Source organism: Oncorhynchus masou, chromosome 12 (assembly GCF_036934945.1).
Source record: "Oncorhynchus masou masou isolate Uvic2021 chromosome 12, UVic_Omas_1.1, whole genome shotgun sequence".
NCBI lineage: Eukaryota > Metazoa > Chordata > Actinopteri > Salmoniformes > Salmonidae > Oncorhynchus > Oncorhynchus masou.
The window spans coordinates 42,341,265-42,485,443 of NC_088223.1; the positions used below are offsets into that span (position 1 = coordinate 42,341,265).

Sequence of the window (144,179 nt, forward strand, 5' to 3'; positions counted from 1 at the left end):
GACTTGGATATAAATCAATAAATTAAATTCACTGCTCTTTTTTTGCTTGTTTACAGCGGTTCATTTCATAGGGAACTGTCGGCGTCACTCTATTGTTACATCACCAACATTTCAAGAATAAAGTTGTATATTTATTTATTTCACCTTTATTTAACCAGGTAGGCTAGTTGAGAACAAGTTCTCATTTGCAACTGCGACCTGGCCAAGATAAAGCGTAGCAATTCGACACATACAACAACACAGAGTTACACATGGAATAAACAAAACATACAGTCAATAATACAGTAGAAAATAAAAAGTCTATATACAGTGAGTGCAAATGAGGTAAATTAAGGAAATAAATAGGCCATGGTGGCGAAGTAATTACAATATAGCAATTAAACACTGGAATGCTAGATCGGCAGAAGATGAATGTGCAGGTAGAGATACTGGGGTGCAAAGGAGCAAAATAAATAAATAAATACCAGTATAGGGATGAGGTAGGTAGATAGATGGGCTGTTTACAGATGGGCTATGTACAGGTGCAGTGATCTGTAAGCTGCTCTGACAGCTGGTGCTTAAAGCTAGTGAGGGAGATGTGAGTCTCCAGCTTCAGAGATTTTTGCAATTCATTCCAGTCATGGGCAGCAGAGAACTGGAAGGAAAGACGACCAAAGGAGGAGTTGGCTATGGGGGTGACCAGTGAGATATACCTGCTGGAGCACGTGCTACGAGTGGGTGCTGCTATGGTGACCAGTGAGCTGAGATAAGGCGGGGCTTTACCTAGCAGAGACTTGTAGATAACCTGTAACCAGTGGGTTTGGCGATGAGTATGAAGTGAGGGCCAACCAACGAGAGCGTACAGGTCGCAATGGTGGGTGGTGTATGGGGCTTTGGTGACAAAACGGATGGCACTGTGATAGACTGCATCCAGTTTGTTGAGTAGAGTGTTGGAGGCTATTTTATAGATGACATCACCGAAGTCGAGGATCGGTAGGATGGTCAGTTTTACAAGGGTATGTTTGGCAGCATGAGTGAAGGATGCTTTGTTGCGATATAGGAAGCCGATTCTAGAATTAATTTTGGATTGGAGATGCTTAATGTGAGTCTGGAAGGAGAGTTTACAGTCTAACCAGACACCCAGGTATTTGTAGTTGTCCACGTATTCTAAGTCAGAGCCGTCCAGAGTAGTGATGCTGGACAGGCGAGCAGGTGCAGGCAGTGATCGATTGAATAGCATGCATTTAGTTTTACTTGCGTTTAAGAGCAGTTGGAGGCCACGGAAGGAGAGTTGTATGGCATTGGAAGCTCACCTGGAGGTTAGTTAACAGTGTCCAAGGAGGGGCCAGAAGTATACAGAATGGTGTCGTCTGCGTAGAGGTGGATCAAAGAATCACCAGCAGCAAGAGCAACATCATTGATGTATACAGACAAGAGAGTCGGACCGAGAATTTAACCCTGTGGCACACCCATAGAGACTGTCAGAGGTCCGGACAACAGGCCCTCTGATTTGACACACTGAACTCTATCAGAGAAGTAGTTGGTAAACCAGGCGAGGCAATCATTTGAGAAACCAAGGCTGTCGAGTGTGCCAATAAGAATGTTGTGATTGACAGAGTCGAAAGCCTTGACCAGGTCGATGAATACGGCTGCACAGTAATGTCTCTTATCGATGGCGGTTATGATGTCGTTTAGAACCTTGAGCGTGGCTGAGGTGCACCGTGACCAGCTCTGAAACCAGATTGCATAGCGGAGAAGGTATGGTGGGATTCTAAATGGTCAGTAATCTGTTTGTTAACTTGGCTTTCGAAGACCTTAGAAAGACAGGGTAGGATAGATATAGGTCTGTAGCAGTTTGGGTCTAGAGTGTCACCCCCTTTAAAGAGGGGGATGACCGTGGCAGCTTTCCAATCTTTGGGAATCTCAGGCAATACAAAAGAGAGGTTGAACAGGCTAGTAATAGGGGTTGCAACAATTTGGGCAGATAATTTTAGAAAGAGAGGGTCCAGATTTTCTAGCCCGGCTGTTTTGTAGGGGTCCAGATTTTGCAGCTCTTTCAGAACATCAGCTATCTGGATTTGGGTGAAGGAAAAATGGTGGGGGCTTTGGCGGGTTTGCTGTGGAGGGTGCTGGGCAGTTGACCGGGGTAGGGGTAGCCATGTGGAAAGCATGGCCAGCCGTAGAGAAACACTGGTGACAGTGTTTCCTAGCCTCAGAGCAGTGGGCAGCTGGGAGGAGGTGCTCTTATTCTCCATGGACTTTACAGTGTTCTATAACTTTTTTGAATTAGTACTACAGTATATGGGCACTAGCCATCCTAAAACCTGGCCTAACTCTCTCTATACACTGTATATGGCTCTGCTCACATCATTATTGTGAATGTTATGTAGGCTAGCCTATGGATTGTGATGTGTTCTGTAATCCATGGGTCTGGGGATATGATATCTCTAGAGAAATCTGATAAAAGACAATACACCTGTTGGCTAAATATCTACCTTAATTGAATACGGGTGCAATCTGTCAATCAATCTATAGCTGTGTTCAAAATCCCATGCTAACATACTGTATACTACATACTTAATGAGTATATACTACATGATATTAGTCAATTTTAGTTTTCTAAACGAACGGTATAATTTCAGTTGAGCATACTAGCCTGTCTACCGGAAGTTGATGCTGTTGCGATGCAACCTCTTGCTAGCTTGTTAGCATAACAAATGAATAGCTAGGCAATTTACGACTTTGAGTGTATTATTAAATTCAATCTGGAGTGTCAGAGTGCACTCTGGACGTCCGTAAACCCATAGCTTTGTCAGATTGTCGGTTCATAAATTCAGATAGCACACTGGACGCTCTGGCCAATAAGTATGGTTGATCCGAGCGTTCAACGGCAGTCAAGCACCCAAGCTAACTGGCTAACGTTGGTTAGCTACTTCCAGACACACATGAGAGAACACCTCACTCTGACCATTTTTCCTGCCCTAGGCATAGCTGGTTAGGCTGTTTTCATGTTATCCAGAGCGTTGGTGACTTTAGCTGTGCTGCTGGCAACAATTAAGCTTTTTTTGCCAACGTTTACTGATATTCAACTGTTGTTATTCGGCGCTCTGGCACTCAGACCAGAGTGCCATTAAACGCAATTGAAAAGCAAAACAACTATACATACTACTTAGCTAAGCATGATGTGAATAATCAAGTCAATAAAAGTTGGGTAGTTAGTTAGACAGCAGATAGTTAATATACTGCCTGGTAAGTTCGATGTATTAGTAGCCGACTGACATTGGTGGCGGCAGGCAGCCTTGTGGTTAGCGCATTGGGACAGCAACTGAAAGTTTGCTGGATCAAATCCCCGCCCTGTCATGGTAAAAAATATGTTGTTTCAAGCCTGAACAAGGCAGTTAAACCACTGTTCTCCAGTACGCTGTCATTGTAACTAAGAATTTGTTCTTAACTGACTTGCCTAGTTAATAAATAAATGTATATTTTTTTATTATTAGGTAACTAGTACCAGTACATACTGCTGTGACGCTAGTTCGTAAGGATAGCGTCGCTAACACGTAACGTAACCTATTTGAACAGTTATTTTATTACATTGCTTAACATTTTCATAACATTTGTCATAACTAGTTTAAGAAATCAATTTGTATCCGCTCTCGTTGGACTTCAGCTGCATATTTTCTGCCATTTTCTTCAACTCTGAAAACGTTGTGAAGCCACGCCCACATCCGAAGAATTGTCTTATGGGCCTTAAAAGTACGGAAATAGTGTCTACCTCGTGTTTACTTCGTATTTTTGCGAATTACGTATGACATCCGGAAACTTTTGGCATACTAACTATATCCATACTATGATCGATAACTATACAAGATACTCAATTCACGTCCGAAATAGTACGGTTAGTATGAGTATTCGAACACAGTTTACGTGTTTTGACCTTACAAATATGTCCACCAACCTCCTCTAATTCACTCACTTCCTGTCGGTGCACAAAATGAGTGTCAATATGAACTCCCTGTTTCCGGCAATGCCTCCTTTCCGGCAGCGGCTATTTCCTCGCCAACATGCCAGTGAGTACTGGAGCCTGACATAATTGCCATTTTAACCGTTCATATGGGGCTTTTAGATGCCAATACTGGAGTCAGTAATGCATAATAATGCGAGTACTGACTGTTGTGTGTTTTAGCTCTGTCGGCCTATTCAGTGCCGAGGTGTTGCTATTACAATCATTCACATACTCGCGCATTGTGATACAAGATGGCGGCCTGCATATCGCAAACATGGAGAAAGAGTCACCTGAAAATGAAACATTGTCTAAATATATACGTTCAATAGCGGCCGCTGTTAAACATACAGTTGCCATGTGTACTAGTAGATTTATGTAGTGCCAGTTACTGCTCAAATCCCAAGTGAACATATTATTTTGCCTCGGAACAGGGGTCAGCGTTGACGTTACGTAAATCCAGTGAGCAAGAGTTGTGGTAGCTATGAGGTTTTGGATCGCAAATTCATTACAGTTCCTTGGCAGTATCACTGGCAGCAATTTTCCTATTTTGATGTCAATTTCAACAAAGCTTGAGTGGTTGATATGAGATTCGATTTCAATGTAATTCAACTGGCTGTGAGCCAACACCCATTGTGGGTTGTGTATCTGACATAACTAATGGCTGATACCGCGGTGTATCTGCTATTGACAAATGTTAAATGCACGGTCTGTCATTTGTAAACAGTAGTCCTAACTACTCAAACTAAATAATGTTTTAAGCAGTCTTTTGTCCACTCTTCTGCAGCTCGCAAAAGACTTGTTGCACCCATCCCCTGAGGAGGAGAAGAGGAGCCACAAGAAGAAGCGTCTTGTCCAGAGCCCTAACTCCTATTTCATGGATGTTAAGTGCCCAGGTAGATCCAGCTCTTTCCTTCATTGGACTCATGTTTGAAGGGGCCACCGTGTCTATCTGAATGCAGGCGCGAAATGATTCATTACTTACAACATTGTATTCATTAGGAAGCAAATGGGGAGGGGCCTATTAGTATTTGTCCAATAAGAAACACTCGTTTTTGTTTATTTGCTATTATGTACACACCCCCAGGCACTAATGACGTTGGTCTTCAGATTGTGTGTGTGTTTAATATTTTGTATTTTTCTGTTTCCCTCAGGATGCTACAAGATCACAACTGTGTTCAGCCACGCTCAGACGGTTGTGCTGTGTGTGGGTTGCTCCACAGTTCTGTGTCAGCCCACTGGCGGCAAAGCACGTCTCACAGAGGGTCAGTAGTCTCAGCATTCTGTCTCCCCCTGGATTTTCCAACTCATGTTGGAGTGGATAGTCTCTAATTTAATATCTGTGGAAAAACTCAGTAGTAGCAGTTAAGTACAGCATGTCAATATTTGATGTAGTTGGTCCTATGTTAATGAATAGTTTTTTGACTGGCTGATATTGACACAGATTAATTCAGACTTGTCACATTCACTGTAGATGTTAATGGCTCATATCTTTATCAAATGACCTAACTGCACTGTCAAGTGACTGGACTGCCACCCCAATGGTTGTACTGTCTCATTCCAGTGCCAGATGATATATCTCAGTTTGCAGAAGGGTAGGGCTAGACCACTGGCTCTCCCCTTTCGAAGGCTGAGAACAAGATGCAAGTTATGATATGGTGCTACTTATTATTTAGGTGTTGCTGTACACTGGATTCCAACATTGCTTTAGCAGATCTTAAATTATTGTTTTGGCAGTGAATGCTTTCGTGCCATGTAGACTGTTTAGCACTAGATGCTGTAAATATGCAACCAAATGAACACTGTCCCGCTACTCTCTAATCATTCAGATTGTAGTGGTAATGCCCCCATTGTCTGTGGCCTGATTGTCCTTTTCTCTTTCCATCAGGGTGCTCATTCAGGAGGAAGCAGCATTAGTTGTACTCTCGATGCCCTGGTAGAGATGTAAGGGAGAGGGGTTGGACAGGTTGATTTCAGTGACTCCAGCATTGACACAGCAGTCCCTGCATCCAAGAAACAGCGGATTGATCTAGAAGTGCTCATGACGTCTGGATGCCAGATGGGAGTACTCTGTGATAGTCCACTTTGTTGCTGTAACTCAATCCTCCAACCAGTCTCTTAATAAAATATTGTTTTGGCTAAAGAATTGGGGTGGTTTGAACTTTTGTTCCCTTTTCCATATTTGCCTATGATGGCATGGAAACACTGTTCCATAGCACAGTTGCCCGACTTCATTGCAGACGTATGCCAGAAATTACAACGCCGGGATCCGTATTTAAGATATCTGCTGAACACATGATTAAGCAATCTGATTCCCAACTACGATGTGGCACGCAACACCTGCGCATGTAGTTGGGCAGGAACTCGACCACTGGCATGTGTTCATAGCCTGTTACAGTAAAGAGTGCTTGTTTTTTCAAGAAAATACATACGGAACAATATGTAATTAACTGACTCGTGACAAGAAAGCTGTAACTTTATTAACGTTTACTGTATTACTATCATTACTATTACTATCATGACAATACATTAGTTACGACGTGCAGAACATTCAGTGCACATGCTGGCTAACAACACATTTGTTTAATTCTGAGAATGTTAAAATCAAGTTTTTTTTTGGCCAGTATGGGTCACTTATCAGTACTGCATATAGTCTGGATGTTGGCTCATCGTAATTCTAATAAAAATAAAATCCATCCCTTATTGCTTTGACACATTCTTTACGTACACTTTGAACAGTTATTCCTATAAAGTATCTCTTGAAGATCCTCATCCCAACTTTTGCCCATCAATTTCTTTCTACCTTTCCCTGTAACAATACACATTGCATACCTCTTGCCATCTTACCTATCCTGCCCTGCCATGCTCCATGTCACTGCCTGCTCCTCCCTCTCCCTGAGCAGGTGGCGGATAGAAGCATTTTGTGTGGCGAGGGTGCTAGAGAGGAGGGGCATTAGGGTCCTAAAGCCTTCTCTCAGCTCCTCCACATTCTGCTGCAGACTGTTCGTGTGTTTTTCCAGGTCCCCTCGGCATCCACTCACCTCTGACAGCACGTCATACATCAGATTCTGCATCTACATGGGGGAAAAGGTGCAGAGGTGTCTGAGAATGTGATAATGTTTCGAAGATTGTCGATTGCTCCCTTCTCTAGAATATTGGTCATATTTGGTTGTTGCAACTGTAGTGGCCTAGCCTGCACTCAGATCTGTTTGTGCTACCATGTCAACTCCTCGCCACTCATTTGGCATGACAAGGAGTTGACATGATAGCAGAAACAGATCTGGGTCTAGGCTAGTAGTGGCCTCTAGAATATTGGTCATATTTGGTTGTTGCAACAGTAGTGGGTGAACCGAATGGGTAACCGTGCCTGTCTCTCACCTTGTAGAGATCCACCAGCGTGTTGGCCTGGTCAGCCAATTTCCTCCTTTCCATCTTCACATCACGCAGCCTGGGGTGAACACAGAGGAAGAATATTTCTAACATTCAGACATAATCACAGGACAAGTAAAACAAATTGAAAATATAATTCACGATAAACAGAATGACCATTTCTGTATTACAGTCGAGGCTTTCACAAGTTCTAGAGTTCTAACACCTCTGTGCATGTGGTGTAAAGTGTAATCTCATTGGCTTTTCAGAGGGGAATATCTAAGCTGATTGGTGGGTTACTTGGGGAAGTGTGTTTTGAATGGTGCTTTACCGGTGGATTGCGAGCAGCAGCTTCCTCTGGTGCATGCGCACTCTGCAGTGGTCTCTCTCCCTGGCCAGCTTGGTGTGTTTGTAGATCATCCAGGTCTCTCTCAGTACATTTGCTGCAGCAATTTTTATCTGGAAGAGAACAATTGCTTCCTCATCCAACACTCAGTTTTCAATGTGTGCATCCCAAATGGCACCCTATTACCGGTGCACTATATAGGGAATAGGTTGCCATTTGCGAGACAGTCCATGATTCATACAACTTTACAGGTCAACGTTGAATGTCTCACATATGTTAAGTCAAGGTTCCAAAGACCACTATTGAATATTCACATGTTAATTAAGTCAGGTGAGTTTTACCCCTTTTGTAAAGTGGGAATCCATCATGAAGTTGTGGACGTGTTTCTCTGCCCTGGTCAGCTCCAGTTTCCTGGCAACCACGGCAACCACCAGCACTGTGCAACCAGCGCCCTTGTGTGTGTGTGTGTATGACAGAGAGAGAAATAAACAAAACAAAAAAGGTTAAAGGCCCAGCGCAATCAACATCTAGATGTCCCTGTTTTATTTCCACTAGGAGTTGGAATAGAACTATGAAATTGTGAAAATTATGATAATGCCCTTTTAGTGTAGGAGCTATTTGAAAAGACCACCTGAAATTTTTGCCTGTTTTGGTGGGTTGGAGTTTTGGCCTACCCGGTGACACCACCAGGCGGTAAATGAGTTAATAGACCAATAAGAAAGAGATTTCCAAACCAATAACAGCTAGTTTTCAGTTTCCCCTCCCCACTCAGACCACTGCCAGACAGTCCTAGCTAAATTCTTGCTTGGGATATTGGTCTTGCTAAGAAGTCATTTTTAATTTTTCACTATTTTAATTGAGAACAGTCACAGTAGGGTACTTAATGGTTAACCAGAAATTATTTGATATTGAGATAAAAATGGCTGCATTGGGTCTTTAAGGAAAAGAAGACAATATGCTAATGGCCACAATTACAATGATTCCCACCACCTTCTCTTTTAAATATTTCATAAAATTATTCCCAGGCACCGGCAACAAGACAACTCAGCTGTGTGATTGCCTTTCCTATTTCGCCCAAGCTGCTTACCATGATCCCAGTGAGTAGACAGATGCTGCGGCCACAGTAGGTGTGGGGAACAACATCCCCATAACCAATGGACAAGAAGGTGACCGAGACCATCCACAGGGCCTCCATGTAGTTACTGCTCAGGTCCTTATAGTTGTGGTGTCTAGAGGACAAGGGAGGGATGATGGTTCAGCTTTTCCTCTGTCTTGTCCACTCTTACCATATTAACATTTAACAAAAAACTAGTTTCTGTCTAGGAGTGTGATATTTGACTGTATTTTTGATATGACTGACTGAACTTATGATGGGCCCATCTGATATTAGTCACAGTACAGGTTGGTCCAAGTCATATACAGTGGGGCAAAAAAGTATTTAGTCAGCCACCAATTGTACAATTTCTCCCACTTAAAAAAGACGAGAGAGGCCTGTAATTTTCATCATAGGTACACTTCAACTATGACAGGCAAAATGAGAAAAAAAATCCAGAAAATCACATTGTAGGATTTTTAATGAATTTATTTGCAAATTATGTTGGAAAATAAGTATTTGGTCAATAACAAAAGTTTATCTCAATACTTTGTTATATACCCTTTGTTGGCAATGACAGAGGTCAAACATTTTCTGTAAGTCTTCACACACTGTTGCTGGTATTTTGGCCCATTCCTCTATGCAGATCTCCTCTAGAGCAGTGATGTTTTGGGGCTGTTGCTGGGCAACACGGACTTTCAACTCCCTCGAAAGATTTTCTATGGGGTTGAGATCTGGAGACTGGCAAGGCCACTCCAGGACCTTGAAATGCTTCTTACGAAGCCACTCCGTTGCCCGGGCGGTGTGTTTGGGATCATTGTCATGCTGAAAGACCCAGCCACGTTTCATCTTCAATGCCCTTGCTGATGGAAGGAGGTTTTCACTCAAAATCTCACGATACATGGCCCCATTCATTCTTTCCTTTACACGGATCAGTCGTCCTGGTCCCTTTGCAGAAAAACAGACCCAAAGCATGGTGTTTCCACCCCCATACTTCACAGTAGGTATGGTGTTCTTTGGATGCAACTCAGTATTCTTTGTCCTCCAAACACGACGAGTTGAGTTTTTACCATAAAGTTCTGGATCATCCAAATGCTCTCTAGCAAACTTCAGACGGGCCTGGACATGTACTGGCTTAAGCAGGGGGACACGTCTGGCACTGCAGGATTTGAGTCCCTGGCGGCATAGTGTGTTACTGATGGTAGGCTTTGTTACTTTGGTCCCAGCTCTCTGCAGGTCATTCACTAGGTCCCCCCGTGTGGTTCTGGGATTTTTGCTCACCGTTCTTGTGATCATTTTGACCCCACGGGGTGAGATCTTGCGTGGAGCCCCAGATCGAGTGAGATTATCAGTGGTCTTGTATGTCTTCCATTTCCTAATAATTGCTCCCACAGTTGATTTCTTCAAACCAACCTGCTTACCCTTTGCAGATTCAGTCTTCCCAGCCCGGTGCAGGTCTACAATTTTGTTTCTGGTGTCCTTTGACAGCTCTTTGGTCTTGGCCATAGTGGAGTTTGGAGTGTGACTGTTTGAGGTTGTGGACAGGTGTCTTTTATACTGATAACAAGTTCAAACAGGTGCCATTAATACAGGTAACGAGTGAAGAAGGTCTGTGAGAGCCAGAAATCTTGCTTGTTTGTAGGTGACCAAATACTTATTTTCCACCATAATTTGCAAATAAATTCATTAAAAATCCTACAATGTGATTTTCTGGATTTTTTTCAAATTTTGTCGGTCATAGTTGAAGTGTACCTATGATGAAAATCACAGGCCTCTCTCATCTTTTTAAGTGGGAGAACTTGCACAATTGGTGGCTGATTAAATACTTTTTTGCCCCACTGTAGTCACTAAGGCTGGGATTAAATCGAAGGCACGTCCCAGCACGGCGCACTGCACTACAGACAATGAGTCTTTTGCAACGTTTGCAATGGTAAATGCTACGGATGTCGGCTGAAGTATTATCTGTAGTGTAGTGGGCAACACGCCTTGGAATCAGTGTTAATTTGGGCCTAGTTTTAGACAAGGATATATTTGTCAAAATTACTTAAGTCACATTTTTGTCATTTAAATAATGATTTAGCCTAGTTAATCAAAATGAAAAAAACATTTTAGTCAATTAAATGCCCTTTAATTTTAGTCACATTTTAATACACACATAGGGTATTCGGAAAGTATTCAGACCCCTTGACTTTTTCCATATTTTGTTAAAATGGATTAAAAATATATTTTTAATCAATCTGCACACAATACCCCATAATGACAAAGCAAAAAACAGGTTTCTAGACTTTTTGTTACATTTATAAAATAAAAAAAAGCTGACATTTTACATTTACATACAGTTTAAACTCAGTTTTTCACAATTCCTGACATTTAATCCTAGTAAAAATACCCTGTCTTAGGTCAGTTAGGACCACCACTTTATTTTAAGAATGTGAAATGTCAGAATAATAGTAGACTTTTATTTCTTTCATCACATTCCCAGTGGGTCAGAAGTTTACATACACTCAATTAGTATTTGGTAGCATTGCCTTGAAATTTTTTAACTTGGGTCAAACATTTTGGGTAGCCTTCAAAAAGCTTCCCACAATAAGTTGGATGAATATTGGCCCATTCCTCCTGACAGAGCTGTTGTAACTGAGTCAGGTTTGTAGGCCTCCTTGCTCGCACACACTTTTTCAGTTCTGGGCACACATTTTCTATAGGATTGAGGTCAGGGCTTTGTTATGGCCACCCCAATACCTTGACTTTGTTGTCCTTAAGCCATTTTGCCAAAACTTTGGAAGTATGCTTGCGGTCAATGTCCATCTGGAAGACCCATTTGCGACCAAGCTGTAACTTCCTGACTGTTGTCTTGAGATGTTGCTTCAATATATCCACATAATTGTCCTTCCTCATGTAGCCATCTATTTTGTGAAGTGCACCAGTCCCTCCTGCAGCAAAGCACCCCCACAACATGATGCTGCCACCCCCGTTCTTCACGGTTGGGATGGTGTTCTTCGGCTTGCAAGCGTCCCCCTTTTTCCTCCAAACATAACGATGGTCATTATGGCCAAACAGTTCTATTTTTGTTTCATCAGACCAGAGGACATTTCTCCAAAAAGTAAGATCTTTGTCCCCATGTGCAGTTGCAAACTGTGGTCTGGCTTTTTTTATGGAGGTTTTGGAGCAGTGACTTCTTCCTTGCCGAGCGGACTTTCTGGTTATGTCGATATAGAACTCGTTTTACTGTGGATATAGATACTTTTGTACCTGTTTCCTCCAGCCTCTTCACAAGGTCCTTTGCTGTCGTTCTGGAATTGAATTGCACTTTTTGCACCAAAGTACATTAATCTCTGAACCAAACTTCTGGAGGTGTACAATTCTTTTCTGAGGTCTTGGCTGATTTCTTTTGACTTCCCCATGATGTCAAGCAAAGAGGCACTGAGTTTGAAGGTACGCCTTGAAATACATCCACAGGTACACCTCCAATTGACTCAAATTATGTCAATTAAACTATCAGAAGCTTCTAAAGCCATGACATCATTTTCTGGAACTTTCCAAGCCGTTTAAAGGCACAGTCAACTTAGGTTATGTAAACTTCTGACCCACTGGAATTGTGATACCGTGAATTATAAGTGAAATAATCTGTCTGCAAACAATTGTTAGAAAAATTACTTGTGTCACGTACGAAGTAGATGTCCTAACCGTCTTGCCAAAACTATAGTTTGCTAACAAGATATTTGTGGCGTGGTTGAAAAACGAGTTTTAATGACTCCAACCTAAGTGTATATAAACTTCGGACTTCAACTGTATGTATTCAGACCCTTTACTCAGTACTTTGTTGAATTACCTTTGGCAGAAATGACAGCCTCGAGCCCTCTTGGATATGACGCTACAAGCTTGGCGCACCTGTATTTGAGGAGCTTCTATTGTTCTCTGCAGATCCTCTCAAGCTCTGTCCGGTTGGAAGGTGCACAGCTGCACAGCTATTTTCAGGTCTCTCCAGAGATGTTAGATTGGTTCAAGTCTGGGCTCTGGCTGGGCCACTCAAGGACATTGTCTTGGCTGTGTGCTTAGTGTCGTTGTCCTGTTGGAAGGGGAACCTTCGCCCCCAGTCTGAGGTCCTGAGCACTCTGGAGCAGGATTTCATCAAGGATCATTGCTCCGTTCATCTTTCCCTTCGATCCTGACTAGTCTCCCAATCCCTGCCACTGAAAAACATCCCCACAGCATGATGCTGCCACCACCATGCTTCACTGCAGGGATGGTATTGGGCAGGTGATGAGCGGTGAGTGGTTGCCTCCAAATGTGACTCTTATTCCATTTTCTCTACATCTAAAGGCACAACCTAGAATCGAGCCAATGTCTTAAGTAGTTGAACATGTTATTACTCCAACCTCGTGAAAGTGACAAACTAACATGTTTTAATTTTTGTCAAAAACAACTTTATATATACTTTTATAACCTTTGATTTGATGGCCTTTGTGAAATATATTTTCCATAAACACAAATATTGTATTTTCAGCCATTTGAAGCTGGTGTACAAAACCAAAAGAAATAGTGCACATAGAACAGATCTACCGCTTCTTAGACTTGCTTACAAATGAGCATGACAGATCTATAACTTACATTTCTATATGAATTTGTTTGGGTTGCCCAAAAAGTTACATATTGCAGCTTTAACTCAAAATAAAGTTCTTTACCCAGTCAGATATAGTGTAGTGCAAGAGGAATTTAGTCAATAAATAGTTTGCTATCCCTTTTGTTTTCTTTCTGTGCCAGCAAATGTATTTATTTATTAGAAATTTATCAGGATGAAATCTCTTGAGATGCACCATCTCGTTTTCAAGAATGTCAAAATCAAAACAATACAAACAATAGTTAGTAAGGATGGATCGAAATTTAAGGAATAGTAGCTGGAGGGTGATGCTTTTTCAATTTCGGTCAAGGGGAGTTCAATTCTGGGCTCTGGCTGGGCCACTCAGGGACATTCAGAGACTTGTTCCGAAGCCACAACTGCGTTGTCTTGGCTGTGTGCTTAGTGTCATTGTCCTGTTGGAATGTGAACCTTCACCCAGGTCTGAGTTCCTGAGCAGGTTTTCATCAAGAAGCTCTCTGCTTCGTTCATCATTCTCTCAATCCTGACTAGTCTCCCAGTCTCTGAAAAACACCCCCACACCATGATGCTGCCTCCACCATGTTTCACCGTAGGGATGGTGCCAGGTTTCCTCCAGACGTGACGCTTGGCATTCAGGCCAGACTTCAATCTTGGTTTCATCAGACCAGAGAATCTTGTTTCTCATGGTTTGAGAGTCCTTTAGGTGCCTTTTGGCAAACTCCAAGAGGGCTGTCATGTGCCTTTTACTGAGGAGTGGCTTCTGTCTGGCCACTCTACCATAAAGGCTTGATTGCCGGAGTGCTGCAAATATGGTAGTCCTTCTGGAAGGTTCTCCCATCTTCACAGAGGAACTCTGGATCTCTGTCAGAATGACCATTCGGTTCTTGGTCACCTCCCTGACCAAGGCCCTTCTCCCCCCGATTGCTCAGTTTGGCCCAGGCGGCCAGCTCTAGGAAGAGTGTTAGTGGTTCCAAACTTCATACATTTAAGAATGATGGAGGCCACTGTGTTCTTGGGGACCTTCAATGCTGTAGAAATGTATTGATACCCTTCCCCATATCTGTGCTTCTGTGTCAGAGCTCTATGGACAATTTCTTCAACGTCATTGCTTGGTTGTTGCTCTGACATGCACTGTCAAACTGTGGAACCTTAAATAGACAGGTGTGTGCCTTTTCAAATGATTTCCAATCAATTGAATTTACCACAGGTGAACTCCAATCAAGTTGTAGAAACATCTCAAGGATGGGGCGGCAGGGTAGCCTAGTGGTTAGAGCGTTGGACTAGTAACCGGAAGGTTGCAAATTCAAAACTCCCGAGCTGACAAGGTACAAATCTGTCGTTCTGCCCCTGAACAGGCAGTTAACCCACTGTTCCTAGGCCGTCATTGAAAATAAGAATTTGTTCTTAAATGACTTGCCTAGTTAAATAAAGGTACAAAAAAAGATCAATGGAAACAGGATGCACCTGACCTCAATTTTCTCATAGCAAAGGGTTCGAAATTGTGTTTTTTTGTGATACATTTGCAAACATTTCTAAAAACCTGTCTTCACTTTGTAATTATGGGATAATATTTGTAGATTGATAAGGACCATTTTTTTATTTAATCCATTTTTAGAATAAAGCTTTAACGTAACCATATTTGGCACTATCAAGTACACCTACAGGTTATTTGTGTGGTCTCAATCAAATGATCAACGAAGTGCATGCTCGGAGAAGCACAGAGCAGTTATATTTCTTAGATAGCTGCTGGGATTGTGTAATTACAACTAGGCTGGCTGCATTACACACTGCAATGGATATTCAAACCCTGCTCTTGCTGATCAAAAACTGTTTTGTGTGCTGCGTAACCAATGGCTGTGCTGTGTAGGTATAAGGTGGCAGGTCAGGAGGAGTCAAAGGCTTCTTCATAAAATAATTTATCGCACGCGTATATGCCTGTGTTCTGTTCAGTTACAGAAAGAGAGTGCGAAGATGTAATGAAAGGATAACGCAAACTTCTAGCAACCCTGAGGGTTGCAAGTTTGAATCTCATCACGAACAACTATAGCATTTTAGCTAATTAGTTACTTTTCAGATACTTTCAAATACTTAACATTTAAGCTAATCCTTCACCTAACCCTTTTAGTTAGCCCTTCCCCTAAAACTTTAACCTAACTCCTAAATGTAACCCTAACCCCTGAACCCAGCTAACATTAGCCAACTAATGTTAGCCACCTAGCTAGAATTTGTAACATATCATAGTTTTGGAAATGTGTCACATATCGTGCATAAACAAATTCATAACATATTGTACATTTTTCAAACTGGTAACATATAATATGTATTGTAATTTATAACATATCATACGAAATGGATAATGTACATCCACAAATTAATACATAGCATACGAAACGTTACATCTCATACTAAATGGAGTGTCTCGGACTTACGTACAGAATAATACGAAATGCTCTGAGACCAGGTTGGTTAGTGAAGCAAACGCTCTGCAGAGCCGGAGCAGAGCCTGTTTGCCCACGATCACCAATTGATTTAGGCTGTGTTTGCAGGTCGCGTCCTTCCCACTGCTGAACAGAACTGTGCTGCTAATATTAATTGTGCTTATCACTGAAAAGCTGTCACTCCCCAAAAAATATTGTCTAGTCCATGTAGTCACAGGGATAATTTTGTCAACTGAAAATATATATTTATTTGTTTAGTTATATTTTTTTCTGGGTCTATTTAGTCAGTTATAGTCTCATTAATTGCCACTGAAAAATTGGCTTTTGAGTAATATTTTAGTCACTGTTTTTGTTGACGAAATTAACACCACTGAATGAATCCCGGGAAAAGTCTATTGCATATTTCACTCCTCCTCAATCTCCTCCTTTCCCTTCTTACAGGCTGACTACACTGCTAGCGTTGCAAAATAAATGTAGAAATCTATGTTATTCAATTATTGCACCCACACTGCCTGCGTGCGTGCCAACGAGTGTCTGCATTGCCAAGGGCTAAAATATAAGTAAGTTCTATTTCTGACGCAGGTTGAGCTGCAAGTCCTGCCTCTCCCATCCCCTTGGTTTATAGAAGCAGGTACCCACGTGCCATCTCCTCATTGGTTATACCCACGTGGGTGACTGAAAGATGAACGAGGTCAGTGGCGAAAAAGCCTGGAAGGAGGAGAGAGAACTAGAAATGATTCGGTTGACCGTTTTATGTGTGAATTAATTGTCGGAGTAGAGGATCTTATGCATTTCAGGTAAAATAACAACTCAATGTTTATATCCCAGGACAAATTAGCTAGCAACAGCAACTAGCTAAATAGGACAAATTAGCTAGCAAGTGCAAGCTAACTAGCTAAATTGCCATACATGTTTAATGCTTTTTCGACCGGTCCCCAAATTAATATAATCGGTTCAGAGTTTGTTTTGATATTTTAACCTGCGTGTCGTGATCGTGTTTGGTGTGGGGGGACAAAATACATTTATGCACGATGGCGCACAGCCGGTCACTCACCTCTCACAGACATGAAGGCCCCATGCAGCGATGAGCCACAGAGAGACGCTGAAGATCATCAACACAGTGCCAGGGTAGATGGTCATCAGCGCTTTGACCACAAAACGGCTGTTGAAGTGGATCTGGATACAAGTAATAATAATATTCATATCCACAGTAAGAATGGAGAGGTTTGCAAAGCCAAGCGGGAAGTTCAAGGTCATCAGTTTGATCAGTGTTAAAAAAGCAATAACAAGGGAAGGAATTACAGTGGGAGGATTTGGTAGAGACTCAGGAGAGTGGGAGAGGGAGGCGGGTTGCGGGACAGATCAGAATGTAGTGTCACTGTCATAGTAGTGTCCCCAACAAACTCAAGTTGTACAAAAAAAGTAAAATAATTACAAAAGCATTGTGGAGATACTGCACAATGGTTGTGTAAATATTTTTGTGCCTACAAAATCTCGACATCAGTAGTAAGTATCTTCTCATTCAAGTGGAATTTGGAATATGGCTTGAAAACGTACAGTATCTCAATCCAAGGATGGAAGGTGTAGCTCTACTTCTAATTATCACATATCGAGAAGATTTAAATACTTCTGATTGTTATTAAATTGACTTTTTTGTTAGCATGCTCAGCTAGCCAATGCTAAAGCAGACCATTGGATTACATGAAAATGCAACACCTAGCAATGGGGTGAGTAGCTGCTGGAAGTGTTGTGGAATCCAATGGGCAGCTTTAGCATCGTATCGTGGCACTTACCACTGAACTTCAAGTCAAATCCATTTTGGCTAATGTACAAACTTAGTGTGTACAAGTCCATTAAAGCAAGGAACTAAGATTTGAGGGAGAGGTTGCACCACTTGCATGGTGACCAATGTTGACCTCTGACCTTGTTGAGGGCGCCAATGCTGCGCGAGGCCGTGTCTGTGTAGAGTCGGCTGTGCAGCATCAAGGCACGACCCAGGAGGTAGAGTCGCAGGAACATGGGCAGAGCCAGCACAATCTCGAGCTCCGTCTCTGACAGCGTGGGGGACATGGCTTGCCATGACAATGGGAGACCCACCGGGAACGGATGCACCACCGCTACAAACAGCTCCAGGGCGATCAGAGTCACTCGTTCCATTGTCATGGCGATTCGCCAGTCTTCTGCTCCGTTATCGTGGATGTAGAGCTTTCAGTGATGAGAGTATGGGTACAAAACCATATCCGAGTTAGAGCATAGACGTAGTACAGTGTCACTGAGAGTGTAGTCAAAGTGTAATAAATGATATAACGAGAGGTACCAGACAAGGTTGCCCTCTGTCACCATCTTCTTTCCAGATTAGCAATAGAACCTCTACTATACTATAGTCTGGTATATAACAAAAAAATTGTAGAGTAGAATGACTTAAAATAATCAAAGCCAAGGGATCATAGCTTGTTTAAAATAGGGAGATATGGGCAGTATATTAAGTAGTCAGAAAGGTGAAATTACCTGCACCTCACAGATGTGGTAGACAATGATCAGGCCCAGCAGGATAAGGGAGGACAGGCTGATAATAGACTTCATAGCCACGGAGTATATGGAGCTCTGTAGGGGAACACATCACTGACTCACTCATCTTAACATACAGTACCCTTCAATTGGGCAAATATGCCTTCTTTTAACATACAGCTGGGATTCAATCATTGTGCATTGTAGCACGCTTGACATTTAAAAGGTCATTTCAGATTGATACAATCTTTGCGAACATGGGAACATTAAAAGGCATGTTGTCCACAGCGCCCTACAGTACAACGCGCCTCAGACTGCATCTTGGCCACAGTAACATTCATTCAAATATGCCATCTTCAGCAACAAACACTGAAGACCTTCAAATACATTTCTCTGAGTTAGAACTCATTATTTCTCATTAATTACCCAGGTGTCCCCCGTATTTCAAAAATGTGATCTGCGCCTGGTTGAACTTGCCTGGCTTAGTTAACCTACAGAAAAGACCCAAAACTGCAAAAAACTCCGATCTGGCACTCCAGGCACTCAAGCAAATGCTCAAAGTATACAGAAAAATAAATACAAGTAAAAGTACCCCAAGTCTGACCTTACTGTAGACGCTCCAGGAGAGCTCTGTCTCGGTGACCATGACCACCACTCCAAACATTCCCACAGCGAGCGCACAGTCATTCAGCCTCTGCCTCCTCTCAAACAGCGCCCTTCGCCGGACCAGCCTATGACCGATGCTCTGGGTCTTCTTGTGAGGGCAGTCATGGGGACCATCCTTGGGCTCTGCACCACTGCTCTCCTCACCTCCACCATAGGTGCCCTTGGCCTCAGATTTGGTGTGATTCTTGTCAGAGCTGGATGTTTGATTGGAATCCTTTGGCTGGTAGTCGTCTTTGGTTGTAATGATAATCTCGGGTAGACTCTGGCGGACTTGCATCTCCATTGATGTGGGCTCTAGCCTTTGACCTCCTTCACTGGGTGGCCCACTTTCTGTCTCCCTTAAGTCCATACGAGACATGCGGACTCTGTTGTAGGGTGACTGAGTGGATTTCATGTCCTGCTGGCACCTCTGTGGGCTTGCCTTTTTGGCTTTACTACCCCAAATCCGTTCCCTATGTCCAGCATTCTGTTCATTTCCTGCTGGCTTCTCGCCTCTCTTTTCCTTGCGCACCTCCTTCCCCCTAACCTTTTCCTTATCGTCTCCCCTTCGGGGTGAGGAGTGGGGTGAGGGTGAGACATATTGGCAGCCATTGTAATATTGGAGGGTGGGTGGTGACTGGGTTCCATCGAGCCACACTGAGTGATCTTCCCCTCTTTGACATGAGTGGTTCCTTCTGCACTGGTTGCCAAAAACAGGAGGGAGAGGGACAACTTTTGATTGAAGGAGGGGATGTTGATCCTCCTCATTCTGCATTGTCAAGTTCATAGAGGGAGAGCGCTCCATCTAGGGATTGATACATATTGAAATATTTTATTGGGTTTGGAAAGAGACAAAAGTGAGTTAATGCAGCCAGTCGGAGTGAAAACAGTAAAAATGTATAAGAGGGAAGCATATAAAAACACAAACTCTATTGTAAAAGAAATTGATATGAGTTGATATGCCTGCGGAATGCTAAGAGATTCACAGAAGACATTCATACCATTCACATGTAAACATGAACACAAATCTTCCTCGGTGATAATGGTTGACAATATATTGACATTTTTCTATGCGGTTTCCATTGAAGATAATATGATAAGACAATGGAAACCTGTTGGAAAAACTTATCTAGAAACACTAGAATTATTGAAGTTATTGCAGGACCTAGTAATCTTACCATGTCAATCATCAATATTCTTGCCAAATTACTATTAAAACCTAGTTGTGTCCACTCAGTCTTACCTTTCCACGTATTTCAGTTACTTCCAAATAAGTTTTCAATTCCACCGTTGTTGGATAAGAATGCCCCTGTTCTTTTTAAATTCCTTAAATTGTCCTTTAGTCAATATCCTCAAAGTCAACACAAAGGAATTGAAGCATCAGTTAAATATATCCTGGATATTACCTAAGGATAATTAGGTGACAAAACTACAAAAATATATTCCGTTTCTCTAGTCTTTCAGAAATAACTTTCTATCAATCCAGCTCCCCTCCCACAGACACAAGTAAAGGTTATGAACTATAATCCATATAGCAGCATATGAACCATATGTCCATGGATATCAATTGTATTATGACTCCTTTATTTAATTATTTTCCACTTAAGTTATGTCCATCATGACATATTAATTTAAACTAGGCTTATGACTGACTAAGATCCACAGTTTCAGTTGTCCCCCGGTTGCATGGCAAAGTATTTGTCATCTGACAGAATAATTCATAAAGTTTGACAGTTCTTTCTCCTGTTTCTCCTTTTGTGTGTGTGTGTGTGTGTGTGTGTGTGTATGTGTTGAATAAGGGAAGAATAGTTGACATTTAGTTTTATTGAGTGATAAGAATTACTATTTTATTGGGTTTTATTTTTATTATGGTCATGGGAGCTCGCCAAGCTGGCAATTTGGATCATTTCCCATTTAATCTAAGAGAGTGCGTGATGGTCCTGTGTATGAATGCAGGGGAGGAGATTATAGAAATATGACAGATTAATCAAATTGGTTTGAGAGTCAGAGATCTGATACTTACGGGCTAATGAATTATGTCACCCTTTAGCCTGACAATGTGGAGAGGGAAATGGTTTTGGAATTAAAGTCATAACAATGACATTCACCAACATTTAATTCCATCTATTAATACTTGACAGATGGGGCTCCGGATAACAGATGAAGTCAAGGAGGGTTGGAGAGAGGAGGATAAAGACAGGTATTGTAAAATCAAAATACAACACATACTCAAATCGAGATAGTAGCCTACTAGAAGTATGCAATGAGACAGGTGAAAGGCATTCGTCAAAAATAATCTATCAGGAAAAGGCTACTTTGAAAATGCCGCAGATACAGTTGAAGTCAGAAGTTTACATACACCTTAGCCAAATACATTTAAACTCAGTTTTTCACAATTCCTGACATTTAATGCTAGTAAAAATTCCCTGCCAGTTAGGATCACCACTTTATTTTAAGAATGTGAAATGTCAGAATAATAGTAGAGAGAATGATTCACTTCAGCTTTTATTTCTTTCATCACATTCCCAGTGGGTCAGAAGTTTACATACACTCAATTAGTATTTGGTAGCATTGCCTTTAAATTGTTTCACTTGGGTCAAACATTTTGGGTAGCCTTCCACGGAGCTGGTGTAGCTGAGTCAGGTTTGTAGGCCTTCCTGCTCGCACACGCTTTTTCAGTTCTGCCCACACATTTTCTATACGATTGAGGTCAGGGCTTTGTGATGGCCACTCCAATACCTTGACTTTGTTGTCCTTAAGCCATTTTGCCACAACTTTGGAAGTATGCTTGGGGTCATTGTCCATTTGGAAGACCCATTTGTGACCAAGCTTTAACTTCCTGACTGATGTGTTGAGATGTTGCTTAAATATATCCACATAATTGTCCTCCCTCATCTATTTTGTGAAGCGCACCAGTCGCTCCGGCAGCAAAGCACCCCCACTGCATGATGCTGCCACCCCTGTGCTTCACGGTTGGGATGGTGTTCTTCGGCTTGCAAGCCTCCCCCTTTTTTCTCCAAACATAACGATGGTCATTATGGCCAAACAGTTCTATTTTTGTTTCATCAGACCAGAGGATATTTCTCCAAAAAGTACGATGTTTGTCCCTATGTGCTGTTGCAAACTGGAGTCTGGCTTTTTTATTGGTGGTTTTGGAGCGGTGGCTTCTTCCTTGCTGAGCGACCTTTCAGGTTATGTCGATATAGGACTCGATTTACTGTGGATATAGATACTTTTGTACCTGTTTCCTCCAGGATCTTCACAAGGTCCTTTGCTGTCGTTTTGGGACTGATTTTGCACTTTTCGCACCAAAGTAGGTTCATCTCTAGGAGACAGAACACGTCTCCTTCCTTAGACGTATGACGGCTGCGTGGTCCCATGGTGTTTATACTTGCGTACTATTGTTTGTACAGATGAACGTGGTACCTTCAGGCGTTTGGAAATTGCTCCCAAGGATGAACCAGACTTGTGGAGGTTTACAGTTTATTTCTGAGGTCTTGGCTGATTTATTTTTATTTTCCATGATCTCAAGCAAAGAGGCACTGAGTTTGAAGGTAGGCCTTGAAATACATCCACAGGTTCACCTCCAATTGACTCAAATGATGTCAATTAGCCTATCAGAAGCTTCTAAAGCCATTACATCATTTTCTGGAATTTTCCAAGCTGTTTAAAGGCACAGTCAGCTTAGTGTATGCAAACTTCTGATCCACTGGAATTGTGATACAGTGAATTAATCTATCTGTAAACAATTGTTGGAAAAATGACTTGTGTCATGCACAAAGTAGATGTCCTAACAGACTTGTCAAAACTATAGTTCCAACTTCCAACTACAACTGTATGATTATATACTTGTTATTGATAATACCCTATTAAGTGGGAGTCGTCAGCGTAGTATAATGCCCTAATCCAATCAAGAGAGTAATTAAAAACACACAGCACAATGACTAATTGTGTGCGTCCCCAAACGGCACCCTATTCCCTGTATTGTGCACTATTTTGACCAGATCCCTATGGGCCCTGGTGAAACGTAGTGCACTACATTGGGGAATTGGGGTGCAATTTGAGATGTAGTCATGGTTCCATTGTGAGAGGCCGGGTAGCACTCAGTAATCAATGGGATTAACTATTCTTCCCTAGTGAAATCATCGCCAGCAGCATCCACGTAATCTTCATAATGAAAATAATTTTATTTATTCAGCTTCCATATCAATTGTTTTTTTTCATGAGCAATTGTTTTACAAAAGCCACTACTCATTGTTTTCATATTCTTTATCATTCTCTTGATCTTCTCCTCCTGCTCTCCTCACCTCATTACAGGTTGGTCAGAAATATTTATCTATACCCTGAATGTAGTTCTTGTACAAACCACCAGATGTCACCAACACCCTAGTGGCTGACACGGATATTTTTATGAGGCATCATGGTTTTGATTTTGGCACAATACAATAGTGCGTAATAGGACAGGCACCATATTTGACATCATATTTGAATCAGACTTTAGTTAATTCTGTACACATTCTAATGATGGAGGTATGTAGATTCAACATGAATCTTCTTACATAGCCTATTACAGTTGTGCACCATACAGGTAACTGCTAAAATAAAGGAAATATTTGCCAACATCAGGGATACAAGGTATATTGAAAGCAGGTGCTTCCACACAGGTGTGGTTCCTAAGTTAATTAAGCAATTTAAATGTAAACATCCCAAAAATGCCCTGTTGCCCATTATTTTTGGATGCCATGGCTAGAAGAAGAGATCTCAGAAACTTTGAAAGAGGGGTCTCAAAAGAGCATAGGAGGCTTAAAGGGTGTGTGTGTGTGTATATCTCAGTCATCAGATCTCAACCCAATTGAAACACTTACGGAAGATTCTGGAGGGGTGCCTGAGACAGCGTTTTCCACCACCAAAACACCAAATTACGCCCTATTATGTTGGTGTTTCCTTTATTTTGGCAGTTACCTGTATATCCTTGTTGTTTCATGCTTGGTGCAGTTTTCTTTACTTAACTGATACCGATGCTTTCCTCCCCCCATTCTACGGGCCATTCATCATTGTGTGCACCCATGCGTGAATATGTGCCTCTAGGGCACAGGAGAGGCCTGACAACTCCCCATAAGCCATGGATAGCGAAAGGCAGCAGAAGTAATAGGATATTCTATTCTACAGTCCCTATCTTTCTTTCCCCCTCGGTTTCTCTCCTCTTCCCTGCATCAGCACTACATGAGGACGTGTGAGGAGTGGAGTCCAACTATGCACATTACTGGGGCCCCCATGCAGAGCCCAGCACTTTCTCAATTATACAAGTCCATCCCTCCTGCTGATTCAACTCCCCCTGTCCCCCTCATTGACAGAGCTACTTCCCCACCATACCACACACAACCCAGCCAAATCACTCACCTATCTATCACCTCGCTCGCTCACTCACAGGCTAGTTCTCCTCTCCATCAGTTCTCTGCTCCAGTAGACTGTGTATATCACTGTGCAGCACAGACAAATCTGGAGATTGGACCCAAGAGGAATGTTTGTACACACACACGGAACTAATGGAATAGATACAAATATTCTGTAATGTTGTCAATTAAGATGTTGACACAAATCAATCAGGTCTGACTATTTTTCTCAAAAAGGGGCTCCCCCTCTCTTTTTCCACTCTTCCACATCCCTTATTTCCTCTCACGGTTTCCTTCTAGACTCCACCTCCCAGGGAAGCAGAAGGACACAGTAAGGGAGGGAGGATAAGGAGAGAGAGCAACAGAGAAAGAGAGAGAGGGGGGGCTGGCTTGTGTAGAATCAGTTGTTTTTAACCTCCACTCATTCACTGCATTTTTCCAGACGGCGTGTGCAAACTTACCTCACTGCCTGCCACCCATATCTCTGTCTTTCTCTCTCTGATTCAATTATTCATTCCTTCTGATGCTTTGTGGATGCAAATCAGGGATATTCCAGCCTCTGAATCCAACCCTCCTGTCCGTGCCTCTTCTCCTCTTATCCCTGTCTCAGCTGCACTCTTCTCCGATTCCTATCCATTAGAAATGTGGTGCTCTGTGGTTCTGGTTGTCTGTGGAATCTCTGCTTTGGTCCAGGGTAGGTCTGCCTCTCTATCTACTCTCTCTGACTACATTGAAAGATTAGAGTTACAAAGCCAGAGGGAAAGACTAGGAAAATATCACTGTAAAGGAGGAGAGGACGAATGAGAAGTGTCGGTGTATTTGTGTGTGAGTTTGTTGTGTTCGGTCAGTGTTTGTGCTCTTGTTTTATGTTTGTCTGCGTGTACATGACTACCTGTGTGCATAGTTAATACAGTAGTCTACATCTGTTATTCAGAGCCTGATGTGACGTGGTGCTCAATGTAAAATACATGTTTATCGCGGGGACAGACATAAAAAGAAAGAGTCGGTTTATAAATTGAGAGAGATGGGGATAAATGCTTTACTAGGGAAGGATTTTATGCTGCAATCGTAAATGTAAAAACCTTGATCCCTCACTCTCTCCCCTCTATTTTCTCCAAATCCCTGTTGACAGAAAGTGCAGTATTTATAGGATTGAACCAGCAGGGAACAGACAAGTGTCAGTGGTGTTCACGTCAATTTAATGGTATCATTTCAATTGAACACCATTATAGATCTGGTTCGATCTTGCTCCCTTGTTATGCTGTTATGGACATGTTTCTGTAGCAGAGAGAGTAGATGCGCTGTAAGCAGAGGAAGAGATAGGTTACTAAGGGAAATTAAAGGTATTACTACAGTATATCAGAGGCTGCTTACCCTGGAATTAGATAAAGAGACAGTGAACTTTCCTCTCAGTGCAAAATCGTAAATCATTTCCAGACCGCAACCTTTTGTAGAGATTCTTGATACTTTCCCGGTGATACCCGATTCTCCTTTGGCTATTGACACACAGTGGTAAAGGATAATAGCGACAGCTAGAAGTACACAGACCACTGAAAGCGCTCTTAACATCCGTTTGTACACCAAATGGATCTGAAATGACACACAACAGCAACACACATATCGGGAAAACATAACAGCTACGGTTATGGGCCTATGAGGTTAAAAGCTAATAGCAAATACAGCTGCCAAAACCATACACAACAGCTACAAGCTGACAAAAGATGCTAAGTCGACCTCAAAAAATATTTAATACCCACAGACTTGAGTTAGAAGCATACACAGCAGTAATACATCATAACGCACGTTCTAATGCAGTGCAAGATGGTGGTCCTACAGTAGTTGAATGCACAGGAGGCTGCTGAGGGGAGGACGGATCATAATAATGGCTGGAATGGAGTCAATGGAATCAAACTGATGGAAACCATGTTTGATGTGTTCGATACCATTCCATGAATTCCATTCCCACCATTACGTCCAGCTTGTCCTCCTAATTTGAGTAATAAAACAGAAACGCATCGAAGATATAATCGTCAGTAAAATTCTACATTTCTAAATGAGTCAAATCCTTAGCCTGCCTTATTTAATGATTCACACGACATAAATATTTAGTGCTTCAGGGGTTTTACACAAAACTGCTTTATTATTCATTAATTAGGTGTGCTTGCTGAAAGCAAAGCACAACTTAGAAACTGTTCATCCTTATTATTATTCTAATTCCTCTCCCATAAAAGCTACCAATACCAAAACAACTTTACAACGTGCAGGCTGACTGTCCACAGTGTGCTTGAAAGAAACTTGTTGATACTACCGATACTTTTCACACCACAACAACATTTGCATGAATCCCAATGCATTTCAATGGCCACAACGTAAAAGTTCACACTTTAAAATGTGCTGACCAGTCTGGAATGGTGTGCTTGTCAACAGCTTTTTGATACCATTTACACTTTTTGAACTATAACTGTTTCAAATGTGCATAAAAGCTCAATAAGCTTGAATGGGATGAATTTGGATACGCAACCGTTAAAGCTACCAACACCAAAACTACTTTATAGCATGCAGACTGGTCCTTGTACTGTTGCTCAAAAAAAAAAAATTCGATACTAATGAGACTTTTCCCACTACAACCATATTTGCATAAATCTAAATGCATTTCAGGAGCCATAGACTTGAATGGGAAAAATTCCGGTTCGCTACTACAGTAGTCTTCAACCGTTTAAGCTAGAAATGCCATTCAAACTTTAAAACGTGCAGACCAGTCTGGAATAGGTTACTTGTATACAGCTTTTTGATACCTTCTATTTCTGTCACCTCTCTTCTGAAATCCCCTGCTCTCCTTTTCCTTCCATCTCCCTCTCCTCCCTTCTTCTCTCAGTGTCGGTGCAGGGCCCTCACCAGAGGACCCTGTTGAAGAACCTACTGAAGGACTACAATCGTATGGAGAGGCCAGTGGGCAACGATTCACATTCCCTCACCGTCTTCTTCTCTATCAGTCTGATGCAGATCATGGATGTGGTATGGATCAATGTTCAGATTACATTTACGCTATTTTATCGGGTCTGCACCTTCGTCAATACCTGTGCCCACCTGCCTGTCTGTAAAAGTAAATCATCCACTGCACCTATTTATTTTTATTTTTTTATACACAATTCTTTAAGTTAAGTCTCTCAATATACACTGGGTCCTCAGAATAAGAATTTACTTTAAAAAAGGTTCACATCTTACAGGATGAGAAGAATCAGGTCGTCACCACCAACATCTGGCTTCGGATGGTAAGCACGGCACAGCTTCAAGTAAGAGTATACAGCTGTCGAAGTGAGAGTAAATGTATCTCAGGGGACCTTCTGTTATACACTGAGTGAACAAAACATTAAGGATACCTGCTCTTGACATGACACAGACTGACCAGGTGAATCCAGGTGAAATAAGGTGATCCCTTATTCATGTCACTTGTTAAATCAACTTCAATCAGTGTAGATGAAGGTGAGGAGAGGATTTTTAAGATTTGAGACATGGATTGTGTATGTGTCCATTCAGACGGTGATTGGGCAAGACACAAGTTTTAAGTGCCTTTGAACGTGGTATGGTAGTTAGTGCCAGGCATACCGGTTTGTATCAAGAACTGCAACGCTGCTGGGTTTTTCATGATCAACATTTTCCCATGAATATCAAGTGGTCCACCACCCAAAGGACGTCCAGCCAACTTGACACAATTGTGGGAAGCATTGGATTTAACATGGGGCAGCAGCCCTGTGGAATGCTTTCGACACCTTGTAGAGGCCATGCCCCAATGAATTGAGGTTGTTCTGAGGGCAAAAGTAGGGGGTGCAACTCAATATTAGGAAGGTGTCCTTAATGTTTTGTACACTCAGATTTCACGTTGAAATCAATTGCCTTGTCCAATATATCCAGTTTGAGTCTGTCTTCCAGAGCTGGTTTGATCATTATCTTCAGTGGAACCAATCTGAATACCCTGGAGTGAAAAACCTTCGGTTCACAACTGACCAGGTGTGGACGCCAGACATCCTCCTCTATAACAGGTAATACACCTATAGCCATATCACGTCGTCATGCATCACATTTACATGCATGCGTTTTCTGCTTTAAACACTACAGTTTAGAGTTCGATCCACCCTTTCCTTTCTCCTTTCTCAGTGCAGACGATGACTTTGACTCTACCTTTAAGACCAATGTGCTGGTTAACTCCAGTGGCTTCGCAGAGTATCTCCCTCCAGGTGAGTCTCTTTTTCTCTTTCCCACTCTGTTTTTATATATATAAGTCGGAAGTTTACATACACTTAGGTTGGAGTCATTAAAACTCGTTTTTCAACCACTCCACAAATTTCTTGTTAACAAACTTGTTAGACAACAACACAAGTAATTTGACCAACAATTGTTTACAGACAGATTCTTTCACTTCTAATTCACTGTATCACAATTTCAGTGGGTCAGAAGTTTACATACACTAAGTTGACTGTGCCTTTAAAAAGCTTGGAAAATTCCAGAAAATTATGGCATGGCTTTAAAAGCTTCTGATTCGCTAATTGACATAATTTGAGTCAATTGGAGGTGTACCTGCGGATGTATTTCAAGGCCTACCTTCAAACTCAGTGCCTCTTTCCTTGACATCATGGGGAAATCAAAAGAAATCACCCAAGACCTCAGAAAGAAAATTGTAGACCTCCACAAGTCTGGTTCATCCTTGGGAGCAATTTCCAAATGCCTAAAGGTACCACGTTCATCTGTACAAACAATAGTATGCAAGTATAAACACCATGGGATCATGCAGCCGTCATACCGCTCAGGAAGGACACGCATTCTGTCTCCTAGAGATGAACGTACTTTGGTGCGAAAAGGGCAAATCAGTCCCAGAACAACAGCAAAGGATCTTGTGAAGATGCTGGAGGAAACAGGTACAAAAGTATCCATATCCACAGTAAAACGAGTCCTATATCGGCATAACCTGAAATGCCGCTCGGCAAGGAAGAAGTCACTGCTCCAAAACCGCCATAAAAAAAGACACTGCACATGGGGACAAAGATGGTACTTTTTGGAGAAATGTCCTCTGGTCCGATGAAACAAAAATATAACTGTTTGGCCATAATGACCATCGTTGTGTTTAGAGAAAAAAGGGGGAGGCTTGCAAGCCGAAGAACACCATCCCAACCGTGAAGCACGGGGGTGGCAGCATCATGTTTTGGGGAAGCTTTGCTGCAAGAGGGACTGGTGCACTTCACAAAATAGATGGCATCATGAGGGGGGACAATTATGTGGACATATTGAAGCAACATCTCAAGACATCTGTCAGGAAGTTAAAGCTTGGTCGCAAATGGGTCTTCCAAATGGACAATGACCCCAAGCATACTTCCAAAGTTGTGGCAAAATGGCTTAATGACAACAAAGTCAAGGTAGGCCATCACAAAGCCCTGACCTCTATCCCATAGAACATTTGTGGGCAGAACTGAAAAAGCGTGTGCAAGCAAGGAGGCCTACAAACCTGACTCAATTACACCAGCTCTGTCAGGAGGAATGAGCCAAAATTCACCCAACTTATTGTGGGAAGCCTGTGGAAGGCTACCCAAAACGTTTCACCCAAGTTAAACATTTTAAAGGCAATGCTACCAAATACTAATTAATTGTATGTAAACTTCTGAACAACTGGGAATGTGATGAAAGAAATAGAAGCTGAAATAAATCATTCTCTCAATTATTATTCTGACATTTCACATTCTTCAAATAAAGTGGTGATCCTAACTGACCTAATACAGGGTATTTTTACTTGGATTAAACGTCAGGAATTGTGAAAAACTGAGTTTAAATGTATTTGGCTAAGGTGTTTGTGAAGTTCTGACTTCAACTCTGTATATATATATATATATATTTATAAATATATAAAATATATAAAAAAAATATATATATATATATAAAAAAATATATATATATATATATATATAAAAAATATATATATATATATATATATATATAAAAAAAATATATATATATATATATAAATATATAAAAAATATATATATATATATAGCTCAAAAAAATAAAGGAGACACTTAAACAACACAATGTAACTCCAAGTCAATCACACTTCTGTGAAATCAAACTGTCCACTTAGGAAGCAACACTGATTGACAATAAATTTCACATGCTGTTGTGCAAATGGAATAGACAACAGGTGGAAATTATAGGCAATTAGCAAGACACCCCCAATAAAGGAATGGTTCTGCAGGTGATAACCACAGACCACTTCTCAGTTCCTATGCTTCCTGGCTGATGTTTTGATCACTTTTGAATGCTGGCGGTGCTTTCACTCTAGTGGTAGCATGAGACAACCCACACAAGTGGCTCAGGTAGTGCAGCTCATCCAGGATGGAATATCAATGCGAGCTTTGGCAAGAAGGTTTGCTGTGTCTGTCAGCGTAGTGTCCAGAGCATGGAGGCGCTAGCAGGAGACAGGCCAGTACATCAGGAGACGTGGAGGAGGCCGCAGGAGGGCAACAACCCAGCAGCAGGACCGCTACCTCCGCCTTTGTGCAAGGAGGAGCAGGGGGAGCACTGCCAGAGCCCTGCAAAATAACCTCCAGCAGGCCACAAATGTGCATTTGTCTGCTCAAACGGTCAGAAACAGACTCCATGAGGGTGGTATGAGGGCCCGACGTCCACAGGTGGGGGTTGTCCTTACAGCCCAACCCCGTGCAGGACGTTTGGCATTTGCCAGAGAACACCAACATTGGCAAATTCGCCACTGGCGCCCCGTGGTCTATAAAAACGTGGTCAGATGAAGCAAATGCCAAACTACAGGAATGTTTTGCTATCACAGTCTGGAACATGTCCCCGGATTCTTCCGATGGCATTGAGGAGTACACCACATCAGTCACTGGCTTTATCAATAAGTGCATTGAGGACGTCGTCCCCACAGTGACTGTACGTACATACCACAACCAGAAGCCATGGATTACAGGCAACATTCGCAATGAGCTAAAGTGTAGAGCTGCCGCTTTCTAGGTGCGAGATTCTAACCCGGAAGCTTACAAGAAATCCTGCTATGCCCTGCGACGAACCATCAAACAGGGCTAAAATTGAATCATACTACACCGGCTCCGACGCTCAATTTATGTGGCAGGGCTTGCAAACTATTACAGACTACAAAGGGAAGCACAGCAACGAGCTGCCCAGTGACACGAGCCTACCAGACGAGCTAAACCATTTCTATGCTCGTTTCGAAGAAAGCAACACTGAGGCATGCATGAGAGCATCAGCTGTTCCGGATGACTGTGCGATCACACTCTCAGTTGCCAACATGAGTAAGACCTTTAAACAGGTCAACATACACAAGGCTGCGAGCCACACGGATTAGCAGGACGTGTGCTCCGGGCATGTGCTGACCATCTGGCAGTTGTCTTCACTGACATTTTCAACATGTCCTTGATTGAGTCTGTAATACCAACATGTTTCAAGCAGACCACCATAGTCCCTGTGCCAAAGAACACAAAGGCAGCCTGCCTAAATGACTACAGACCCCTAGCACTCACGTCCGTAGCCATGAAGTGCTTTGAAAGGTTGGTAATGGCTCACATCAACACCATCATCCCAGAAACCATTCCAATTTGCATACTACAAACAGATCCACAGATGATGCAATCTCTATTGCACTCCACACTGCCCTTTCCCACCTGGACAAAAGTAACACTTATGTGAGATGCTATTCATTGACAACAGCTTAGCGTTCAACACCATAGTACCTTCAAAGCTCATCACTAAGCTAAGGATCCTGGGACTAAACACCTCCCTCTGCAACTGGATCCTGGACTTACTGACGGGCCGCCCCCAGGTGGTGAGGGCAGGTAGCAACACATCTGCCACGCTGATCCTCAACACTGGAGCTCCCCAAGGATGTGTGCTCAGTCCCCTCCTGTACTCCCTGTTCACCCACGACTGCATGACCAGGCACGACTCCAACACCATCATTAAATTTGCAGATGACACAACAGTGGTAGGCCTGATCACCGACAATGACGAGACAGCCTATAGGGAGGCAGGTCAGAAACCTGGCCAGGTGGTGCCAGAATAACAACCCCCCTCAACGTAACCAAGACTAAGGAGATGAGTGTGGACTATAGGAAAAGGAGGACCGAGCACACCCCCATTCTCATCGACGGGGCTGTAGTGGAGCAGGTTGAGATCTTCAAGTTCCTCAAGGTCCACATCAACAACAAAGTAGAATGGTCCAAACATACCAAGACAGTTGTGAAGAGCCTATTTGTGAAGAGCCTATCCCCCCCCGTTTATCATATATGCATAGTCACTTTAACTATACATTCATGTACATACTACCTCAATTGGGCCGCGGCCAACCAGTGCTCCCGCACATTGGCTAACCGGACTATCTGCATTGTGTCCCGCCACCCGCCAACCCCTCTTTTACACTACTGCTACTCTCTGTTCATCATATATGCATAGTCACTTTAACCATATCTACATGTACATACCACCTTAATCAGCTGACTAACCGGTGTCTATGTAGCCTGGCTACTTTTATTGCCTCGCTTCTGTATATAGCCTGTCTTTTTACTGTTGTTTTATTTCTTTACTTACCTATTGTTCACCTAATACCTTTTTTTGCACTATTGGTTAGAGCCTGTAAGTAAGCATTTCACTGTAAGGTCTACTACAACTGTTGTATTTGGCGCACGTGACAAATAAACTTTGATTTGATGGCGGCCAGTCAGAAAGTCCAGGACCCAATTGCACAGGGCGGGGTTGAGACCTAGGGTGACCAGCTTGATTATGAGCTTGGAGGGTACTATGGTGTTGAATGTTGAGCTGTAGTCAATGAACAGCATTCTTACATAGGTATTCCTCTTGTCCAGATGGAATAGGGCAGTGTGCAGTGTGATGCCGATTGCATCGTCTGTGGACCTGTTGGGGCGGTATGCAAACTGAAGTGGGTCTAGGGTGGCCGGTCAGGTGGAGGTGATATGATCCTTGACTAGCCTCTCAAAGCACTTCATGATGACCGAAGTGAGTGCTATGGGGAGGTTGTCGTTTAGTTCAGTTATCTTTGCCTTCTTGGGTACAGGAACAATGGTGGCCATCTTGAAGCATGTGGGGACAGCAGACTGGGATAGGGAGCGATTGAATATGTCTGTAAACACACCAGCCAGCTGGTCTGCGCATGGTCTGAGGACACGGTTAGGGATGCTGTTTGGGCCAGCAGCCCTGCGAGGGTTAACACATTTAAATGTTTTACTCACGTTGGCCATGGAGGAGAGGGAGGGGGTGGGGTGCAGTACTTGTAAGCAGGCCGCGACGGTGGCACTGTATTATCCTCAAAGCGGGAAAAGCATGTGTTCAGTTTGTCTGGAAGCGTGACGTTAGTGTCCGTGACGTGGCTGGTTTTCTTTTTGTAGTCCGTGATTTCCTGTAGACCCCACCATATACGTCTTGTGTCTGAGCCGTTGAATTGCAACTCCACTTTGTCCCTGTACCGGCATTTTGCTTGTTTGATTGCCTTGCGGAGGGAATAACTACACTGTTTATATTCAGCCATATTCCCAGACCTCTTTCCATGGTGAAATGTGGTGGTTCGCACTTTCAGTTTTGCGCGAATGCCACCATCGATCCACGGTTTCTGGTTAGGGTAGGTTTTAATAGTCACAGTGGGTCCACATCTCCAATACACTTCTTTATAAACTCACTTACTGAGTCAGCATATAGATTGACGTTGTTCTCTGAGGCTGACTGGACTATATCCCAGTCCGCGTGATCAAAACAATCTTGAATCGTGGATTCCGATTGGTCAGACCAGCACTGAATGGTTCAAGTCACTGGTACATCCTGTTTGAGTTTCTGCCTATAAGACAGTAGAAGCAAGATGACGTAGTGGTGGGATTTGCGCAAGGCAGGGCATGTATCACGGAAGTTAGAGTAGCAGTGATCGAGTGCATTACCGCCGCGAGTAGAGCAATCAATATGCTGATAGAATTTAGGTAGCCAGGTTATCAAATTTGCTTTGTTAATATCCCCTACTACAATAAATACAATCTCAGGATATACGGTCTCCAGTTTACATAGAGTCCAGTGAAGTTCCTTGAGGGCCGTCTTGGTGTCTGCTTGAGGGGGAATGTACAAAGCTGTGACGATAACTGACGAGAATTCTCTTGGGAGGTAATATGGCCGGCATTTGATTGTAAGGAATTCTAGTTCGGATGAAAAGGACTTGAATTCCTGTATGTTGTTACGATTACACCATGAGACGTTAATTATGACGCATACACCCCCACCTTTCCTCTTCCCAGAGAGGTGTTAATTTTTGTTGGTGCGATGCATGGAGAAGCCCGGTGGCTGAACCGATTTCGACAACATATCTCGAGAGCCGGTGGGGGAAGTGTACATCTACGGAATCTGACCAGGGGCCGCTCTGTCTGCCCCTTTTGCGGTGCTGTTGTTTTGGGTCGGTTTCTGGGATTAGATCCATTGTCCTGGGTGGTGGTCAAACAGAGAGTCCGCTTCGGAAAAGTCGTATTCCTGATTGTAATGTTGATAAGTTGACATCGCTCTTATATCCAATAGTTCTTCCCAGCTCTATGTAATAAGACTTAAAATTTCCTGGAGTAACAATGTAAGAAATAATACATAAAAAAACAAAATACTGCATAGTTTCCTAAGGACTCGAAGAGAGGCGACCATCTCTGTTGGCGCCATCTTGCGGAGATGGCGCCGACATCACTGTATTTCACTGTAAGGTCTACCTACACCTGCTGTATTTGGCATGTGACAATTACAATTAGATTTGATTTGATTTAGTTGGAACAAAAACTTGCAGTACTCTAGTAACAGGGTTGCCTACCCCTGCACTATAAAGGAAATAGGCTGCCGTTTTGGACAAACACTAAGGGAAAGGAAGGAAATAGGTTTTTGAAGGCTGGGGTGATCCATCTTGTTTCCTGTGTAGAGATTGTTTTTCAAGGGATTCTCCAGAGTTTTAAGATATATTTTTCGACAAGTTGCAGTTTGAGGATATTTTGTGTCAAGGAATGTTGCTTGTCGAATCAGCTTTTAGAGTAACCTAATTGTTAGCTTAGTTGTGTTTTGGACTGTTCATTGTTGACAATTTCCTTGCCAATTGATTAACTGTTCAGCTGTGTTATGGCTTGGGGGTAGAAGCTATTAAGGAGCCTTTTGGACCTAGATGTGGTGCTACAGTACCACTTTCCGTGCGGTAGCATAGAGAACAGTCCATGACTTGGGTGGCTAGAGTCTTTGACAATTTTTAGGGCCTTCCTCTGACACCGCTTTGTATAGAGGTCCTGAATGGCAGGAAGCTTGGCCATACGCACTACCTTCTGTAGCGCCTTGCGGTCGGATGCCGAGCAGTTGCCACACCATTGCGGTGATGCGGTCGGATGCTGAACAGTTGCCATACCAAGCAGAGTATGCAATTGAGATTCTCCCAATGAGTACTGTATACTTCAGGAGAAAGGGGATATATTGGGAGGCACCCAGAGAGAGCCATATATATTGGTAGGCACCCAGAGAGTGCCATCTAACCACTAGGTTACCTGGGGCGACAGGTAGCCTAGTGGTTAGAGCATTGGGCCAGTAACCCAAAGGTTGCTGGATATAAAAATGTGTCATTCTGCCCCTGAACAAGACAGTTAACCCACTGTCCCCGGTAAGCCGTCATTGTCATTAAGAATTTGTTCTTAACTGACTTGCCTAGTTAAATTACATTTATTAAAAACATAGAAAGAGAAAATACTGATCTCTACCCTGGAGATGACATTATGTGTGATCCCCCCCCCCAAAAATAAATCTTGTATTAGACATTTTATGTTTATGTGATTACGTTTTATAATCAATACTGGATTTAATTTAGTATTGGTTTGATCGTCAACTTCTGGTTGCATTTTCGGAAAATCAGCTAACCCATTCAAATTGCTTTTCTAACCACCTGGTTGTCCCTTATTTGCATGTCTTGTGTCTCATAATTAATGTTTTTGAGTGCTGTTTGGCTACTATGGCATTGCGGTTTTGTGCTCTACTGGAAAACTCAATAGGGTTGATTTGTCATTTCAGTAATTGCTTTGCTTAAGTTTGCCAGCAATCTAAACCGTGTAGTACTTGGTGTGTCATCTCTGTGTTTCCCCCTGTGTGCATCAATAATGTAGTACTTTGTGTGTGTTTCTGTATAATGAAAATGTGGACTGCAGAGTAAAGATCAGTATCACTCTCTATATCGCACTATATCTCCGTTCTCCTGAAGTGTACTCATTGGGAGAATATCGCATCCTCTCTCCTCACCTAATTTTCAAATCCCATTGGATGAGAAAGCCAGAGGTCCCGCCCATCTGACCTTCTCCTCCAATTGGTTTTGAGAAGGAGGCGAGGAGAGAGGACCCGAGGAGTGTGCAATTCAGATTTTCCCCCTCACTACTTCCCAAAAATCTTAAAGTATTAGATTGGTGGAGAAAGTCTAGCGCCAGGACCGTCTCCTAAAGTTGATTCGGCTGCGGGATCGGGGCACCACCAGTACAGAGCTTGCTCAGGAATGGCAGCAGGGAGGTGTGAGTGCATCTGCATGCACAGTGAGGCAAAGTCTTTTGGAGGATGGCCTGGTGTCAAGAAGGGCAGCAAAGAAGTCACTTCTCTCCAGGAAAAACATCAGGGACAGACTGATATTCTGCAAAAAGGTACAGGGATTGGACTGCTGAGGACTGGGGTAAAGTCATTTTCTCTGATGAATCCCCTTTCCGATTGTTTGGGGCATCCGGAAAAAAGCTTGTTCGGAGAAGACAAGGTGAGCGCTACCATCAGAACTGTGTCATGCCAACAGTAAAGCATCCTGAGACCATTCATGTGTGGGGTTTCTTCTCAGCCAAGGGATTGGGCTCACTCACAATTGTGCCTAAGAACACAGCCATGAATAAAGAATGGTACCACCACATCCTCTGAGAGCAACTTCTCCCAACCATTCAGGAACTGTTTGGGGACTTTCCAGCATAATGGGGCACCTTGCCATAAGGCAAAAGTGATAACTAAGTGGCCGGGGAACAAAACATGGATATTTTGGGTCCATGGTCAGGAAACTCCCCAGACCTGAATCCCATTGAGAACTTGTGGTCAATCCTCAAGAGGCGGGTGGACAAACAAAAAACCCAAAATTCTGACAAACACCAAGCATTGATTATGCAAGAATGGGCTGCCATCAGTCAGGATGTGGGCCAGAAGTTAATTGACAGCATGCCAGGGTGGATTGCAGAGGTCTTGAAGAAGAAGGGTCAACACTGCAAATATTGACTATTTGCTTCATTTAATTGTCAATAAAAGCCTTTGGCACTTATGAAATGCTTGTAATTATACTTCAGTATTCCATAGTAACATCTGACAACAATATCTAAAGACACTGAAGAAGCAAACTTTGTGGAAATTAATATTTGTGTCATTCTCAAAACTTTTGGCCACGACTGTATATGCAAAGTACATATTTTCTTAAAGAGTACATGTGGACAAAAAGTCAAATGTCTCTCAATCTCTCTTCAAATCGCACTGTGCACAGGAAAGTGTCTATATTTCTTATACTTCACTCTTTGCCACCCTTTTAATCAATCTGTTTCCACGTCTGTTAGGGATTTTCATGAGCACATGTAACGTAGACGTACGTTGGTTCCCCTTCGACATCCAAAAGTGTGAGATGAAGTTTGGCTCGTGGACGTACGATGGCTGGCTGATGGACCTACAAATGAATGAGGCCGACATCTCCGGGTACATGTCCAACGGGGAGTGGGACCTAGTGGGTCAGTGGGGTTGGAATTGCCCTCCTAAATTTCTGTTATCAATTTCTCAACTTCATTGTCAACTCAACTTTTATATAAAAAAAAAATGTATTCTCTCCTTTACTCTTTTTTCTCTCTCTCAAGGAGTGCCAGGTACTCGTAGCGAGGTGTTCTATGACTGTTGTAAGGAGCCATACCCTGACGTGACGTTCGTTGTGACCATCCGCCGGCGCACTCTCTACTACGCTCTAAACTTGCTCATCCCCTGTGTGCTGCTATCCTCCATGACCCTGCTCATCTTCCTACTGCCTGCCGACTCTGGAGAGAAGATCTCTCTGGGTGAGCAGAGAGGAGAACATGATCCAAGAGTGATAGAATAGACAAAGCTTATTTTTCTAGAAGGAACACAGAGAGGAGAGGATGGTGGACAGCAGCAGGGAGAGGAGGAAATGCATTAGAGAGTATAGGGCGGAATAAGAAAAGGACGTGGGGGAAGTAGGGAGAGTAGATTGATTCTAGAAAAAAAACTAAAAAAGTGGAGGGAAACAAAGAAGACCTAGAAGAACTTGGGGATGTGAAACGTTTTAACCTAATTTGAGGATGCATTACGCTGCATTGTATTACACACCACAGCCAATTAACATATTGATGTAATTAAGCCCAGGAATTGATTAGGAAGTGAGAGCATACACACAGCCTTTTAGGAATTCAGCTTGACACCATGCTCGATGAACAGGTTTTAAGGAATTAAATGCCAAGATACAACATAGCCTGGTATCAGCCAGGCTGTACAACACAAGCTATGTACCGAATACCTATCGTAGTGTGGAGAGGCTGTTTTCTTAACTCTAAATCAAGTCTCATGATAAGGGTAGAAATGCTCCCAGTTTTGTGCTTTGGCACCGATTGGTTATTACCCCCCAAAAAATGACCCGAGGGGCATTGAAAACTCTTGCTATTTGGATTTGAAAACGAGCAGTTGTATAGCAAGGGGTCAGCGCTCACAACCTATTTGTGTGTGGGGGTGTTACAGCGAGAGAGTAGGAGTGGAACAAACCAGTGTAAAAGCACAGCAACCTTCATTATTGAGGCTCTATCTGCATCCCAAATGGCATCTCATTCCCTTTATAGTCTACTACTTTTGACCAGGGCTCTGGCCAAAAGAAGTGCACTGTATGGGGAATAGGGTGGCATTTGAAACGCATTGATTGTGCCAACAACATCAAAGGAGCCTCCCCAGCCGCTCAGGTAAGGAGGACTTGGGAGTTCGGTATCAACCAGGCTAGCCAAGATAAGCATATTGCTTAAATGAAAGCCACTGTCCATTTCTTACTGTGACATTCCTAAAAGTGATTTTCTGATTTCCTCTCAACCCTTGAAGGGACATTCGTTTTTTATCTATAGAGGGAACAGGACTGACTCACTTGACAGATGTTTGTTTTATCGGCTTGCTTCTGGACGGTACCAGTTATGCCAAGAAAGCACTTGTAAAATGTGGGTTTAAAAAAAAAGTGGGACAGAGGTAATGGGAGGAGATGAAGATTAAATCTGATGAATGAAGATGGAGAAGGGAGGGAGTTGGGGGGGGACAGAGACAGCTGGGGTAGATGGATTGCTAATATAGGGTAAGCATATGTGTGGGTTAGAAGTAAGGCTTTACTAAGGGCAATTGAAGAAGAGGAATGTAGTAAAGTAATTTCACTTTGGGTACATTACTCTGTCACACTTTGCAATTTGCATCAGATCGAACCAAATCGAATCATAGTCAATTGAAATGAATAACCATTGGCTTGATTGGTAGAGACCATAAAGTATTTGTCAAACGAGATGCCTATAAGAAAGTTTATCTTTACAAATGTGGATTTCTGTAGGCTTGTCCAGGATCAAAACTGATTGAGGCACTGATGTTAATAAATGTGTGAGAAGCGTGGGGAAGTAGTGTGTGTTATAGTTGTACTGAGTATTTCAAAACCCAAGAGCCTAGTCAGTTATGGAGATGGTGCTCAGCATCCACTCACTGTTTTATACATTTTTAATATCTTCCTCTCTCTTTTCAGGTATCACTGTGCTGCTCTCTCTCACTGTCTTCATGTTGCTGGTGGCAGAGATCATGCCAGCCACTTCAGATTCCATCCCTCTCATAGGTGTGTGTGTTCTTATATAATATAATAATAATAATAATATATCCCATTTAGCAGACGCTTTTGTCCAAAGCGACTTACAAGTCGGCTGGGGCCACTACTTTTACATATGGGTGGTCCCAGTGGGATATGCGTGTTAGAGTCTAGAATGTGTGTGTATGTGCACTTGAAATAATTGCCCCAAATGTTTGTCAGGCCCTGGTGATCTAACCATCTGGTTGTCCTTAAATGTAATTGGCTAAATAAATCTGAAAGATTCGCTGCTGGAAATTATGTACGGTGAGCTCCCTGTAGCCAGACAGATGGCTACTAAAACACAAATGCAGTCCACTGAAACCCAAGAAAAATGCCAAGTCATGATCAGCAAGAACCACTGTTAGCATTGTTATTACAAATGGCTTCCTCTCTCTACTCTAATTGTTTTGTCTCTTTCCTCCTTTTTTGCCCACCTTTCAGGACAGTACTTTGCCAGTACTATGATCATTGTTGGGATGTCAGTCATAGCTACAACGGTGGTGCTGCAGTATCATCACCATGACCCAAACGGAGGACAGATGCCCAAATGGGTAAGGCCAGAGCTCATGCAGTCTACTCCAGCCAAAGACAGTTACATTTTAGTCATTTAGCTGACGCTCTTATCCAGAAAAACTTACAGGAGCAATTAGGGTTAAGTGCCTTGCTCAAGGGCAAAGACAGATTTTTTTTTACCGAGCCGGCTCGGGGATTCGAACCAGAGACCTTTTGGTTACTGGCCCAACGCTCTTAACCGCTAGCCTACCACCAGTCATTACTAACTATTTAGCATTTCCCATTGGAAAACACGTCACGCTTCGCTCTATGCGCTCACCCACCAATCCCTCCATGGCTGGTCTCCTGGTATATCACAATGCTACAGTTTTTCCCATTACGGCTAATGCTAACAAGCCAATTATTTTTGTTTGCCATCCTCCTTTGGTATAGCCATTTCCTCTTTGCTGCAACTAGCAAAACACTTACGGTTCGTTCTTGAATTGCAGTAGCATTTTGGGCATGGCATTTTGGAATCTTTTTTCTAGATTTGTATTTTATTTCAAATGTATTTGGGTACATCTTCCCATTGTAAATCAACTAATGTGGTAGCTTAATGACTTTAAATAATTTGTACCACTATAATAACACTACCACCAGTAGGAGTAGTAACAACGATGATGTAACACCATTGACAAATTTGAGGTAATTGAGGATTTTCTTAAGTGGAGGCCATAGATGCTCAAATCCAAGGTCATTAACCCTTAAATGTTGTTACCAAAGTAATATGATTAATAATTTTGCTCACAATTTTTCTTCATTTAAATTGAGTAACACCAATGACGCTTTGTATTTAGACACACCAAATGATCAATGGAGTTCTCAAATGTAAGACATTAAAGGGAGGGAATGCTTAAGGTCCATTTATATCTTTGTAATGTTTTACAAGCAGGTAACATTGACATAACATTTTTAAACTTTACGTTTATTTACTTTCTAGCATTCTAAATAAATCGATAGATATCTCTAAATCTCAAAAACATGTCACTACAACTATACTCATCACGAGTGGGACAAGCCTATTTGCTTTAAACAATTTATAAACATACATTTTTATGCAGTATAAAGAACTTGCATTGTGGTTTATCATTGATAAACAGTTCAATTAAAAAACAGAATGATGTGATGTGCAACTTTTTGTCATTTTAAAGTTGTTTTTTTTTATGGTCGCAAAGGCGAAAGGCGCAAATGCCACCGCAAATCAAAAATTCCTGATGCAATACCTGCCGCCATGCTACCTTCTACCCCTTAATTGCTACCCTCTTTATCTGCCCTTCACGCCAACTGTAGTAGACTATTCTTTCAATGCCTCTTTCTATAGTTTTCTCCATCTTTTCATCCTCCAATCTCTAATTTTCACATCCCTCTGTATTTGTCCTTCTAAACTACTTATACTAACACATCACTATACATCTCCTCACTCCTTTGCAGTCTGTCAGATCAACAGCACCATACGTTTCGGTTGGACCCAATAATACATTGGGTCTGTAGGCTTGTGTCTGACGTAGTTTCTAGCCTTATCTCAGTCTCTCACTTTGTGCAATACCTTGAAGCTTTTCCAAATGCATCTCTCAGCTTCCCCTGTTTGGCAGATACGGCATTTACAGATTTATTGATGTCATCAACTCAGAGAATGGGTTTTAGTGAAGGAGAATGGATGGGTTGAAGATGCTTTATAGATTGGTGCAATCTGCAAGGTCTTCCCACTGATAAATGGCCCACTTTGGGTAGTCAGCTGGCCAATTAGCAACATAAATGATGGGGGTTCAGAGAAGGGCATCGAACGGCAATGTTAATAATGGCACAACAACAACAACAGACACTATAGAGGCCCACAGTGGAGGTGTCATAATACCCATAAAACCTAGCGGGCAAATGGGGAATTGGTTCCAATCATTTTTCCACCATTCATTTTTCCAATTGGGGATTATAGAAACACTTACCCTGGCGTTTTGATAATCATGTAAATCTCTCTCGGAGTTGACTTTTATCAATATATTCACGGCTCTATTTACTCACAGTTTCGAAAATGCTATTTAGCGTCAAAGTACAGTGCATTCGGAAAGTATTCAGACCACTTCACTTTTTCCACATTTTGTTACATTACAGACTTATTCTAAAATGGTCTAAAGTAAAAATGTTTCCTCATCAATCTACACACAATACCCCACAATGACAAAGTGAAAACCGTACTCTCAGACCATGAGAAACAAGATTCTCTGGTCTGATGAAACCAAAATGGAAGTCTTTTGCCTGAATGCTAATTTTTACATCTGGAGGAAACCTGGCACCATCCCTATGATGAAGCATGGTGGTGGCAGACTCATTCTGTGCAAATGTTTTTCCGCAGCAGGGACTGGGAGACTAGTCAGGTTTGAGGGAAAGATGAATCGCAATGTAGAGAGATCCTTGATGAAAACCTGCTCCAGAGCGCTCAGGACCTCAGATTGGGGTAAAGGTTCACAATCCAATATGACAACTACCCTAAGCACACAGCTAAGACAATGCAAGTGGCTTCAGGACAAGTCTCTGAATGTCCTTGAGTGGCCCAGCCACAGTCCGGACTTGAACCTGATCGAACATCTCTGGAGAGACCTGAAAAAAGCTGTGCAGCGACGCTCCCCATCCAACCTGACCGAGCTTGAGAGGATCTGCAGAGAAGAATAGGAGAAATTCCGACATACAGGTGTGCCAAGCTTGTAGCGTCATACCAAGGAAGACTTGGGCTGTTATCGCTGCCAAAGGTGCTTCAACAAAGTACTAAGTAAAGGGTCTGAATACATATATTTACCATTTTTTATGTCTACAATCCTGTTTTTACCTTGTCATTATGGGGTATTGTGTGTATACTGATTAAATTGTGTTTTTTCTCATAAATTTTAGAATAACGCTGTAACGTAACAAACTATGGAAAAAGTGAAGGGGTCTGAATACTTTCCAAATGCACTGTAGACATCATGCAATACTACAAATTCTAACAAGCTCCTGCACATCATCTCAATCTGACACCTGTGCTAACAGGTTTAAATTTAAAACTTGCACAAGACAATTCACAGAATTGTCCACTTAAAAAATGTAGCCAATTTAATCATTATTACATTTAGATAGTTAAACCAAGATAGCAGCGCAGACCAGAAGCAGTGGACTTGTGTGTGTTTGTGTCCTCAAAAGTTGCAGTGGGCAGATGATCTGCTGTAACTCATTCAGAACGAAGATCGGCATTTCATATTTTTTTCCTAGCCTCTCTCCACTTGTGGAAGTATTATATGCACATTGATAGCTTGCTAGAAAACGTCTTCACCAACTGATTTAACATGCGAGGAGAAATTGCTAGTGAAATGATCAAGCGATGAAGAGCAAGTGAATGGAGAGAATGACATGCCAAAGTATTACTTTGAAGTTTTGTGATTGGTTCACCCAAGTGAGCGTCGTCCCAAAGCTGGGACTTGTTTTTGTCTAGATATAAAAGGGATAAAAGACACCTAAGGGGGAGACAAATGCCGGTGTCTAACTTTAATTCCATGGTTAGAATTTAAATGAAGCTTTATATAAAGGTTTCCTGCCTTAGGTGATTTTCTCATTCTTGTGTTCATGAAAGTAGCGTTGAATACAAAAGGTCAAGTTGAACATACCAGCATCTGCACACACCACCCACTGTGTCAAGCTTTTACCAGCTGAAAGGTTTTCCCCTAGTGTATTGTCAAGTGCACTACCCTTTTTAGGTGTAGGTGTATTCCTCACTAGATGTGTTTACCTCCCTTGCTATGCATCTACACTGAGTGTACAAAACATTAAGAACACCTTCCTAATATAGAGTTGAAGTGGATTTAACAAGTGACATCAATACCGGATCATAGCTTTCACCTGGTTTGTCTGTCATGGAAAGAGCAGGTGTTCTCAATATTTTGTACACTCAGTGTATATTATAACATCCTACTCTGATTGATTCTCCTTTCTCTTCTTTTCAGGTTAATGTGGTCCTACTGCAGTGGGTAGCATGGTTCCTACGTATGAAGCGCCCAGGGGAGAGTGATGACCCAGAGCGACCACCCTGCGCCCCCCACCTACGGCGCTGCTCCTCAAGCTCCCAGAGCGGTAGCATCCCTAACCCTCCAGACCCCACACTCCACCAACTCCACCCCCAGAACCTGGTCCCTCTCCAGGCTGGCCCCCAGCACTTGGGTCATCCCCATCTTCACACCCAGTCCAGCGCCAACAATGGAAACCTGCTCTACATTGGCTTCCAGAATCTGGACGACCCCCCACTGCTCCCAGATCACATGCAGAATTACAGCATCTCGGCCGGGCCTCCTCGAGTAGCAGGCAGTCCCCCTCCCCATCTGCCCCCTCCATTCTGCAGCCCTCCGCCACCCCCCACCTCCAACGCGGACACTGTGGGCTGCCCTAGCACCATTTCCAGTGGCGGAGTCTTCGGAATGGGGGGTGGAGGACAGTACTCAGCAGGGCGTATAGGCGACCCCCAGCTTCAGGCTATTCTGGAGGAAGTGCGTTACATGGCGGACCGCTTCCGTGAGCAGGATGAGACAGAGAGCGTGGCCGACCAGTGGAAGTTTGCGGCAGCAGTCATCGACCGGCTCTGCCTGGTGGCCTTCAGTGTGTTCAACATCATCTGCACCATCGCCATCCTCATGTCCGCTCCCAACTTTGTGGAGGCCGCCTCCAAGGACTTCTTCTGAGGAAGAAGAGGATGGGGCAGAGGAGGAGGAGATATTAAGAGTGAGAGGAGAAGTAGGGGAGAAAGAGCAGGATGTGGAATGATTTGGTGCTCAGTGTAGGAGGGCTATTGTCGGGGACAACAGGCCCTCGTGTCAAGATGAGGGGGGTTCTTTGGAGATGTCTACAGTACATCTCAAGATGGTCTATTGAAGTCTATCAAGGACCTCTGATGAAATGGAACAGGATGGGGAGGGATGAGTTTATGGGGGAAGAATCAAAAAATGCATGGTTCAAGGACTGTAGAGGGTGAAGTCAATTGTATTGAACTATAAGGCTTTCTCAAAGACCTATAAGAAGTGAAGGTGAGCAGGATGGGCAATAAGAAAAGTGGAATATGGGATAATTCAACCTGAGATTGAACCTACAGAGAGTGACAGAGAGGAACATACAGATATATAGGGCTGTTTGATTTACTGGCAGAGAGAAGATAACCCTTCACTCTCAAGTCCCAGAAAAGGCAAAGAAAGATGGCATCATTTACTGAAAGGGGGGACCGGGAAGGAGGGGGAGAGACTGACTTTTATAAGGAGAGACAACAAGGAATGAGTGTGTGAACAGACAGAGGTATTCTATGGTGACAGCGAAGGAGGGAAGGTCCAACAAACTAAACTGGGCAGTGTTAATGTGAACACTTAGATCTCCAGGATAAAACAGAAGAACACATCAGATGAGAATAAAATTAATCTCATCTTTCATTGTCTCATTTGTTTCATGGGCATCAAATTGCAAGGTCTTAAATAACATGGGGTATTTTTTGATCGATTGAAGCACTAAATGAAGTCCCACTTCCTTCTCCAGGCCTGATCTGTCAGTGGGTTGCCAGTGTCTACCAATCTCCTTCAGTGTGCAGCACTGCTTGTGATTGGGCAACTGCATTAGTGCGTAATCGTCAGTGTAATTGTCAGTAATTGTGTTACAGTGGAGGGTTGATCCAATAATGACCCATCAAAAAGTCACTTAATAGAATTTGGCAGGTCCTAATAGAGAAGGCTCATCTCATTGGCTCCAAAGTGAAAGCTTAAAAGGAAAATACCACTCAAAAACTTTAAAGTGGTCTTTTGGTATTATCTTTAATTAGTCTACTGTTGACATATGCAAAACATTTGAGACTGTCAGCAGTCAAGTTTTGAAGATATAGGATTTTCAAGAAGGATTTTCATCATGATGTGGCAAGTGATACTTTGCTTCTTGAAAGTCCAATATGTTGAAAAGTCGACTGCTGACATGCAAAAACATTTGTTGCTGTATTAACAGTAGACTAATGAAAACAATACCATAATATAGTTTGAGTATTTTTCCTATAATATACTGTATATGAGGAACGTGAAGGAAAGTGAGCCTCAAACCTCAAGATGAACACATAAATGACTTGATTTAAATTACACAATTGTCATTTTTATATTACACAATATGGTTGATCATTTATAGGAGTTAAACATTTTCAATATTAATTATTTCCAAATTCAACGTATAGCTACTAAAATATATTTCCTACAGTTATTTTTAAGACCACAGAGAGCTCCTGGAAGATCTCACATCTCTCGCTCCATCTCTTTCTCTCTATAAACTGACAGATCTCCTCCCTTCAGGGAAAACTTCAAGTTGGGAGTAGGCGGACTGACTTTCTCTGGCACAAACACAAGTATAGAAATATTTCTCATCCCCAAATAAAATAACTTTTTTGTAAAAAATGTTTTACTATCCTTGCCTTCCTTTCCTCAATGGACACCGGTGCTGTAATACATAAGAGAAAAATTACAGAGGGGCAGAGAAAGTGCTGACACGCAGCGGACAGGGTTTTAATTGATCACGTCCAGGAAGAGAGGGAAGGGAAGGAGAGTTAACGGAGGAGAGAGGCCATGCTCGGTAATTCTGAATTTATGAGAGAGGACCAGGGGGATAGCCGCTCGACAAAGCATAACACAGTCACACAATACACTAGTGTTTTCCAACCCTGGTCCCCCCCCCTCCAACAGTACAAATGTTTATTGTAACCCAGGGCAAACACACCTGATTCAACTTGTCAACTAATCATCAAGCCCTCAATGAGTTGAATGAGGTGTGTTTGTCAAGGGCAACAATGAAACTGTGTAGTGTTGGGGGGACTCGAGGACCAGGGTTGGGAAACACTGCAATACACCACAATGCAAAATGTGTGGTATATTACAGTGCGGGTCACCAAAGCGTTATTTTGGGGTCGCCTAATGCCAAACAGTGTAAACTTAAAACGACTAAAACCAGATAAAGTATGTAAAGAACATAAGGGACGTATATATTTTTTATAATATAAACTTTGAGAATTAATAAATCACCCAAATAAAAGCTAGACAGTCAGGAAGATTTGAAAATTTCAAAACCAATTAATTTAGCAGTATTCATTTTGTTATTGTTTGAGCAAAAGAACAGCATTATCCATGTCAAAAATACATTTCGTTGCAGGACATTATACTGAACAAAAATGTAAACATCATGCAACAAAATGTCAATGATTTTACTGAATTACAGTTCTTTTAAGGACATCAGTCAATTTAAATAAATACATTAGGTCCCCAATCTATGGATTTCACATGACTGGGCAACGGCACAGCCATGGGTGGGATGGCATAGGCCCACCCAATCAGAATGAGTTTTTCCCCACAAAAGGGCTTTAATACAGACAGAAATACTCCTCAGTTTCATCAGCTGTCCAGCTGGCTGGTCTCAGATGATCCCACAGGTGAAGAAGCTGGATGTGGAGGTCCTGGGCGGGCATGGTTACACGTGGTCTGCGGTTGTGAGGCCGTTCTGCCAAATTCTCAAAAACAATGTTGGAGGTGGCTTATGTTAGAGAAAATCTAATTAAATTCTCTGGCAACAGCTCTGGTGAATATATCCTGCTGTCAGCATGCCAATTGCACGCTCCCTCAAAACTTGAAGAATCTGTGGCATGGTGAGTGGCCTTTTATTTCCCCAGCACAAGGTGCACCTGTTCAATCAGCTTCTTGATATTCCACACCTGTCAGGTGGATGGATTATCTTTGGGAAAAGAGAAATGCTCACAAAAAGGGATGTAAAAACAGTTGACTATGGAACATTTCCGGGGTCTTTTATTTCAGCTCATGAAACATGGGACCAACACGTTACATGTTACATTTTTATTTTTGTTCAGTATATACAGTTGAGGCCGAAAGTTTTGAGAATGACACAAATATTAATTTCCACAAAGTTTGCTGCTTCAGTGTCTAGATATTTTTGTCAGATGTTACTATGGAATACTGAAGTACAGTGGGGCAAAAAAGTATTTAGTCAGCCACCAATTGTGCAAGTTCTCCTACTTAAAGATGAGAGGCCTGTAATTTTCATCATAGGTACACTTCAAATATGACAGACAAAATTAGAAAACAAATCCACATAATCATATTGTAGGATTTTTAATGAATTTATTTGCAAATTATGGTGGAAAATAAGTATTTGGTCATCTACAAACAAGCAAGATTTCTGGCTCTCACAGACCTGTAACTTCTTCAAGAGGCTCCTCTGTCCTCCACTCGTTACCTGTATTAATGGCACCTGTTTGAACTTGTTATCAGTATAAAAGACACCTGTCCACAACCTCAAACAGTCACACTCCAAACTCCACTATGGCCAAGACCAAAGAGCTGTCAAAGGACACCAGAAACAAAATTGTAGACCTGCACCGGGCTGGGAAGACTGAATCTGCAATAGGTAAGCAGCTTGGTTTGAAGAAATCAACTGTGGGAGCAATTATTAGGAAATGGAAGACATACAAGACCACTGATAATCTCCCTCGATCTGGGGCTCAAAGCAAGATCTCACCCCGTGGGGTCAAAATGATCACAAGAACGATGAGCAAAAATCCCAGAACCACACAGGGGGACCTAGTGAATGAACTGCAGAGAGCTGGGACCAAAGTAACAAAGCCTACCATCAGTAACACACTACACTGCCAGGGACTCAAATCCTGCAGTACCAGACGTGTCCCCCTGCTTAAGCCAGTACATGTCCAGACCCGTCTGAAGTTTGCTAGAGAGCATTTGGATGATCCAGAAGAAGATTGGGAGAATGTCATATGGTCAGATCAGATGAAACCAAAATAGAACTTTTTGGTCGTCGTGTTTGGAGGACAAAGAATGCTGAGTTGCATCCAAAGAACACCATACCGACTGTAAAGCATGGGGGTGGAAACATCATGCTTTGGGGCTGTTTTTCTGCAAAGAGACCAGGACGACTGATCCGTGTAAAGGAAAGAATGAATGGGGCCATGTATCGTGAGATTGAGTGAAAACCTCCATCAGCAAGAGCATTGAAGATGAAACGTGGCTGGGTCTTTCAGCATGACAATGATCCCAAACACACCGCCCGGGCAACGAAGGAGTGGCTTCGTAAGAAGCATTTCAAGGTCCTGGAGTGGCCTAGCCAGTCTCCAGATCTCAACCCCATATAAAATCTTTGGAGGGAGTTGAAAGTCCGTGTTGCCCAGCAACAGCCCCAAAACATCACTGCTCTAGAGGATATCTACATGGAGGAATGGGCCAAAAAAACAGCAACAGTGTGTGAAAACCTTGAAGACTTACAGAAAACATTTGACCTCTGTCATTGCCAACAAAGGGTATATAACAAAGTATTGAGATAAACTTTTGTTATTGACCAAATACTTATTTTCCACCATAATTTGCAAATAAATTCATAAAAAATCCTACAATGTGATTTTCTGGATTTTCTTTTCTCATTTTGTCTGTCATGGTTGAAGTTTACCTATGATGAAAATTACAGGCCTCTCTCATCTTTTTAAGTGGGAGAACCTGCACAATTGGTGGCTGACCAAATACTTTTTTGCCCCATTGTATAATTATAAGCATTTCATAAGTGTCAAAGGCTTTTATTAACAATTACATGAAGTTGATGCAAAGAGTCAATATTTGCAGTGTTTTACCCTTATTCAAGACCTCGGCATCTCCGCCCTGGCATGCTGTCAATTAACTTATGGGCCACCTCCTAACTGATGGCAGCCCATTATTGCATAATCAATGCTTAGAGTTTGTCAGAATTTGTGGGTTTTTGTTTGTCCACCCGCCTCTTGAGGATTGACCACAAGTTCTCAATGGAATTCAGGTCCGGGGAGTTTCCTGGCCATGGAGCCAAAATATTGATGTTTTGTTTAGTTATCACTTTTGCCTTATGGCAAGAGGTGATCCAAGCTGGAAAAGGCATTGTTCGTCACCAAACTGTTCCTGGATGGTTGGGAGAAGTTGCTCTCGAGGATGTGTTGGTACCATTCATTATTCATGGCTGTGTTCTTAGGCAAAATTGTGAGTGAGCCCACTCCCCTGGCTGAGAAGCAACCCCACACATGAATGGTCTCAGGATGCTTTACTGTTGACATGACACAGGACTGATGGTAGCGCTCACCTTGTCTTCTCCGGACAAGCTTTTTTCCGGGATGCCCCAAACAATCGGAAAGGGGATTAATCAGAGACTTGACACCAGGCCATCCTCCAAAAGTCTTTGCCTCACTATGCGTGCAGATGCACTCATACCTGCCTGCTGCCATTCCTGAGCAAGCTCTGTACTGGTGGTGCCCCGATCCCGCAGCTGAAACAACTTTAGGAGACGGTCCTGGCGCTAGCTGGATTTTCTTGGGCGACCCTGAAGCCTTCTTCACAACAATTGAACCACTCTCCTTAATGTTCTTGATGATCCGATAAATGGTTGATTTAGGTGCAATCTCACTGGCAGCAATATCCTTGCCGGTGAAGCCCTTTTTTGCAGTTCACTATTATTCTACAATGTAGAAAATTAGTTAAGACATCAAAACTATGACATAGCACATATAGAATCATGTAGTAACCAACAAAGCGTTAAATCAAAATATATTTTATATTAGAGATTCTTCAAATAGACAACTGTTGCCTTGACAGCTTTGTGGAATTTCTTACCTTAATGAGTTTGAGGCAATCAGTTGTGTAGTGACAAGGGGGGTATACAGAAGATGGTCTTATAGCAAATAGGGCTAAGTCCATATTATGGCAAGAACAGCTCAAATAAGCAAAAGAAACGACAGTCCGTTAATTTAAGACATGAAGGTCAGGCAATACGGAACATTTCAAGAACTTTGAAAGTTTCTTCAAGTGCAGTCGCAAAAACCATCAAGTGCTATGTTGAAACTGGCTCTCATGAGGACTGCCACAGGAAAGGAAGACCCGGAGTTACCTCTGCTGCAGAGAATAAGTTTATTAGAGTTACCAGCCTCAGAAATTGCAGCCCAAATAAATGCTTCTTAGAGTTCAAGTAACAGACACATCAGCATAAACTGATCAGAGGAGACTGTGAATCAGGCCTTCATGGTCGATTGCTGCAAAGAAACCACTACTGAAGGACACCAATAATAAGAAGAGACTTGCTTGGGCCAGGAAACAGGAGTAATGGACATTAGACCGGACTAAATCTGTCCTCTGGTGGGGACTCCAAATTTGAGATTTTTTGTTACTACCGCCTTGGCTTTGTGAGACGCAGTGTGGGTGAACGGATGATCTCCATGTGTGGTTCCCACCGTAATGCATGGAGGTGGTGGTGTTCTGGTGTTGGGGTGCTTTGCTGGTGACATGTCTGTGATTTATTTAGAATTCAAGGCACACTTAACCAGCATGGCTACCACAACATTCTGCAGCGATACGCCATCCTATCTGATTTGGGCTTAATGGGACTATCATTTGTTCTTCAACAGGACAATGACCCAACACACCTCCCGGCTGTGTAAGGGCTATATTACCAAGAAGGAAAATGAGGGAGTGCTGCGTCAGATGACCTGGCCTCCACAATCCCCCGACCTCAACCAAATTGAGATGGTTTGGGATGAGTCAGACTGCAGAGTGAAGGAAAAGCAGCCAACAAGTGCTCAGCATATGTGGGAACACCTTCAAGATTGTTGGAAATGCATTCCACCTGGTTGAGAGAATACCAAGAGTGTGCAAAGCAAAGGGTGGCTATTTGAAGAATTTCAAATCTAAAATATATTTTTTATTTGTTTAACACTTTTTTGGTTACTACATGATTCCATGTGTTATTTCATAGTTTTTTTGACCGGTAGTGTTTGTGTACATCTCCCTCTCTCTCAGGGTGTGTCTTCAGTGTGTCAGACAGATGGAGGGGCTATACTTATAGCAGCTGTTCTTGTACTGTAGGCCTGTCTGACTGGGTAATTCTCTCTTTTCGATCCTCTCACTTTCCCTCTTTCAGAGGCTCTTGGGTTGGCAATGTGCAGTGTTGGCACTCTCAGCTCTCAAATTTACTGGGTTCACTCCGATGGAAAAAGAAGAGAGTAGATGAGGGGAGTGTGTGTCCCCTGTGCTGTTGTTTGTGTGTGTAGAGGAATGCATGTGTGCATGCTTTGAATCAATCCGTTTTCTCGCTCATTCTCTCTCTCTCAGTTAATGAGCAAGTGCGTAGCCAATGCACTCTCCACACCGAGAGACATATCTCCAGGCGGCCAATTGAAGAGTACCCAGCTGGAAACATTACCCCTCAGACTGTTTGAGTATGTGTGAATGGGCGCTGCAATTTTTCATTAAAATATACATTACTGCAGAGCAAAGGCAGAATGAGAACCTACAGCTGGATTTGAGACCAACACATGCCTGCGGCAGACATACACCTGTTAATACTGAACACACTACAAACATACCATTTACATAACACAAAAACATCCATTACACACATCGAATAAATACACAAGGCTTGTAGGTCCACATCCTTATTTAAAAAAAATACAGCCTCTCAAAAACCCCCCACCCCTACAGTTTGCTCTGTTGTTTCCCTCGGACCATTTTCCCGATGATCAATACCTTTTAATTACCGTTCGGCCGGGAGCGCTGGTCGATAGAGCTGATGTGAAGCAGAGTGAGAGAGACAGGAAGAAAAGAGAGAGTGAGAGGCAGAGACCTGCTCTGGACCGTGATTGATGCCCGTACCCGCCTAGTCCCACCTGGGGACTGCCTTGATTAAAGATACATCCCAAATGGTACCCTAAATCCTATTTGGGTCCATATGGCTCTGGTCAAAAGCAGTGCACCAGAGAACAGAGTGCCATTCAGGACGTAGACTAAGCTTGCCAAGCCACATTCACTCACCATGCTGACTGTCATTCAGCTGTCCCAAACCTCTGCGGTCACAAGATTAAGTGGTCAGCTGGTTGTGGGCGTTTAGTGGGCCAATGAGGGTATTCTAGTCTGGCCGTAAATCAAGGTTGGACAGTTTGAGGTGGACCGAAACATGGGTCAGTTGACTTTTATACTGGGTCTTTATTGATTAAGTCCGGAACATCATTCTTTAAGTAGAAATGGACTTGGAGATATAGAGTCACCTGGAACAGCTAGGTTGGTCAGGGTTCAAAGTGCACGTGGGTTGAATTGAAATGTAGCTCAGACTTCCACGATCAATGGGGAAAAAAAGAGAATTAATTAACATTAATTCATGAACAATGTTGAACTCCGACTAAAGACAAAAGTATCTTTATCACTAGTGCGATTAACTGACATTTTCATTATTAAATAAGTCATTGATGTCTGTTCAATTATTTCAAATCAAATTATATAGCTTTTATTAATTGTTTTATTCTGTGTTACAGCATTCAACCCACATGATGCAAAATGTTTTTGTTGTTTTTTTTTACAATTGTTTATACCAACCTCAAAAAAGCACTAATCGCTCAGCACTATTAATCACTGCTAACCTAAAAATGTACTATCAGGTAAATGGTAGCTATGTAATTCCCTATATAGTGAGCTACTTTAACGAGGGCCCATTTAGGCTCTGGTCAAAAGTAGTGCAAAATGGCTGTTTAGACACGCAACCCAATTCTGATCTTTTGCCTAATTATTGTCAAAAGATCAGAATTGGCCAGTCTGTGTAAACACAGCCCTTGTAGGGAATAGTTTGCCATTTGGGACTCAGCCGGGGACTTTATTGGGGCCCATTACCACTGGGGTGCAAGGTTTGACATACAGCTGCAGCCTCTCGAAGATTAGAGCAGTGAGCAGTGCAGCTCTAATCAATTGGCCCCTGAGCCCTATATAAATTTACCCGGACAAACCAAATTCCTCGACCATAATGAGACATCTAAATAAGCCATTTGTTAAGGCTAAGGGGGAGCGAGCGATTAAGGATCACATGAGCAATTCTGGATAATTTGTGTAACTGTTTTTTTTTTAGTAACTAACTCCATTTCATCTGTGCTTGTGCTAGGCCTAACAAGCTGCCTTAAGTCATAGTGCCATCACAGATGGTAATGTAATACTGACTGACAGCACAATGACGGTATAATAAAGACCTTTGCAGGGAGTACCCATCGAAACTTTAACGTTTTGTTAGTGTTCCCTACTACAGGTTTTTTAGGGCACTATTCTGACAGGTTTTATAAATCTGACTTTTTGAAAGAGCGATCAACAGTCAGAAAAGTTTCTCATCACCCCAGCAGCAGGGACAGACTGGGACCAGAAATCGTCCTGGGCATTTCTAACACACCAGCCCATTTTTTCTCTTTTGAGGCCCCCACACTGACCCCCAAAACTAGCCAAATAATAAAAATGTTGCCCAAAACAAATAAAATAAATATATAAGGCCTATTGGGCTAAAGATGGACCAGCCCATCTGGCATTTTCCAGAATTGCCCTTTGGCCAGTCCATCCCTGCCCAGGAGGGTAATGAAGACTTCACAGAAGCAGAACCAAGACATCAGTGATATCCCTGTGGAGAATAACGGTCCATGCATTGATAAGAACCACCTGAGTACTTTATCAAAATGACAGGAGGAGGTAATGAGTTGTTCCAACAACAAATTGAGCTAATTACCAACTTCACATTCAGCATGCAAGGGTGTGTGACCAAAAACAATTATAGTCTTTGCCCTAGGGGTGAAAAGAAAAGTACAGTAGAAACATAGAACACAATTTTTCTTCAATATATAATTTTATTTAAAATAACGTTACAATGTTTCTCTACATGACATTTCCAAACCTGTAATATTTTTTCCATTTTTATATTGGTTATTAAACCTTCATATATTTTATATTTTAAAAAAACTTTCCATTTTGTGTTTCAGTAGCAGTTGTTTATTCGTGTTTTTAGTTTTGATAAGTAAATCCAACACTGCTTAACTTCCAAAACTTGACTCAATGTATATTTTAGTTAGGTCTTGCTTCCCCAAATACCCTACAGTAGTACTAGGACACCACACTATGGTTTCCCACAGCTTTAATAATTTGCTGAAATAAATTAAAGTTTTCAATTTTGAGAGAAGAGAGAGAGAATTTTTATCCTAAGGACATTTTTAGGAATCATTTACAAGTTATGCTGAAGACAAAATTGCCATGTCTAGGTTTTTAATGTTACCTACTGTACTTGCCATGGAACAAAAGCCCTGCTCATCTGAAACGTAAAAGAACAGAAACCCATGTTTTACCTACACAAAGAAGGCTAACAGTCAGAAAACAGCACTTACATCTCCATGTTAGTTAGTCGTTTAGAATGCCTAGCTCAAGTGTTAAGAAGCGGGTGCCATCCTTTAATGCCGGGGTGCGTTCAACAGGGCAAAACATTTTGGAACGTTCAAATATGAAAACACAGTATGTAGAACAAACACCCCTTTCGACAAGTAGAATAAGGAGTTTGGCTACAGAACGTGGCCCCGTTTTTTTCACTCTTGTGGTAATGTAATGGTGGCTGAATCTACAACAGTGTCAAGCTGCTATCAGAGGACACTGACCTTTTAAATAATACTGCAAACAAAAAGGTAGGGGTGAAAGACCTTTTGAAATACATTCGATCGGGGAGACATGATCACTCTCTTACAACTGACATTATAGAGATGCAGCAAAGTAAGCACAGGTGACTAACATTATTATAGCTCGGAACAAATGAGTCACAAAGACAACATCTTAGCATCCCCGGCATCTCACTGGCTCCTACTCCCTGTAGCCATGACAATGGACCACTGACAACCCACTCCACATACAAGTGTGTGCACCTGTGTATCCGAATTGGTATGCATGCGCCCCTGTATTTCCAGGGTATGAGAGCCAACAGACAGCACCTGCTACAGCCTAGGGACGTAGACCGAAGTCTGTCAAAGGCTTTTTTTTCTCTCACAAGAACAGATACCATCGCGACGACATCAAACATTAAAGAACATTAACATGAATACGTTATAAGGGTGAGTCAGTTTTGTTATGCTGTCTGGGGCGAGACTGGGCATGCTCACACATCGTAGTGCTGCTAAGGCAACCACATCTAGTCTGATGGCAGACCAACCTGGAGTGGAAGAACGGCACACTGGCATGCAGAACGGATGCGCGCACACACACACCACACACACACACCTGCTCATCGTCCCTCTCCCCCCTCTCAAAATCACATACACGTTCTGGTAGAGCATCTGCTATCTTTGTCATCTATCTATAAATTGGCTATTACCCTGGCTGTCAAAACAAATAGGCAGCACCTCAATTGCACATCTTTAGCATTTCTTTCAGGATGCAGCTGTGGTGTTTATAACAGAAATGCTAGTGTATCGGTTGTCATTGGTTATTTTCCTTTTGGAAGGCAAGCAATGCAGAACCATTCAATTAAGAATGGTCAAATGTTACACCTGTCAAACTTCAGTAATATCCTTTATTTCAACATAGTTTCTGCTACAGAGAGGGAGGAGCGAGAGGGGTTGAGGCATGGAAGAGGTGTGAGCTAACCTTACACAGCTTGAAAAGGCTGCAAGGCAGCGCTCACTAGGGGAGGGAAATGCATCTATCTGCACAGCGGTCACCCTGCACAACCCGCTCTGTGGTGCGTCCCAAGTGGCACTGTATTGCCTATGTAGTGCACTACTACTTTTGACCGGGGCCATCAAAAGAGGTGCACTACATCAGGAATATGGTGCCATTTGGGACACCGCCCTGGTCTTTATCTGCTGCCTCAAAACCTAAACCCCCACATATCACATCCTAATCAAGCCTACCGCCTTAACAATACTGAGAGTAACACTGGGGTGTCTTCGTTACAGAGACCATTTCCAAACCAAAACAGAGATATATATCTATATACTATCTCTCTCTCTATCCACCAAATTCAGGTAGGTCCCTCTCAGTTTCATTCCGTGTAAGACAGGTTTTGCAACAGAATTGGCATAACGAATATGCCCCATGCTCACACCCCCTTAATACTATGACCGTTTGGATAGACAAGGTGCAATGAGGGGCAGAGAGACAACATGCATCATAACTGTGGCCATGGTCCCACTTATACGCAGACACACACGTACACTGGTGCACACACACACACGGGTAATGGTCAAACTGTAGAGCAGTACTTAGTGGTTGATTTACAGAGCCCAACGGAGCAATCTCTGTCATGTCTGCTCAATACTGTCTCAGTAGTACATAGTACTTTAGTAGTACTCTACCGCTCTCTGCTGGCTGCAATATACACTGCACCCAACACACTACTTCCATCCCGGTCTGTTTGTTGATCAATACTCAGAGTGGGGGAAATATTAGCTGGTTTCTAGTTTCTCTGAACGTTTAATTCACAAGGTCAAACCCCGACTTCCTTCAATAGATGGCAACACCACTTTGATGAAAAACACAATTTTACCTCCGAACTTGGAATTTCTGCTGAATCACCACAAACATTTTAAGGTGATAAAATGTTCAATCTTTTGGTGAACTGCCAACAGACATCATTCTAGACGAGTGTGTTAGCTAGGTTAGAAAATGTGAAAAATAGAGCAAGAATGAGAAGCCAAGAAGGAAGCTTTCCACACGGTTAGAATAAGGAATTAGTTGAGCTCTTATATTAATATATCACTTTAGCAGATTTTTCTAAAACATAGCTGTATTGTTTTAATGAACAAAACACAATAACCCCTTGCATCTCCAGTCAGTTACTTTTGTTTCCTATGCTTATGAAAAGCATAAGCTGGTGCCCAAAAAGTTAGAAGATGTGCTGACTAACGGCGAGTAAACTATAGGCTATAAAAATAGAGTTGCATACACATAGATAAGCTGCCAGTAATTTGTTAGGTTAACCACACAACTAATTACCGGGAGCTTATATTGTGCAACAATTGTTTTTATAGCCTACAGCTTTTGACAGATAACCTTTTGTTTCTTACCCCCCTTATCCAGAAAACCTAATCCATCTAATAATGTCCAGCATCAGGGAAAACCATTGCCAGTGACAATGGTGTCCCGCCCACCCTCCATTTCGTTTCCCAGCATGTCAGCTTGTAGTTCAGTAGACCAGAGGCACATTGAAAGCATTGGCCCAGACCAAACGTGTGGCAGAGCTGGCCGTCACAATCACGTCGCAGATGTCGGCTGGCTTCCTCGCTGGCGTTTCATCGGTTGATCGCATCAAGGAGTTCCCTTTGTCCAATGGTGCCGCAGACTGGTGTGAACCTTGACCAATCGAACTGTACAGTTCTGTTTCTTCAACCAGTGGGATGGCAGAACTCAGCTAGTGTCCCGCCCCATGTCGGAGGGGTGATGCATGGAGGAAAAAGTATATGCTATTCTATGAACATCTAGTAATGACATTAATGTTTTTTTTTCCTTCATTGCTCGTCGTCTATCTGAGAATTCCTGGGTTTGTGTGATTTTAAAATCAGTTTCCAGTTGTCATTTGGGGAGTGGATCACCTAAGTTCTTAGTTTTTTTGTTTCTTTTGCAGATGTCAACCTCAGTTGTGGCTGTGATGGCGTGAGTGGACCGATTCTGGTTCTGGGAGTATTTAGGATGTGGCGATCTCGCCCCCTAGATGGCGCCATCCCTTCTGTGTCTCCAGAGCAGGGAGATATTCTAGAATAGAGAGAAGGTTCAAGACACCAAACTCAACCACCCTCCCTTCCTGACAGTGAAGCTGCAGATGTAACAAACAGAGCAGACATAGTGTCCAGTGTCCACGCTACAATTCTGCTTTTGCTGGTGACTTGCTGCCCTTTACCTTTCCTGTTCATTTGCTATTCACATTCATTTGCTGTTCACTTGTCTTTACTGGTCACTTTGCCATTCATATTACTTTGCTGTTCATTTGCCTTTGCTGCATGACAGTCTCCCACAGGGTAAATAGCTGTCAGTTTGGGTTTATTCATCTTTGTGCCTGGGAAGGAAGTGACCTTGATATGGACCACATGGCGGCTGTTCTTTTATGCTTATAAGCATACACCTGTATATGTGCTCCTGTACACCTCGCCTCAGGAGAGGATCAACTTTGCTCTGTTCTCACTCATTCTTACCTACTGGGAATATTGGACAGGGGGGGGGTGCTTTAAGCTTTCATGTCACTGAGTATAGTGGACTGTTAAAACTCGTGAAATAAGTAGCCTCTTATCAGCAGCATTGTGACCGGTTCATGTGGTTTATGTTGGACAAAAAAAGGCTTTCCAGAGCACACTTACCGTTGTTACTGCAGTTCTGGTTGTCTTTGTCAGAGGCCTCCTCTTCAACCTAACATGTGGAGAGGGAAAGGAGAAATATTTATTTATTTATTTAAATAACCATTGGCGTAGAGAGAGGGAAATGGACATTTAGAGTACCTAATGTTGTAAAATCCATAGTCTAAAACTCTTACAATGGTGAGGGCGGTAGGTCGCCTAGCAGTTAGAGCGTTGGGCCAGTAACTATGGTTGCTGGTTTGAATACCTGAGTCCGCCTTGAATACCACACCACCTTATGCAAGGCACTTAACACCAATTTGCTCCAGGGGCGCCATACTACTATGGCATTTCAATTCACCTATCTGGTGTGACAATAAAACATGTATTTTTTTATTTAAACAACATTGTAAGACAATGGAATTGTACTCATTGTAATCTTTGGGTGGGTCGCTTAAGTCGAAACAGTAAAAAAATAAAAAATAAAAAATATATATAAAGTATGTAGAAAAGATAATGGACCAATATTTTTTTTTCATACTACAATATTTAAGAGCTAATAATCACCAACAAAAAAGCTAGACAGTCAGGCAGAAAAATAATAATATTTTTTTATAAAAAAATGAATTGAGCAGTATCAACTTTGTTGTTATGTTATACGGTCATGCTCATCAGTCGATAGGTACATTTGCATAATTTAGTGGAATTAAATTGCTTATCGCCAGCGTGAGAGCACCTCAAAAGGTTGGTAGTGAAACATGCTTTTATAATTTATATTTTTTATTTAACTAGGCAAGTCAGTTAAGAACAAATTCTTATTTACAATGACAGCCTAGGAACAGTGGGTTACTGCCTTGTTCAGGGGCAGAACGACAGATTTTTACCTTGTCAGCTCGGGGATTCAATCCAGCAACCTTTCGTTTTCTAGCCCAACGCTCTAACCACTAGGCTACCTGCTGCCCGATCCGATAAAGTTTCAGTTGGTCACATAATTTTACTGTTTGGATAAAATGTAACCATTTGTTGACCGGTTAATAGGGGCCCTTGTCAAATGTTGTGCACTATAAAGATAATAAGGTGCCATTTGGGATACAGACAATTAGTTGTGTATTGGAGGAGAAGGAAGGGTGTGACTCCTACCCGTTTCCTCCATTTGAGCTCACAGAAGACCCTCTCGAAGCACTCGTGCATGTAGTTGAACTAGGGAGAGACGACAAACACACTTTGTTAGAATGAACTCTTCTACATGCACTTAACAAAAATATAAAAACGCAAGTTACACCATGCCCAAACCGTGCGTCCACGTGCGCCAATTGATTTTGTTCCCCCACACCAAACGCGATCTCGACACACAGGTTGAAATATCAAAACAAACTCTGAAACATTTATAATAATTTGTGGACAGGTCGAAAAGCATTAAAAATTGCACAAGGTCATCTACTCCGACAATTAATCCACACATAAAATGGTCAACTGAATCGTTTCTAGTCATCTCTCCTCCCAAGCTTTTTCTTCTTTGGACTTTATATGACGATTGGCAACTAACTTTCATAATAAAGGTCTACTACCACGACCAACCAACCTCAGTTCATCTTTCAATCACCTACGTGGGTATAACCAATGATGAGATGGCAAGTGGGTAATATGCTTGTATAAACCAATGAGGAGATGGGAGAGGCAGGACTTGCACTGTGTTCAGCGTCACAAATAGAACTGACCTCAGGGCTATTTTAGTGCTTGGCAATGCAGACGCTCATTGGTGCGCACGAGCAGTGTAGGTGCAATGATTGAATAACATGTAGGGGTACATTTATTTTTAATAATCGTGCACCTTGACGCAAGCGGTGTGGTCAGCATGTTACAGTTCATAAAAGGAATTTAAATTTAAATAAATAAATTAGGCCCTCATCTATGGATTTCACATTACTGGGAATACAGATATGTATCTGTTGGTCACAGTTTGTGCAGAAATACTTTGTTTGTTTGTTCAAACCCACAGTTTCATCAGCTGTCTGGATCGTCTAGCTGGATCGTCTAGCTGTCTGGGTGGCTGGTCTCAGACGATCCAGCAGGTAAAGAAGCCGGATGTGGAAATCCTGGGCTGGCGTGGTTACACGTGGTCTGCGGTTGTGACGTACTGACAAATTCTCTAAAACATTGAAGGTGGCTTATGGTAGAGAAGTGAACATTTAATTATCTCGCAACAGCTCTGGTGAACATTCCTTCAGTAAGCATGCCAACTGCATTCTCGCTCAAACCTTGAGACAAATGTGGCATTGTCCCCAGTCAGCTGTTCCCACATGCTTCAAGAGGGCCACCATTGTTCCTGTTCCCAAGAAAGCTAAGATAACTGAGCTAAACGACTACTGCCCCGTAGCACTCACTTCCGTCATCATGAAGTGCTTTGAGAGACTCGTCAAGGATTATATCACCTCCACCCTACCTGACATCCTAGACCCACTCCAATTTGCTTACCGCCCAAATAGGTCCACAGACGATGCAATCTCAACCACACTGCACACTGCCCTAACCCATCTGGACAAGAGGAATACCTACGTGAGAATGCTGTTCATCGACTACAGCTTGGCATTTAACACCATAGTACCCTCCAAGCTCGTCATCAAGCTCGAGTCCCTGGGTCTCGACCGCGCCCTGTGCAACTGGGTACTGGACTTCCTGACGGGCCGCCCCCAGGTGGTGAGGGTAGGCAACAACATCTCTACCCCGCTGATCCTCAACACTGGGGCCCCACAAGGGTGCGTTCTGAGCCCTCTCCTGTACTCCCTGTTCACCCACGACTGCGTGGCCACACACGCCTCCAACTCAATCATCAAGTTTGCAGACGACAATAGTGGTAGGCTTGATTACCAACAACGACGAGACTGCCTACAGGGAGGAGGTGAGGGCCCTCGGAGTGTGGTGTCGGGAAAATAACCTCACACTCAACGTCAACAAAACTAAGGAGATGATTGTGGACTTCAGGAAACAGCAGAGGGAACACCCCCCTATCCACATCGATGGAACAGTAGTGGTGAGGGTAGTAAGTTTTAAGTTCCTCGGCATACACATCACAGACAAACTGAATTGGTCCACCCACACAGACAGCATCGTGAAGAAGGCGCAGCAGCGCCTCTTCAACCTCAGGAGGCTGAAGAAATTCGGCTTGTCACCAAAAGCACTCACAAACGTCTACAGATGCACAATCGAGAGCATCCTGGCGGGCTGTATCACCGCCTGGTACGGCAACTGCTCCGCCCACAACCGTAAGGCTCTCCAGAGGGTAGTGAGGTCTGCACAACGCATCACTGGGGGCAAACTACCTGCCCTCCAGGACACCTACACCACCCGATGTTACAGGAAGGCCATAAAGATCATCAAGGACAACAACCACCCGAGCCACTGCCTGTTCACCCTGCTATCATCCAGAAGGCGAGTCAGTACAGGTGCATCAAAGCTGGGGCCGAGAGACTGAAAAACAGCTTCTATCTCAAGGCCATCAGACTGTTAAACAGCAACCACTAACATTGAGTGGCTGCTGCCAACACACTGACTCAACTCCAGCCACTTTAATAATGGGAATTGATGTAAAATATATATCACTAGCCACTTTAAACAATGCTACCTAATATAATGTTTACATACCCTACATTATTCATCTCATATGTATACGTATATACTGTACTCTATATCATCTACCGCATCTTTATGTAATACATATATCACTAGCCACTTTAACTATGCCACTGTTTACATACTCATCTCATATGTATATACTGTACGAGACCATCTACCGTATCTTGCCTATGCTGCTCTGTACCATCACTCATTCATATATCTTTATGTACATATTCTTTATCCCCTTACACTTGTGTGTATAAGACAGTAGTTTTGGAATTGTTAGTTAGATTACTTGTTGGTTATTACTGCATTGTCGGAACTAGAAGCACAAGCATTTCGCTACACTCGCATTAACATCTGATAACCATGTGTATGTGACAAATAAAATTTGATTTGAGCACAAGGTGCACCTGTGTAATGAGCATGCTGTTTAAATCAGCTTCTTGATATGCCACTCCTGTCAGGTGGATGGATTATCTTGGCAAAGGAGAAATGCTCATTGATGGCTGAATATATTAAAGCAGTGATTTATGGGAGATGTCCTAGTGTATTTTGTCTGTGTATTGTAAACTCACGTATGGTGTGAAGATCTTGACCCAGCGAGGTTTCTTCTCTCCCCTGGCGTACTCAAAGCAGAACGCCATGCCCTCCTCGTCAGTGTCCCAGCGCTGCATCTCCACCCACTCAAACGCTATCACCTGGTTCTGATGGGGCGGGAGAGAGAATGGTAAGTACATACACAGAGTATGAGCCAGAGTATACACAGACATACACTCAAATGTTTTTCCTTTTGTTCTGTGTGGTGAGAGAAGCACGGCACACACAATAAAAGTCAGTGTATACACACACGCACTCCAATCTCACTCACTCACCTCAAGCGTGCCATCCTCTGTGCAGGCGTGCAGTTTGAAGTGGTGCATGCTGATGGCCGTGATGACGTGGCCCTTCCTCCGGGAGTCACAGGCGCAGTGGGGGAACATGACCTCGTTGTAGCCCTCACAGGAGCGCAGCAGACTCAGGTACTGACAGACAAGATAGACTGCCATCAACCACACAGGTAGGCACCAAACAGGCACGTACACATTCAATATACACATTTATTTATTTATGTATCCCTTATTTTACCAGGTAAATTGACTGAGAATAGCCCTCTGTGCCAGACATCTACTACTAAGGAGATGTGAAGTCAATGATCAGTGAGCCTGAGCCCTTCAGCTTAAGAGCATCTCAGCTGTCCGACACAGACGAGGCTGGTTTCATGTCACACTAGCGCAACATCAAAACACACTGTTTTAAGAATGCAAGTTTGATTATTGTCAACTTCAATGAGTTTGTGTTACAACTTCTGCTACAAAGTGAGAATTTCTTTGTCTTTAATTGTTCAAACAATTCATGAGGTTCAAACATTTAATCTTGTAATTCTAAATTTAAATCACATCTGTTGATGTTTTAATATTAAAAATGTATCTACGCAATGTGGAGATTACGGTCTTTAAAAGATACTGCACAGAAACATCTTACTTTTTCTTAAACGTATAATGTGTCGAATAATACAGTTATGCATGTTTTGTTTTTTTAAACGAAGAATTACTCGGCCTCCGACCGCAAGGCTCTACAGAGGGTAGTGAATACGGCCCAGTACATCACTGGAGCCAAGCTTCCTGCCATCCAGGACCTCTATACCAGGCGGTGTCAGAGGAAGGCCCTAAAAATTGTCAAAGACTCCAGCCACTCTCGTCAGACTCTTCTCTCTGCTACCGCACGGCAAGCGGTACCGGAGCTCCAAGTCTAGGTCCAAAAGGCTTCTTAACAGCTTCCACCCCCAAGCCATAAGACTCCTGAACATCTAATCAAATGACTACCCAGGCTACTTACACCCCCCCCCCCCAAACCTCTCTTTTACACTGCTGCTACTCTGTTTATTATCTATGCATAGTCACTTCAACTCTACCTACATGTACATATTACCTCAATTAACCTGTGCCTCCGCACATAGACTCTGTACCGGTATCCCCTGTATAAAGCCTCGCTACTGTTATTCTACTGCTGCTCTTAAATTATTTGTTATTTTTAACTCATCTATTATTTACTTAACATTTGTTTTTCTTAAAACGGCATTTTTGGTTAAGGTAAGTAAGAATTTCACTGCATGTGACAAATACATCTGCCTAAAAAAAGAAAATGACACCATCAAAAAAATAATAATGCGGTGCGACCAGTGTTTTTAGTCTTAAAAAACAATTCAATTATGTTATGTTATTGTTTAAACAATGCAGAGTCTGGTGAGTCTATAAGAGAAAAAAAATGCATTTCTGTAAAATGTTAAATGGTTTTCATTTTTTTAACAGAAGTTGTAGAACAGGGCTGCCCAACCCTCTTCCTGGAGATCTACCGTTCTGTGGGTTTTCAGTCCAACCTTAATTTTACACATCGGATTCTAATAATTAGCTGCTCAACAAGACCTTAACTAGCTGAATCAGATATGCTATAATAGCGTTGGACTGAACCTACAGGACAGTAGATCTCCAGAAATAGGGTTGGGCAGCCCTGTTGTAGACAGTCATTCAAAATGAGGGGTCATCCAGCGGCAAGGTAGCCTAGTGGTTAGAGCGTTGGACTAGTAACTGAAAGGTTCCCCGAGAACGGTGAGAACCACACAGAACCATCACAAGAACGGTGAGAACCACACGGGGGGACATAGTGAATGACCTGCAGAGAGCTGGGACCAAAGTAACAAAGCCCACCATCAGTAACACACTATGCCGCCAGGGACTCAAATCCTGCAGTGCCAGACGTGTCCCCCTGCTTAAGCCAGTACATGTCCAGGCCCGTCTGAAGTTTGCTAGAGAGCATTTGGATGATCCAGAAGAAGATTGGGAGAATGGCATATGGTCAGATGAAACCTAAATATAACTTTTTGGTAAAAACTCAACTCGTCGTGTTTGGAGGACAAAGAATGCTGAGTTGCATCCAAAGAACACCATACCTACTGTGAAGCATGGGGGTGGAAACATCATGCTTTGGGGCTGTTTTTCTGCAAAGGGACCAGGACGACTGATCCGTGTAAAGGAAAGAATGAATGGGGCCATGTATCGTGAGATTTTGAGTGAAAACCTCCTTCCATCAGCAAGGGCATTGAAGATGAAACGTGGCTGGGTCTTTCAGCATGACAATGATCCCAAACACACCGCCCGGGCAACGAAGGAGTGGCTTCGTAAGAAACATTTCAAGGTCCTGGTGTGGCCTAGCCAGTCTCCAGATCTCAACCTCATAGAAAATCTTTGGAGGGAGTTGAAAGTCCGTATTGCCCAGCAACAGCCCCAAAACATCACTGCTCTAGAGGAGATTTGCATGGAGGAATGGGCCAAAATACCAGCAACAGTGTGTGAAAACCTTGTGAAGACTTACAGAAAACGTTTGACCTCTGTCATTGCCAACAAAGGGTATATAACAAAGTATTGAGATAAACTTTTGTTATTGACCAAATACTTATTTTCCACCATAATTTGCAAATAAATTCATTAAAAATCCTACGTGATTTTCTGGATTTTTTTTTCTAATTTTGTCTGTCATAGTTGAAGTGTACCTATGATGAAAATTACAGGCCTCTCATCTTTTTAAGTTAAAGAACTTGCACAATTGGTGGCTGACTAAATACTTTCTTGCCCCACTGTATATTGGGAGTAGTGCCTTTCCCCAGCCAGTGTGTTATATGTGCAAAAGCACTCTCACAACTCAATGAAACCACCCTTGCACAGACATTTAGAAACAAAACATGGCAATTTGAAAAATAAGCCACAGGAGTTTTTTGAGCGAGAATTAAAACTTTCAAGTAGTAAGACATGTATAAAAGCAACATATACCATTAACAAGAAGGGGCTAGAAGTGCCTTATATGGTGAGCTACCGAGTGGCTAGGACAGGCAAGCCCCATACTATTGCTGATGGCTTACTTCTTCCTGGTGCCACAGATATGGATGGGACAATGCTGGGGGAAAAGGACAAAAACAACTATACAGACAATGCCTGAAACAACACTGTTGCACGACGCATCAGTGATATGGCAGGAGATGTTTTGAAAGAAATTACTGCTTCACGGATAAGCCAGTGAATTCTATTCGTTACAGCTGGATGAGTCAATAGACGGGCCGGGCCTGGCACAGCTCCTGGTATATGTCTGTTACGTTTATGGGGGGTCAATTAAGGAACACATCCTTTTCTGCAAACCAGAAGAGGATATTTTTTAAATACTGGACAGCTTTGTGACATCAAATGGACTTTGGAGGTCAAGATGTGTTGGTATTGGTACTGATAGCGTAAAAGCCATGACAGGGAGACATAGTGGAGTGGCAACGTGCATGCAAGCAGTTGCTCCCGATGCCACTTGGGTACACTGCAGCATCCACCGAGAGGCTCTTGCTGCCAAGGGAATGCCTGACAGCTTGAAAGATGTTTTGGACACTATAGTGAAAATGGTTAACTTTGTTAAAGCAAAGCCCCTGAACTCTCGTGTATTTTCTGCATTATGCAATGATATGGGCAGCGACCATGTAACGCTTTTACAACATACAGAAGTGAGCTGGTTATCAAGGGGCAAAGTATTGACACGTTTTTTTGAATTGAGAGATTAGCTTAAAGTTCTCTTTACTGACCATCATTTTCACATGTCTGACCACTTGCATGAGGACGAGTTTCTCACACGACTGGCCTATCTGGGTGATGTTTTTTATTGCCTGAATGATCTGAATCTAGGATTACAGGGACTCTCCGCAACTATATTCAATGTGTGGGACAAAATTGAGGCTATGATTAAGAAGTTGGAGCTCTTCTCTGTCTGAATTAACAAGGACAACACACAGATCTTTCCATCATTGTATGATTTTGGTGTGCTAATGAACTCAAGCTTAAGGACAATGTCAAATGTGATATAGCGAAGCACCGGAGTGAGTTGGCTGCGCAATTACGCAAATACTTTCCTGAAACGGATGACACAAACAACTGGATTCGTTATCCCTATTATGTCCTGCTTCCAGTCCACTTACCAATATCTAAACAAGAGAGCCCCATCGAATTTGCAACAAGAGGTTCTGTGAAAATTGAATTCAAATCAGAAGCCACTGCCAAATTTCTGGATTATGCTGCGCTCAGAATATCCTGCCTTGGTAAATCGTGCTGTTTAGACACTAATGCCCTTTGCAACCACGTACCTATGTGAGAGTGGATTCTCAGCCCTCACTAGCATGAAAACTAAATACAGGCACAGACTGTGTGTGGAAAATGATTTAAGACAGACTCTCTCCAATACAACATTGCAGAGTTATGTGCATCCTTTCAAGCACACCCTTCTCATTAACATGTGGTGAGTAATTCACAATTTTTGATGAACAAATACGTTTTTATATGTAAGATGTCTAAATAAAGAGCAAAATTATTGATTATTAATTATTATTTGTGCCCTGGTCCTATCAGAGGTCTTTGTCACTTCCCATGAGTTGGGTTGGGACAAAAACTCACATTTAATAAACATAAGAATGAGTGTATCATATAGTGTGTGGCAGGCTTACAATGATGGCAAAAAAACATTTGAGAGTGCGCTGACCCTGGTGCTAGAGGGGGTATGCAGCTGGAGGTTGAATGTTTGAAGGGGTACGGGGCTGTTATACATCATTGACCCACAAATGATCATGCTGTACGTTAAGGCAGATATATTATTATGTCATTTTTAGCAGACGCTTTAATCGAAAGTGACTTCGTCATGCATGCATACATTTCACGTACGTGTGGTACCAGGAATCAAATCCACTATCCTGGCGTTGCAAGTGCCATGCTCTACCGACTGAGCTACAGAGGACCACTTGCAATGGGAAGAGAATAGAAACGAGAGACTAGAAAAAAAAGGACTAACCATGGCCATCTTGCGCTGCTCTGCCAGTTTCGTCAGCTGGTAAGAATTGTCTTCTGTTTTGATGAATCCCTTCTTCACGTCATCCAATGCCTTAGCAGAGAGAGAGAGAGAGCGAGAGAAAGGGGCTTTGTTAGAGACCACATTTCATCTAATCTAGCACTGACCTCAGAGCAGTGGCACTGGGAAGCAGTAGTGGCGGTAATATCATTGACACTGACCACGGATCAGTATTATACAGTAGCCTAACACTGACTCAGGACAAGTAATACAGCAAATGAGGATAGATTCAGGTATGACTGCTTTTCACCAGCCACGTGGAGGGTGGTAAACTTGAAGGGCTCTAACAGTGCGAGTATTACATTCACATAACAAATAAGTCAAAAGTCAAGTATGAGCACTTGTGCGAGTTGAGATTTTCTAGCAAGAAAATGCTGCAGTAGATGTTTAAAAAGTAATTCTGCTGTTTTGTTTCATTCTGTAGCTGCTAATCGCACAAATAAATACAAATCCTATATTCCACCTCCAGCAGCAAAACTACCTGGCTGGGTAACTGTGCACAGTGAAGTGCTGATAGATTCCTTTTTGGAGGCGCTGCACACAGGAATACAAGTTGGTCTAACTTACTGGAAAGTCTACAAAGCGAGATTATCTTGGCTATTTACAAGCTTGGTTGTATTTGAATGTTAGTTTGAGTCTGTTGCTTCAGCTCCATCAGATCCCAAATCTCAAGACACACACTCGACAACTTCGTTGGCCCCGTTATCATGGTAACCTTAAAGGGGCAGCTGAATATTTTCTCAACTGACAGTTTGGTTAAAAGTATTTTGGCTGGTAAAAAAAATCTGAGTTGGCTGGTAGATTTTTTTTCCTCCATCTACCTGCAACAGTTTGAAAAAAACATACATTTTAGGCCCTGAATACAGTAACCCAGATAATAATAATAATAATAATAATATACAGTACCAGTCGAAAGTTTGGACACATCTATTCATTCAAGGGTTTATTTTGACTATTTTCTACATGGTATAATAGTGAAGACATCAAAACTATAGAATAACATATGGAATCATGTAGTAACCAAAAAAAAAGTGTTATACAAATCAAAATATATTTCAGATTTTAAATTATTCAAAGTAGCCACCCTTTGCCTTGATGACAGCTTTGCACACTCTTGGCATTCTCTTAACCAGCTTCACCTGGAATGCTTTTCCATCTTGAAGGCATTCCCACATATGCTGAGCACTTGTTGGCTGCTTTTTCTTCACTCTGCGGTCCAACTGATCCCAAACCATCTCAAATTGTGGAGGCCAGGTCATCCGATGCAGCACTCCATAACTCTCCTTCTCTGTGAAATAGCCCATACACAGGCTGGAGGTGTGTTGAGTCATTGTCCTGTTGAAAAACAAATGATAGTCCTACTAAGCCCAAACCAGATGGGATGGCGTATTGCTGCAGAATGCTGTGGTAGACATGCTCTTCAAGTGTGCCTTGACATGCGGAGATCATTCGTACACGTACTCTGCGTCTCACAAAGACACGGCGGTTGGACCCAAAAATTCCACCGGTCTAATGTCCATTGCTCGTGTTTCTTGACCCAAGCAAGTCTCTTCTTCTAATTGGTGTCCTTTAACAGTGTTTTCTTTCTTCAGCAATTCAACCATGAAGGCCTGATTCACACAGCCTCCCCTGATCAGTTTATGTTTAGATGTCTGTTACTTGAACTCTATGAAGCATTTATTTGGTAACTCTAATGAACTTATCCTCTGTAGCAGAGGTAACTCTGGGTCTTCGTTTCCTGTGGCGGTCCTCATGAGAGCCAGTTTCATCATAGCGATTGATGGTTTTTGCGGCTGGACTTGAAGAAACTTTCAGAGTTCTTGAAATTTTCCACATTGACTAACCTTCATGTCTTAAAGTAATGGACTGTCATTTCCCTTTGCTTATTTGAGCTGTTCTTGCCAAAATATGGACTTTGTCTTTTACCAAATAGGGCCATCTTCTGTATACCAACCCTACCATGTCACAACACAACTAATTGGCTCAAACGTAGAGGAAAGAAACTCCACTAATGAACTTTTAACAAGACACACCTGTTAATTGAAATGTATTCCAGGTGACTACCTCGTGAAGCTGGTTGAGAGAATGACAGCTTTGCAAACATTTGGCAAAGGTAAAGGGTGGCTACTCTGAAGAAAATGATTTGTTCAAAAACACTTTGAGTACAACATGATTCCATGTGTTATTTCATAATTTTCTACAATGTAAAAATATAGTACAAAATAAAGAATAACCCTTGAATGAGTAGGTGTCCAAACTTTTGACTGGGAGACACACACACACACACACACACACACACACACACACACACACACACACACACACACACACACACACACACACACACATAAATAATCAAGAGGGAGCCCTTACCTGGTGGAAGCAGTAGTGGACGGCCAGCGGATTGTCCCTGAGAAGTTCCTCCTCCTGAGAAGTGAAAAGCCACTTGCGGAGGGCCAGACAGGTGCCTGGCACAGCTGACGTGTAGTTCTGCACGTAGAGCTTGTGGGGAAACTCGTTGGGGGCCAGTTTTCGCACTAGGGAAAGATGGAGAGGTGGAAAGGAGCAGCCTATTTATTTCCATATCCTTAACACAATATAGTAGTCTACAAACTGACTGGAGGGTGCATCTCAATAGACTAGAGAGGTTCGGCTTCCTCGTCTCCCGTCGTTTCAGATTGGTGCAGTTAAATGGAAGGAGACAGGGAGAGAGAGGAAGCCACTTTAGACTACTGAGATGCAACTGTACTGATCAGAAGAGTAAAGGTGAAAGGTAAAGGGGTCGGTACATGGAGTAGCTGTGGACTCCAAAAAAATGAATGAATAAACAGATGAATGGTCTTACCAAAGGAGTGATTGATGACTTCAAAGAGGGCAAAGTAGCTGGCCATGATGCTGTCCATGCCAACCTTCATCACTAAAGCCTGGGGAATGGAGAGAGGGAAAGTACAGTGGCGGCCTATCAATTATTGATATTTAAGCGCCATTCAGTCGCATAAGAGCCATGTATTGATATTGATCTAGTGTTACACACTCTGGTCCTGGGAGTGCAAGCCTTTGTCCCAGCCCAGCATTAACCCACCTGATGATTCAACTAACCAGGGTCTTGATGATTTGATGAATATCTCCATGATTAATCAATCTTGTTTTGTGTACTTTTACATACTTTTTACGTGATTTTGTTTTTTATCCTGCTGATTTCATGGTGTAAGTAAAGTGACTTTGGGCATCTTGAAAAGCTCTTAAAGTGTATTATTATTATTGATTGGTTAAATCAGGGGTGTATTCAGTGGTGTACTGAATGTTTCAGATATAAATATAATTAATAGAGCGGACATTTCCCGTATTCTCATATCTGACACAGAAATTGTACAAATGACATGATTGCTATCTGAAAGTTCTGTAATGTTACATCCCCCTGAACAGGGCCCATATTTACATAGTGTCTCAGTAGAAGTGCTGATCAAGGATCAGTTTTACATCATCATTAATAATATGAGGGGAATGATCCTAGATCAGCACACCTACTTTAAGATGCAAGTATTGCAGGGCTGGGCTGTAACAAAAGCCAGCACACACGGTTGCCCTCGAGGCAGTGCTCTTAAACAAAAACAATCATTGGAATCACTGGTGATAGGAGCACAAGAAAAAATGTATTTGTCAATCAATTAAAAATATACTGCTCAAAAAAATAAAGGGAACACTAAAATAACACATCCTAGATCTGAATGAATGATTCTTATTAAATACTTTTTTCTTTACATAGTTGAATGTGCTGACAACAAAATCACACAAAAATGATCAATGGAAATCAAATGTATCAAACCATGGAGGTCTGGATTTGGACTCACACTCAAAATTAAATTGGAAAACCACACGACAGGCTGATCCAACTTTGATGTAATGTCCTCAAAACAAGTCAAAATGAAGCTCAGTATTGTGTGTGGCCTCCACGTGCCTGTAGGACCTCCCTACAACGCCTGGGCATGCTCCAGGTGAGGTGGCGGATGGTCTCCTGAGGGTTTTCCTCCCAGACCTGGACTAAAGCATCCGCCAACTCCTGGACAGTATGTGGTGTAACGTGGCGTTGGTGGATGGAGCGAGACATGATGTCCCAGATGTGCTCAATTGGATTCAGGTCTGGGGAACGGGCGGGCCAGTCCATAGCATCAATTCCTTCCTCTTGCAGGAACTGCTGACACACTCCAGCCACATGAGGTCTAGCATTGTCTTGCATTAGGAGGAACCCAGGGCCAACTGCACCAGCATATGGTCTCACAAGGATCTCATCTCGGTACCTAATGGCAGTCAGGCTACCTCTGGCGAGCACATAAAGGGCTGTGCGGCCCCCCAAAGAAATGCCACCCCACGCCATGACTGACCCACCGCCAAACCGGTCATGCTGGAGGATGTTGCAGGCAGCAGAACGTTCTCCACGGTGTCTCCAGACTGTCACGTCTGTCACATGTGCTCACTGTGAAGAGCACAGGGCGCCAGTGGCGAATTTGCCAATCTTGGTGTTCTCTGGCAAATGCCAAATGTCCTGCACAGTGTTGGGCTGTAAGCACAACCCCCACCTGTGGACGTCGGGCCCTCATACCACGCTCATGGAGTCTGTTTCTGACCGTTTGACCAGACACATGCACATTTGTGGCCTGCTGGAGGTCATTTTGCAGGGCTCTGGCAGTGCTCCTCCTGTTCCTCCTTGCACAAAGGCAGAGGTAGCGGTCCTGCTGCTGGGTTGTTGCCCTCCTACGGCCTCCTCCACGTCTCCTGAAGTACTGGCCTGTCTCCTGGTATCGCCTTCATGCTCTGGACACTACGCTGACAGTCACAGCAAACCTTCTTTCCACAGCTCGCATTGATGTGCCATCCTGGATGAGCTGCACTACCCGAGCCACTTGTGTGGGTTGTTGACTCCGTCTCATGCTACCACTAGAGTGAAAGCACTGCCAGCATTCAAAAGTGACCAAAACATCAGCCAGGAAGCATAGGAACTGAGAAGTGGTCTGTGGTAATCACCTGCAGAACCACTCCTTTATTGGGGGTGTCTTGCTAATTGCCTATAATTTCCACCTGTTGTCTATTCCATTTGCACAACAGCATGTGAAATTTATTGTCAATCAGTGTTGCTTCCTAAGTGGACAGTTTGATTTCACAGAAGTGTGATTGACTTGGAGTTACATTGTGTTGTTTAAGTGTTCCCTTTATTCTTTTGAGCAGTGTATATTGGAACTATATAAATTCTAGCTACTTTTGAAACACATGCACCCCAGAAACTAATATGTAACCCAGTAAAGATTTGTTTATTACAAAGCTAAAATCTTGATACAAAAAACTAAATTGGTGGAATTAGGTCTCTACATTGTGTAAAATCTCTACCTACTGAGATGCATTACATTGAAAATTGTCTCTTTAAAAAGGGTGTATATGAACGGTTTGTAAAGTACTGAAGCATATTAAAAGGTCTTTCTATAAAGAAAATGGGGCCAATGTGTGACATTGTGATCAAAATGGTTTGAAATTTAAAAAAATAAAGGATTTTCATGCAGTTCGACATTTGTACATGCAATTCCAATGTGCAAATTTGCCCACCTATTCAACATACAGTGCATTCGGAAAGTATTCAGACCCCTCGACTTTGTCCAAATTTTGTTACATTACAGCCTTATTCTAAAATTGAGCCCCCCCCTCAATCTACACACAGTACCCCACCTCTTCTGTCGTGGGTCACCGTCGTCGTTGTGCACTGTCAAAGTCTTGTCCAGCTGTGTAACATTTCACGTAAACCCTGTTTGTTGTCTGCAACAAAGTAGCGGTCCTTGTACCTAGCATCGAGCATGGTGGCAACACAGTAAAGAAGCTCAGAGAGAATGCCACCAAACTGCTTGTTCACAGCCTCTAGTAGAGTACTTTTACAAGTTTTAACCTCTGTCTGCAGTTCTGTTGAGCAGGCGTTTCAATGCCATGACAGAGGGTATCACGTCTGCTGCAGACGCTGTTGATGAGCTTATTTCTCCAGTCACTTGTTCGAATGGAGCTAGGAGTGTGTTCATGTTTCCAAGTTTCAAACATGTTCTCAAATGCCATTGAAATGAGAACCAGCACATTATTGACCAATGCAATAAGGCTTTCCTCTGGATGTGTGTTTCAACAATACTGTAACTCCGGTAGGGCAACATCTGAAAAATAGTGCTCGACCAGTCGGCAAAAGCCAATATCATCCACGACAGAGAACGGTTGATTGTCAAGGGCAATGAATCCCATTCTCTTCTTGTTGAAATTGTCTTACTCTTTCAAATGACTGCTCGACTTGAACTTGTTGGAAGTGTACACTTAATTTTTTTCTGCTTTTGTTCTAAGTAGTCGCTGAAAGTCTGGGGGTGATGCACTTTCAAATGAGTCATTTCAATTATGGTATTGAAAGATACCACTTTCTCCCCTCGGGAAATAATAGCAGCACAAATTTTACATATGACTGTTATCTTCCTTTGAAACTTCAAAATAGATCCACACAGCAGACATTGTGGGCTAGGTTAGGAATGCTGTGTTGCACATGTAGCGCAGTATTTGTGTGGCATCATTACTTCAACTACCTATGTTATGTAGGTAAGCACATCAGCTTTGACATCGGTTTTGCATATCAGGCCGATGCCGACATTGGCATTTTTAGCTAATATGCTTACCGATACATTGTGCATCCCTAGTAGTTCCACTACACCTAGTAGTTATACTATACAATTATTTATTTTTTTAAGTGACAGCTACAGTTCAGAACCCGTGACTCAACTTTTTTCTTTTTTTTTTTACGTTATTGCCTTATTCTCATCAGCAATACCTCATAACGACAAACTGAAAACATTTTTTTTTATACAGAAATGCCTTACCTACATAAGTATTCAGACCCTTTGTTATGGGACTTGAAATTGAGGTAAGGTGCATCCTATTTCAATTGATCATCCTTGAGATGTTTCTACAACTTGGTGTCCACCTGTGGTAAATTCAATTGATTGGACATGTTTTGGAAAGGCTCACACATCTTTCTATGTAAGGTCCCACATTTGACAGTGCAAGTCAGAACAAAAACCAAGCCATGAGGTCGAAGCAATTGTCTGTTGAGTACCGAGACAGGATTGTTTGAGGCACAAATCTGGGGAAGGGTACCAAAAAAATGGCTGCAGCATTGAATGTCCCCAAGAACACAGTGTTCTCCATCAATCTTAAATGGAAGAAGTTTGTAAACACTAAGACTCTTCCTAGAGCTGGCTGCCTGGCCAAACGGGGGAGAAGAGCATTGGCCAGGGAGGTGACCAAGAACCCGATGGTCACTCAGAGAGCTCTAGAGTTCCCCTTTGAAGATGGGAGAACCTTCCAAAAGGACAACCATCTCTGCAGCACTCCACCAATCAGGCGTTTATGGAAGCCACTCCTCAGTAAAAAGACACGACAGCCCGCTTGGAGTTTGCCAAAAGGCACCTATAGACTCTCAGACCATGAGAAACAATATTCTCTGATTTGATGATACTAAGATTGAACTCTTTGGCCTGAATGCCAAGCATCATCATGCTGTGGGGATGTTTTCCAGTGGCAAAAAGGACTGGGAGACTAGTCAGCATAGAGGGAAAGATGAAAGGAACAAAGTAGAGAGATCCTTGATGAAAACCTGCTCCAGAGCACACAGGACCTCAAACTGGGGTGAATGTTCACCTTCCAACAGTACAACGACCCTAAGCACACAGCCAAGACAATGCAAGAGTGGCTTCGGGACAAGTCTCTGAATGTCCTTGAGTGGCCCAGCCAGAGCCCGAACTTGAACCCAACCAAACATCTCTGGAGAGACCGGAAAATAGCTGTGCAGCAACGCTCCCCATTCAACCTGAAAGAGCTTGAGAGGATCTGCAGAGAAGAATGGGAGAAACTCCCTAAATACAGGTGCCAAGCTTGTAGCGTCATTCCAAAGTACACTCGAGGCTGTAATCGCTGACAAAGGTGCTTCAACAAAGTACTGAGTAAATGGTCTGAATACTTATGTAAATGTGATATTTCAGTAACATTTTTAATACATTTGCAAAAATAAAAAAAAATTACGTTTTGCTTTGTCATTATGGGGTATTGTGTGAAGATTGATTGATAAAATTCTCTCACCAATCAAATGTGATCAATTTTAGAATAAGGCTGTAACGTAACAAAATGTGGGAAAAAAGGGTCTGAATACTTCCTGAATGCACTGTAGATGCAATATTCTTACAGGGTTCAACTTCAATGTCTAATTTACTGATTAACACCTTCCTAGTATTGAGTTTGACCCCCTTCTGCCCTCAGAACAGCCTCAATTCGTCAGGGCATGGACTCTACAAGGTGTCAAAATTGTTCCACAGGAATGCTGACCCATGTTGACTCCAATGCTTCCCACAAGTGTCAAGTTGGCATGTGGACAATTCTTGATACACACAGAAAATGTTGAGCGTGAAAAAAACAGCAGCGTTGCAGTTCTTGACACACTCAAACTGGTGTGCCTGGTACCTACTACCATAACCTGTTCAAAGGCACTTCAATCACAGAATGGCACACACACACAATCAATGTCTCAATTTTATCAAGGCTTAAAAATCCTTCCCCTTCATCTACACAGATTGAAGTGGACATCAACAAGGGATCCTAGTTTCACATGGATTTACCTGGTCAGTCTGTCATGGAAAGAGCAATGTTTTGTCAAAACTAGGCCACTCAGGAACATTCAATGTCGTCTTGGTAAGCATCTCCAGTGTATATTGAGCCTTGTGTTTTAGGTTATTGTCCTGTTAAAAGTGAATTCATCTCCCAGGGTCTGGTGGAAAGCATACTGTTCCAGGTTTTCCTCTAGGATTTTTCCTGTGATTAGCTCCATTCCTTAATATTTTTCACCCTGAAATTCTCCCTAGTTCTTAACAATTGCAAGCACACTCATAACATGATGCAGCCACCACTATTCTTGAAAATATAGAGTGCGCTACTCAGTAATGTGTTGTAGTGGATTTGCCCCAAACATAACACTTTATATTCAGGCCAAAAGTGAATTGCTTTGTCACATTTTTCACAGTAAGTATTACTTTAGTGCCTGGTTGCAAACTGTATGCATGTTTTGGAATATTCTGTACAGGCTTCCTTCTTTTCACTCTGTCAATTAGGTTAGTATTGCGGAGTAACTACAATGTTCTTGATCCTTCCTCAATTTTCTCCTATCACAGCCATTAAACTCTAACTGTTTTAAAGTCACCATTGGCCTCATGGTGAAATCCCTGAGCAGTTTCCTTCCTCTCTGGCAACCTAGTTAGGAAGGACGTCTGTATCTTTGTAGTGAAGGTGTATTGATACGCCATCCAAAGATAAAATAACTTCACCATGCACAAAGGAATATTCAATGTCTGCTTTTTTTACCCATCTAAGAATAAGTGCTCATCTTTGCAAGGCATTGGAAAACATCCCTGGTCTTTGTGGTTGAATCTGTGTTTGAAATTCAATGATCAACTGAGGGACCTTACAGTATGTGTGGGGTACAGAGACGAGGTAGTCATTAAGAAATAATAAACACTTATTGCACACAGAGTGAGTCCATGCAACTTGTGACTTGTGAATCAAAAGTTTACGCCTGAACTTATTTAGGCTTGCCATAACAAAAGGGGTTGAATACTTATGGACAAAAATTTTGGAAAAACATAATTCCACTTATGGGGTATTGTGTGTAGGCCAGTGATACAAAATGTCAAATTAATCCATTTTAAATTCAGGCTGTAACAACAAAATGTGGAAAAAGTTGAGGGGTGCAAATACATTCTGAAGGCACTGTAGCTATTCATTACAGTCGCTAGCTAAACTAGTTAGTGCTTTGTTAACTTTATTAGCAGTATGTTTTGAGAGGTGGAAAATGCCAGCGCCATAGCACCGGTGTCCAGTGGTACCATCGGGGGCTGCCAACTCCTCTCCCTCTCGACCTTGTTTGTGCTTTGTGCTGTCCCTCTAATAATGGCTTGAATAAAAGGCTAGTTCGAGCAGTTTTCTAGGCAGAGACCAATTTCTAAGGGGCACTCGGTATCAACGGTACAGTGATTTTTTTTTAACAGCACAGTTGCTCCCAAAATAAAATTTCTGGTCGCACAGCACAATATTTAAGAGCATATGCAACCAAAATGGTTACACATGCTGACCATACCGCTCGCATCGCAAAATAAATGTACACATACATGTTATTCAGTCATTGCACCCGCACTGCTTGCGAGCGTCTGTGTGACCAGGCGCTAAAATAGAAATACGTTCTATTTGTGACACTCAACGCGCTGCAAGCCCGGCCTCTCCCATCTTCTCATTGGTTTTTGAGAGCATATACCCACGTGCCATCCCCTCATTGGTGTTTAGGAGCATATACCAACGTGGGTGATTGAAAGATGAACTGACATCCACACTCCACCAGTCGGTTGTAGTAACGCCCCGTAAAGTTGGTTGTCAACCGCCAAAGAAGTAAAAAAGAAGCCTGAGGAAGGAGGAGAGATGACGAGAAAGGAATTCGGTTTACCGTTTTATCTGTTGTCGGAGTAGAGGACGTTTCAGGTAAAATAACAACCCAATGTTTATATCCCGGGACAAATTAGCTAGTAACAGCAAGCTAGCTAGCTAAATTGCCATAAATGTTTAATGCTTTTCGACATGTCCCCAAATTAATATAATTGGTTCAGAGTTTGTTTTGATACTTCAACCTGGGTGTCCTGATCACGTCTGGTGTCGGGATACAAAAATCAACATGCGTGCGCGCGCCCGGTTTGGTCAGCATATATTTGACTGCAAGTGAGGAACTTCTCTATAAAAACAGTTCTATACCTGGTAGACTTGGTCAGTTGTGCTGTTCTTGCGCACCCTGACAGAGATGATGGTCTTGTCTGGCAGGGCTATCCGCAGCTCCACGTCTGAAATGCCATTGTAATTCTGACAGAGAAAGGAAAGGTGAGTATCAGTGTGTGTGTTTTAAGATGCTCTCCTGGAGCTACGGAAATGGTCTGCACAAACGTACCTCATCTGATTCAGAAAGAAATTCCTGCATGATGTCACTCTCACCAATCACCCGTACTGAACAAACTACAGAAGGAGAAAATAAGAAACAGAGAGAGCAAAAGGTCATCTTACCATATTGCATTCACGTGCACACTTGAAATTGGACACAATGTGCACTGCAGTTATATTACCGGTACATACACATTCCAGGGCATTCCACAAGTATTGCAATGATTTGCCATCTGTCTGCAGGAGATTGAGCTATCTTGGAGTTCGACACACTGCATTACAGCATACGTGGTTTCTCACTTCTCCAAAAACTCAGATTTCTGTGCTACTTGTTCCTCTAATTAACTCACACAGGCATTCCAAAAATAAAGCACGTGATGTTTTTCATCTCTCCCTCAACTGATCTCCAGCACTGACATATGGAAGGGGTGTAATACCACAGAATGAAATAGAACGTAATAATAGTAATATATACACATCTCTATGTGTAATATGATACATGTGGTGTTGGCGCTATAGGCACTATCTGCATGTCCATCACACATCATTGAAGGGAATTAAGTTGCCATCCTTAAGTTTTTTCCTTAACTCTCCTCAATTCTCTACAGGTACACTCTACCTCTTTCTCTACCTTTGCTTCCTTCCCTCTTTCCCTCACCTCTCTCCAGGTACTCCTCCAGGCCCCTGCGGCGTGTGTCCAGCTGCTGCTCAGACAGGGAGAAGGGCCACTTCCCTGGGATCTTGGGGAAGGTGTAACTGGCAAACTCCCTCTTCAGGTTCTGGTTCAGGATAGCAAACTCCCGGTAGCGCTTGGAGCACAGCTGCCTGCCCGACATGTACACGTTGTACACCTGTAGGGAACAGACCGACGTGAGCGGTAAGGTGGCATATGACAGAACACGGGAAATTATGCACAGTATTCACTTGTAAAATAAGAGACATGTACACAGGGCTCTAAAGTGTGACCATTTTGGTTGCATATGCTTCTAAATATTTTGTTGTGTGACCTGGACTTAATTTGGGAACACCAATGTGCCTAGAAAAACATTTGTAGTTTTTTATATTTTTTTAGGTGGTAGATTAGCTTTAATATTGCAGACAGATTGCAGCTTTCATCAATGTAATTGTCTGCATCATTTCCAATCCCCACTACAGACACACACACACACAAAAGTTGCACACCACCAACTACCTACCCCAACTACCATCCCCATATTTGTTTTTCCTGCTCTTTTGTGCAAGTAGAAATACTGGTGTACATCTGCACATATCACTCCAGTGTAAATTGCTAAATTGTAATTACTTCACCACTATTGGCCTATTTATTGCCTTACCTCCTTACTTCATTTGCACACACAGTATACAGATTTTTCTATTGTGTTATTGACTGTATGTTTGTTTATCCCATGTGTCACTCTGCGTTGTTGTTTTTGTCGCACTGCTTTGCTTTATCTTGGCCAGGTCGCAGTTGTAAATGAGAACTTGTTCTCAACTAGCCTACCTGGTTAAATAAAAAAATATGTTTGGACACACCTACTCATTCCAGGGATTTTCTTTATTTTTACTATTTTCTACATTGTAGAATAATAGTGAAGAAATCAAAAACTATGAAATAATATGGAATCATGCAGTAACGAAAAAGTGTGAAACAAATCAAAATATATTTCATTTTTGGGATTCATCAAAGTTGCCTTGATGACAGCTTTGCATTCTTGGCATTTTCTCAACCAGCTTCACCCTCACCACCCTCCCCCAGGTGGTGAGGGTAGGTAACAACATCTCCTCCCCGCTGATCCTCAACACTGGGGCCCCACAAGGGTGCGTTCTGAGCCCTCTCCTATACTCCCTGTTCACCCACGACTGCGTGGCCACGCACGCCTCCAACTCAATCATCAAGTTTGCGGACGACACAACAGTGGTAGGCTTGATTACCAACAACGACGAGACGGCCTACAGAGAGGAGGTGAGGGCCCTCGGAGTGTGGTGTCAGGAAAATAACCTCACACTCAACGTCAACAAAACTAAGGAGATGATTGTGGACTTCAGGAAACAGCAGAGGGAACACCCCCCTATCCACATCGATGGAACAGTAGTGGAGAGAGTAGAAAGTTTTAAGTTCCTCGGCATACACATCACAGACAAACTGAATTGGTCCACTCACACAGACAGCATCGTGAAGAAGGCGCAGCAGCGCCTCTTCAACCTCAGGAGGCTGAAGAATTTCGGCTTGTCACCAAAAGCACTCACAAACTTCTACAGATGCACAATCGAGAGCGTCCTGGCGGGCTGTATCACCGCCTGGTACGGCAACTGCTCCGCCCACAACCGTAAGGCTCTCCAGAGGGTAGTGAGGTCTGCACAACGCATCACCGGGGGCAAACTACCTGCCCTCCAGGACACCTACACCACCCGATGTTACAGGAAGGCCATAAAGATCATCAAGGACATCAACCACCCGAGCCACTGCCTGTTCACCCCGCTATCATCCAGAAGGCGAGGTCAGTACAGGTGCATCAAAGCTGGGACCGAGAGACTGAAAAACAGCTTCTATCTCAAGGCCATCAGACTGTTAAACAGCCACCACTAACATTGAGTGGCTGCTGCCAACACACTGACACTGACTCAACTCCAGCCACTTTAATAATGGGAATTGATGGGAAATGTAAATATATCACTAGCCACTTTAAACAATGCTACCTTATATAATGTTACTTACCCTACATTACTCATCTCATATGCGTACGTATATACTGTACTCTATATCATTGACTGCATCCTTATGTAATACATGTATCACTAGCCACTTTAACTATGCCACTTTGTTTACATACTCATATGTATATACTGTACTCGATACCATCTACTGTATCTTGCCTATGCTGCTCTGTACCATCACTCATTCATATATCCTTATGTACATATTCTTTATCCCCTTACACTGTGTATAAGACAGTAGTTTAGGAATTGTTAGTTAGATTACTTGTTGGTTATTACTGCATTGTCAGAACTAGAAGCACAAGCATTTCGCTACACTCGCATTAACATCTGCTAACCATGTGTATGTGACAAATAAAATTTGATTTGATTTGATGAGGTAGTCACCTGGAATGCATTTGAATTAACAGGTGTGCCTATACCTGAGAGAAGTTAAAAAGTACATTTGTGGAATTTCTTTCCTTAATGGGTTTGAGCCAATCAGTTGCGTTGTGACAAGGTAGGGTTGGTAAACAGAAGATAGCCCTATTTGGTAAAAGACCAAGTCCATATTATGGCAAGAACAGCTCAAATAAACAAAGAGAAACGACAGTCCATTACTTTAAGACATGAAGGTCAGTCAATCTGGAAAATTTCTCAAGTGCAGGCACAAAAACCAAGCGCTGATGAAGAAACTGGCTCTCATGAGGACCGCCACAGGAAAGGAAGACCCAGTTACCTCTGCTGCAGAGAAGTTCATTAGAGTTAACAGCCTCAGAAATTGCAGCCCAAATAAATGCTTCAGAGTTCAAGTAAGAGACACATAAACTGGGCAGAGGAGACTGCGTCAAATCAGGCCTTCGTGGTCAAATTGCTGAAAAGAAACCATTACTAAAAAGACACCAATAATAAGAAGAGACTTGCTTGGTCCAAGAAACACGAGCAATGGACATTAGACCGGTGGAACTCTGTCCTTTGGTCCAAATTCATTATGTGGGACTGAGAGACTCGTCAGCATTGAGGGAAAGATGAACGGAGCAAAGTACAGAGGGAGATCTTTGATGAAAACTTGCTCCAGAGAGCTCACAACCTCAGACTGGGGCAAAGGTTCACCTGCCAACAGGACAATGCCCTAAGCACACAGCCAAGACAACGCAGGAGAGGTTTCAGGGACAAGTCTCTGAATGTCCTTGAGTGGTCCAGTCAGAGCCAAGCTCCCCACCCAACCTGACAGAGCTTGAGGGGATCTGCAGAGAAGAATGGGAGAAACTCCCCAAATACAGGTGTGCCAAGCTTGTAGCGTCATACCCAAGAAGACTCGAGGCTGTAATCACTGCCAAAGGTGCTTCAACAAAGTACTGAGTAAAGGGCCTAAATACTTACGTAAATGTGATATTAAAATATTTTTATTAAATGAGAAACAATTTCTAAAGAACTGTTTATGCTTTGTCATGATTGGGTAGTGTGTAGATTGATGAGGGGGAAAAATATTTTAATCCATTTTAGAATAAGGCTGTAAGGTAACAAAATGTGGAAAAAGTCAAGGGTTCTGAATACTTTCCTAATGCACTGTACATACACAGTGCATTCGGAATGTATTCAAACCCCTTGATATTTCGCACATTTTGTTACGTTACTGCCTTTGAAATTGTTGCATGTAGCGTTTATATTTTTCTTTAGTATAAAAAAAGATGCATTTTTATGGTGAAAATTAGCTTCCCCAAACTTGAAACTCACGTGGCGCCTTTGGAATGTTGATGAATGTGCTTAATTTTAAGAATTGAGCAATAAATACTGCAGCATAAGAAAGCTGGGATCCTCTTAAATAGTGGCCAGTCAAAACTCTGTTTTCACATGCAATTACACAAATCATGTACTTAAGAAAAATTACTTTAAAGTGCCAATTCGTTTTTTGGGTGGAATCTGTACTTCACATTCAGAAACTTTTACTACTACTTTTTACTCCATACATTTTCCCTGACAGCTCATTACATTTCGAATGCTTAGCACTTATTCACACACTTATCAAGAGAACCTACCTGGTCATCCTTACTGCCTTTGATCTGGTGGACTCACTAAACAGTAATGCTTTGTTTGTAAATGGTGTTGGAGTGTTGGAATAAATAAAAACCCAACCGTGCAATCTGGTTTGCTTAATATAAGGAATATGAAACAATATTTACTTTTGATAAATATGTATATTTGAGCAATTACATGTACTTTTACTCAAGTAGTATTTTACTGGGTGACTTTCACTTAAGTCCTTTTCTACTAAGGTATCTTTACTTTCCACCATTGCATTTGCGTAATGACTGGGCTTATAAGAACATGTTTCACTCAGTTGTGATACGGTGTGTATCAAAACATAAGACTATGGGCTAGGCTACATAAGCGACTAGCAGTTAGAAAGTTTGGTAGAATACTAATGACCATCAGCAGCATCAGAGCGCAGTTTTGGAGAAACCCAGTTATGTGACTAAACGGTCACGTGGAATTTGACTCGTGACCGCTGGTGTGGCGGTAATACTGTCACCGTAACAGCCTTAGTCCACAGGAACCTGCACAGTCATGAAGAGAGCATGGCACCGCCGTTGATTGCAAAGCGCTACAGAGGGCGGTGCGACAGCTACTACCCCCAAGCCATAAAACTGCTAAATAGTTAGTCCCGGTAACCATGAATTATCTTGCACTGACCTTCAGAAACACTCACCTTCAGAAAGTATTCACACCACTTCACTTTTTCCACATTTTGTTGGGTTACAGCCTGAATTTAAAATAATGTGTCACTGGCCTACACACAATACCCCATAATGTCAAAGTGGAAATATGTTTTTAGACATTTTTACAAATTAATAAAAAAATGAAATGTCTTGAGTCAATAAGTATTCAACCCCTTTGGTATGACAAGCCTAAATCAGTTCAGGAGTAAGAATTTGTTTCATTATTTTTGGGGGACTCATTCCATGTTCAAGAATAGTGGATAGGGAGGTTTTCCAATGCCTCGCAAAGGGCATCTATTGGTAGATTGGTTAAAACATATTTTTGTTTTAAGATATCCCTTTGAGCATGGTGAAGTTATCAATACACCAGTTACTTCCTAACTCAGTTACCAGAAACGGCTCAAGAATTGGTGACTTTAAAACAATGGCTGTGATAGGAGAAAATGGAGGATGGATCAACAACATTGTAATCATATCACAATAGTAACCTAAATGACGGCATAAAGAAATGACAGCCTGTACAATAAAAATTATCCAAAACATGCATCCTGTTTGCAATAAGGCCCTGAAGTAAAACTGCAAAGAAAACAACTTTATGTCCTGAATACAAAGCATTATGTTTGGGGCAGAACAAACATCACTGAATACCACTCTTCATACTTCTAAGCATGGTGTTGGCTGCATCATGTTATGGGTATGCTTGTCATTAGCAAGGGGGGGGGGGGGGGGTAAAAAGAAACAATAGAACACAGGCAAAATCCTAGAGGAAAACCTGATTCAGTCTGTTTTCCAACAGACACTGGGAGATCAAATTCACCTTTCAGTAGGACAATAACCTAAGAATATACACTGGAGTTGCTTACCAAGACAGCAGTGCATTTTCCTGAGTGGCCTAGTTAATTTTGACTTAAATTGGATTGAAAATATATGGCAAGACTTGAAAACGGCAGTCTAACAATGATCAACAACCAACTTGACAGAGCTTGAATAATTGTTTTAAGAATATTGTGCAAATATTGTACAATCTCTTAGACTTACCCAGAAAGACTCACGGCTGTATTCGTTGACAAACGTGATTCTAACATGTATTGACTCAGGGGTGTGAAATGAGATATTTCTATATTTCATTTTAAATAAAGTAGCAAACATTTCTAAAAACATGTTTTAGCTTTGGCATTATAGTGTGTAGATGGGTGAGAAAATACATCTATTTAAAAAATAAATAATTCATGCTGTAACACAACAAAATGTGGAATAAGTTAAGGGGTATGAATTGACACTCCCACACACATTCAGCACACACACAATTTGCTGCTGCTAATCTGTTCTTTATTTTACACTTATCTATCCTGATGCCTAGTAACTTTACCCTGCCTTCATGTACACATCTACCTCAAATACCTTATACCACGGCACATTCATCTGGTGCTGGTACTCCCTGTAAACAAAACAAAGAACACCTGCTCTTTCCATGACTGACTGACCAGGTGAATCCAGATGAAAGCTATTGATCATTTGTTCAATCAGTGGAGATAAACGGGAGGAGAGGTTAAAATATGGATTTTTAAGCCTTGAGACAACAGATACACAATCCATGTATGTTTGCCATTCAGACGGTGAAGGGGAAAGACCAAAAATGTCTGTTTTTGAACGGGATATGGTAGGTGACAGGCGCACTGTTTTGTGTCAAGAACTGCAACGCTGCTGGGTATCACGCTTAACAGTTTCCCATGTGTGTCAAGAATGATCCACCACCCAAAGGACATCTAGCCAACTTGACAACTGTGGGAAGCATTGCTTTCAACACCTTGTAGAGTCCATTCTCCCGACAAATTGAGGAGGTTCTGGCGGCAAACGGGGGGTGCTCAACTTAATATTAGGAAGGTGTTCCTATTGTTTGGTATACTCAGTGTAGGTCGCATTGTATATGTGATTACTGACAAAGGCCTACACATTTTGGCATGGCCTAACTCTGCACTGCAAAAGACACATTGGGCTTTTAGAAAAGTTCAGTCATTCTCTAGTAAACAAGGCCAACCAGAAACCTCACCATAAACTATGTATTTTTTACTCACCACAAACCTCTCGGCGTGCTGCTCCACGTGCTTGAATGTGGGGATGGAGATGGGCACGGCCTGCTTGTCGCTGTAGTCATAGCTGAGCTGGGCGGCGCTCTCATCCCCGGCCTCAAGACCGTCTGCCTCTTGGGGCGGCACAGACAGCACAGAAAGCACCAGTTCCCTCTCCCCGGCCCGGATCAGATCCACCACCTGCTTGTGGGTGGCCCCCTCCACGCTCACACCATTACTGTGGGATGCAGAGTGAGAGATGGTGGGACGGGATCAGTCGATGCTCATGTTATGCCCGTTAATGGTGGTAGTGTTTGGTTAGACCTATCCTCCCAACACCTTCTCTGAAATTATACACGTTTGCCTTATTCTGTCGAGCTCTGTAACCTGACAAACTTTTACCCCTGATATAGATATAGATAGATATAGATAAATATATAAATAATAGTAAAAAATAAAATAAAAAACAATATATATAGTACCAGTCAAAAGTTTGGACACCTACTCATTAAATGTTTTTTCTTTCTTTTTAATATTTTCTACATTGTAAAATAATAGTGAAGACATCAAAACTATGAAATAACACATATGGAGTCATGTAGTAACTAAAAAGAAGACAAGTGTTAAATCAAAATATATTTTATATGAGAAACTTCAAAGTAGCCACCCTTTGCCTTGATGACAGCTTTGCACACTCTTGTTGTTCAAAAAGCATTCCAGGTGAAGCTGGTTGAAAGAATGCCAAGAGTGTGCAAAGCTGCCATCAAGGCAAAGGATGGCTACTTTGAAGAATCCTGAATATAACATATTTGGATTTGTTTAACACAATTTAATAGTTTGCCTTCACTATTATTCTACAATGTATGAAAATAAAATAAAAACCCTTGAATGAGTAGGTGTCCAAACTTTTAAATGGTACTGTATATAGACACAGTGCATTCGGAAAGTATTCAGACCCCTTCACTTTTTCCACATTTTGTTACGTTACAGCCTTATTCTAAAATTGATCAAATGCATGTTTTTCCTGATCAATCTAAACACAATACTCCATAATGACAAAGCAAAACATTTAAATTGTTTGCACATATATTAAAAATAAAACAGAAATACTTATTTTATATAAGTATGCTTAAAACTTGAGCTCAGGTACATCCTGTTCCCATTGTTCATCCTTGAGATGTTTCTACAACTTGATTGGAGTCCACCTGTAGTAAATTCAATTCATTGGACATGATTTGGAAAAGCACACATGTAGACACATGTCTATATCAGATCCCACAGTTGGCAGTGCATGTCAGGGCAAAAACCAAGCCATGAGGTCGAAGGAATTGTCTGTAGAGCGCCGAGACAGGATTGTCTCGAGGCACAGATCTGGGGAAGGGAACCAAAACATTTCTGCAGCATTGAAAGTCCCCAATACCATCCCGAAGGTGAAACGTGGTGGTGGCAGCATCATGCTGTAGGGATATTTTTCAGCGGCAGGGACTGGGAGACTAGTAAGATCGAGGGAAAGATGAACAGAGTAAATGTACAGAGAAATCCACGGTGAAAACCTAATCCAGAGTGCTCAGGACCTGAGACTGGGGCAAAGGTTCACCTTCCAACAGGACAACAACTCGAGGCACACAGCCACGACAATGCAGGAGTGGCTTCGGGACAAATCTCAATGTCCTTGAGTGGCCCTGCCAGAGCCTGGACTTGAACCCGATCAAACATCTCTGGAGGGACCTGAAAATAGCTGTGTAGCGACGCTTCACACCCAACCGGACAGAGTTTGAGATGATCCGCAAGAGAATGGAGAAACTCCAAATACAGGTGTGCTAAGCTTGTAGCGTCAAACCCAAGAAGACCCGTGGCTGTAAACGCTGCCCAAGGGGCTTCAACAAAGTACTGAGTAAAAGGTCTGAATACTTATGTAAATGTGAAATTTATTTGTAATAAATTAGCAACACTCTGCAAACCTGTTTATGCTGTCGTTATGGGGTAGTGTGTAGATTGATGAGTGGATAAAAAAAATGTAAAAATCAATTTTAGAATTAGGCTGTAACATAACAAAATGTGGAAAAAGTCAAGGGGTCTGAATACTTTCTGAATGCACTGGGTTTTATTGTCACACACCGGATAGGTGCAGTGAAAATATTTTGTTTTACAGGGTCAGCAATAGCAGTACAGCGCCGCTGAAGCAAATTAGGGTTAAGTGCCTTGCTCAAGGGCACAGACAGATTTTTCACCACGTCGGCTCGAGTATTCTAACCAGCGACCTTTCGGTTACTGGACTAGCACGCTAACCGCTAGGCTACCTGGCCCCCTACAAGTTTACCTTGTGGTGACAAGCCTCCCTCCTTAACTCACGATGCTGAGGCCAGATGGCTGCAGCATCAGGTGTCTCGGCTAATCTGCCTCTGAGTACCAAGGGGGTTGAGGGAGGGCAGGGGAGCGCCTGCCTGCCACACACTTTTTCCATCATTACTTATTCATTTTAGTAACCTTAGAAAATAGTCCTGATCTTATAGGCCAGGAGTTTCAGTGTAAGAGAACATTAAACCTTTAACACCTCCTCGAGATTAAAGTTTTTACTGCAAGATATCATTGTGACAGTTTCATGTTTGTTCTTCAAATTGTGTATTTTATTAAGACAAATTAAATATCCCACATTATCTCGTAAAATGTAAGGTTTTGTTTTAGGTTTCCGCTTTTCACAGGTTTTTTCTCTTATAAAAAAAAAATCACACATCCACAACAACACTTAAACCTGAGAAATTTTGACTTTTAGGTGTAGTTACCCTTTAATTGAAGTTCACACCTAGCAAGAGGCTGTTTAGCTGTGTTTTTGTAGTGCACATATGATAGTGTTTGCAAAACAAATACCCACTGGATTGATAAATTATCATGATATCATTCTGACAGGTCAGCATAGGCTAACATTTAATTGAGAAGGTTTTTTTGGGAAACCTTATCATCCCTGACCCCCCCCCCCCCCACACTCTTCAGAAAGTTTCAGGAAATTCAATTACATTTAGTGGATGCACTACTAAAGTCATGACTTCCGTTTTAATGCCTGGATTCGATAATTATCATACTTGGATCAGAATGATAGTTTTACGAATTCCCTGCCGGGCTCTTCGGCACACTCAGGTCCTTATTCCCTAGGACCATAGCCTGAGAGTCTAGGGAGTACCCTAAACCTGCTTCTCAAACTCTCTGACCTGGGTGACGTGTGCCCTGATAGGTTGCTAGGGAGGTTACTAAGGGGGCGGAAATCTGCCCATCCCTTGACTCTGCAGGTCATACAGGGCACTTTCCATACTGCCTACCTGCAGTCTAGTGGAGTATGGCTCCGGGGTATACAGTGGACTAATACCATGTGGATTATACCCCTTCTATGGAGCCTACGGGAGTGAAGTACAGGAAGAACATATGGTTCGTATGGAGCAGAATAGATCTTTGCATCTTCGAATAGCAGACCAGATCCCGGGCTTCTTCCGGTCAGGGGAGCCCTCTCCAACCCTAGCAACATTACTGACTACGACTGTGATTTTAGTATTCTGTCTCTTTGGCGGCACGGCGAACTCTGGGGGAACCCTCTCCCTGGCTCGGCCAGCATCACCAAGCGGTAGTAAACCTATTGCTGACCGGACCCTATTCCTCACCGCCTGTCTCTGAACTATGGAATCCTGCAGAAGCACCGGACCTGTCTGCTGCTACCTCCGATGACAGTTCCATCCCTGACCTGGGCCCATTGGGAGACCCAGCCACCAGTTACTGACAGAACAGCTTCACCTGACCCAGCCATTGCCCTGGTCCCATTCAGTATGTCCAGGATGCACCTGCCCAGCATGCAACACCCGATCCAGGTTCAGTCCTGCTGCCTCTGGACTCAACCCCAGATGTGACGGTGGGGGACACACCACACCTCACACCCCCCTCCCGTGTCCTGTCCCAGGGGCACTACCTATTCCTGCTTCTGGTGTCCGAGCTGATCCACCATCTGCCCTGGGCTCACCAGCACTGCCGCCTGATCTGGCCTCAAGTTTACCGTTGGGGCCTGCTCTGGGTCCTCCTCTGGTTCCTGCACTGGGGGACTTTCCTGCCTCAGTTGAGGAACCGCCGCTGATCCTTGCCTACCTCTGATGGGGGGCCCAGACCTACCTTGGGACCAATAGGCTCTAGACTGACATTCAAGCATGGAATTACTTATTTTGAATGTTGCTCATATTTAGGGGTGGCTGTTACAAATTCCCTGCCGGTGACTTAACAGCACCTCACAACCCTGAGCTGCACACTCCCATTCCCCACAACCGGAGCCTGAGAATCTAGGGAGTACCATAAACATGCCTCTCAAACTCTCTGATGTGTGTGACCTGTGCCTTGAAAGGTTGCTAGGGTGGTTACTAGGGGTCGGACAGCTGCCCATCCTCTTGACTCTGCTGGTCACACAATACTTCAAGCAGTCAGAGAGCAGCAAGCTCATCTCTGTCCTGCACAACAACAGCTGGACTCATTTATATCTGGACTTGTGGGATGGTGTGTGTGCCAAAAGTGAGTTGTGTGACATTTGTATATTGTTCTTCATAGTTAATACTATTGCATGTTGCCCCTCTGTGTTAACTGTGTAATACTCTGCAGGTAGCATATGCAATCTATACAGTCCTTTGCATCTGTGCCCTGGTGTATTCATTACCTCCGTTTCTGTCCATTACAGAACCACTACCATCCCCATGTTCATCTTTATCAGTTTGTTTAAATAAAGTTTGCGTATGTGTGAACTCTTGGGCTGCTTTATTCCCATTCTAACCGGGGCAGTGTCGGTGGGTCACAAATCACTAAAATACGTAGAGTCGGGTACCTCTAAATTATACACTCCTCGAACCATTATTCCTGCAATGATGATTCACCATCGTCATCAATTCTTTTCATAATTTATCTGCAGATAATCGCCAAAAAGCCTAAGTCTACCTGTAGCCTGTGCAAATTTGGGAGCCAAATGAAAGGCTCTCCCACCGATGCCAATTCAGGAGCTTACACTGAGTGACAAGAGTCACCCACTTCAGCGTCACTGTCTGGCAAGCCCAGACATCCTAGGAAAGGACACTTAAGAAATCCTTTGGTATACTAGTCCCGATATGAGACCATAGACATAACCACGTTTCATGATTCATGAATGGCAAAAGGATATAAGAGATCGACTTTGTTCAGTTAGTTCACCTTTTATAAACTAGTCAACACTTGCTGTTGTCAGTCCACACACAATAAATAGCCTACTATGCTCCATGACGCTGCGTAGCTAAGTTGTGGATTTTGATTCATCGTTACCAATTACATTGCATGGGACATACAAATTCACAAGCGTCATGCTCTCTCCCCTCCGCGTAAAGAAATTCAACTGCATCTAGAGATCTGTATATAAATTATATGCTCAAGTCTCCACACTAACAATGGGAGTCGTTGTCCCAAATGCGGGAAGGCAGGAGACAAGCTTAGGTCCAAAATATGCACATAGAAATGCTTCACAGCATTTATGCAAGTACAAAATAGAGGGGGGCTTTGGCCTTCCTCACTTTAAACTGTATTATTGGGCTGCTAATCTGAACATTGTGTCTTTCTGGAGGGAAAGATTACCTGCGATGAGACAGAAGGATATGCCTCCATGGCTTTTGATTGAGCAGACCTCCTGTCAACGTTCCTCACTCCCTACACTTGTTAATAGCCCATCATATTTGAAAAATTCCACTTATGACTCTAACCCAGTCATTTGTCATACGCTTAGGATCTGGAAACAGATTAGGTATTTTCTTAACATACCCACTGTATACATTGACAGCCCGATTTGCCTGAATCATGCTTTCCACCCCGCATTGGATGATGTGGTGTTTTCACAGTGGAGGGAGAAGGGGCTCACAACAATTGGTAATCTATACATAGATGGTCAGTTAGCTTCATTTCAACAATTACTGGGAAAGTTCAACATGCCAAAAACACATTTTATCAGATACCTCCAAATCAGGAATTTCGTAAGGACACATATCCCACAGTATGGCATGAAGCGAAATAGTCCTACATTAGATAGCTTGATCCTTGTCAAACCCCATTCAAAAGGGTCGGTCTCAAGACTGTATGATGTGCTACAGGCCCACATAGAGGTATCCACAGACACCATCAAAGGGGCTTGGGAACAAAAACTTGGGTCAGAAATCTCAGATGAGGACTGGGTAGAAGCTCTCAGGAATATAAACCACAGTTCAGTGAATGCCAGACACAACCTTGTACAGTTTAAGGAGATACACAGGTTACATTACTCAAAAGTAAAACTGCATAAAATATTCCCGGACACCTCACCACTGTGTGAGAGGTGCAAGCAGGATGAGGGGACGTTGACCCACTTATTCTGGACATGTCCTAAGTTACATGTTTACTGGGCTCTCATTTTCGATTATTTATCTAGAGCCGTTGATAGAGTTCTAGCCCCAGACCCATTGACCGCTCTGTTTGGTACAGTTGATGGGAATAACCACGAAGGGAAAGCTGTCTCTCTTTGTACTCTATTAGCCAAAAGGCTCATATAGCAATTTTGGAAACTGGAGACTGTACCTACCTTTGAAATGTGTTTACGGGATTTAGGGAATGTAATACATATTTTATTTTACCTTTATTTAACTAGGCAAGTCAGTTAAGAACAAATTCTTATTTTCAATGACGGCCTAGGAACAGTGGGATAACTGCCTGTTCGGGGGCAGAACGACCGATTTGTACCTTGTCAGCTCTGGGATTTGAACTTGCAACCTTCCGGTTACTAGTCCAACGCTCTAACCACTAGGCTACCCTGCCGCCCCGATACGGAAAAGATACAATACCTCCAATAGAAGTCCAATGTTTTACAAAATATGGCAGCCGATACTGGATAAATGGTCTAGTTCCGCTTCATAACTGGGTTGACAATCTACTGCTACTCTGTGCTTTACTCCACTCAACATTTATTTTTGGCTTAACTACACTGCTTGTAATGACTAGATGCTGTCTTCATATACATGTACCACCTAATAGGATTTTGTGTATGTGTGAGTTTAGTTTTGTTTTGTCCTCTAAATTGGCCATCCCATTCAACAGTACAATGAATGTTATTGTTAATATTGCTGTCTTTTTTATTTTATTTTTTATTGTAAAATAATAAACATATTATAAAAAATGAAAAAAGAAATGCTTCACCTCTTCGTCTCTGCTGTGTTTCCCTGTCATCACTCGCTTTGTGACTGAAAGGCACCTATCCTATCAATAGATCGCTATAAGATGTATATTGTTCATTCTAGCAGGAGAGGGCTCGACAGACTAGCGAATTAAACCTTTTAAATAAAAAGTACCCTATTTAATATGAAGTGGAAAACGTAGCTGGCTGAAAATGAGTCTGTATTGGGAACTTTCCTCAAGCTAATTCAGGGGGACAAAGAGGGGACCGGAGGGGAAAGAAAAGGGATATACGGAGATGTAGGCTAACCCCTCTCCACATCACAGCTTTGATGTAGCCTTGATCCTTCTATCAATCAGAAAAACAGTTCTCTGTAGCATCTGCCAAATTAATCTCATGAATACCATTTATCGAAACGTAAAGGTAGATGAACTGAATTGGAATAAAGTCACACAAAAAAAAAAAAAAAAAAAAAAGGGACAGTACCAAGAGAGTTGGCCAACTGACTACTTCATGAGAATTTCACTCATTGACAAGGGTGGATCTAAATTAATTGAAATTGCAAAATAATATGTTGCATAACTTTTAGGTTTCCCTCAATCAATAAATAAGTAGGGATTGACAACAGCCTAAAGCCATCTAGTAAAACAGCAAATGTGCACAAACACAACTTATCATACGACACAGGCAAAGTGGCTAGATGATGGATAAAAACATACCGTTAGGAAGACAAAGGTTTACGTCCCAATATCAGCTTATCCCTTATATAGTGCACTCTTTTTGACCAGGGCCCATAGTGCACTACATAGGGAATAGGGTGTCATTTGGAAGTAGAAATACCCTTTTGATGCCTCAGCAAGTTGTCGATCATGTTCCTCATTCTTTCTCGTTTGTCATTGACCGAGAAAAGCTTGGTATCGTTTCCATTTTCTTGTTCCTCAAGAGTAAGGCAAAGGAAGACCATTTCCTTTGCAACTTTTTTATGTAGGTATGAAAAGTTAATTCCCTCCTCTGATGTTATGATTAAAATGATATTTTCCTAATTATAGGTTTGATGGCCTTGCCCTAAAATGTTTTCAAAACGAGGGTACGAGTTTTCCTGTATCAACTCCACCCAGGCACACTGACTTGCACACAAACACACTCAGAAATAGGGCAAACAAACACTTCAAAGCATGATTGACTGGCTACATAACCAGGCTAATTCCCCCCTATGGTAGACTGTCAGACTGAGTAAAAACCCCATTTCACACACAGTTGAGTTGAACTGTCGGCCTACAGATGGTTGAGTGACAATAACTGACCTACTCACTGTCATTATCCTGTCAGTCGTGAGGACACGCTAGACAGAGAGCCCTATCTTTATAATCTCCCATTTCAAAAAATGATTAAAAAGTTACCAAGAAACCAATGACAACTCTGACATTCAACACTCATGAGCAGTGTTTAAATTTTTTTTTTTTTAAATCACTCACTGACTGCGCAAACGTACTCTACCAAATTAGCTAGCAAAGATCATATTGTTTGTGGTGGTGGTGCGATGATTTGAAAACTCACAAGTTTGTGCAATGATTATCGGTCTGGATTTGTTTATTAAAATGCTTGCTAGCTAATTAGCATGGGTGCTAGCTAGCTAATGTGTACTAGCTAGCTACAGATAACGTTTCAGCCAATTACTGCAGTGAGGTTAACTAGCTAGCAACTTGCTAGCTAACGTTAGCCACTTTGCTAAATACCTAGTTATTGCAACGTTCAAAACAACTTGGAACTCTCCGACTTCCATGTGTTCAAACCAACTGGGAAATTGGAAGAATTCGATTTGAAAGGTCATACAACTCGAAATTGCAACTCGGGAACTAGGGCCTCTTTCTAGAGCTCCGAATTCCCGATCTGAAGACCACTGACGTCATGATTTGAACTCGTTCTTTTCGAGTTCTCAGTTGTTTTGAACGCGCGCATGATGCGGATTCCCGAGTTGGATGACCGTTCAAATAGTTTTCCCAGTCGGAGCTCCTTTTTTCCGAGTTTCCCAGTCGGAGATTTGAGTTCACAGTTGTTTTGAACGCGGCATCAGTCCTCCCCAGAGGTAGCTAGCTAGCCAGCTAACGGCCTCTATTATGGGTAAAGAAATCTGACTTACACCTCCAGAATCCTGTCACCCTTTGATATGCCAGCTCGGTCCGCTGCCCCTCCAGGCAAAACAGCACTGACATGCTGAAGAGGTGCATACAATTCCCCATTGATGCTTCGCAGTTGTCCTCCTTCGCTAACTTGTCCACGAACGTTGAATCCATATCCTGATTCCGACTTTACAATTCTAACCATTCGTGGACCTGACGTCACTTGGGTAGCATTTTGGACTCCGGCACCGACTACCGAACCTGCAGCGGGTCCATTACGGGAAGCCGAAGGGAGAGCCGACTTAATTTCATCGCCTTCAACATCCGCCATCTTCTGCTCAATGCCTCCGGTCGGTGTTTAGCGGTTTCAAAACAACAAGTAGAAATACGCTCAGCCTAGCTCCTCGAGACCGACTCAGAGGGAGTTCTATTAACCTGAACCACCGTGCACCGGTCTATGGCCCGTGACGTGAACGGGCAAAAAACGGTGAAGAAGGAGCGCCCTTCTCAAATCCAACAGTAATGCGCTGCTCAGTCATGTTGTAAACAGTACAGCATGGTGCATCTTCCAGAAACATACATTTGTTTTCCACCAAATATATGTTTGCATTTTCTAAGTAGTTTTGATTGGTAAGGCAGATCAAGCGTTTTTATCTAAAGCAATCACTTTTGCATTGGCAAAACACAGAATCCTACTCATTACCAACAATGACGAAACAGCCTACAGGGAGGAGGTGAGAGCCCTGGCAGAGTGGTGCCAGGAAATTAACCTCAACGTCAACAAAACAAAGGAGCTGATCGTGGACTTCAGGAGACAGAGGGAGCAAGCCCCCCATCCACAACAAAGGGCCTGCAGTGGAGAAGGTGAAAAGCTTCAAGTTTCTCGGCGTACACATCACTAAAAATCCCAAATGGTCCACCTACACAGACAGTGTGGTGTAGATGGCACAAGAGCATCTGTTCAAACTCAGGAGGCTGAAGAAATTTGGCTTGGCCCCTAAGACCCTCACAAACTTTTACAGATGCAAAATTGAGAGCATCCCGTCGGGCTGTATCACCGCCTGGTACGGCAACTGCACCATCCTCAACCGCAGGGCTCTCCAGAGTGTGGTGCGGTCTGCCCAATTTATCACCGGGGGCACACTGCCTGCCTTCCAAGACACCTACAGCACCTGATGACACAGGAAAGCCAAAAAGATCATTAAGGACCACCCGACTGTTAAATAGCCATCACTAGTCATTGCCACTAGCCGGCTACCACCTGGTTACTCAACCCTGCACCGTAGAGGCTGCTGCCCTATGTACAGTTGAAGTCGGAAGTTTACATACACTTAGGTTGGAGTCTGCCAAATGACTCAAATGTAAATGTAAATGTCATTAAAACTCGTTTTTCAACCAGTCCACAAATTTCTTGTTAACAAACTATAGTTTTGGCAAGTCAGTTAGGAGATCTACTTTGTGCATGTGTAACAGTATAACTTTAGACAGTCCCCTCGCCCAAACTCGGGCGCGAACCAGGGACCCTCTGCACACATCAACAACAGTCACCCTCAAAGTATCGTTACCCATCGCTCCACAAAAGCCGCGGCACTTGCAGAGCAAGAGGAACCACTACTTCAAGGTCTCAGAGCAAGTGACGTCAACGATTGAAACGCTATTTAGCGCGCACTACCGCTAACTAGCTAGCCGTTTCACATCCGTTACGCATGACACAAGTAATTTTTCCAACAATTGTTTACAGACAGATTATTTAACTTGTAATTCACTGTATCACAATTACAGTGGGTCAGAAGTTTACATACACTAAGTTGACTGTGCCTTTAAACAGCTTGGAAAATCCCTGAAAATGTCATGGCTTTGGAAGCTTCTGATAGGCTAATTGACATAATTTGAGTCAATTGGAGGTGTACCTGTGGATGTATTTCAAGGCCTACCTTCAAACTCAGCTCCTCTTTGCTTGACATTATGGGAAAATCAAAAGAAATCAGCCAAGACTTCAGAAAAAAATTGTAGACCTCAACAAGTCTGGTTCATCCTTGGGAGCAATTTCCATACACCTGTAGGCACCACATTCATCTGTACAAACAATAGTACGCAAGTATATACACCATGGGACCACGCAGCCGTCTTACCACTCAGGAAGGAGACGCGTTCTGTCTCCTAGAGATGAATGTACTTTGGTGTGCGAAAAGTGCAAATCAATCCCAGAACAACAGCAAAGGACCTTGTGAAGTAGCTGGAGGAAACAAGTACAAAAGTATCTATATCCAGAGTAAAACGAGTCCTATATCAACATAACCTGAAAGGCCGCTCAGCAAGGAAGAAGCCACTGCTCCAAAACCATCGTAAAAAAAGCCATACTACAGTTTGCAACTGCACATGGGGACAAAGATTGTACTTTTTGGAGAAATGTCCTTTCGTCTGATGAAACAAAAATAGAACTGTTTGTCCATAATGACCATCGTTATGTTTGGAGGAAAAAGGGGAGGCTTGCAAGCTGAAGAACACCATCCCAACGGTGAAGCATGGGGGTGGCAGCATCATGTTGTGGGGGTTCAGCTTGCTGCAGGAGGGACGGGTGCACTTCACGAAATAGATGACATCATGAGGTAGGAAAATTATGTGGATATATTGAAGCAACATCGCAAGACATCAGTCAAGGAGTTAAAGCTTGGTCGCAAATGGGTCTTCCAAATAGACAATGACCCCAAGCATACTTCCAAAGTTGTGGCAAAATGGCTTAAGGACAACAAAGTCAAGGTATTGGAGTGGCCATCACAAAGCCCAGACCTCAAACCTATAGAAAATGTGTGGGCAGAACTGAAAGGCCTACATACCTGACTCAGTTACACCAGCTCTGTCAGGAGGAATGGGCCAAAATACCCCCAACTTATTGTGGGAAGCTTGTGGAAGGCTACCCAAAACTTTTGACTCAAGTTACACAATTTAAAGGCAATGCTACCAAATACTAATTGAGGGTATGTAAACTTCTGACCCACTGGGAATGTGATGAAAGAAATAAAAGCTGAAATAAATCATTCTCTTCTATTATTCTGACATTTCACATTCGTAAAATAAAGTGGTGATCCTAACTGACCTAATCCATCCATAAACTGATTTTAAATGTATTTGGCTAAGGTGTATGTAAACTTCCGACTTTAACTGTATATACTGTAGACATGGAATCACTGGTCACTTTAATAATGGAACACTGGTCATTTTAATAATTTTTACATACTGTTTTATTAATTTCATATGTATATACTGTATTCTTGTCAATGTCATCCTATTCAACTATTGCTGTTTATATACTATTATATCCTACAGATATACTATATACTATTCTATCCACATACTGTCCATAATGTCTATATATCCCATCACACACACATTTAAATATGTGTATGCGACCAATACAATTGAATTTGATTACACCGCATGCTTAATCTAGCCTACTTTTGTTTTGAGCAGACTGCCACCGTGTGCTTTGAATGGGGCACCTGGCTCATGCCTGGGAGGCAGCCAGGTTACAAAACAAATGCAAACACTTTTCTCTCTGAGTAAACTCCTTCACCGCGATATCCCGGGCCAGATAATCGAATCCCCTCAGTCAGCCCGCCCCTTGATCACATCACGAGACCCGCTTTTCACTTTCTCCACTCAGGCAACACGGGATCTGAGAACTGTCAGTGTATGCAGATGCTTTCTGTTTATTGTATTCCGGTTTAACCTACACAAGCATACGTTTATCACACCCACATGAGGCTGCTGAGGGGAGGACCACTCCTAACAATGGCTGGAATGGAGTTCATAGAATGGTATTAAACACATGGAAACCATGTGTTTGATTTCATTCCATACAGTCCTTTCCAGCCATTGACCCTGTCCTCCCCAATTAAGGTGCCACCAACCTCCTGTGTCACCACCCTATTATGTAAATGGTGCATAAGCCTGCTGATGTAGGTCTACAGTACATATAATAGGTACAGTCTGGAGTAGCCCTCCAGTCAAAATGTCTAGTTTACATTTTGCGAGAATCTTGAAAATAGAAAGTTACGGGAGGCCACAATCAATGGCTAAAGTGTACCCTCATGAGGTTATGCTCGTTGAATGCTCTTCCTACACGTAAGTAGGCCAGTAGCTGCTTCAAGTTGGGGACTACCTCACACAATGAGTTTTTATTATGCATTTTTGTACTTAGGTCTTTACCTATTGAAACCAAGAGAGCTACTAACAGTACTGCTTTTAAGTGAAAATTAATTTGTGTGGCTTACATTTGTCTTGTATATCACTGCTTTTTAATGAAATTGATTGTTGTGACTCACATTTATCTTGTATATACCTTGTAATCATTTGTGTCTGTTATGTGAATGTTGCTTTTTATATGTTTACAGTTTATTAGGTACACCACACTGTTCACAAAAATGGTTAACTTCTACAGAGTGAGTCACATGTCCGTGGCTTGCCTTATAAAGCAGGCAGACAGGCATCGAGCAATTTAGTTACTGTTTGATTGAACGTTAGAATGGGCAAAACGAATGATCTAAGCAACTTTGTTGGTGGTATGATAGTAGGTGCCAGGGGCGCCGGTTCCAGCGTCTCAGAAACGGCCGGCCTCCTGGGCTTTTCACACACGGCAGTGTCAAGGGTTTACTGAGAATGGTGAGACAAACAAAAAACATCCAGTCATCAGCAGTCCTGTGGGGCAAAAACAGCTTTTCGAAGGAGAATTGCAAGAATCGTGCAAGCTAACAGGTGGGCCACAAACATACAAATAACGCACAACTTGTCGGTCCTTGTCATGTATGGGCTATTGCAGCAGACAACCACACTGGGTTCAACTCCTTCAGATAAAAACAGGAAGAAGTGGCTCCAGTGGGCACGAGGCCACCAACACTGGACAATTGTAGGAGTGGATAAACATCGCCTAGCCTGACGAATCCCGTTTCCTGTTGCATCAATGGTTGTAAAGATGGGGAGAGGTCTCTCCGTAATCAAGAGATGCTCTGCTTTTTTGACACCACACTCCCCAATGCAAGTCCTGCAGGCTCTAATTTGATTTTATCTTGATTATTGTCCAGTCATATGGCCAAGTGCTGCAAAGAAAGACCTGGTTAAACTGCAGCTGGCCCAGAACAGAGCGGCACGTCTTGCTCTTCATCGTAATCAGAGGGCTAATATTAATACTATGCATGCCAGTCTCTCTTGGCAGAGAGTTGAGGAAAGACTGACACCGTCACTTCTTGTTTTTATAAGAAACGTTAATGCGTTGGAAATTCCAAATTGTTTGCATAGTCAACTTACACTTAAGTGATAATGCCTGAGAATCCGGTGTTTGGAGGATATATTGGTATGGGTGTTGTTAGGCTCTAGACGTAGCCGGGGGCTGGCAAATAGTGCCAGTATATCCTACAAACAACCAGCTATGAGGGCATTATCACGTTTATACAACGGGTTACCAACATATTCAAATAATGATAGACATATTTTCATTAACGTTATTTTGACGAATATATTCATATTATTACATCATTCCACAAGATATAGTCATGACAAAAATCTGGGGTTGCTATCCAAACCGTCTGATCATTCTGCTTTTTGTTCTATATCTATGGACGCAACCCAGTTGCTTGTTGTACATTTTCCATTGCCATCCTGGCTGGCAACGTCCTGATCCCTTGCTTGCTAGCTAGCCAACTACGGCTAACTTACAGTCACGTCAAAAAGTGCTGCCAGAATAACAACAGAGTAGCTGCATTTGAATTTGTTTAAGATGTTTTATAGTAACAATTAGCTAATGAGGCATAGAAAATGGGTTCTCTCGTCAGGACAGAGGAGCTAGCCTACAGCACAGCTAACACAATCACTTCAAACTGAAGCTAGAAAGACTGCAAACTAACTCTACGTTTCATTTCACCTTTTTTCAATTTACATTTCTTTGTATCTATCCATAAAAATGAAGCCAGCTGATTGTCGTGACTTTTCTTTCATTAATCTGATGACTTATTTATCTAAACTGGGGCGAATTAAACTCTAAAGGTCTTTACCTATTACATCCATAAACAGTCAACTCATTAATCATAATCTTGTATCATATCATCTGTTACGGTTTTCTAGGTGTGAAGGAGAGTCGAACCAAAATGCGGCGTGTAGATTGCAATCCATGTTTAATAAACAAACGTGAAACACGAATCAATTACAAAAACAACAAACGTAACGAAAACCGAAACAGCCTAACCTGGTGTAAATAAACACAGAACAGGGACATCAGGACAATCACCCACGAAACACTCAAAGAATATGGCTGCCTAAATATGGTTCCCAATCAGAGACAACGATAAACACCTGCCTCTGGTTGAGAACCACTTCAGACAGCCATAGACTTATCTAGAACACCCCACTAAGCTACAATCCCAATACAAAACACACCACATACAAAAACCTATGCCACACCCTGGCCTGACCAAATAAATGAAGACAAACACAAAATACTTCGACCAGGGCGTGACACAACCCCCCCCCCCCCCCCCCCCAAGGTGCAGACTCCCGGACGCACACCAAAAACCATAGGGGAGGGTCCGGGCGTCTGTCCATGGTGGCAGCTCCGGCGCGGGACGTGGACCCCACTCTATCAAAGTCTTAGTCCCTCTTCTTCGCGTCCTTAGATAGTCCACCCTCGCCGCCAACCATGGCCTAGTAGTCATCACACAGGACCCCACTGGACTGAGGGGCAGCTCGGGACTGAGGGGCAGCTCGGCACTGAGGGGCAGCTCGGCACTGAGGGGCAGCTCGGCACTGAGGGGCAGCTCGGCACTGAGAGGAAGCTCGGCACTGAGAGGAAGCTCAGGCAGGTAGTTGGCTCTGGCAGATCCTGGCTGGCTGGCGGTTCTGGCAGAGTCTGGCTGACTGGCGGATCTGGAAGAGTCTGGCTGACTGGCGGATCTGGAAGAGTCTGGCTGACTGGCGGATCTGGAAGAGTCTGGCTGACTGGCGGATCTGGAAGAGTCTGGCTGACTGACGGATCCTGGCTGACTGGAGGATCTGGAAGAGTCTGGCTGACTGACGGCTCTGGCTGCTCCATACTGACTGACGGCTCTGGCTGCTCCATGCAGACTGGCAGCTCTGGCTGCTCCATGCAGACTGGCAGCTCTGGCAGCTCCTTGCAGACTGGCAGCTCCTTGCAGACTGGCAGCTCTAGCTGCTCCATGCATACTGACAGTTCTGGCTGCTCCATGCAGACCGGCAGCTCTGGCTGCTCCATGCAGACTGACAGCTCTGGCTGCTCCATGCAGACTGACAGCTCCTTGCAGACTGACAGCTCTAGCTGCTCCATGCATACTGGCAGCTCTGGCTGCTCCATGCAGACCGACAGCTCTGGCTGCTCCTTGCAGACTGACAGCTCCTTGCAGACTGACAGCTCTAGCTGCTTCATGCATACTGGCAGCTCTGGCTGCTCCATGCAGACCGACAGCTCTGGCTGCTCCTTGCAGACTGGCAGCTCTGGCTGCTCCATGCAGACTGACAGCTCCTTGCAGACTGACAGCTCTAGCTGCTCCATGCATACTGGCAGCTCTGGCTGCTCCATGCAGACCGACAGCTCTGGCTGCTCCTTGCAGACTGACAGCTCCTTGCAGACTGACAGCTCTAGCTGCTCCATGCATACTGGCAGCTCTGGCTGCTCCATGCAGACCGACAGCTCTGGCTGCTCCTTGCAGACTGGCAGCTCTGGCTGCTCCATGCAGACTGGCAGCTCTGGCTGCGCTGAACAGGCAGGAGACTCCGGCAGCGCTGTAGAGGCTTTAGACTCCGGCAGCGCAGGAGAGGAGGAAGGCTCTGGCAGCGCTGGACAGGCGGGAGACTCCGGCAGCGCAGGAGAGGAGGAAGGATCTGGCAGCGCTGGAGAGGCGAGGCGCACTGTAGGCCTGATGCGTGGTGCTGGCACTGGTGGTACTGGGCCGAGGACACGCACAGGAAGCCTGGTGCGGGGAGCTGCCACCGGAGGGCTGGTGTGTGGAGGTGGCACAGGATGGGCTAGACCGTGAAGGCATACTGGAGATCTTGAGAGCAGGGCTGGCACAGGACGTGCAAGGCTAGGGAGGTGCACAGGAGGCCTGGTGCATGAGGCTGGCACAATCTTCACCAGCCGACTAACACGCACCTCAGGACGAGTATGAAGCGCTGACCCAGGTGCCATCAAATCCCCGACACGCTCCGTCGGGCGAATTCCATGCTTAAAGCACCAACACAGCAACTCCTTCTTAACTCACTCCTCCAATTTCCCCATTAATTCCTTCACAGTCTCTGCTTCGCTCACCTCCAACACCGGCTCTGGTTCTGGTCTCCTCCTTGGCTCCTCACGATAAACAGGGGGAGTTGGCTCAGGTCTGACTCCTGACTCTGCCACACTCTCCCTGAGCCCCCCCCAATAAATTTTTGGGGCTGACTCCCGGGCTTCCTACCGTGCCGCCGTGCTTGCTTCTCCAACTCCATTCTTCTATACCCCTCTTCGCACTGCTCCAGCGAATCCCAGGCGGGCTCCGGCACTCCTCCTGGGTCGACCGCCCACCTGTCTATTTCCTCCCAAGTGGTATAGTCCAGACATTGCTGCCTCTCCTGCTGCTGCTGCCTGTTGATACGCCGCTTGGTCCTGTTGTGGTGGGTGATTCTGTTACGGTTTTCTAGGTGTGAAGGAGAGTCGGACCAAAATGTGGCGTGTAGATTACGATCCATGTTTAATAAACACGAATCAATTACAAAAACAACAAACACAATGAACGTAACGAAAACCGAAACAGCCTATACTGGTGTAAATAAACACAGAACAGGGACATCAGGACAATCACCCACGAAACACTCAATGAATATGGCTGCCTAAATATGGTTCCCAATCAGAGACAACGATAAACACCTGCCTCTGATTGAGAACCACTTCAGACAGCCATAGACTTATCTAGAACACCCCACTAAGCTACAATCCCAATACAAAACACACCATATACAAAAACCCGTGCCACACCCTGGCCTGACCAAATAAATGAAGACAAACACAAAATACTTCGACCAGGGCGTGACATCATCATTCTGAACAGTCGTAACCTCCTGCATCTGCAAAAACCCCAGCCTTATTTATGATTCAGTACTACACAAATTGGTTTAATTATTTATTTACTAGCTAACTAAATGATAACACAGGGTAAACATACACACTTACTAGATTAGAAACAGATCCCTAGAGTACTGACACAATAGAGATGGAGAGGGAGGGAGAGAGAGCGAGAGAAAGAGACACTTATCGTTGGTACATTTTAGAAACTACTCTCACAGTAATCATATACTTTGCACACAAACTGCTGCCCGTTTGGATTAAGAAATCATAAAACTTGGTTCTCCAAGTATTGCTGTCGGAAACAGGCCTTCTTAGAAAGGGTGTTGGGCCTTTCCGTGGCACGCTTGCAAAGCTCTGAATGTCCAAAAGGGGTCCCCACTTGTCTTCTACTGTTGTTCTCTGCCGTCGTTCTGTATCCGGTAACTTGTCGTGTAGTCCTGAACAGAACTACGTAGTTTATCCGACTTTCCATTCGCTCCTGAAGCTGCCTCTTTGAAGAAGGGGTCAATGGTTCCCATTGGAGTGATGATAGCTGGTTCCACTGGTCCCACTTAAATTAGTTTTCTAGATACTTTACTTAGGACAGCTAATCAGCCGCACCAGTGATTGTCTGGGAGGTGACTATTGTCTCTACCTCGTGTTGATATTTCAGAGTTCAAACCACTTTGGATGTGAGCTGCAGCTACACGCCTCTCTGGTCTGATATGTTAATTCTTAACCCACCGTTTTATACAGTTCATTCAAAAGGGGCATTTCGTGAGGCTGACACACTCTCTTACCTCACTCAAGGGGGCGGTGACTACTCACTTGTACAAAGTTATTGAAACAATTTCATCTTATAGTTTCTAAGATCACATCCCTCTCTTAACAAAAACACTTTCATCATCGTTCATATTTCCTACATAATGTAGAGGATGGAGACTTCGCACATATAGTGTGTATACTTTTCAAGTTATGGTATTTCCTTTATAACATTTTTAATGACATAACAAAATAACAACCGAAATGGCATTATAATTCTTTAGATCGCCTGTGACCATTCCCCACATTTATTTTTTATTTATTTATAGGGGACAATGCACATTAATCAACATCAATATTACAATAATGCAACATCCATGTAAATGTGCCGGGGATAGCCAAAAGCTAATTTGCACCCATAGTCCCAGGGCAGCTAAGGACAATTACACAGCCACAATACAAATATTCACCGAAACAATACAAAATACAATACATTACATCCAGTAATAAATCATTCTAACGACAACAACACCATCATCAACTGTCGTCTTACATATGAGGAACCACAGACAACTCATGTGTACAGGTTTGGATAGATTTGAGCCATTTTTCAATTCAAATTTAAAAGTACAATAATCAATGCAGCTTCTCACGTCCATGGGCATTACATTCCAGTATATTGTAGCTCTAACAGAGAAGGCCGAATGACCGATTGTACTGTGTCGAAAAGGGACAACGCGATCCCCTCTAGTTACTGCCCTTGTTATTCTGGAGGTGCTTTCCTTGAGCATTATATATTTATTATTATTATTAAACTTTATTTAACTAGGAAGGGCTCATTGAGATTTAAAATATCTTTTTCAAGAGCGTCCTGGCCAAGATAGGCAGCACCAAGTCATTAGAAAAATGACAGAAAAACAACATGGAAAAACTACAAGTAATTTAGTAAAAACCATAGAATTCACTAGAATATAACAAAATCAAAAACACCAAATTAAAAAAATTGACAGGTCAGGGAATCAATCTCAAAATCATTAATCAGTGATTTTAAAATACCAATCGAGACAAGTTCTTCCAGTTTAAAAGTATTTTGTAAGGCGTTCCAAGACGAGGGTGCAGAGTACATAAAAGCCCTTTTTGCCAAATTCAGTTCGGACATTTGGAACAGTTGGCAGGATAAAGTCCAGCGAATGAAGAGAGTACCCACCACATTTCTGAACAATAAAAATGCCCAAATAAAAAGGTAGTAAACCCAAGATGGCATATATGCCGACATAGGGGTGGAGGGGCAAGACCATTCAGGACCTTAAAGACAAGGCTTGCATCTACATACTGCTTAAAGCTATCCAGACTAAAAAATGATGTTTGTAAATGATATGACAATGGTGGTAACTGTTTGTTTCGTTATCAAAAATCTTAAGTGTTCATTTGCAGAGTGATTCAATTGGTTTCAGAATAGTAGCTCCTGCTTGTGACCAGCATGTGAGGCAATATCTCAAATGTGATAAGATCATAGTATGAATATATAGTTTGGCGGCCTCCAGAGGAAGGAAAGGTCTTATAAACCTAAAGTTGGATAATCCAAACTGAACCGTGTTAATCACCTTCATCACATGTTTCTTAAAAGTCAAGTTGGAGTCCAAAATGGCACCAAGATACCTGAAGTTAGACACAACTTTCAGATTCTCCCCATTAACAAGAACAGCTCGTTGGGAATAATCAATACATTTCTTAGAGAAGTGCATACAAACAGTCTTGTCGATATTTAAATGCAGGCAAGAATTAGTCATCCATTTAGAAACATTTACCATAGCTTCTGTTAACATGTTCACAACCAACTGTCTATTGTTTGAGTGTGCATACAGAACTGTATCGTCTGCATACTTCTGCAAGTTAACTTGTGGGCAAGCAAATGGGAGATCATTCATATAAATGGTAAACAGAAGGGGGGGATAATATTGACCCTTGTGGGACCCCGATGTTATAGTAAAGAGAGTCTGACTGAGTGTCCCCCAAATGAACCCTTTGACTTCTGTTTGTCAGATAGGAATAAATCCAACTAATGACTTCAGTGGACACAATAATTAAGGGTGGATAGTTTACATATAAGGACCTCATGGTTCACAGTATCAAGGCCTTTTTAAGATTCAAAAAGACTGCACCGACTTCACCACCTATGTCCAGTTAAGATTTAATGCACTTCAGAAAATAGGAATTGGCTGTTTCAGTAGAATAGTTAGTTCTAAATCCAAATTGCATTTGATGTATGGAGTTGACCTGAATGAGGTGATCAGTCAGATGATCAGCCACCCATCTTTCAGCTACTTTTGATAGCACTGGAAGAATGCTTTGTTGGGGAATAATCAGAAATGGTGGGTAACATAGATAAGATGTTTTATATTCATGATATGCTTATTAGTTATTTCTCATAAGAATGTATTTTGTTGTACTATAGTGGTGGCCATTGGCAGTTATCTGTTCTATGTCAAGACTAAGTTACATGGGCTGCAGAGAGGGGAGAGGTCAAGGGGTCATCATGTGTAAACATATCTTTTGCTCCACTGTGTCGGTGTGCCAGTCACTCCCTACTTTTCCCATTGGGGAAAGGAGGATGGCAGTGTCTGGAATCATTCTATGCTCCCTCTTTGTTGACCTATATGGTCACTCTCCTCTCCGTGAGTTTGTCCAGGATTGGTTGTATTTAGAATTGGTTCTATCTAAATGACAATTTGATATATATCATAGGGTGGGGGTAATGTCTTGGTACCATCTTGTACCAAGGACGAGATAAGAGCTTTGTTTAGGACCAAACTGAACAATAATTTATAGCCAACTCTGTCTGGCTAGGGGATACTCCTCTCTGAAGTAAAGTCTTTCTTTGTGTAAGTTCCTGGGACCTGTGGATTGTCATGTCGTCTAGGGGGGGTGGATCTTCGCTATAAAGGATCCCATTTGCCATTATGTTGGGACTCTCAACTTTTCATTAGAGATACTGAACTTTTGAAAGTCAAAACGCTATTGCAATGTGGAAGGGACTCTCAGAGAATTCATTGATAGACACTGAATTTATCTGAGAGTCACAGGGTTGTGATAGAGCTCATATAATTAAAGATGGACTTTGATAACTAACTCTGACTTGTGTGTGTGGTTTGCTCCCATGATTTGGTAAATAGAGGAAATTTCCACAACAGCTTATAGGTCAGTAATTTTCCAACAGTGTTGGGTCACCAGATTTTTAAAACAAGTATCACTGCAGCAGACTTCCAAGCATTGGGGAAGAACCCATATTTGATGGACAGATTAACTAGATGTGCAATAGGGGCAATCAGAGAATATTTGTGTCTCTTCAGGAATACAGTGTCTAGACCAAATACATATTTTGTTCTAGAGCTCCTGAAGAAGCTAATAATAGTGTCCACTGCTGACTCTGAGATTTCAGGAATTATGAATATTGGTTTATTATTATACAGTAGAAGGTAGAAGTTTACATACACGTTAGCCAAATACATTTAAACTCAGTTTTTCACAATTCCTGACACTTAATCCTAGCAAAAATTCCCTGTCTTAGGCCATTTAGGATCACAACATTATTTTAAGAATGTGAAATGTCAGAATAACAGTAGAGAGAATGATTTATTTCAGCTTTTATTTATTTCATCTCATTCCCAGTGGGTCTGAAGTTTACATACACTCAATTAGTATATAATATCGGCCCATTCCTCTTGACAGAGATGATGTAGCTGAGTCAGGTTTGTAAGGCCTCCTTGCTCGCAAACACTTTTTCAGTTCTGCCCACAAAGTTTCTAAAGGTTATAGGTCAGGGCTTTGTGATGGCCACTCCAATACCTCGACTTTGTTGTCCTTAAGCCATTTTGCCACAACTGTGGAAGTAGGCTTGGGGTATTTGTCCATTTGGAAGACCCATTTGCAACCAAGCTTTAACTTCCTGACTGATGTCTTGAAATGTTGCTTCAATATGTTCCACATCATTTTCCTCCCTTATGTTGTCATCTATTTCGTGAAATGCACCAGTCCCTCCTGCAGCAAAGCACCCCCACAACATGATGCTGCCACCCCCATGCTTCACGGTTGGGATGGTGTTCTTTGGCTTGCAAGCCTCCCACTTTTTCCTCCAAACATAACAGTGGTCATTATGGCAGTTCTAACACAGTTCTATTTCTATAACAGTTCTATTTTTGTTTCATCAGACCAGAGGACATTTCTCCAAAAAGTATGATCTTTGTCCCCATGTGCAGTTGCAAACCGTAGTTTGTTTTTTTGTATTGCAGTTTTGGAGCAGTGGCTTCTTCGTTGCTGAGAGGCCTTTCAGGTTATGTTGATAAAGGACTTGTTTTACTGTGGATATAGATAATTTTGTACCTGTTTCCTCCACCATCTTCACAAGGTCCTTGGCTGTTGTTCTGGGATTGATTTGCACTTTTCGCACACCAAACTTCATTCATCTCTAGGAGACAGCGCGTCTCCTTCCTGAGCGGTATAACGGCAGAGTGGTCCCATGGTGTTTATACTTGCGTACTACTGTTTGTACAGATGAACGTGGTACCTTCAGGCATTTGGAAATTGTTCCCAAGGATGAACCAGACTTGTGGACGTCTACAATTTGTTTTCTGAGGTCTTGGCTGGTTTCTTTTGATTTTCCCATGATGTCAAGCAAAGAGGTACTGTGTTTGAAGGTAGGCCTTGAAATACATCCACAGGTACACCTCCAATTGATTCAAATTATGTCAATTAGCCTATCAGAAGCTTCTAAAGCCATGATATAATTTTCAGGGATTTTCCAAGCTGTTTAAAGGCACAATCAACTTGGTGTATGTACACTTCTGACCCACTGTAATTGTGATACAGGGAATTATAAGTGAAATATTCTGTCTGTAACAATTGTTGTAAAAATTACTTATCTCATGCACAAAGTAGATGTCCTAACTGACTTGCCAAAACTATAGTTTGTTAACAAGAAATGTATGGAGTGGTTGAGAAACGAGTTTTAATGACTCCAACTTAAGTGTATGTAAACTTCTGACTTCAACTGTATATTAACTGTGGTCTTGGATGAAAATCATTGAGCCAGTTCCCTGACAGTCAACAAAAAAATGGTTATAGGTGGTGGATATGAATTCGGAGTCTTGAATTAGAATCCCGTAAACTTTTAATTCTTGATGTTTTTTGGCCTTTTCAGCTCCTCTCCCTGTTAGTTTGTTGAGATTTTCCCAAATTACATTTCCTTTCGCTTCATTGATCACTCTAAGAAAGACCTCTGCTTATGCTTTGTTTTATATTCCTAACCACCTAATTTCTCAGTGCTGTAAATACACGTCTGTCATCATTCTTTACAGACTTTAGTGCTTTTTTCAAGGAAAGATCCTGTTCTCTCATCTGCCTCCAGAGGTCCTTGTTGAGCCATGGCAGAGAAGTTTTCCATCTTGGCTTACATTGAAATGTCCTTGTGAAAGAGGTATCCACTTTGTCAAAAGCTGACAGAAAAACCCAGACTCTGGGTCTTCATAACTTAACAGATCAGACCAGTCAATTTGACTTAGAACTGCATCGGTGTTACTCTGCTCACGTTTCATGATTTCTTTATCATACTGTTGCACATTAATATGGTTCTTAAATCTCTTTTTAGTGAGCTTTCTATCCACCAATGTAACATTGTGGTCAGATATGCCAGTTGGTAAGTTACTGAACTTAGTTATTTGATCAGGTCTGTTAGTAAAGACCATATCAATTTGAGTCTTAGGATTACTGTGTTACTCTGATTGGACCTTGTATTATTTGAGTCAGGTTGAAATAATCTGTGATCTCATTGAGTTTTTTACTGCGAGTTCTGTTTTCCCAGTTCATATTGAAATCGCCCCTGAAGATGATCTCTTTCTTATGATCACATTCTTTAAGCATGGCATTTACATGGTCATAAAACAAGATATCAGATGTTGGTGGTCGATATAATCCAATAATAGTGAGAGACATATGAGGGGAGAGGAAGACATTCATGAATATGCTATGAATATTCAGATGACCTCCCAATATTCCTCTAGGCTTGGAACCATGGTCCCAAAGCATTTTAGACTGACAAATGGTTTGAAAAAGTTTCATGGTACAATGTTTTATAATACCTGTGTTAAGGCAACTGAGTTTCTGACTCAAAGGCGGCTTTTGTTTGGGACACGTATCAAGAGTTGGCATTAAAATGACATTATCAGCAGATTGCTAATTTTCTTGGAAAGCCATGTTAGCGACAGAAGTCTGATGAGGAGCTTGTTACCCTGGGCAGCTTGGGTGTAAGTTTATTCCGGATTGTTTGAATGAAGACCAGCGTTGATGTTTGGCTGCCTTCTTTTGTATTCCCCAGAGAGTTTCACTACCTTCGGGGTCCCTTATTAACCTCAGAGTTTTTGCATTTTCCCTCTTGTTCTTCTTCTTTATCTTGGAATGAGAGGTCACTGTTGTAGACTCTGGCTCACCAGGTACCATCTCCAATATTTCATTCACTCCGTCTTTGCCCCTGGGACCCGAGGAATTATCCTCTTTAACTTCAGTCTCACGTTCTGTCATTTCAGCTGAGATATGTGATATGTCTGCCCTAATCATGGGGAAAGGATTGTTGTCCTGCACGTAGTGTGAAAAAGTTTCCTATGTTAGAAATATTGTTCCAGTACTTTAGAACATGTTAGAGTTTTGTCGTGAAAACGTCTGTGAACCAGGCACATTGCTGTGTGAATTTGGAGAGGGAGATAGCTGAAAGTTCTTGTTCTTGATTTACAGCAGGGTGTGAACTATCTGTGGGTGAGAGAGGGTCTGGTTGAAGTTATCCATTGCCAAGCTGATCTGACCTATTTGGATCCTCACAGGACAGTCATGACATGATTCATGATTTCGACTGGCTGAGAAACGCCGCCTGTCTGTCTCGTCCCGACTCTCGACACATTCATTACTATGGGACAGCTGGAGGTTGAAGTGGAATATTGAAACAATGTTTCAAATGTTGAAGAGATAGACAGCAAGGTTGGATTGAGACAGTGGATTGCGCAGTCAGATGGAACAGAGTAAATAGGCATTTTAACGTCATATATTTAGCTGGGGGAATAGACACCGGCTGGAATGTGGTTTTAATCCATCAGGATTCAGGGTTAGACCGAGCCATTGTATAAACAGCACTGACATACACACTTACCCCACCAGACATGCCACCAGGGGTCTTTTCACAGTCCCCAGGTCCAGAACAAATTCATGTACATGTACAGTATTATACAGAGCCATGAATGAGTGCATGGAACACCCATTCATCTTATATAGCGCAAGTGAACAGCAAACCTGGTTTCAAAAAACAAATAAAGCAACACCTCACGGCACAACGCGCCTCCCCCATGTGACCTACTTGTGTGTGTGTGTACTGACATATGTATGTGTAACTGATAGATGCACACACAGTACATGTTCATGTTTTTAAATGTATGTAAATTGTAAAGTATTTTTTGTTGTTGTCTGTAATAATATCTTTTTCGTTATGTGTCAGACCTCAGTAGGACTAGCTGTTGCCATTGAGGTTGGCTTATAGGGATCCTAATAAATCAAGTAATTCTAATGGCATTGTCAGGAATAACGGACCCAGGAATAACTGAATAATTTTCCTGGCAGATGTTAGGTCCTTTGATACAAATTAAGCAACGTTTGAACAACACACCTTGTAGAATTCATGCTCCAAAGAATTCAGGCTGTTCTGCAGGCAAAGGGGGGTCCGACACGGTACTAGATGGATGTACCTAATAAACTGGCCACTGATTGCATACCTTTACCTTTATCTAATCCGACTTGCCACAACTGATGTTCCTTCTGGAAAAATAATCAAGACATAATTGCTCAACTTTTGGTTGAAGGAACAATTCATTAAATCAATGATCTAGTATAAATTGAGTTCATGAGGAATTATAATCACAACTTTAAACAAAACCTCGAAGTGACAGCAGCACACAAAAATGACACCAGACCAAGTTAGACTGAACTTACTCATCTAATTTGTTTATTAATTAATCTAATTTGTTTATCAATGGACCTCAATGGATTTGCATGACAAGGAAACATTCACAGACTCAACCTGACTATAATCTATTACTGTAATATTACTGCTCTCCACTGCTTCACTGTGTTTGCATGTCATTGTCATCCAAGTGTATCTCCCTCCCGTGAAATCTCTGTTTAGTGGAGAGAAAATGGAAGTCTCCTCCTGCAGTTTTGCATGACGGCCGCTACTTCTTTATGAAGAAGTCATTGCACATCACGGTGAGGCAGGACACCAGAGTGACATACTCCTTGAAGTCGACAGTGTTGTCTTTGTTAGAGTCCAGGTCCTTGAAGATTCTGTCCACTGCTGACTTGTCACTGGCTTTCTGCAACAGAGAGAATGCAGAAGAAAGAAGCGGGAGGTTAACACAGCAAACAAACTGTCTTGGTTTATCTATCCGTTTATTTTGATCATGGCGACACATTGCTGTATTTCTGGCCAATGGTGAGATAAATCTTTGAGTTTCAATATTTTGGGATGCCATTGCTGGAGTTAGCAAGCATTGTTTATTTGAGCTGTATTCAAAAATGGACCCCATCTTTCCAGCTTTCCTATTCTGCCCAGCGCAATGGATCTCTGAAGAGAGAGAACTGATCCAGCATCAAATCAAATCAAATGGTATTAGTCACATGAGCCGAATACAACAGGTGTAGACCTTACAGTGAAGTGCTTACTTACCCTAACGAACAACACTACATACTGCAACAGTGCAGTATCTAGTGCAGGGGTGTCAGGGCCCTCACCTAGTTGTCTAGGTCTTCATTGGACACAAATATAAAGGAAATAACAAAAATCAGCAGACACACCCCACTGGGCAAAAACTGGTTGAATCAACGTTGTTTCCACATCATTTCAACCCCTAAATGAAATGTGATGATGTTGAATCAATGTTGAAAACTGATTTTTTTTTTTTTTTTTAATCAACAAAAGGGAATTTAATATTTTTTCACCCAACTTTTAACCCAATGACATGGTAACACTTTTTGTTGATTTCACATTGGATTCACATTAGTTGAGAACTCAACCAAATGTATATCAAAACTAAACCAACGTCTGTGCCCAATGGGACGGCCCTCCAGGAATTGACACTCCTGCTGTAGTGCAACAAGCAATCTGATCCCAGATCATTAGGACTTGCTCAGTCCCACTCACCCCCAGCATCTCCCCTAGTTCAGCCTGGAGCAGCTCTTTCAGCTCAACCTTGCTGAGGGTGAACTTGTCTCCCTCCTTCCCAGAGTACTTGTGGAAGGAGGCGATGAGGAGAGACATGGCCTGCTGGATCCCAGACATGGTAACTATAGTTAAAGGGGAAACAGGGGGACACACAACCTATTAGAAGCACTAAATAAATAAAGTTTCTGGACATCTGTGGGGCATTAAACCATTTCAATGAATTCACTGACAGCATATGGTTTTTGTTATTGCATCATACTGTAGCTTTTTCATCATAGCTTTTGTCTCTTGTGTTTTTCTCTGTATTTTCCATGAAGAGGGATAAAAATAAACCCTGGTTTCCACAGAGCCCATGGTAGAACCATATTTCCTACATAGCCCTGGTCAAAACAAAGTAGTGTACTATATAGGGAATAAGGTGCCATTTGGGAGGCAACCATTGTCTCTACCACAGGTTCTATGGTGAAATACACAGGCACTGTTATGGCAACGATCCTGCTCTCCTGGTAATTCACATGACTCCTGATGAGGAAACAGGTTAAGGTCTGGGCAAATCCCATCTGTGGATGACTAATTTTCCATTTGCGGTGTGTTATCCCCAAGAGAGTCACTTCTTTAATGTTGTGTGTGTGTGTGTGCCCCTGCTATTTAGGGTGTGGCTGAGGGAGGAAAGGGTCGAGCCAAGGTAACGTTAGCCAGATGAGACAGAGAATGAATTGAAAGAAGGGAGAGCAAGGAAAAGGGAATGAGAATAGGAGAACCAAAAACTGTTGATATATTGTTTTTTCGCCCCAGAGATGACGCATTACAACTACTGAGTAGTGAGCACAGTGATATGTTACACCCAACCTCAGTTACAGAATCAATGCATCGTAATAAGACAACCACAATAGGAGCCAAAGAAGGACATTTTGTTTTCAAGTGAGAAAATATCAAGAGAAAAATAAGAAGTGCACAAATCAAAACATACTTAACAGGGATTACGTTTCAAAACTCTGCAGTAGCGTTGAAGTTTAAACATCAGACCGCCCAGTTAAGAGAAACAAGATGACATTTTCTACTCACCGAGATGTACGAAGAATGAGAAAGCAAAGTAGAAAGTGAGTGTATATGGAGAGAGTGAGACAGTGAGTGACTGATGGAGAGAGGGATGTGTTTTATACACATCCACACCCTCCATCCCTCCCTTTATCTTGGTCCTTAAATTCTCTACCCCCCTCTCTCTTTCTCAGGTACATTAACTATTACTTTCCTCTTCGTTCACTTATCATTCATTCATCATGTTACCTGATAGTGTTAATTGTCTCAATATTTACACCACATTGCATAAGAGTGGATGTTCAGCTTGGTGCACCTGACATGGTCTAAATCCTTGCATTATATCCAACCATTCATTCCCAAGACTTTAGATGCAATACAATACATTTAGAACAATTCACTGCCCTTCTCACACTATAGGTTAAGCAATGCATTTACATCAAGTTTACCTTGAGCTTATGACCAGCAGCCTTTAGTTGTATTGTAGGTTGACCAAAGATGGGATTTGCTTAAGAATTATTTTGATTGTGAAGTATTAAAGCCCATAATGTATTATTGTCTGCCAAACAGGCCTGCTTTTGTAACTTGTTCGTAATGCAAATGGGTGACGCTAACATTGAATCTGCCAGCAAGTATGTCTTATTGATACTGTGTTATTGACAACATGTTATTGATACTGTGTTATTGACAGCACGTTATTGATACTGTGTTATTGACAGCACGTTATTGATACTGTGTTATTGACAACACGTTATTGATACTGTGTTATTGACAGCACGTTATTGATACTGTGTTATTGACAGCACGTAATTGATACTGTGTTATTGACAGCACGTTATTGATACTGTGTTATTGACAGCACGTTATTGATACTGTGTTATTGACAACACATTATTGATACTGTGTTATGGACAGCACATAATTGATACTGTGTTATTGACAGCACGTTATTGATACTGTGTTATTGACAGCACGTAATTGATACTGTGTTACGGACAACATGTTATTGATACTGTGTTATTGACAACACGTTATTGATACTGTGTTATTGACAACACGTTATTGATACTGTGTTATTGACAACACGTTATTGATACTGTGTTATTGACAACACGTTATTGATACTGTGTTATTGACAGCACGTTATTGATACTGTGTTATTGACAGCACGTTATTGATACTGTTTTATTGACAACACGTTATTGATACTGTGTTATTGACAACACGTTATTGATACTGTGTTATTGACAACACGTTATTGATACTGTGTTATTGACAACACGTAATTGATACTGTGTTATTGACAACACGTTATTGATACTGTGTTACTGACAACACGTTATTGATACTGTGTTATTGACAGCACGTTATTGATACTTTGTTATTGACAGCACGTTATTGATACTGTGTTATTGACAGCACGTTATTGATACTGTGTTATTGACAACACATTATTGATACTGTGTTATTGATAGCACGTTATTGATACTGTGTTATTGACAACACGTTATTGATACTGTGTTACTGACAACACGTTATTGATACTGTGTTATTGACAACACGTTATTGATACTGTGTTATTGACAACACGTTATTGATACTGTGTTATTGACAACACGTTATTGATACTGTGTTATTGACAGCACGTTATTGATACTGTGTTATTGACAACACGTTATTGATACTGTGTTACTGACAACACGTTATTGATACTGTGTTATTGACAACACGTAATTGATACTGTGTTACTGACAACACATTATTGATACTGTGTTATTGACAGCACGTTATTGATACTGTGTTATTGACAGCACGTTATTGATACTGTGTTATTGACAACATGTTATTGATACTGTGTTATTACGTTATTGATACTGTGTTACTGACAACACATTATTGATACTGTGTTATTGGCTGTGTTACTGCACGTTATTGATACTGTGTTATTGACAGCACGTTATTGATACTGTGTCATTGACTGTGTTATTGACAACAACACATTATTGATACTGTGTTATTGACAGCACGTTATTGATACTGTGTTATTGACAGCACGTTATTGATACTGTGTTATTGACAACATGTTATTGATACTGTGTTACTGACAACACGTTATTGATACTGTGTCATTGACAACACGTTATTGATACTGTGCACTGGTTGTTTAAAGTTCAAATACAGCGTAGTGTCCTACAGACTTGCACTACATGGTACTTACGGATAAGCACAGTCATACTGTAGATACAGTATAATATGAGTTCCAGTTGCACAGTAAAAGTAGCCCATTGCAAAGTTGACTATATGAGAACACATTCAACTTATTTAGGTATGGTAAGACAGCAGATCTAGAATAAAATTTCACTACAGGATTGCGTCCCAAACGGCACCCTATTCCCTACATAGTGCAATACTTCTGATGGGCCCTGGTCAAAAGCACAATAAAGGGAATAGGGTGCCATTTGGGATACAAGCCTATGGCTGGATATGTGTTTAACAGAGGGAAATGAACATAGCTTCACAGCCCTGCTTGTCTGAGTGAGTCATGCAGTATCATTTATATAATTACAACATGTCCCAAAAGCCTGTGGTTTCCTTGGTCACAATTAACTTCAGTCACCAGTTAGATTCTTCGATGCATTTATAGGATTGCTTCACAACTTGACCAAACATCTTTCAACTAGGAGGCATGGGCTGTATTCACTGGAGGATAAATCATTTACAATATGTATAAATAATGTAATTGAGTTACTGTACCATAATACTGCTGTATTTACTGAGAAGAAAACACTTTTAATCACCAACACATCTTATATAATTTCTGTATTGTAGCTCTTCTTCACATTAATACATTAATATCTGGTTTTACTTGCACTAAATACTGTATATGCCATTACATCACACACACACACACACACACACACACACACACACACACACACAAAACAGGCCTAGGCAGAGTCTCTGTCCCGTGCTCTTCCTTTGTTGCTTTGAGAAATTATAATCAACATCATCTTGTGACATTTTCTAAAGCTTGTAAGAAGAATAATAGAAACGCTGACCCACACACAGTTGAAAGATTACAACAGTTTATTGTTTTAAGTCAGAGTAATTTGTCAGGCCTTGGCTCTTTTAATGTAACGCTTGAGTTGGAGACAGAGAAAGACAGTGAGTGCATGCTTTATGTACCACTCCCACAACTCCCTGCGTGCTTTTATTCCTAAAAATGTGCATCTAGATTACTGTGTGGGGCTGGTTCTCCTTCAAATCACTCGTGTGTGTGTGTGACTCAGTGAGGAAGCTGAATGTGTGTGTGTGGGTGTGTGTGTGTGTGGGTGTCAAATCAAATCAAATCAAATTTTATTTGTCACTACACATGGTTAGCAGATGTTAATGCGAGTGTAGTGAAATGCTTGTGCTTCTAGTTCCGACAATGCAGTAATAACCAACAAGAAATCTAACTAACAATTCCAAAACTACTGTCTTATACACACAAGTGTAAGGGGATAAAGAATATGTACATAAAGATATATGAATGAGTGATGGTACAGAGCAGCATAGGCAAGATACAGTAGATGGTATCGAGTACAGTATATACATATGAGATGAGTATGTAAACAGAGTGGCATAGTTAAAGTGGCTAGTGATACATGTATTACATAAAGATGCAGTAGATGATATAGAGTACAGTATATACGTATACATATGAGATTAATAATGTAGGGTATGTTAACATTATATTAGGTAGCATTGTTTAAAGTGGCTAGTGATATATATTTTACATCATTTCCCATCAATTCCCATTATTAAAGTGGCTGGAGTTGAGTCAGTGTGTTGGCAGCAGCCACTCAATGTTAGTGGTGGCTGTTTAACAGTCTGATGGCCTTGAGATAGAAGCTGTTTTTCATTCTCTCGGTCCCAGCATTGATGCACCTGTACTGACCTCGCCTTCTGGATGATAGCGGGGTGAACAGGCAGTGGCTTGGGTGGTTGTTGTCCTTGATGATCTTTATGGCCTTCCTGTAACATCGGGTGGTGTAGGTGTCCTGGAGGGCAAGTAGTTTGCCCCTGGTGATGCGTTGTGCAGACCTCACTACCCTCTGGAGAGCCTTACGGTTGTGGGTGGAGCAGTTGCCGTACCAGGCGGTGATACAGCCCGCCAGGATGCTCTCGATTGTGCATCTGTAGAAGTTTGTGAGTGCTTTTGGTGACAAGCTGAATTTCTTCAGCCTCCTGAGGTTAAAGAGGCGCTGCTGCGCCTTCTTCACGATGCTGTCTGTGTGGGTGGACCAATTCAGTTTGTCTGTGATGTGTATGCCGAGGAACTTAAAACTTACTACCCTCTCCACTACTGTTCCATCGATGTGGATAGGGGGGTGTTCCCTCTGCTGTTTCCTGAAGTCCACAATCATCTCCTTAGTTTTGTTGACGTTGAGTGTGAGGTTATTTTCCGGACACCACACTCCGAGGGCCCTCACCTCCTCCCTGTAGGCCGTCTCGTCGCTGTTGGTAATCAAGCCTACCACTGTTGTGTCGTCCGCAAACTTGATGATTGAGTTGGAGGCGTGCGTGGCCACGCAGTCGTGGGTGAACAGGGAGTACAGGAGAGGGCTCAGAACGCACCCTTGTGGGGCCCCAGTGTTGAGGATCAGCGGGGTGGAGATGTTGTTGCCTACCCTCGCCACCTGGGGGCGGCCCGTCAGAAAGTCCAGTACCCAGTTGCACAGGGCGGGGTCGAGACCCAGGGTCTCGAGCTTGATGACGAGCTTGGAGGGTACTATGGTGTTAAATACTGAGCTGTAGTCGATGAACATCATTCTCACATAGGTATTCCTCTTGTCCAGATGGGTTAGGGCAGTGTGCAGTTTGGTTGAGATTGCATCGTCTGTGGACCTATTTGGGCGGTAAGCAAATTGGAGTGGGTCTAGGGTGTCAGGTAGGGTGGAGGTGATATGGTCCTTGACTAGTCTCTCAAAGCACTTCATGATGACGGAAGTGAGTGCTACAGGGCGGTAGTCGTTTAGCTCAGTTACCTTAGCTTTCTTGGGAACAGGAACAATGGTGGCCCTCTTGAAGCATGTGGGAACAGCAGACTGAGATAGGGATTGATTGAATATGTCCGTAAACACACCAGCCAGCTGGTCTGCGCATGATCTGAGGGCGCGGCTGGGGATGCCGTCTGGGCCTGCAGCCTTGCGAGGGTTAACACGTTTAAATGTTTTACTCACCTTGGCTGCAGTGAAGGAGAGTCCGCATGTTTTCGTTGCAGGCCGTGTCAGTGGCACTGTATTGTCCTCAATGCGGGCAAAAAAGTTATTTAGTCTGCCTGGGAGCAAGACATCCTGGTCCGTGACTGGGCTGGTTTCCTTTTTGTAGTCCGTGATTGACCCTGCCACATACCTCTTGTGTCTGAGCCGTTGAATTGAGATTCTACTTTGTCTCTATACTGACGCTTAGCTTGTTTGATTGCCTTGGCGGAGGGAATAGCTGCACTGTTTGTATTCGGTCATGTTTCCAGTCACCTTGCCCTGATTAAAAGCAGTGGTTCGCGCTTTCAGTTTCACGTGAATGCTGCCATCAATCCACGGTTTCTGGTTTGGGAATGTTTTAATTGTTGCTATGGGAACGACATCTTCAACGCACGCTCTAATGAACTCGCACACCAAATCAGCATATTCGTCAATGTTGTTGTCTGACGCAATACGAAACATATCCCAGTCCACGTGATGGAAGCAGTCTTGGAGTGTGGAATCAGCTTGGTCGGATCAGCGTTGGACAGACCTCAGCGTGGGAGCTTCTTGTTTTAGTTTCTGTCTGTAGGCAGGGATCAACAAAATAGAGTCGTGGTCAGCTTTTCCAAAAGGAGGGTGGGGCAGGGCCTTATATGCGTCGCGGGAGTTAGAATAACAGTGATCCAAGATTTTGCCAGCCCTGGTTGCGCAATCGATATGCTGATACAATTTATTGAGTCTTGTTTTCAGATTAGCCTTGTTAAAATCCCCAGATACAATGAATGCAGCCTCAGGATGTATGGATTCCAGTTTGCAAAGAGTCAAATAAAGTTTGTTCAGAGCCATCGATGTGTCTGCTTGGGGGGGAATATATACGGCTGTGATTATAATCGAAGAGAATTCTCTTGGTAGATAATGCGGTCGACATTTGATTGTGAGGAATTCTAAATCAGGTGAACAGAAGGATTTGAGTTCCTGTATGTTTCTGTGATCACACCACGTCTCGTTAGCCATAAGGCATACGCCCCCGCCCCTCTACTTACCAGAAAGATGTTTGTTTCTGTCGGCGCGATGCGTGGAGAAACCAACTGGCTGCACCGACTCCGATAGCATCTCTCCAGTGAGCCATGTTTCCGTGAAGCAATGTGTGTGTGTGTGTGTGTGTGTGTGTGTGTGTGTGTGTGTGTGTGTGTGTACTAGTTCCAGTTAAGTTCTGCAAATGGAGCTCCTCCTGACTCACTGGTAGTGAGTGGGTCCACTCTTCCTCCACAGCGATTTAATTCCACATTTCTGAGGTTGGGATTGTGACTCACTGACATGACCCTGAGCAAATGAGTCAGACAGACGCCTGACTGAACATGATTATGAACATCTGAGCGTCAGGCCCATCTCTACCATTATTGCAACCAATGCAGTCTCAGTGGTCATCATGTGTGTGCGGGTGTGCAAAAATGTGTTTGTGTGCATGGATGTGTGCGTGCGTATGGTTAGTGGTTTAATCAAGGATGCATTATGTGTACTATCTTGGATTTCTGCATTTGTCTGTATGTGTATACATTGTATATATTCCTCCTTGGAATTCGTCCTTAATTCAACATGTCTTCAAGATAGCATGAGCCTCCGATACAATAGGATCCAATTTAATGGTCTAACTTTCAAGTATCTTTGGTAACTATAAGATTAAAAGATTGGGGCGGCATGGAGAGCGTTGGGCCAGTAACCGAAAGGTTGGTGGATCAAATCCCTGAGCTGACAAGGTAAACATCTGTCGTTCTGCCCCTGAACAAGGCAGTTAACCCACTGTTCCTATGCTGTCATTGTAAATAAGAATTTGTTCTTAACTGAATTGCCTAGTTAAATAAAGGTTAAATAAAATGTAAACAAAAAAATTAACACTGAATACCCCCTTGGCCTTAGAGTACCAGTACCAAGTCAATGTGCAGGGGTATGAGATAGTTGAGGTAATATGTACTTGTAGGTTGGGGTAAAAATAACTAGGCAATCAGGATAGATAATAAACAGAGTAGCAGGCGTGTGTGTGTGTGTGTGTGTGTGTGTGTGTGTGTGTGTGTGTGTGTGTGTGTGTGTGTGTGTGTGTGTGTGTGTGTGTGTGTGTGTGTGTGTGTGTGTGTGTGTGTGTGTGTGTGTGTGTGTGTGTGTGTGTGTGTGTGTGTGTGTGTGTGTGTGTGTCCAGTAAGTGTGCATAGAGTCCGTGTGAGTCAGTGCAAAAAAGGCTCAATGCAAGTGGTCCGGCTAGCCATTTGATTAACTGTTCAGCAGTCTTATGGCTTGGGGGTAGAAGCTGTTCAGGAGTCTTTTTGCTCCCAGACTTGGTGCTCTGGTACTGCTTGCCGTGCGGTAGCAGAGTGAACAGTCTATGGCTTGGGTGGCTGGGTCCTTTGACAATTTTTGGTGCCTTCCTCTGACACCACCTGGTATAGAGGTCCTGGATGGCTGGGAGCTTGGCCCCAGTGATGCACTGGGCTGTCCGCACCAATCTCTGCAGAGCCTTGTGATCGAGGGTGGTGAAGTTGCCATACCAAGCAGTAATGCAGCCAGCCAAGATACTCTCAATGCTCTATTACTTTTTGAGGATCTGAGGGGCCATGCCAAATCTCTGTCACGCTTTCTTCACAACTGTGCTGGGGTGAGAAGACCATGTTAAGTTCTTGGTGACATGGACACCAAGGAACTTGAAGATCTCGACACACTCCACCACAGCCCTGTTAATGTCGTCCACGATCACCTCCTTTGTCTCGCTGACGTTGATGGAGAGGTCTCTGTCAGGTCTCTGTCTTCCTCCCTGTTGGCTGTCCCATTGTCGCCAGTGATCACGCCTTCCACCGGCGTGTCATCAGCAAACTTGACGATGGTGTTGGAGTCGTGCATGGCCACACAGTCATGAACAGGGACTGCAGGAGGGGACTAAGCACACACCACTGATGGGCCCCCGTTTTGAGGTTCAGCGTGGCAGACGTGTCGTTACCAACCCTCACCACCTAGGGTCGGCCCGTCAGAAAGTCCAGGATCCAGTTGCAGTATTCAGTACCAGGGTCCCAAGGAACTGATGTTTCAATTGTGTAAGATTCTATAGGAAACAACAAGAGTCCCACTGACATACAGGCACGCACACACACAACCCAGGCCTTTATTACCCAGTGCTCATAAATAGGAGTAATAGATAAATAAACAGCAGTCGCACATCCACACACATATGACCGACTTATCACATGAGAACACAAATGTCTTCATCTTCAAATATGTTTGTGTAACCATGATGAGATATAGCATAGGACTACATATTGAGACATCCTTTGTATATAGCCTCATTGTTGTTTATTGTGTTACTATTTTCTACTTTTTAACTCTGCATTGTTGGGAAAGGGCTCGTAAAGTAAGCATTTCCCGGTAAAGTGTACACCTGTTGTGTTTGGACCATGTGACAAATACAATAAGATTTTTCATTTGACTTGACTGACCTCCCCTGTGGAACTCCTCTCTGCCTTCCTTTCCCTCTGCTGCCCCCTCCCCAACACCTTCTCTCAATCTAAACATTTTTGTCTTTGAAGGACAGACAATACAAAAGGAAGAGCACACAGTAGAGGTTAATGTAAGCAGCAGTGTTATGTGGTTGTTTGTGTATGTGAGGGTTGACAGTAACAAATGACCTAGGTCGTATTTATTAAGGCACATCTCAGCAAATCCTTCTGCAACAGAATATGAAAACTGGTTTCTCGTTGCATTCATTCTTGTAGTCCCTCCCTTTTTAAATTAGTTTTCTTCCATACAACAATGCAATAGCTCCGAGTTTAACAGTAGGATTGCCATACTCTCCTGACATCTAGTGGTCAAATATGGAAATGTGGCCTGATCGCCATTATTCCAGAATAGAGAAGATAAGAACTTTGGTCAGTGCCAAATCTTGTACTTGTTTTTAATCAATTAGACATACAGTACCAGTCAAGAGTTTGGACACACCTGCTCATTCAAGGGTTTTTCTTTATTTTACTATTTTCTACAATGTAAAATAATAGCAAAGACATCAAAACCATGAAACAACACATGGAATAATAGTCACCCAAAAGTGTTAAACAAATATATTGTATATTTAAGATTCTTCCAAGTAGCCACCCTTCGCCTTGACAGGTTTGCACACTCATGGCATTCTCTCAACCAGCTTCGCCTGGAACGTTTGTCCAACAGGCTTGTTGGCTGCTTTTCCTTCACTCTGCGGTCCAACTCATCCCAAATCATCTCCATTGGGTTGAGGTCGGGTGATTGTGGAGGCCAGGTCACCTAATGCAGCACTCCATCACTCTCCTTCTTTGTCAAATAGCCCTTACACCGCCTGGAGGTGTGTTGGGTCATTTGTACTGTTGAAAAAAAATTATAGTCCCACAAAGCGCAAACCAGATGGGATGGTGTATCGCTGCAGAATGCTGTGGTAGCCATACTAAATCACTGACAGCACTGACAGCATCACCAGCAAAGCACCCCCACACCTCCTCCTTCATGCTTCACGGTGGGAACCACACATGCAGACATCATCCGTTCATCTACTGTGCGTCTCACAAAGACACGGCGGTTGGAACCAAAAATCTCAAATTTGGACTCATCAAAGGACAGATTTCCACCGGTCTAATGTCCATTGCTCATGTTTCTTGGCCCAAGCAAGTCCCTTCTTCTTATTGGTGTCCTTTAGTAGTGGTTTCTTTGCAGCAATTCGACCATGAAGGCCTGATTCAGACGGTCTCCTCTGAACAGTTGATGTTGAGATGTGTCTGTTACTTGAATTCTTTGAAGCTTTTATTTGGGCTGCAATTTCTGAGGCTGGTAACTCTAATGAACGTATCCTCCGCAGCAGAGGTAACTCTGGGTCTTCCTTTCCTGTGGCGGTCCTCATGAGAGCCAGTTTCATCATAGCGCTGGATGGTTTTTAGTACTGCACTTGAAGAAACTTTCAAAGTTCTTGAAATGTTCCGTACTGACTGACGTTCATGTCTTAAAGTAATGATGGACTGTGATTTCTCTTTGCTTATTTGAGCTGTTCTTGCCATAATATGGACTTGGTCTTCTATATGCCACCCCTACCTTGTCACAACATGACTGCTTGGCACAAATGCATTAAGGGAAGAAATTCCACAAATGTACTTTTAACTAGGCACACCATGATTGAAATGCATTCCAGGTGACTATCTCGTGAAGCTGGTTGAGAAAATGCCACGAGTGTGCAAAGATGTCATCAAGGCGAAGGGTGGCTACCTTGAAGAATCTCAAATATAAAATATATTTAGATTTGTTTAACTTTTTTTTAGTTACTATGTGATTCCATATGTGTTATTGCATAGTTTTATTGTCTTCACTATTATTCTACAATGTAGAAAATAATAAAAATAAAGAAAAACCCTTGAATGAGCAGTCGTGTCTAAACCTTTGACTGGTACTGTACTTTGAGACAGACATTGTAAATGGAACTACATAAGTTAGTTTTATTGAACTATCCAAAACGGAAATTGTATCTAAAAATTCTCCGATTTTTTCTTCTTCCCGAAAATGTGTTTACATATAGACTCTCAAATCAATGATCAGTGACTTCCAGCCCATTGAGGAAAACTGGTTGAAAATATTTTGTTTCAATTGCAAAACTGTAAGGAATTATTTATTTAAAAGTTTTGCACCCTGGGAAGTGGGAACGTATCTAGTGTTGTCTCACTTAAATGGAGAATATGTAAATTACTGCAGTTTTGTTGTCTCATTTAACACAGTACATTATTCAGCATTAGAATATTCTGTAAAATGCACATAGCACAAAGTGAGTAGAAAGGATGTTATGAAACTATCCTGAGAGAAGTCTCCATTCTAAAACCCTTTTGTGTGTCACATGGGCGTGTAACTCATGTGGATATAGTGTTTATACTGTTTACGCAACCTCCCCCTCAACCCACAGTTACCTAGCAACACCCCTGTTTGCCTTGTAACCAATAACATTGGTTGGCAGCAAAGTAGGCCCTGCTTAAGTATACTCAGAGAACAAGAGAGGGTAGGTCCTGCCAAGAGAGAGAATGAGAGAGGAAATAACAGCTTTTGTTACTCAACTTGCACCAGACCATGACACACGATGAGAAAGGCCTTGTGGGAAAATAATTGTATGAAAATATAGCCCACTATGTGTCCTATAATTAAACCACCCTACAGTTATTTTGTTGGCCTCTGTTACATACAGTGCATTCGGAAAGTATTCAGACCCCTTGACTTTCTCCACATTTTGTTACGTTACAGACTTATTCTAAAAGCAATTACATTTACATAAGTATTCAGACCCTTTACACAGTACTTTGTTGAAGCACATTTGGCAGTGATTACAGACTCAAGTCTTCTTGGGTATGACGCTACAAGCTTGGAACATCTGTATTTGGGGAATTTCTCCCTTTCTTCTCTGCAGATCCTCTCAAACTCTGTCAGGTAAGATGGACAGCCATTTTCAGGTCTCTCCAGAGATGTTCGATCTGGTTCAAGTCCGAGCCACTCAAGGACATTCAGAGACTTGTCCCTAAACCACTCCTGCGTTGTCTTGGCTGTGTGTTTAGGTCACCTTCTTGGAAGGTGAACCTTTGCCTCAGTCCCGAGCAGTCCCGAGCAGGTTTTCATCAAGGATCTCTCTGTACTTGCTCCGCTTTCCCTCGATCCTGACTAGTCTCCCAGTCCCATCCGCTGAAAAACATTCCCACAGCATGATGCTGCCACCACCATGTTCCACTGTATGGATGGTGCCAGATTTCTTCCAGACGTGACGCTTGGCATTCAAGAGTTCAATCTTGGTTTCATCAGACCAGAGAATCTTGTTTCTCATGGTTTGAGAGTTCTTTAGGTGCCTTTTGGCAAACTCCAAGTGGGCTGTCATGTGCTTTTTACTGAGGAGTGGCTAAGTACGATAATGTATGGATAATGTATGGACTAAGTCGCTCTGGATAAGAGTGTCCGCTAAATGACTAAAATCTAAATGTAATCTGTACAAGACTGAAATCACAGGTAAATCTGTGAAAGGACATGGTATATGGTGTCTTTATATGGCAGTCTCAGACACACATTAATCCTAGTTCTGGACAACAACAAAAAACAAGCTCAACAGCGATTATCCATTGAAATGGCTTTTTACTCCAGGAAAACGGTTCATAATAATGGCCGGAATGGAGAAAATTGAATGGCATCAAACACCTGGAAACCATGTGTTTGATATATTTGTTACCATTCCAGACAAAGATAAACACACATCTACAGTATTTTGTACTCTAATTGAATTCCAATAAACTAGCTACAGTATAACACATGTACAACCTGCATCTATAACATGCATCTATACTTTCTCTAATGCATGCATGCACACACACAAAATAATGACAACAACTCCTTGGTCTTTGTGTTTAATGGACAGTGTGATCATTACAAATGTGAAAATTAGAACCCTTCTTTTCTCCACTCCCCTTCCTCCTCTCCTCTTTTCATCCCTCACTTCCCCATCTTCTTCTTGTGCATTTGGTAGCACTGTTCACAGGCGATGGACAGGCCCACAACTAGAGAAACAAACTCCTCAAAGTCCACCTCTCCATCACCATTAGAGTCCAGATCCTTCATGATCTTGTCTACTGTGGCTGGGTCCTTCTGAGACTGAAAGGAAGACAGGGATGTTTTAATAATACTAAATGTAAATACTGTCATTTCACAAACAGTACTAGGGGACAACCGTTGACGTCGCTACTCTTATTGGGCAGATACATGACAAGTAGGAACACATTTTGTTGCGGACCACCTGACCAAGGAAAACTCTGGGCCTTATGACCTGGTCTCCTGAGTTTTTCCTGGTCAAGTCACGTGATCAGGAAAAACTCCAGACCCTAATCATAAATGTGCATGTTTTCTGTATCAAATTAACAGGGAGTGCTTCTACAGCAAAATAGTAAGAGAGATAATATACTGTATGTCCCAAATGGCATCCTATTGCCGAAATAGTGCACAACTTTTGACCAGAGCCCTATGGTGCCATATGATACACAGACATAGTAGAGATAGTAGTAGAGATGGCCACCTTGAGGAAGCCAGAGAGCTCGTTCTCCATCAGGTCCCTTAGCTCACGGCGGCTCAGAGTGTTGCCACTGCCCTCCTTAGCAGCATACTTGTGGAACACAGTGATCATGGACTCCATTGCTCGTTCCAGGTCTGATGGCATGGTTGCAGGTCTAAGTTAGGTTGCACTGAGAGAGAGAGAAAAATTACATTTGAATGACAGGGTAGCAAAGCATTCATGTGACTAACATGTATCTTTATTCTGGCATAATGTTTTTTTTTTTTACAAATACTGTAGTTTACAAGATGTTGGCTAAAGGAACTATATTTCATGAGGGAATGTGTGTGTGTGTGTGTGTGTGTGTGTGTGTGAGTGAATGGGCCATGTTGAAGAAAATCAGCACCATGTGCCCTGCCCATTCCACTGAGTAATGCTCACATGAGTAATCCATAAAATCACCAACAAAAGTTGATCACAGATTCACTACTAAGTTCTTTTCTCTCAAATACAGAACACAAAATACATTCAAATACACACAAGTCAGATACAAAGAGCATACAGATCATTTGACCTAACTTTACCTGGTTGAATTAGAGAGAAGGGAAAAGTAAAAGAGAGCCAATGAAAAAGGGTGTGGTATGAGAGAAGAGAGGAAATGACTGAACTTGGAAAAAATGTAGTCCAAAACTGAGGAAAGTAGGGTAAAAGGAAAGACAAACCAGACTCGAGAAAGAGAGGTTGCACCAACAGTGAGGAAATACGTGTGTGTACATGTCCACAGTCAGCTCTTAACCCAGTCATTTAAAAGTGAGCCACACCCGTATTTCAGCCAATTTCTTTATTGTTAAACAATATTACAAACTCAGATTCTTTTAGACCAAAACAATTAGAATGCACACAATTAAAATGCTCTAATTGTTTAGCAAACATTCTAGGTTCTATATCTATGTGTTGGACATGCTCTTTTGTCCTTATGACAAATGTGATTATTTTAGTTATGAAACTATAAAGTTTTAAAATCCTTCATCAATTCAGAACACCTAAAAAAGTACTACTGTAAGGCTGGACTGTAAAAAGTGACTTATGTTGACTTTCATATTTACAGATGAAAAGTTTGACAACTACCCCATAGAAACTGCACTTCAAAGCCAAATGCACAAGACCAAGAATGAATTAAAGTATTTCAAGTCCCCTGACTAGTTCCTGAGTTGGATGAAGAGATCAGATAGGATTAACAAAACTATTTAGCCTGAAGCGACTTTTTACATTCGTAGACAATTTTTTTTTACCACCAGTCGGACAAGAACAATAGTATACATATTATATGCTGAATTCTTACCGTTCACGAGTGTGGAGTTGGCGATTGAGAAGAGTTGAATCGTGCTGAGCTGAGAAAAATATTGCGTCTGAGAATTTATAGACAGGCGCCGCCCTGTAGTCTATGCGCTGCCTTGAGTGAAGTAATGATATATTGAGCAATATAGTAGGTTAAATTGGTAAACCTTGCAAACACAGTCAACGAATAGTTCGCGTTGTGCGTTTAAAATTATTAAAATGACTTACTCATTGACATGACAAGTAGGGCACATTTTTTATTTTAGAAATGATTAATATCCCTATATTTTATTAATCTCCCACTTATATACAGAATAAAGAGAATAGTGAAAATTGAGAGTGAGTTAAGACAAATAGACATAGCCTAGTGTAAATGATAATCGATTGTAATGACAATAGGCTTGTTTGAGAAAGCACTCTGTTACGTTCTTCGAAAGGAGCGCAGCGTGCTTAGAGTTCCACATACTTTATTACAAATTGAAACTTCACAAAAACAACAAAGAATAAACAAACGTCAAGTACAGAGCGCATTTAGGCACTAACTGAAAACAATATTCCACAACGCAGGTGGGAACAGTGGACAACTTAAGTATGATCCCCAATTAGAGACGATAATCAGCTGCCTCTAATTGTGGATCATACTTAAGTTGTCCATTGTTCCCACCTGCGTTGTGAGTTTCACTTTGTAATAGAGTTTCACTTTGTTTCACTTTGTAATAAAGTATGTGGAACTCTACGCATGCTGCGCCTTGGTCCGCTCCTTTCCATGAATGTAACAGAATATCCCACCGCAAGGACCAATCAGAGTGCCTGGGAGATAAAGGAGAGTCGGACATGGGAGGAAATCCTAGGACGATGCGAGACCCTTCCCCGGAGAGAGTCGCCAAGGAATATAGGAGGACAGCGAAGATGCTGGGGTCCACGGCCACAGAAACTGCAAGATTTTTTGGTGGGAGGGGGCACAAGGTGCGGTCAGTCGAGAGAGGAGAGAACCAGAGCATGTCTGTGGGGCGATGGAGCAATTTAAGGAGGGATATCGGAGAGAGGTGTTAGCGAGGAGTATGCTGCAGCGCAGGCGTTTGGAAGAGCGTGTCATCAGTCCGGTGCCATCTGGGCCGGCTCCACGCACCAGGCCTCCAGTGGGCCTCCCCAGCCCGGTACGTCCTGTGCCAGCTCCATGCACCAGGCCTCCAGTGCGCCTCCCAAGCCCGGTACGTCCTGTGCCAGCTCCATGCACCAGGCCTCCAGTGCGCCTCCCAAGCCCGGTACGTCCTGTGCCAGCTCCATGCACCAGGCCTCCATGCACCAGTGCGCCTCCCCAGCCTGGTATGTCCTGTGCCGGCTCCCCGCACTCGCCCTGAAGAGTGTGTCACCAGTCCAGTGCAAACTGAGCTGGCTCCCCCCACTCGCCCTGAAGAGCGTGTCACCAGTCCAGTGCAACCTGTGCCGGCTCCATGCACCAGGCCTCCAATGCGCCTCCCCAGCCTGGTATGTCCTGTGCCGGCTCCCCGCACTCGCCCTGAAGAGGGTGTCACCAGTCCAGTGCAACCTGTGCTGGCTCCTAGCACTAGCCCTGAAGAGCGTGTCACCAGTCCAGTGCAACCTGTGCTGGCTCCCCGCACTCGCCCTGAAGAGTTTGTAAGTCGCTCTGGATAAGAGCGTCTGCTAAATGACTTAAATGTAAATGTAAATGTAAGAGCGTGTCACCAGTCCAGTGCAACCTGTGCCGGCTCCACGCACCAGGCTTCCAGTGCCCCTCCCCAGCTCGGAGCGCCCTGTGCCGGCTCCACGCACTCGTCCTGAGGAGCGTGTCATCAGTCCAATGCAACCTGCACCAATGCCCAGTCCAGGCACGGTGTCCAGTACCGCTCCAAGGCTGGAGCCTTCCTCTGCGCCGGTGCCCAGTCCAGGCATGGCGTCCAGTCCTGCTCCATGGCCGGAGCCTTCCTCTGCTCTGGTGCCCAGTCCGGGCATGGCGTTCAGCCCGGCTCCATGGCCGGATCCGCGGGTTGAGCGGGTGCTACGTCCTGCACCGGAGCCGCCACCAACGCTAAGTGCCCACCCTAACCCTCCCCATCCAGGTTTTGTGGTCAGAGTCCGCACCTTTTGGGGGTGGGGGGGTGGAGTACTATCACGCCCTGACTATAGAGAGCTCTCTGTGTTCTACATTTACATTTAAGTCATTTAGCAGACGCTCTTATCCAGAGCGACTTACAAATTGGTGAATTCACCTTCTGACATCCAGTGGAACAGCCACTTTACAATAGTGCATCTAAATCATTAAGGGGGGGTGAGAAGGATTACTTATCCTATCCTAGGTATTCCTTGAAGAGGTGGGGTTTCAGGTGTCTCCGGAAGGTGGTGATTGACTCCGCTGTCCTGGCGTCGTGAGGGAGTTTGTTCCACCATTGGGGGCCAGAGCAGCGAACAGTTTTGACTGGGCTGAGCGGGAACTGTACTTCCTCAATGGTAGGGAGGCGAGCAGGCCAGAGGTGGATGAACGCAGTGCCCTTGCTTGGGTGTAGGGCCTGATCAGAGCCTGGAGGTACTGCGGTGCCGTTCCCCTCACAGCTCCGTAGGCAAGCACCATGGTCTTGTAGCGGATGCGAGCTTCAACTGGAAGCCAGTGGAGAGAGTGGAGGAGCGGGGTGACGTGAGAGAACTTGGGAAGGTTGAACACCAGACGGGCTGCGGCGTTCTGGATGAGTTGTAGGGGTTTAATGGCACAGGCAGGGAGCCCAGCCAACAGCGAGTTGCAGTAATCCAGACGGGAGATGACAAGTGCCTGGATTAGGACCTGCGCCGCTTGCTGTGTGAGGCAGGGTCGTACTCTGCGGATGTTGTAGAGCATGAACCTACAGGAACGGGCCACCGCCATGATGTTGGTTGAGAACGACAGGGTGTTGTCCAGGATCACGCCAAGGTTCTTAGCGCTCTGGGAGGAGGACACAATGGAGTTGTCAACCGTGATGGCGAGATCATGGAACGGGCAGTCCTTCCCCGGGAGGAAGAGCAGCTCCGTCTTGCCGAGGTTCAGCTTGAGGTGGTGATCCGTCATCCACACTGATATGTCTGCCAGACATGCAGAGATGCGATTCGCCACCTGGTCATCAGAAGGGGGAAAGGGGAAGATTAATTGTGTGTCGTCTGCATAGCAATGATAGGAGAGACCATGTGAGGTTATGACAGAGCCAAGTGACTTGGTGTATAGCGAGAATAGGAGAGGGCCTAGAACAGAGCCCTGGGGGACACCAGTGGTGAGAGCGCGTGGCGAGGAGACAGATTCTCACCACGCCACCTGGTAGGAGCGACCTGTCAGGTAGGACGCAATCCAAGCGTGGGCCGCGCCGGAGATGCCCAACTCGGAGAGGGTGGAGAGGAGGATCTGATGGTTCACAGTATCGAAGGCAGCCGATAGGTCTAGAAGGATGAGAGCAGAGGAGAGAGAGTTAGCTTTAGCAGTGCGGAGCGCCTCCGTGATACAGAGAAGAGCAGTCTCAGTTGAATGACTAGTCTTGAAACCTGACTGATTTGGATCAAGAAGGTCATTCTGAGAGAGATAGCGGGAGAGCTGGCCAAGGACGGCACATTCAAGAGTTTTGGAGAGAAAAGAAAGAAGGGATACTGGTCTGTAGTTGTTGACATCGGAGGGATCGAGTGTAGGTTTTTTCAGAAGGGGTGCAACTCTCGCTCTCTTGAAGACGGAAGGGACGTAGCCAGCGGTCAGGGATGAGTTGATGAGCGAGGTGAGGTAAGGGAGAAGGTCTCCGGAAATGGTCTGGAGAAGAGAGGAGGGGATAGGGTCAAGCGGGCAGGTTGTTGGGCGGCCGGCCGTCACAAGAAGCGAGATTTCATCTGGAGAGAGAGGGGAGAAAGAGGTCAGAGCACAGGGTAGGGCAGTGTGAGCAGAACCAGCGGTGTCGTTTGACTTAGCAAACGAGGATCGGATGTCGTCGACCTTCTTTTCAAAATGGTTGACGAAGTCATCTGCAGAGAGGGAGGAGGGGGGGAGGAGGATTCAGGAGGGAGGAGAAGGTGGCAAAGAGCTTCCTAGGGTTAGAGGCAGATGCTTGGAATTTAGAGTGGTAGAAAGTGGCTTTAGCAGCAGAGACAGAGGAGGAAAATGTAGAGAGGAGGGAGTGAAAGGATGCCAGGTCCGCAGGGAGGCGAGTTTTCCTCCATTTCCGCTCGGCTGCCCGGAGCTCTGTTCTGTGAGCTCGCAATGAGTCATCGAGCCACGGAGCGGGAGGGGAGGACCGAGCCGGCCTGGAGGATAGGGGACATAGAGAGTCAAAGGATGCAGAAAGGGAAGAGAGGAGGGTTGAGGAGGCAGAATCAGGAGATAGGTTGGAGAAGGTATGAGCAGAGGGAAGAGATGATAGGATGGAAGAGGAGAGAGTAGGGGGAGAGAGAGCGAAGGTTGGGACGGCGCGATACCATCTGAGTAGGGGCAGTGTGGGAAGTGTTGGATGAGAGCGAGAGGGAAAAGGATACAAGGTAGTGGTCGGAGACTTGGAGGGGAGTTGCAATGAGGTTAGTGGAAGAACAGCATCTAGTAAAGATGAGGTCGAGCGTATTGCCTGCCTTGTGAGTAGGGGGAAGGTGAGAGGGTGAGGTCAAAAGAGGAGAGGAGTGGAAAGAAGGAGGCAGAGAGGAATGAGTCAAAGGTAGACGTGGGGAGGTTAAAGTCGCCCAGGACTGTGAGAGGTGAGCCGTCCTCAGGAAAGGAGCTTATCAAGGCATCAAGCTCATTGATGAACTCTCTGAGGGAACCTGGAGGGCGATAAATGATAAGGATGTTAAGCTTGAAAGGGCTGGTAACTGTGACAGCATGGAATTCAAAGGAGGCGATAGACAGATGGGTAAGGGGAGAGAGAGAGAATGACCACTTGGGAGAGATGAGGATCCCGGTGCCACCACCCCGCTGACCAGAAGCTCTCGGGGTGTGCGAGAACACGTGGGCGGACGAAGAGAGAGCAGTAGGAGTAGCAGTGTTATCTGTGGTGATCCATGTTTCCGTCAGTGCCAAGAAGTCGAGGGACTGGAGGGAGGCATAGGCTGAGATGAACTCTGCCTTGTTGGCCGCAGATCGGCAGTTCCAGAGGCTACCGGAGACCTGGAACTCCACGTGGGTCGTGCGCGCTGGGACCACCAGATTAGGGTGGCCGCGGCCACGCGGTGTGGAGCGTTTGTATGGTCTGTGCAGAGAGGAGAGAACAGGGATAGATAGACACATTGTTGACAGGCTACAGAAGAGGCTACGCTAATGCAAAGGAGATTGGAATGACAAGTGGACAGTAAGCATGGTGTTTTAGGTCAGGGTGTGACCGGGAGGGGGGGTTCGAGGCAGCTGATTATCGTCTTACTTAAGTTGTCCATTATTCCCACCTGCGTTGTGGGATATTGTTTTCAGGTAGTGTCTAAGTGCGCTCTGTACTGGACGTTCGTTTATTCTTTGTTGTTTTTGTGAAGATTCAATTTGTAATAAAGTATGTGGAACTCTAAGCATGCTGCTGCGTCCGCTCCTTTCGACGAACGTAACATTATCAAATAAAATGTTATTTGCGCATGTGCTGAATACAATAGGTGTAGACCTTACTGTGAAATCCTTACTTACAAAGCCCTTAACCAACAATGCAGTTCAAGTTAATAAAATATTTACTAAATAAACTAAAGTTAACAAAATGACAAGAAATGTACATAACAATAACGAGGCTATATACAGGGTACCGGTACCGAGTATGTAAGAGGGTGTGTGCTGGTGGCAGGGAAGTCAGGCGCAGGAGATCGAACTTGGTATAAACGGAGCAGTTTAATAAGTGCTCCAAAAAAATCCAAAAACCAAAATATACAAAATAATACTACTGGGTACAAAACCCTTTGCACACCAGAACATAGCTTACAAACAAACAATCACCGACAAGGACATGATGGGGGGAACAGAAGATTAAATACACAACATGTAATTGATGGGATTGGAACCAGGTGTGATACAAGACAAGACAAAATGAAAAGAGGATCAGCGATGGCTAGAAAGTCGGTGACTTCGACCGCCGAACGCCGCCCGAACAAGGAGAGGGACCAACTTCGGGGGAAGTCGTGACAGTAACCCCCCCCCCACCCCGACACCGGCCTCGGGGACGACCCTGAGGGCGAGGTGCAAGGCGATCCGGACGAAGGCGGTGGAACTTCTGCAGCATAGATGGGTCCAACACATCCTCGACCGGAACCCAGCTCCTCTCCTCCGGGCCATACCCCTCCCAATCCAAAAGATACTGAAGGCCCCTTGCCCAGCGCCTCGAATCCAGTATGGAGCAAATGGAGCATGTTCAGAGGTGGCCAGAGGTGGCGGAAGAACCTCCCACACCTCAGACTCCTGGAGCAGGTCAGCCACCACCGGCCTGAGGAGAGACACATGGAACGAGGGGTTAATGCGGTAATCGGGGGGAAGCTGTAACCTATAACATACCTCGTTCACTCTCCTCTGGACTTTAAAATGGTCTCACAAACCGCGGACCCAGCTTCCGGCAGGGTAGGTTTCGTGTCGAGAGCCAGACCCAGTCCCCCGGTGCGAACACCGGGGTCTCACTGTGGTGGCGATCTGCATTACTCTTCTGGCGCATCACGGCCTGCTGAAGGTGGACACGGACAGCTTCCCATGTCTCCTCCACACTCCTGAACCAGTCGTCCACCTCAGGAACCTCGGTCTGACCCCGATGCCAAGGCACCAGAACCGGTTGGTACCCTAGTACGCACTGGAAGGGAGAGATGTTAGTGGAGGAGTGGCGAAGTGAGTTCTGTACCATCTCGGCCCAGGGCACGAACTCCGCCCACTCCTCCAGCCGGTCCTGGCAATAGGACCGCAGAAACCTGCCCACATCCTGGTTAACTCTCTCCACCTGCCCATTACTCTCGGGGTGAAAACCCGAAGTGATCGAGACCCCCAGATGTTCCATGAACGCCTTCCAGACCCTAGACGTAAACAAGGGGACCCCGATCAGACACTACATACTCAGGCACCTCGTAGTGCCGGAAGACGTGTGTAAACAAGGCCTCCGCAGTCTGGAGGGCCGTAGGGAGACCGGGCAGAGGGAGGAGAATACAGGACTTATAGAATACAGAAACGATCCACAACAACCAGGATCGCTGTGTTTCCCTGTGAGAGTGGAAGATCAGTAAGAAAATCCACCGACAGGTGCGACCAAGGCCGCTGTGGAACGGGTAAGGGGTGTAGCTTACCTCTGGGCAGGTGCCTAGGATCCTTACACTGAGAGCACACCGAGCAGGAGGAAACATAAACCCTCACGTCCTTAGTCAAGGTAGGCCACCAGTACCTTCCGCTCAAACAGGGCACTGTCCGACCGATGACCAGAGAAGGGTGACGTGTGGGCCCAATAGATCAACCAGTCACGAACAGCAGACGGGACGTACAGACGCCCAGCGGGACACTGGACGGGAGCAGGCTCTGCACGTAATGCCTGCTCAATGTCCGTGTCCAGCTCCCACACTACCAGCGCCATGGGCCGCTCCTCTGTGTCATACAGCCAGGACAATGCATCTGCCTTCGCGTTCTGGGAGCCTGGTCTGTAAGAAAGGGTAAACACAAAACCGGTGGAAAAACATGGCCCACCTTGCCTGGCGAGTGTTCAGTCTCCTCGTCACCCGGATGTAATCCAGATTGCGGTGGTCAGTCCAGATGAGAAAAGGGTGTCTAGCCCCCTCAAGCCAATGTCTCCACACATTCAAAGCCTTGACGACAGCCAACATCTCCTGGTCCCCCACGTCATAGTTTCGCTCCGCCGGGCTGAACCTCTTTTGAGAAGAAGGCACAGGGGTGAAGCGTCGGTGGCGTACACCGAGCGCTGAGAGAGCACAGCTCCTATCCCAGCCTCGGACACGTCCACCTCCACTATGAACGCCAAAGAGGGATCCGGGTGGGCCAGCACGGGAGCCGAGGTAAACAGAGCCCTCAGGTGACTAAAAGCCCTGTCCGCCTCAGCTGTCCACTGCAAGCGCACCAGGCCCCCCTTCAGCAGTGAGGTAATGGGAGCAGCTACCCGACCAAAACCCCAGATAAACCTCCAGTAGTAGTTGGCAAACCCTAAGAACTGCTGCACCTCCTTTACCATGGTGGGAGTTGGCCAATTATGCACGGCTGCAATGCGGTCACTCTCCATCTCCACCCCTGAGGTGGAAATGCGATACCCTAGGAAGGAGACGGACTGTTGGAAGAACAGGTATTTCTCAGCCTTAACGTACAGGTCATGCTCCAACAGGCGACCAAGCACTCTGCGCACCAGTGACACATGCTCAGCGTGTGTAGTGGAGTACATCAAAATGTCATCAATATACACCTCTATACCCTGCCCGTGCAGGTCCCTGAAAATTTCATCTACAAAGGCTTGGAAGACTGATGGTGCATTCATCAACCCGTACGGCATGACGAGGTACTCGTAGTGTCCTGAGGTGGTACTGAAAGCTGACTTCCACTCGTCTCCCTCTCACACCAGGTTGTAAGCGCTCCTGAGATCTAGTTTGGTGAAGAAGCGCACCCGTGCATTGACTCTATCGCTGTGGCTATGAGTGGTAGCAGGTAACTATACCTCACAGTGATCTGATTCAGACCCCAATAGTCAATACACAGGCGCAGACCTCCCTCCTTCACAAAAAATAAACTCGAGGAGGCAGGTGAAGTGGAGGACCGAATATACCCAATGAAGTGATTCGGAGACATATGTCTCCATAGCCTCCGTCTCCGCCTGTGTGAGGGGATACATTTACATTTACATTTAAGTCATTTAGCAGACGCTCTTATCCAGAGCGACTTACAAATTGGTGAATTCACCTTCTGACATCAGTGGAACAGCCACTTTACAATAGTGCATCTAAATCATTTAAGGGGGGTGAGAAGGATTGCTTTATCCTATCCTAGGTATTCCTTGAAGAGGTGGGGTTTCAGGTGTCTCCGGAAGGTGGTGATTGACTCCGCTGTCCTGGCGTCGTGGGGGAGTTTGTCCCACAGCTCCGTAGGCCAAGCACCATTGTGAGGGAGTTTGTTCCACCATTGGGGGGCCAGAGCAGCGAACAGTTTTGACTGGGCTGAGCGGGAACTGTACTTCCTCAGTGGTAGGGGCGAGCAGGCCAGAGGTGGATGAACGCAGTGCCCTTGTTTGGGTGTAGGGCCTGATCAGAGCCTGGAGGTACTGCGGTGCCGTTCCCCTCACAGCTCCGTAGGCAAGCACCATGGTCTTGTAGCGGATGCGAGCTTCAACTGGAAGCCAGTGGGAGAGCGGAGGAGCGGGGTGACGTGAGAGAACTTGGGAAGGTTGAACACCAGACGGGCTGCGGCGTTCTGGATGAGTTGTAGGGGTTTAATGGCACAGGCAGGGAGCCCAGCCAACAGCGAGTTGAGTAATCAGACGGGAGATGACAAGTGCCTGGATTAGGACCTGCGCCGCTTCCTGTGTGATGCGGATGTTGTAGAGCATGAACCTACAGGAACGGGCCACCGCCATGATGTTGGTTGAGAACGACAGGGTGTTGTCCAGGATCACGCCAAGGTTCTTAGCGCTCTGGGAGGAGGACACAATGGAGTTGTCAACCGTGATGGCGAGATCATGGAACGGGCAGTCCTTCCCCGGGAGGAAGAGCAGCTCCGTCTTGCCGAGGTTCAGCTTGAGGTGGTGATCCGTCATCCACACTGATATGTCTGCCAGACATGCAGAGATGCGATTCGCCACCTGGTCATCAGAAGGGGGAAAGGGGAAGATTAATTGTGTGTCGTCTGCATAGCAATGATAGGAGAGACCATGTGAGGTTATGACAGAGCCAAGTGACTTGGTGTATAGCGAGAATAGGAGAGGGCCTAGAACAGAGCCCTGGGGGACACCAGTGGTGAGAGCGCGTGGCGAGGAGACAGATTCTCGCCACGCCACCTGGTAGGAGCGACCTGTCAGGTAGGACGCAATCCAAGCGTGGGCCGCGCCGGAGATGCCCAACTCGGAGAGGGTGGAGAGGAGGATCTGATGGTTCACAGTATCGAAGGCAGCCGATAGGTCTAGAAGGATGAGAGCAGAGGAGAGAGAGTTAGCTTTAGCAGTGCGGAGCGCCTCCGTGATACAGAGAAGAGCAGTCTCAGTTGAATGACTAGTCTTGAAACCTGACTGATTTGGATCAAGAAGGTCATTCTGAGAGAGATAGCGGGAGAGCTGGCCAAGGACGGCACGTTCAAGAGTTTTGGAGAGAAAAGAAAGAAGGGATACTGGTCTGTAGTTGTTGACATCGGAGGGATCGAGTGTAGGTTTTTTCAGAAGGGGTGCAACTCTCGCTCTCTTGAAGACGGAAGGGACGTAGCCAGCGGTCAGGGATGAGTTGATGAGCGAGGTGAGGTAAGGGAGAAGGTCTCCGGAAATGGTCTGGAGAAGAGAGGAGGGATAGGGTCAAGCGGGCAGGTTGTTGGGCGGCCGGCCGTCACAAGAAGCGAGATTTCATCTGGAGAGAGAGGGGGAGAAAGAGGTCAGAGCACAGGGTATTATCTGGAGAGAGAGGGCAGAACATACACAGTGTGAGCAGAACATACACGTGACTCCTGTGAAGTGCAGCGTCTACCAGGAGATCTATCACACAATCGCCCCATCGATGAGGTGGTAATTGAGTCGCCTTCTTTTTGGAGAAGGAGAGAGCCAAATCGGCATATTCAGGGGGAATGCGCACGGTGGAGACCTGGTCTGGACTCTCCACCGTAGTAGCACCAATGGAAACCCCTAAACACCTACCTGAGCACTCTCACGACCACCCCGTGAGAGCCCTCTGTGGCCAAGAAACAGTGGGGTTATGACAAGTTAACCAGGGTAGGCCCAGTACCACGGGAAAGAGACTAATTCTCTCCGTATGACCCCCTGCGTCACCATGCCCAAAGGAGCGGTGACCTCCCTAATCAACCCTGACCCTAATGGTTGACTATCTAAGGCGTGAATGGGGAAGGGCACATCCTGGGAACAATGGGGATCCCTAAAATATGGGCTAAAGCTTTATCAATAAAATTCCCAGCCGCGCCTGAATTGACAAGCGCCTTATGCTGGGAATGCGGGGGAAACTCAGGGAAAGTGACAGACACAAACATATGTGCAATAAAGGGCTCTGGGTGAGAATGGTGCCGGCTCACCTGGGGTGACGCCAGAGCTCCCTGCCTGCTGCCTCGATCCCCAGAGGAACCAACCCGGCACCGACCGGCAGTGTGACCTCTGCAGCCACAGATGGTGCACGAGCGGGAACCCCTTCCGGTCTCACTGCGCACCGCCCCTCCCAGCTCCATGGTTATCAGAAAGGGGGTGCGAGAGGATAGAACTCCTCCATCCCTATAACCGGGGTTCCTGCTGACTCCATAGTTGGGTCGGTGATTCTGTAAGAGGGTGTGTGCTGGTGGCAGGGAAGTCAGGCGCAGGAGATCGAACTTGGTATAAACGGAGCAGTTTAATAAGTGCTCAAAAACTCCAAAAACCAAAATATACAAAATAGTACCAGTGGGTACAAAGCCCTTCGCACAACAGAACATAGCTTACAAACAAACAAACATTCACCGACAAGGACATGAGGGGGAACAGAGGGTTAAATTCACAACATGTAATTGATGGGATTGGAACCAGGTGTGATACAAGACAAGACCAAAGGAAAATGAAAAGAGGATCAGCGAAAGCTAGAAAGTCGGTGACTTCGACCGCCGAACGCCACCCGAACAGGGAGAGGGACCAACTTCGGTGGAAGTCGTGACAGAGTCAATGTGCGGGGTACAGATTCATCGAGGTAATTTGTAAAGTGACTATGCATAGATCATAAACTGCGAGGGGGGGGGGGGTTCAATGTAAATAGTCCGGGTGGCCATTTGATTAGTTTAGTTGTTCAGCAGTCTTTAAGGAGCTGTTAAGGAGCCTTTTGTTCCTAGACTTGGCACTCCGGTACGGCTTGCAGTGCGGTAGCAGAGAGAACAGTCTATGACTTGGTTGACTGG

The 144,179-nt window shown here is 43.4% G+C and overlaps 6 protein-coding genes and 1 non-coding gene across 8 annotated transcripts; 3 read left to right on the forward strand and 4 right to left on the reverse strand.

Moving 5' to 3' along the window:
* Window positions 1–3,999: 3,999 nt before the first annotated feature.
* rps27.1 (ribosomal protein S27, isoform 1) lies at window positions 4,000–6,125 on the forward strand. The gene is made up of 4 exons (XM_064980631.1): window positions 4,000–4,046; window positions 4,767–4,875; window positions 5,134–5,244; window positions 5,868–6,125. Exons 1-4 carry the CDS (start codon window positions 4,041–4,043, stop codon window positions 5,894–5,896), a joined length of 255 nt encoding a protein of 84 aa, XP_064836703.1. The 5' UTR covers window positions 4,000–4,040; the 3' UTR covers window positions 5,897–6,125.
* On the forward strand, window positions 5,489–5,621 carry LOC135551194 (small nucleolar RNA SNORA35). The gene has a single exon (XR_010457238.1). It is a non-coding gene; the product is annotated as a small nucleolar RNA SNORA35 (small nucleolar RNA).
* Window positions 5,998–19,780, reverse strand: LOC135550122 (small conductance calcium-activated potassium channel protein 2-like). The gene is made up of 9 exons (XM_064980630.1): window positions 18,935–19,780; window positions 18,331–18,426; window positions 17,746–18,027; window positions 16,877–16,998; window positions 8,782–8,923; window positions 8,036–8,146; window positions 7,680–7,807; window positions 7,358–7,427; window positions 5,998–7,053 (listed from the first exon to the last, which is right to left on the reverse strand). The coding sequence occupies exons 1-9, from the start codon at window positions 19,778–19,780 to the stop codon at window positions 6,823–6,825; spliced, it is 2,028 nt and encodes a 675-aa protein (XP_064836702.1). The 3' UTR covers window positions 5,998–6,822.
* A 5,055-nt stretch (window positions 19,781–24,835) lies between these two features.
* On the forward strand, window positions 24,836–47,258 carry chrna11 (cholinergic receptor, nicotinic, alpha 11). 2 transcript variants are annotated; one of them, XM_064980632.1, is made up of 10 exons: window positions 24,836–25,062; window positions 27,244–27,383; window positions 27,596–27,661; window positions 28,299–28,408; window positions 28,524–28,603; window positions 38,006–38,173; window positions 38,297–38,491; window positions 40,210–40,296; window positions 40,750–40,859; window positions 44,829–47,258. In XM_064980632.1, the coding sequence occupies exons 1-10, from the start codon at window positions 24,903–24,905 to the stop codon at window positions 45,555–45,557; spliced, it is 1,845 nt and encodes a 614-aa protein (XP_064836704.1). In that variant the 5' UTR covers window positions 24,836–24,902; the 3' UTR covers window positions 45,558–47,258. The 2 variants fall into 2 exon arrangements, with proteins under 2 accessions (XP_064836704.1, XP_064836705.1); XM_064980633.1 differs by having other exon boundaries at window positions 27,596–27,640.
* Window positions 47,259–55,536: 8,278 nt separating this feature from the next.
* snx27a (sorting nexin 27a) lies at window positions 55,537–97,807 on the reverse strand. The gene is made up of 13 exons (XM_064980634.1): window positions 97,430–97,807; window positions 88,116–88,347; window positions 81,285–81,477; window positions 80,637–80,701; window positions 80,447–80,551; window positions 72,441–72,519; window positions 71,969–72,132; window positions 69,539–69,628; window positions 64,507–64,656; window positions 64,210–64,338; window positions 61,157–61,216; window positions 60,041–60,089; window positions 55,537–59,441 (listed from the first exon to the last, which is right to left on the reverse strand). The coding sequence occupies exons 1-13, from the start codon at window positions 97,738–97,740 to the stop codon at window positions 59,374–59,376; spliced, it is 1,695 nt and encodes a 564-aa protein (XP_064836706.1). The 5' UTR covers window positions 97,741–97,807; the 3' UTR covers window positions 55,537–59,373.
* A 17,459-nt stretch (window positions 97,808–115,266) lies between these two features.
* On the reverse strand, window positions 115,267–117,668 carry LOC135549110 (ictacalcin-like). The gene is made up of 3 exons (XM_064979165.1): window positions 117,575–117,668; window positions 116,489–116,631; window positions 115,267–115,661 (listed from the first exon to the last, which is right to left on the reverse strand). Exons 2-3 carry the CDS (start codon window positions 116,624–116,626, stop codon window positions 115,521–115,523), a joined length of 279 nt encoding a protein of 92 aa, XP_064835237.1. The 5' UTR covers window positions 116,627–116,631; window positions 117,575–117,668; the 3' UTR covers window positions 115,267–115,520.
* Window positions 117,669–130,180: 12,512 nt separating this feature from the next.
* LOC135550126 (protein S100-A1-like) lies at window positions 130,181–132,286 on the reverse strand. The gene is made up of 3 exons (XM_064980635.1): window positions 132,177–132,286; window positions 130,859–131,024; window positions 130,181–130,440 (listed from the first exon to the last, which is right to left on the reverse strand). Exons 2-3 carry the CDS (start codon window positions 130,997–130,999, stop codon window positions 130,282–130,284), a joined length of 300 nt encoding a protein of 99 aa, XP_064836707.1. The 5' UTR covers window positions 131,000–131,024; window positions 132,177–132,286; the 3' UTR covers window positions 130,181–130,281.
* Between the last annotated feature and the right edge of the window lie 11,893 nt (window positions 132,287–144,179).

Bases quoted from the DNA above. Each gene is read 5' to 3' on its own strand.
- rps27.1 (XM_064980631.1), top strand. The intron at 4,876-5,133 runs GTAGATCCAGCT...TGTTTCCCTCAG, and splicing joins CATGGATGTTAAGTGCCCAG to GATGCTACAAGATCACAACT. The intron at 5,245-5,867 runs GTCAGTAGTCTC...TCTTTCCATCAG, and splicing joins CAAAGCACGTCTCACAGAGG to GGTGCTCATTCAGGAGGAAG.
- LOC135550122 (XM_064980630.1), bottom strand. From the start codon at position 19,780: ATGGAGCGCTCTCCCTCTATGAACTTGACAATGCAGAATGAGGAGGAT. The intron at 18,427-18,934 runs GTCAGACTTGGG...GTTCCCCTACAG, and splicing joins CCTGGAGCGTCTACAGTAAG to AGCTCCATATACTCCGTGGC. The intron at 16,999-17,745 runs GTCAGAGGTCAA...ACTTGTATCCAG, and splicing joins GCATTGGCGCCCTCAACAAG to ATCCACTTCAACAGCCGTTT.
- chrna11 (XM_064980632.1), top strand. From the start codon at position 24,903: ATGCAAATCAGGGATATTCCAGCCTCTGAATCCAACCCTCCTGTCCGT. The intron at 27,662-28,298 runs GTAAGAGTATAC...TCTGTCTTCCAG, and splicing joins TAAGCACGGCACAGCTTCAA to AGCTGGTTTGATCATTATCT. The intron at 40,860-44,828 runs GTAAGGCCAGAG...TCTTCTTTTCAG, and splicing joins GAGGACAGATGCCCAAATGG to GTTAATGTGGTCCTACTGCA.
- snx27a (XM_064980634.1), bottom strand. From the start codon at position 97,740: ATGGCGGATGTTGAAGGCGATGAAATTAAGTCGGCTCTCCCTTCGGCT. The intron at 80,702-81,284 runs GTGAGGGAAAGA...CTCCTTCTGTAG, and splicing joins GGAGGAGTACCTGGAGAGAG to TTTGTTCAGTACGGGTGATT. The intron at 72,133-72,440 runs GTAAGACCATTC...ATCTTTCCCTAG, and splicing joins AGTCATCAATCACTCCTTTG to TGCGAAAACTGGCCCCCAAC.
- LOC135549110 (XM_064979165.1), bottom strand. From the start codon at position 116,626: ATGTCTGGGATCCAGCAGGCCATGTCTCTCCTCATCGCCTCCTTCCAC. The intron at 115,662-116,488 runs GTGAGTGGGACT...TCTCTGTTGCAG, and splicing joins AACTAGGGGAGATGCTGGGG to AAAGCCAGTGACAAGTCAGC.
- LOC135550126 (XM_064980635.1), bottom strand. From the start codon at position 130,999: ATGCCATCAGACCTGGAACGAGCAATGGAGTCCATGATCACTGTGTTC. The intron at 130,441-130,858 runs GTGGCCATCTCT...TCTTCCTTTCAG, and splicing joins AGCTCTCTGGCTTCCTCAAG to TCTCAGAAGGACCCAGCCAC.